General features: G+C 36.4%; 16 protein-coding genes, 3 long non-coding RNA genes and 1 pseudogene across 28 annotated transcripts; 6 read left to right on the top strand and 14 right to left on the bottom strand.

The window, feature by feature from the left end:
* Positions 1-3,638: 3,638 nt before the first annotated feature.
* Positions 3,639-4,370, bottom strand: LOC121236068. The gene is made up of 3 exons (XR_005934650.1): positions 4,211-4,370; positions 3,906-4,097; positions 3,639-3,779 (listed from the first exon to the last, which is right to left on the bottom strand). It is a non-coding gene; the product is annotated as an uncharacterized LOC121236068 (long non-coding RNA).
* A 6,494-nt stretch (positions 4,371-10,864) lies between these two features.
* LOC121235738 (heavy metal-associated isoprenylated plant protein 47-like) lies at positions 10,865-12,033 on the top strand. The gene is made up of 3 exons (XM_041132120.1): positions 10,865-11,082; positions 11,345-11,420; positions 11,557-12,033. The coding sequence occupies exons 1-3, from the start codon at positions 11,077-11,079 to the stop codon at positions 11,838-11,840; spliced, it is 366 nt and encodes a 121-aa protein (XP_040988054.1). The 5' UTR covers positions 10,865-11,076; the 3' UTR covers positions 11,841-12,033.
* A 1,409-nt stretch (positions 12,034-13,442) lies between these two features.
* On the bottom strand, positions 13,443-32,241 carry LOC121234481 (DUF21 domain-containing protein At1g55930, chloroplastic-like). Its single transcript, XM_041130424.1, has 14 exons — positions 31,428-32,241; positions 29,947-30,044; positions 29,756-29,849; positions 29,109-29,186; positions 28,839-28,942; positions 27,996-28,077; positions 26,710-26,849; positions 26,558-26,636; positions 26,384-26,447; positions 25,658-25,749; positions 23,554-23,619; positions 21,594-21,710; positions 14,830-15,000; positions 13,443-13,920 (listed from the first exon to the last, which is right to left on the bottom strand). The coding sequence occupies exons 1-14, from the start codon at positions 31,989-31,991 to the stop codon at positions 13,681-13,683; spliced, it is 1,989 nt and encodes a 662-aa protein (XP_040986358.1). The 5' UTR covers positions 31,992-32,241; the 3' UTR covers positions 13,443-13,680.
* On the top strand, positions 26,876-27,126 carry LOC121234482. The gene is made up of 2 exons (XR_005934410.1): positions 26,876-26,999; positions 27,040-27,126. It is a non-coding gene; the product is annotated as an uncharacterized LOC121234482 (long non-coding RNA).
* Positions 32,242-33,308: 1,067 nt separating the features above from the next.
* Positions 33,309-64,461, bottom strand: LOC121235033 (ABC transporter C family member 3-like). Of its 5 annotated transcripts, none has more exons than XM_041131235.1 (10): positions 62,827-64,461; positions 62,614-62,700; positions 61,872-62,522; positions 61,497-61,661; positions 60,727-61,021; positions 60,409-60,623; positions 34,279-34,584; positions 34,054-34,117; positions 33,728-33,967; positions 33,309-33,577 (listed from the first exon to the last, which is right to left on the bottom strand). In XM_041131235.1, exons 1-10 carry the CDS (start codon positions 64,459-64,461, stop codon positions 33,471-33,473), a joined length of 3,765 nt encoding a protein of 1,254 aa, XP_040987169.1. In that variant the 3' UTR covers positions 33,309-33,470. The 5 variants fall into 5 exon arrangements, with proteins under 5 accessions (XP_040987169.1, XP_040987171.1, XP_040987170.1 ...); XM_041131237.1 differs by lacking the exons at positions 60,409-60,623; positions 60,727-61,021; positions 61,497-61,661; ... (1 more) ...; positions 62,614-62,700; positions 62,827-64,461 and adding exons at positions 34,699-34,913; positions 35,027-35,321; positions 35,794-35,958; ... (1 more) ...; positions 36,905-36,991; positions 37,153-39,789; XM_041131236.1 differs by lacking the exons at positions 33,309-33,577; positions 33,728-33,967; positions 34,054-34,117; positions 34,279-34,584 and adding exons at positions 48,944-49,178; positions 49,327-49,566; positions 49,653-49,716; positions 49,878-50,183.
* Positions 50,747-56,117, bottom strand: LOC121234484 (annotated as a pseudogene).
* A 47-nt stretch (positions 64,462-64,508) lies between the features above and the next one.
* Positions 64,509-65,417, bottom strand: LOC121235035 (ABC transporter C family member 3-like). The gene has a single exon (XM_041131239.1). The coding sequence runs from the start codon at positions 65,415-65,417 to the stop codon at positions 64,509-64,511; it is 909 nt and encodes a 302-aa protein (XP_040987173.1).
* A 4,833-nt stretch (positions 65,418-70,250) lies between these two features.
* LOC121268909 (cytochrome P450 71D11-like) lies at positions 70,251-73,155 on the bottom strand. Its single transcript, XM_041173179.1, has 2 exons — positions 71,805-73,155; positions 70,251-71,067 (listed from the first exon to the last, which is right to left on the bottom strand). The coding sequence occupies exons 1-2, from the start codon at positions 72,753-72,755 to the stop codon at positions 70,423-70,425; spliced, it is 1,596 nt and encodes a 531-aa protein (XP_041029113.1). The 5' UTR covers positions 72,756-73,155; the 3' UTR covers positions 70,251-70,422.
* Positions 73,156-73,398: 243 nt separating this feature from the next.
* LOC121234414 (cytochrome P450 71D9-like) lies at positions 73,399-75,600 on the bottom strand. The gene is made up of 2 exons (XM_041130346.1): positions 74,444-75,600; positions 73,399-74,213 (listed from the first exon to the last, which is right to left on the bottom strand). Exons 1-2 carry the CDS (start codon positions 75,347-75,349, stop codon positions 73,587-73,589), a joined length of 1,533 nt encoding a protein of 510 aa, XP_040986280.1. The 5' UTR covers positions 75,350-75,600; the 3' UTR covers positions 73,399-73,586.
* Positions 75,601-77,223: 1,623 nt separating this feature from the next.
* Positions 77,224-78,756, bottom strand: LOC121234415 (serine acetyltransferase 1, chloroplastic-like). The gene has a single exon (XM_041130347.1). It carries the CDS (start codon positions 78,643-78,645, stop codon positions 77,449-77,451), a length of 1,197 nt encoding a protein of 398 aa, XP_040986281.1. The 5' UTR covers positions 78,646-78,756; the 3' UTR covers positions 77,224-77,448.
* Positions 78,757-85,349: 6,593 nt separating this feature from the next.
* LOC121234418 (pectinesterase QRT1-like) lies at positions 85,350-88,007 on the top strand. The gene is made up of 5 exons (XM_041130350.1): positions 85,350-86,143; positions 86,729-86,924; positions 87,067-87,270; positions 87,423-87,658; positions 87,758-88,007. The coding sequence occupies exons 1-5, from the start codon at positions 85,845-85,847 to the stop codon at positions 87,903-87,905; spliced, it is 1,083 nt and encodes a 360-aa protein (XP_040986284.1). The 5' UTR covers positions 85,350-85,844; the 3' UTR covers positions 87,906-88,007.
* A 487-nt stretch (positions 88,008-88,494) lies between these two features.
* LOC121234413 lies at positions 88,495-94,414 on the bottom strand. Of its 2 annotated transcripts, XM_041130345.1 has the most exons (7): positions 94,237-94,414; positions 93,060-93,555; positions 91,809-91,885; positions 91,610-91,732; positions 90,082-90,906; positions 89,434-89,653; positions 88,495-89,347 (listed from the first exon to the last, which is right to left on the bottom strand). In XM_041130345.1, exons 2-7 carry the CDS (start codon positions 93,352-93,354, stop codon positions 88,842-88,844), a joined length of 2,046 nt encoding a protein of 681 aa, XP_040986279.1. In that variant the 5' UTR covers positions 93,355-93,555; positions 94,237-94,414; the 3' UTR covers positions 88,495-88,841. The 2 variants fall into 2 exon arrangements, with proteins under 2 accessions (XP_040986279.1, XP_040986278.1); XM_041130344.1 differs by having other exon boundaries at positions 93,060-94,414.
* Positions 94,415-95,456: 1,042 nt separating this feature from the next.
* On the bottom strand, positions 95,457-98,707 carry LOC121234423. The gene is given in 5 exon segments (XM_041130355.1): positions 95,457-96,106; positions 96,919-97,259; positions 97,262-97,634; positions 97,708-97,903; positions 98,374-98,707. Coding segments are annotated over 5 exon segments (1,257 nt in total). The 5' UTR covers positions 98,529-98,707; the 3' UTR covers positions 95,457-95,914.
* A 196-nt stretch (positions 98,708-98,903) lies between these two features.
* On the bottom strand, positions 98,904-99,443 carry LOC121235607. Its single transcript, XM_041131941.1, has one exon. It carries the CDS (start codon positions 99,441-99,443, stop codon positions 98,904-98,906), a length of 540 nt encoding a protein of 179 aa, XP_040987875.1.
* A 5,570-nt stretch (positions 99,444-105,013) lies between these two features.
* On the bottom strand, positions 105,014-113,125 carry LOC121234416 (mitochondrial import inner membrane translocase subunit TIM50). Of its 2 annotated transcripts, XM_041130348.1 has the most exons (11): positions 112,626-113,124; positions 112,162-112,250; positions 111,953-111,989; positions 107,228-107,289; positions 107,030-107,143; positions 106,620-106,724; positions 106,430-106,528; positions 105,911-106,070; positions 105,625-105,727; positions 105,352-105,438; positions 105,014-105,306 (listed from the first exon to the last, which is right to left on the bottom strand). In XM_041130348.1, the coding sequence occupies exons 1-10, from the start codon at positions 112,924-112,926 to the stop codon at positions 105,393-105,395; spliced, it is 1,116 nt and encodes a 371-aa protein (XP_040986282.1). In that variant the 5' UTR covers positions 112,927-113,124; the 3' UTR covers positions 105,014-105,306; positions 105,352-105,392. The 2 variants fall into 2 exon arrangements, 1 of the variants encoding a protein (XP_040986282.1); XR_005934390.1 differs by lacking the exon at positions 105,014-105,306 and having other exon boundaries at positions 105,408-105,518; positions 105,569-105,727; positions 112,626-113,125.
* Positions 107,695-108,563, bottom strand: LOC121234424. Its single transcript, XR_005934392.1, has 3 exons — positions 108,273-108,563; positions 107,993-108,036; positions 107,695-107,715 (listed from the first exon to the last, which is right to left on the bottom strand). It is a non-coding gene; the product is annotated as an uncharacterized LOC121234424 (long non-coding RNA).
* Positions 113,126-115,872: 2,747 nt separating the features above from the next.
* LOC121234422 lies at positions 115,873-116,993 on the top strand. Its single transcript, XM_041130354.1, has one exon. The coding sequence runs from the start codon at positions 116,022-116,024 to the stop codon at positions 116,769-116,771; it is 750 nt and encodes a 249-aa protein (XP_040986288.1). The 5' UTR covers positions 115,873-116,021; the 3' UTR covers positions 116,772-116,993.
* Positions 116,994-123,100: 6,107 nt separating this feature from the next.
* On the top strand, positions 123,101-124,653 carry LOC121235608. Its single transcript, XM_041131943.1, has 3 exons — positions 123,101-123,268; positions 123,380-124,193; positions 124,337-124,653. Exons 1-3 carry the CDS (start codon positions 123,101-123,103, stop codon positions 124,651-124,653), a joined length of 1,299 nt encoding a protein of 432 aa, XP_040987877.1.
* A 1,906-nt stretch (positions 124,654-126,559) lies between these two features.
* On the bottom strand, positions 126,560-131,329 carry LOC121234417 (meiotic recombination protein SPO11-1). 2 transcript variants are annotated; one of them, XM_041130349.1, is made up of 15 exons: positions 131,138-131,327; positions 130,925-131,024; positions 129,980-130,053; positions 129,731-129,832; positions 129,264-129,337; positions 129,036-129,052; positions 128,218-128,287; positions 128,093-128,129; positions 127,835-127,882; positions 127,693-127,751; positions 127,597-127,628; positions 127,375-127,480; positions 127,084-127,204; positions 126,938-127,001; positions 126,560-126,848 (listed from the first exon to the last, which is right to left on the bottom strand). In XM_041130349.1, the coding sequence occupies exons 1-15, from the start codon at positions 131,193-131,195 to the stop codon at positions 126,722-126,724; spliced, it is 1,089 nt and encodes a 362-aa protein (XP_040986283.1). In that variant the 5' UTR covers positions 131,196-131,327; the 3' UTR covers positions 126,560-126,721. The 2 variants fall into 2 exon arrangements, 1 of the variants encoding a protein (XP_040986283.1); XR_005934391.1 differs by lacking the exon at positions 126,560-126,848 and having other exon boundaries at positions 126,952-127,055; positions 127,166-127,480; positions 131,138-131,329.
* Positions 131,330-134,223: 2,894 nt separating this feature from the next.
* LOC121234421 (two-pore potassium channel 1-like) lies at positions 134,224-136,404 on the top strand. 3 transcript variants are annotated; one of them, XM_041130352.1, is made up of 4 exons: positions 134,315-134,337; positions 134,492-134,551; positions 134,930-135,874; positions 135,983-136,404. In XM_041130352.1, the coding sequence occupies exons 3-4, from the start codon at positions 134,964-134,966 to the stop codon at positions 136,149-136,151; spliced, it is 1,080 nt and encodes a 359-aa protein (XP_040986286.1). In that variant the 5' UTR covers positions 134,315-134,337; positions 134,492-134,551; positions 134,930-134,963; the 3' UTR covers positions 136,152-136,404. The 3 variants fall into 3 exon arrangements, with proteins under 3 accessions (XP_040986285.1, XP_040986286.1, XP_040986287.1); XM_041130351.1 differs by lacking the exon at positions 134,492-134,551 and having other exon boundaries at positions 134,224-134,337; XM_041130353.1 differs by lacking the exons at positions 134,315-134,337; positions 134,492-134,551 and adding an exon at positions 134,351-134,491.
* The last annotated feature ends 4,061 nt before the right edge of the window (positions 136,405-140,465 follow it).

The following is a 140,465-nucleotide window of genomic DNA, read 5'->3' on the forward strand; positions in this document are numbered from 1 at the left end:
CCAAAAATGCTTACTGCAGTCGCCTCGTGCAATCGCCGTGCAAACGGCTCTGACGTGGCCAACCCAAAAACCCACCATTTATCAATCAAAACCAAAACGCGCCGTTTCGGGTTTCAAAACCTTTACACCCTCCTTCGATTTCTCCTCGTGTTCCCTTCGATTTCTCCATTTCTCCTACCTCTCTGCCTTTCTCTCTGTGTTCCCTTCGATTTCTCCCCGTGCTTCTCTTCGATTTCAGTTCCTCTCTGTGTTCAAACTCGAAGACGAACCCCTCCCTCAAAGGTTTACTCCCTTCCATTTCCCTACCTCTCTGCCTTTCTCTCCCTCGAAGGCGACCTCCCTTCCAAATCCCTCCATCTCTGTGTTCTCCCTCGAAGACGAACTCCCTTCCATTTCCTTCCCTCCCTCTCTGTGTTTCACTTCAGCCCAAAAACCCTAACCCTAACCGAAAGAGAGCCCCTTTACCTTCATCCCAAAAACCCTAACCCTAACCGAAAGAGAGTCCATTTACCTTCATCCCAAAACCCTAACCCTAACCGAAAGAAAGCCCATTTCCCTTCATCCCAAAACCCTAATCCTAGAAGACGGTGATCAAGGAAGCAGACAATCAGTCGCCCACTGTTCTATCATGGAAGACGGTAATCTCGTATTGTTTGGTGCCGTAGCTAATCTCGTATTGTAGAGTAGACCTATAATTGTGGAAAAAAAAATGGATTGTTTGGTGCCGTAGGTCTATTATTTTGTTACAAGTTTCATACTCATGTTGTAGGGTAGATGTTTATTTGTGAAAAAAAAAAATAGAATTGTTTGGTGTCGTAGGTTGATTATTTTGTTACGAGTTTGCATTATTTTTTTTTATGGTGTTCTTTTGCTGTTGTTTTAATTTTCAAATATATGGCTGTGGAGTTTTGCCTAGTGATGAAGTGATAATACTGTGGCATTCAATACAATTTTTTACTCAAGTCTAATCAAGCTTGTTTAACATTTTTAGTACATCTTACTCATTGATTGTTTGGTGCCCCTGTTCTATTATTTTGTTACAAGTTTCATACTCATGTTGTAGGGTAGATGTGTATTTGTGAAAAAAAAAACATAATTGTTTGGTGCCGTAGGTTGATTATTTTGTTACAAGTTTGCATTATTTATTTATTTATTTATTTTTGGTGTTCTTTTGCTGTTGTTTTAATTTTCAAATATATGGCTGTGGAGTTTTGCCTAGTGATGAAGTGATAATACTGTGACATTCAATACAGTTTTTTACTCAAGCCTAATCAAGCTTGTTTAACATTTTTAGTACAACTTACTTATTGATTGTTTGGTGCCCCTGTTCTATTATTTTGTTATAAGTTTCATACTCATGTTGTAGGGTAGATGTGTATTTGTGAAAAAAAACATAATTGTTTGGTGCCGTAGGTTGATTATTTTGTTACAAGTTTGCATTATTTTTTTTTTTGGTGTTCTTTTGCTGTTGTTTTAATTTTCAAATATATGGCTATGGAGTTTTGCCTAGTGATGAAGTGATAATACTGTGGCATTCAATACAGTTTTTTACTCAAGTCTAATCAAGCTTGTTTAACATTTTTAGTACAACTTACTGATTGATTGTTTGTTCTCCCTTGATTCAGTCAAATTTTTATAGTTAGATTTGTCTGCCACGATGCTTAAAACCAGTGTACCCCTCTCAGTTTTGCTACGCTCAAATGAATAATTTTATGCTTTTGATATGTGTGCCTTTCCTAGAAGTGGTTCATGTTAGAATGTCGTCATCATCACTGTCTTCTTCATCCTTTGCGAAACGTACTTTGGGTCAATCATTGTGCTTTTGTGGGGTTGAAACTACATTGAGATACTCAAATACTAAAAGAAATCCAGGACGCCCCTTCTTTGGGTGTCCAAAGTTTAACATAGTGAGTAAATACATGACTTGTAATGTAACATGTTTAATATTTTGATTGGTGCCGTTCATCTAACATTTTTTATATGTCTGCAAAATATGAGGGATTACCAAACTGCAAGTATTTCAACTGAGCTATTACTTGTAATCAAGACATAGAACCGGATGTGCAAGAAAGACAAAATGAACTCTTAAGAAATGAGAAAGATCTTGAGAAGACTCAGCGATGTCTTGAAGATGGAGATTGAGCTCCGTAAGAGAGAGTTGGTGCTTCTTGAGAGAGAAGCTGTCCTAAGGCGTTCACGCACGCTATCGAAGGTTTATTGGGGTTTTGTAGTCCTCCTCTGTAGTTATTTAGTGAAATGGTAGTGATTTATGTAACGTATTAGTCTGAACTTGTAGTTTTAAATGTTATAAGTTATGTAGTTCTTAGATTTGTATAAGTAAGTGTTATAAGTTATTTAGAGAATTGATTTGTACTTTTAGCTGAATGTAGATTCAATTTCTGTCTCTATTTTGTATAATTAAGTGATTTGAATGTTGATTTGTAGTTTAGTCTGAATGTATAATTATTTAGTTCTTTAATTGTTGCACATGTTATTTGTTTACTTGAGTAGCAATGTAGATTAATGTCACTTATCCCAGGAAAAATGGCATTAATGAAATGTGCAGTAAAGCCTGAATTGGCATTTTAGCATTGTAAAAACCTATCGACGTCCAAGAAACTGGCTGGACCCTAAGCAACCTGTATGAAATTTGTATGAAACTGGCTTGGACCCGAAGCTGTATGACTCTTCAAACCTGTATGAAACTAGCTAGACCCGAAGCTGTATAACACATTATGACACAATCAACCTGTATAAGCAACGTGTATGGCTTAAGCCTATTATGACACAAGAAACTGGCTGGACCCGAACTAGCATTTTACCACAAGCAACCTCTATGGCTTAACACATTAGGAATATGAAATTTATAACATTTTACCACAAGCAACCCGAACTGGCATATTCCTAGTGATGCAATTTAATTGTTGACTTTTGTTTCTCTATTCACTGAAATGGCCATAAAATGTGCATAATACAAAATCTCATGCATAATTGCATCACTAGGAATATGAAATGAAATGGCCATACAAAATCTCAATGCTTCCAAAATAAATGTGATGAAAAACTGGTGCAAAATACTTTCACTAGGAATATAAAATAGCCATACCTAACCTGTCTTCTTCCAAAATAAATTGGAATAATTTCTTATAAATACCTTCACTAGAAAATAAAATAGCCATACCATACCTAACTTGCCTTCTTCCAAAATTAATTGGAAAGAACTCTTCTTATAAATACATTCACCACTAATGTTTCTTCTTCCAACAAAAATAATTACAAAAACTATAATCACCAAGGTCTCTTCTTACAAAATTAATTACAAAACCTACTTACTTCCCACAAAATACCTCTTACAACAGAATATAACTCAACCCAACCCAACCTTCATTCTTACACAAATAATTACAAAATCTTAAAACTTGGGAGTCCTATGAATGTATAATGGGGGTCTTCATCCTTTCTCTAGTTGTAATCCATCACAACCCAAGGATGTCCGGTTGTGCGCCATCCAATCCAAATAAATCTGCTACGATTAATATGCAAATATGATTAATATGCAAATATTAATCCATATATACATGATAATTAAATTGTGCAAAGTTCAGAAATGTTACACTTTCTTGGGTACCAATCAATGTTTCTCGGTGCTGGGTTCCACCACTGTCAAAAGCTAGATTGTCTATATCAGGATTTGTGATATCTACTTCTGATGGTCCAAATAAATTCCTGCACGTGCCCATGCCTGGTGTATCTCCTTCCTGTGTATCTCCTTCATCGCGCTAAGACATCATATAATCATGTAACAAGTAAAAATACTCAGTGAGTGCTCTAAGTTTACATTATAAAAATAATTACACAGGAACATGTTTTTTTTTTTTTAATTCTCTCAATGTTAAAACATGCACCTGTTTGAGTTTTCCTCTGACTTTGGGTGCTTTCTTCCTTTTGGCTTTAACCTTCCGCAACTCAGTCTCCATCCTGGATGCTCTCCTCAAAGATGGGGGGTCTTCCTTTTCCTCTGACAGCAAGTGGACTCTTGACTTGTTGTGAACTACCAACTGCACTTGTGTCCAGTGTCTCAAAACCAGCATTTGAACCTGTTATTAGCAATGAACTAGTAAATAAGACACATATAAATATAGAAATTAAGTACATATTAAAGAAGCTCTTCAACCATTTTAATAGACAATAAAATTCGTCCAGTAAGAACCTATTTGGGTCAAAGATAAGTTGCGTGTCTACTCGCGATAACATTCAGTCATCTCATGTATCCTCTTCTTTGCATCTTCAAATTGCTCTTTAGAATCCGTCGCATAAGTTGTCATCCCATAACACATATTCAACAAAATTGAATATCTATTATTATTTGGCCTCTGACTCCCTTTGTCATATCTACTGGGGATTAATGTGTATCTCCGCTTGTTGTCTTTCCTCCATCGGTTTAGAATGTACCGGTCTGGCAATGATTTTATACCGTTAGCTTTAAATACGGCCAAAATATGCCTACACAATATCCCACTCATCTGAAATAACCCACATGAACACTTAGCATTGCAGTCTTCCTCATTAAAGTCCACTAAATATTTAACCAATTTACTGAACTCCTCAATACGAACTTCATCTTCTACCAAATAACTCTTCAATACAACATCCGATGTAAGTAGATATGGATCCAAATCGAGCATACCTATTAGTTGCTGCTGAACTTCCCTAAATTTAGCGTTAGTGTACATCTCTTGGAATTTCTTTTCAATTGGAGATCTAGATACACAGGGAATGGTTTGGCTAAATGACTGGAATTCTGCATGATTTTCATTCTCAATTTTCTTCCTTAGTGCATTGTCGAATTGGTCGACAAACTCCTTCAAGTTTGTCTTTGAATGAACATAACCGTAAAAAAAAAAGCATTCATACTCTCGCTGGGCTGAGTTGTACTCATTCCAGCCCAAAAATGCTCTCGAAGGAACACCGGTACCCAATGCTCACGCTCTGCATATAAACTCTTCAATCACGTATTCTCATATAAGTTGTATGTGTTAATAAACCCGGCCCAACATTCCTCAAACTCCTCAATTATTTGTGTGTCGTACACACATTTCATTAGTTGAGTTTTCAGCCAATTTCTGTAGGTAGCACATGACCCAAACTTCTCAGAGACTTTCTTCAGTATATGCCATAGGCATAATCTATGTTGAGTTTCAGGAAAGACAATAGCAATTGTATTTTTCATTACCCTGTCTTGATCAGTAATAATAGCCTTTGGAGCTATACTGTCCATACAATGCAACCAGGTTTGGAACAGTCATGTAAAGGTCTCCGTGTCCTCGTTGGAAATCAACCCAGCCTCCAAAAGAATCGACTGCCCATGGTGATTTACACCAACAAATGGTGCAAAGGGCATCCCATACCTATTCGTCAGGTATGTAGTGTCGAATGTGACCACATCACCAAAATACTGGTAGGCTGCTTGACTACGTGGATCTGCCTAAAAAACATTCTTTAACCTCCCCTCATCGTCTAAATCCATCAACGCATAAAACCCGTTATTCTTATATTGCATCCTCATAAAATAATCTCGAAGTGCTCCAGCACCACCAGCACCAAGTCGTAGATGTCGTGCTTTGTCGATATAATTGCGACTATCATTTTCAAAAAATGGGAGGTTCTCGAAGCCACCTTGCCTAACGACAAGAGATCCGTAACTCTTATTCAGTCGGATGCCAGCTAAGTCGTTTGTGTCTAGGACTCTTTTCACTGTCTCACTCACTTCTCTATTACATCGAAATAAGCGGGATTTCATTGGACTGAGGCTGTGATTGTGTGTATTATGGACTGTTGTCAACCGTATCTTTCCCTCGACTCTTAAGGCATTAATTCTTGCCTTACAATCTGTTTTTCCCGTCGGACGTGGGTTGGCGAGATTGGAACTCTTATTCCGGGCCTTCCCTCCCCGTGCACAACCAAGAGTGACATATCTGACATTTTAATCCTCTAATCTCTCATTCCTTTGTGTCATCACCCCAAACCCGCATTTTTTTAGCATAATTTTTATAATAGGTCAACAAATCTTCAAACGAATTGAACTCCATCCCCGACTTTGGCTCCTCAGTGATATCATCACCATCCAACGATGGCACTACATGTGGTGTACCAATAGTGCCATCGTTAGTTTCCCGTTCATCTGGTCTATCCAACACTTGGTGTTTTTCATCTACTCTAGGAGAAGTACATGGTGCATCAGTTTCCAGACAAACAAGTCTATCTTCTTGACTAACTCTTGCGCTTGTTGTGGAACTTGTAGCGATAAATGGCCTCGGAGGTCCCATCCCATATTGAAATGAGTAACCAACATTTTGCTTAAAACAAAAAAATGATAACATTTAAAATGCTTCAAAAAGAATTAACTAACTTATAACTAAAAGACAAGAAGGAAGTTGAAAAATCACCTCAATGTTGCTTTGATTTTTGTTGCCATCTGGATATGGCAGGAAAGCTGGTGACCATGCAGGCATTGGTCCAAAGTAACTGTGCATGTAATTTGGATAGTTTAGTAAACCAGTTTGAGGGATATCCTAACATAAAAATAATAATAATAATTAGGACCCAAGATAAACATTGAGTTGCAATAAATTTTTTAATTTTGAATAACATAATGAGTTTGAGGGATTAGAGCTATATGGTGCTAGCGGAGATGGGTGTTCTTCTCCTTTTCCCATGTCCTGTACAAGTTGTTCAATATCCAAGGTCAGCTTTTGATAAGTTTTCAGGAAAATTATTTCAATTGACCAAGAGTGAAGACTAATATTGTACATACTTTATCTACTAAAAAAAACAATTATCACAATTTGATTATCATAAAAGGATGATTTACACATGCCATACATGATTGATGCCTTTGTTTGTGAATTACACAACACCAATGACAACTAATTATGCATGTTGGAAAAGAACTACATTGATGTACTGGAAATTATATATATCCGATCGATCATCCATTGAATTAATTACGAAGCTAAAAGAAGGTACCTAGAAATTACGTTCACCACTCTTTTTCAAGTTTGAACTGTTGATGATTCTGGTTGCATGGTTCTCAATTATAATCATCCATTGGCTGTTCTTTTGATGATCTACTCCAAACATTTTGTATATTTAACAATAACTAAGCTTTCATAATTATTAAATAATCATAAAATTATTGTTTTCAGGCAAGAAATCTACATATCTAACTCTATGCAATGCAAAAATATTTGTATTTAACAATACAGTTCTTCTATGCAGCAAGCGTTTTTGTTAATAATATTTAATTTAAATCAGAACATGTTGTGGAAGAAAAAAATCAACTAAATTACAATATGCTTGATTGTGTATCAGTGACCAAAACATTTAATCATTAAAATTACAGATTGAATCACAGATGATGATACGTAGTGGTGGCGACGGTATGGGACGAAGATGACCCACAGAACCTCACCCGAGATGCTGGCCCACGGATCTGACCCGAGATGTTGGCCCACGAAGTTGACCCAAACCAAGCCCACAAAGCTGGCCCAAACGACACTCGGGCTTGACCCAGCCCAATGCAGACTGGCCTTACGTTTGGGCACCCAACGTATCTGGATCAACTTCGATCGAGGTATGTCCGTGCGAGCTGGGTTTCAATCGACACACTTGCTTCGCAAATGGCTCAATCTGCAAATGGGTCTCGCATGCAGAGGAGCAAAAGCGGGAAACAGAATAATGAAATGAAATGGTTTTAGTCTGCATTTTCGTTTTCATTTTTTTTTTAAATATCGGCTGACATGCCACGTCAGCCGACTGCATGGCATTTGCCTGCGGAGACTGTGTATAGAACTATTGTTTAAAGACAGATGAAGCAAGACAACTTGATAAAGCATACAAGTATGAGTTGATGGTGAGCTGAGCTAAACTGGTCGAAGCCTGTCTGTGACAGCACGTATGAGAGACAGACAAGCAACCTTAATTTGTAAAAGTTATATATATATATATATATATATATATATAACATCCAACGTATATGAAAAATTATATATATCGTACTATCGTCTCATTTTTATTTTATTAAATAGGATATAATACATTTATAATTATTAAATAATTATTTATTATATAATTCTTTATCATCTAATGATGATAAATGTATCACATAATACGTATATAATCTAACTCAATTGTTTCCATACTTTCCCCTTCTACCCCCGCGTGCAATTAATTTGATGGGTTTTTTTGGTAGGTGTGATTAAAGCACGTAAATGACCCGCCAACAAAATTTGTTAGGTTGATAATATCGTAGTACAAGGCCATTAAGGGAGGATTTAGGATTATTATCCTTTAAAGATTTTTATTTTCACTTTTGAGACATATTTGATTTTACGTAACAGAAGTCTTAATTTAAAATTTAACTTTATATTTCATCTCATTTAATCAAATATTCAGATATCAAACCTATTTATTAAGAGATAATCTGATCTACACTAAAAAAAATATTAAGATATAAAATAAATAAATAAAAATATAAGATATTTTTATTATATTTTGTTCAAGATTTACATGTGGATTGAGATGAAAAGAGGTGAGTAGGTACCATGGGCCGCCTAAACTGTCGAGTTCATGTGTTTGACACTTCGGATATTTCACACGTCCAATGAAAATTGTTGATTAATTCTCGTAATATCGTATTCAATGTTTTTTTCTCTTTAAATCTAGTTTATTTCGGATGTTAACTACTTTACACGTCGATGAGGAAAATCTGACATTGTTATTTGATTTGATAGTATTAACTAAGAAACTTTAACGCGTCAACAAAATAAAATAAGATATACATATAATTTAACGTACTTGCTGATATGTTAATTACTGAAAATTTTAAATTTTAAATTCAAATTAAGAAAAAAAAAGGGATAAAATATAATTGTCACTTAATACGTGTAATAATATTGTGCATAAAATTATACGAATGTCTAACACTACTCATAGGATAATAATAATGACACAATTTTTAATATTTTTCATCAAATAAATATAAGAACAAATATAAATGCAAATGGAAAATGTTAAATGTATTTAAGAAAAATTTAAAAAACAAATTATCTTTTTTTATATGTCAGTAATTAATATGTTGAAAATTATGAAATTTAAAATTTAAAATTTAAATTTAAAAAAAATTAATAAAATGAATCTTATAAATAAAAATATAAATAAAATTATAAATATATGTAGCACCTCTTAATATAAATATATATATATATATAAATTATAACGAATTATGATGGTAACAGCATTTAAATAATTGAAGATTAGGCAAGGCCCAAGATTCCAACACCATTGTTTCTGACTGATCATACAAAAAGTATGGACTTAGCCCAACCTTTTAACTTTTCTCCATATCGATCGTAAAGCCCAAGTCTACCCACAAAGTTTCCAGCTCTACCATGTATAATTAAGATGCTAGTCCTTTCATGCAAGCTGACTCTCGAGGAACTCAGTGATAATGTTGCAGATCGAAGCTCTTATAAAATTCTCTGAAGATCCATAATGTGGTGAGATCGAAGATCCGAAGCGATCGATACTTCTTCTTTCCAAATTATGCAGAGTAGACTAACTCGGATTCATGCTTCTTTCTGATCATGAACACATGGTTAGATCATTCAGATGGATGATGGATGAGCATTTAAGCAGCTAACTTGGGACCCTGATCTTGTGATCTTAAACTGTTCAGAGGGTACTCTAGCTCCTTTAATCTCAACTTTTTGGAATTTCAAAGATTGGGAAGATGTTATTTTAATTATTTATATTATATCTCTAACATATTGCACATTCGAACTGCATGAGGGTAATAATATTTGCTGCTTTGATGGTTCAAAACCTTGGATGTAGCATATAGGAACTTGATGTTTACATCATGATGTGCAACTTTTTAAGCATGAATGCTGCATGATGAAATAGATTGTCTTCTGGATCAGCTGTTCCATAAATGAAATGACTCTAAATTGGAACGAGTTGCTTGAAATATGCACTACTGCTGCTGCTGCTGCTACTGTAATATTTCTATGGGGCCTGCAGATCACCAATATATAACTTCATCTGCATGATTTTGAGTTCTCAGCTAGCTAGGTTACCCAATTATAATATCCAATTAGCAATTAAAAAAACTAAATTGGGTAGAAGATGATGGTGTGAACAAGACGGGAACCCCACATAGACAGCTAGATATAATTGTGGGTCAAGCAGGACATGAATCCAGTCAAGAGGAGGAACACCGCAAATTCAAAGATACACACTAGAGTCAGTACCACAGCATATACAAAATGATTTATTCAACGTTGATTTTTGTCTTTGCTTATTCTTTAATAATGTCATTGGAGCAGACCTTGCAAATTTTTGTATCATTATCATATATATATATACACACATCTTGAACAGATAGTTTCATGGACAAGATAGATACCCCACTGATTACATCTCTTGTAAGACAGATTACAGCTCTATCAATTGTGCTGTGCCACACTTTGCCAAGGTCAGACCGGCCGATATTAGCCTATTTCCTCATGCTAGCTCCAAGTTCTTGGATCAAATAACTCAACCAATTAGCTAAACAAGACTTTTTACTCGTGAGCGCTCTGAGCTCAGTCATTTCCGCCACTAAATAAGTCCAAACACGTGACGGTACGGAGATCACCAGTGATACACTGCTCAAACACTTGGACTCTATAAATGTTTGATTATAGTTGACTTCCTACCTTATAGTTGACTTGCAGTGAGATTATTAAGTAACAGTTCGATCGTAAGATAAATTAGCAAGCAAACGCAACTTCGTGGATGCTTGTTATAGGGCAGTATAAGTTGAACCCCGAAAAAGTGGATCTCCAGTCTGATTAGTCAATTTCCATTATCAAATCAAGGCTAGCCTCTGATCAGTAACATGTAAGGGAGGTGGGGTTGGTTGATAACTGCTGACTATAAAATGAAGTCTGATCAGGTTCTTCATCTGCAATCTTCTTGTAAAATCAAGTCATTTGTACCACCCCACCTCTTGAAAAACTCAGAACATTTCCGAGTATGAAGGTAAGCCATCTAATCCAAACAACGATTTATGTCACTCTTGTATTTTCCCTAGAAGATCAAAGAACAATGCTTTTCTTGATGTCTACAGTACTGGTTATTTATGTTACGACAAAGCTCCTTCATTTTATTTGCTTCATGCACAATGTCTCTTTCTGCATGAATATATACATTGACAGCAACCGGAACGATCTGTCATAATTTTACCCGTCGGTTTTTGTACTATGCATAATTCTATATATATGCTCGATCGAATGGTGTGCAGCAAAAGATTGTGATTGAGGTGCTACCATGTGACAAATGCCGTTCCAAAGCCTTGGTCTTAGCTGCTGCAACAGATGGTATATATGCATAGAGCTCATACATACTTGAATATTGTTCATTAAAATCTTATATATCTCCCAATTGCTTAATTCGTATTCTGATTATTTTTTCTAGCTCTTGGTTTAATTACATTAATGTCATATATATATATAGGTGTTACGTCAGTGACATTAGATGGGCAAAAGACAGATCAAGTGGTGGTGGTTGGAGATGGAGTTGATGCAGCTTGCTTGACCAAATCCTTGAGGAAGAAGGTTGGCTATGCTAGCTTATTAACCGTGGAAAAAGTGAAGGAAACCCCCGAGAAGAAAAAGGAAGAAGCGAAGAAAGATCCACCTCCATGTGCAAGGTGGACAGTACCACCTTGTTATCATCCTCAACCTGAATATTATAAAGCGGTTTATGATCCCAATCCATCTAGTTGCACTCTCATGTGATGATCAGGGAATGAACTTCCCTAGTACTCGCATGATGACCAATCTATCATATTAATGGAAGAGATTCGTTTCCTTTATTTAATTAGTATTACTATTGTTTTTAGTTTCAAAATAACTTATCTTTGTTTGTCACTTGTTAATTAGCTTGTATTGACATGATCTTGAGATCTAGCTAGCTACATCTTTATTTTTCTGTATATGTTGGTAATTTCGATAAACCTAATCTTTAGAAAAAAAAAAAAAAAAAAAAAACGTGTTCATTACTTCTGAGATTATTGACTAGCTAGATCGTTTAATAAGCTGACAATGTTTCTTTTTTGTTTGTCAGCAATTTTCCTTGATACCTAATACAATGAATGAAAGGATCCTCGTAAGAACATTAAGATCGATACCTTGTCGCTTACTCCAGCATATTCAAAGAATCAGAATCAACTCCATCTTCAAATCTAGATTCTGGTCTATTGCTTTTGACTTCTTTTTTTTTCCCTAAACTATAAATGTCAACTCTTGTTTAAGAACTTAAATATGTTTTAAAGTGATTTAAATATGTCATTTGGCCACCTTCAAGGGTATTATACCTCGTTGAAATCAGAACAACCTCCTTTACCAACACTAGTTTGCTAGAGATAGGCTTGAAGATAGCTTCCCAGTTGCCAGCATGCGCCCACTTCTCCAAAGTTCCACTTTATAGTTCCAAATAACAAAAATGGTGTTAAACAGAAGCGCCCTGCAAGAATAGGCACCGAAGTATCAAATAAATAAAGCCCCTTTGCTCTCATGCCATTTCCACCCAACTAATAGAAGACAAACAGAAAGCTTAGAGAGAGGCAGGCTAGGTTATACCATTTCTCAGTGGGCAACAAAGGGAGAGTATGAGCCTTGTGCCGTTTGGTGGGTAGTCTTCCTCTAATTTCTATATAAAAAAAAAAGGGTACAATCAGAATGAAATCAACACCCCCCAAGATTATTCCCTCTTCTAACAATGGCTCCTCTTGTCCTGTCTGCTCATCATCACCTTTATTTTATTTTATTTTTAAAAATTTTTGCACTCAACCAAAGTGAAGAGAATGTTTTGATGTAAAATAACAACATCCCAACATACGAGGGTAACATCTTCTCCATAGCAATTGCAGCTATTGAAAACAAGCTGACAGGGCATGAACCGTTTATTTATTGCCCAAGGAAACCACTAGAAAAGCCATTTCACACTCCCTTTTGGACCTCCCTTCCTAGTTCCTACCATTTTCTCCCTAAGGAGACCTTTTGCCTTTCTTGGACTTTGCACCTCATCAACGACTTTTCAAGATCAATTAGAGGGAAAGATATATCCACGTCCTATATATAGGAAGGACTAAAGACATCCAAGGATACATCAGAAGCACCCACTGTCATTCATTCATCCATCACCCTACTTCGGGAGGGTTAATCCAGCAACCTATTCCGATGCTACAATATTGTTTTTCCACTCCGAATTGATCAATTCACCAAGTTCACTGCTCCAAAGCTCCCTCTACTTCCAACTGAACTTTCAGAGCAAGCATACTGATCTCCAGGTTACAGAGACTCCAATTTTGGCAAATTTAGGTTCGACAAATTCAGTCATGGACGAAACGAATAATTTTGATGATTCAGATGTTGACACATCTCTTCATCTGTGAAAATCTCAAAATGTTCCTTGGTTTCTCACTAAGAGAACCAAGGATTGAATCCCTCCTCCACCATGTATTAAAAAAAAAATCTCAAAATGTTTGCTCATCACAAAATCTAGTTTTTGTTAGTTTGTTCTCTAATCTTTTACCCGATTGTTCTATAAGAATGGGACATATAAACATCGATGTAACTAGTGTCTACTTTGATTATCATGTTCTTCTTCGTGTTCATTTGAGAGGTCATCCTCCGGCCTCCTTGGGAATGAGTCCTCACCATATTCTGTGCTATCAGAGTCCTCATCACCACTCCATTTCTTCTTTATGATTTTGGGAAACAAGCGAGTCATCTCTTTACTCTCCAGCATTTCGTATCCATTGTTTATTCGTTCAAATCGAACAGCACTGACCTTCCTGGCATTTCCTGCAAGTATCTGCACCAAAACAATACGACAATATTACTCTGTTAAAAGCAGCAGATTATTTATGGCAAGGCTTATCTTCACTTTTTTCTATGCTGCTCCATTGCCGAGAGAATGCACACAAGATACAAAAACCTAAAATCTCATAAAGGTATTGCTTATAAAGCTGTTCTGAGATTCCATCTTCTCTTTCTCATGCAGTCAAAAAGAGTAACAAAAAGATTTATATTTCCACCTTGACAACTTGGCTTAAGTTGGTAGGAGGCATCCTCTTCATATCCAGCCCCTATTTACAAATGGTTGAGAATAACAAAAATAATGCTACAAGAGATATATGAAGTCCATCAAAATTTCTTCCGCTGTTTTCCTTCTCCTTTTAAAATGAAAACGACTTTCATCATCATTCAGCAATATTTAATAATGTCTGCATTTAATTTAAGATTCAATGCCCCTAGTTCCAGGTAGATCCAACTTAATCTATAGGTAAACTTATTCTTATCCTTTTAACTGAAAGGAATGCCCAATCAATCTGATTTTAGAATTACCACTGTTTAATTTGCAACCCAAAATCAACTGGGAAAAAATCATGACAGATACCCAGCCTGTCATGAATTTTTCCCAGCCTGAAGCATTACATTGGCTTTGGTTTGCAATTCGGAAAATTCTTAATTCTACCCAGCCTGAAGCATGAATTAAAGTTAGGGTGAAGGGCACTCACTACAGAGACTCAAACAAGGGGACATTGGAACTAACAGCATATGATCCTTCATGAAAAGAAGAGATACGATGGGACAGGGCCAACTCAGTCTATTAGGCAAACTCTCACAAATTAGAAAAGTATATTCTCCTACTTAATCTTGAAGATGTTCAATGTAACAAGTTCTCCAAAGAACAAAAAACACAAAAGAACCCAAACCGTACCTCAAGCTTAAAAATTTGATGCTTTTCCTTCTGATCCCGGTTGTCAGATTTGGACTCATCATTCTCTTCTGGATTTGCCTTCGCAAGGACCACTTTTATTCTCTCACCCGTTCGTGGAATATATCCAAATGCCTCACATATAAAACCTGACACTGTCTCATATTGGTAACCCTGTGTCACCACAGGTGCAAGGTGAGCTCAATGGGAGTTCAAAGCGTATTGGAAATACATGAATACTATGAGTATGATCTAAGATAACAAAATGCTTCTTGTATTGATGTAAGAGATATTAAGTACATAAATAAGAAATGGAAGAAAATACGGTTTATAAAGCATATAGGAAGGTTGCTCAATATTTTTTTTTATAAGTAAGAAAATTTATTAATCCACATAATTAGGCATAGTCCAAGTACACGTGTAGTATACAAGAGAAAAACACCTAATTACAATCCCTGAGCTAGAAAAAGCAGCATAAAAATCATTAAAACTAACCCCTTCCAATACAACAGCAGAGACCCAAAGTAACAACGTATGGAAAAATAAATCTCTAATCCCTCCCAACGAATGTTCTCTATTTTCAAAGCAACGTCACATCCATTTCTCTCATTACATATGCACCACATAAGATATAATGGCACCATCTTCCAAACAACCGCTATTTGACGATTGCCCTATATTCCGCTCCAATAAGCCAAAGGATCCACCACTCTCCTAGGCATCACCCATGCAATATCAAGCCTAACAAAAATCTCATACCATAAAACCTTCACCATATCACAATAGAGAAGAAGATGATCCACCAATTCATCATTCCTTTTACACATAAAGCCCCAATCCATAATACATATATCACGCTTCCTCAACTTATCAATAGTCAAGATTTTCCCATGAGAGGCCAACCCACTGAAAAAAGCAACCTTGAGAGGCACTTTACTTTTCCAAATGCCCTTCCAAGGAAAAACAATAGATGGTTGGGTTGACATAACCTTGTACAAAGATCTAACCGAGAATTTCTTATTCCCGGGATGAATCCACAAAGCATTTTATCCTTCCCCACTACACTCCATGTTCAATGCATACAAGGTGCTGTAAAAATCAGATGTCCCCCACCTCCCAATCCTGAACAGCTCGAATGAACCTCACATTCCACTGCACAAAGCCATTTGAATTGTCCATGTAGTTTGCTACAGAAGCATCCTTATCCAATGCAATCCTAAAAAGATAAGGGAAAGCATCCTTCAAAGCAACATCTCCACACCAAACATCATGCCAAAATCTGATTCTGGATCCCCCACCCACCACAAATATGAAATTGCTAATGCAGTCCTCCCATCCATTCTGAATAAATTTCCATACTCCCACACCATACACTCCTCTCACTTCATTTGAGATCCAACCTCCCCAAATGCTCCCAAATTTAGCATCAACGACAATCCTCCATAGAGCATCCCTTTTTGGTGATACCGCCACAACCATTTCCCAAGTAGTGCCTTACTAAAAATTCTCAGCTTTTTTACCCCCAAACCTCCACGAGATAAAGTGGGTACAAATCTTGTCCCATTTAATTAAATGCAACTTTTTCTCATCTCCCAAGCCTCCCCACAACAACAACACGAAAGATCTTTTCCATTCCATTAGCCACACCTGCAGGCAGAGGGAATAAAGACAGAAAATATGTAAGGAGATTGGATAAAGTGCTCTTAATTAAAGTGAGTCTTCCCCCTTTAGACAAATACATCATTTTCCAACCAGCCAATCTACTCTCTATCTTTTCAATAACACTGTCCCACATTGCCTTGGATTTATGAGGGGGCCCCCAACGGAAGACAAGATACTTCATCGGCAAAGATGACACCTTACAACCCAAGATATCAGCCAAGTCCCCAATATTACGTACCAAACCAACAGATACCATTTCAGACTTTGACAAATTCACCTTAAGGCCTGAAACAGTTTCAAAACAAAGCAAAATGGCATGCAATGAACGAATCTGATTAGGATACAGCTCACAAAGAATTAAAATATTATCAACGAAGAGAAGATGTGAGACATTTAAGCACCCAAGCAAAGAACCACCCACTGAAAAACCAGACGTAAAACGCCCATCCACCACTGCCTACAACATTTTGCTTAGCACATCCATTACCAAAACAAAGAGAAATTGAGATAAAGGATCCCCTTGTCTCAAACCAGGGGAACTATTATAGAAACCCACAGGGGTGCCATTAACCCAAACCGAAAATCTAACAGTAATGATACAATGGTTCATCCAGTTGTAACACCTCTCCCCAAAACCATACTCTTTTTTTTTAAACAAATTTTATTGATCAAAGAATAGGCAAAGCCATACACATAGTTCTAGAACAATAAAAACAAAAGCATGCCTTAAGCTACGTAGGTACATTATAGACAAGAAAATCATGCAGGTCCATGCCATTGAAATCAACAGCAATGGCCCAAGTACAAAGTGTTCTAAAGAAAAAAACTTTAAGCTCCTCCTGAGATCTCTCATTGTCTTCAAATGTCCTGTCATTATGTTCCTGCCATAAACACCGCATAATACATATAGAGATCATCTTCCATACATCTTTAATCTGTTGCATGCTTCTTAGATTTGTCCAGCTGGCCAGCAACGCCACCACTGTCTCTGGCATAGTCCGAGACAAGTCTAATCTACTAAACATCTCATTCCATGATACCTGAGCAGTCTCACAATGTAGTAGGAGATGGTTTACAGACTCTCCCCCTACTCTACACATGCAACACCAATCTACAATGATTACCCTTCGTTTCCTCAAGTTGTCGATTGTGAGAATCTTCTCCAACGAAGCTGTCCACACAAAAAACGTTGCTTTGGGAGGCGCCTTATGTCTCCAAAGCCTTCTCTACGGAAACTGAGTTTGGGGTTCTTGTGTGAGAGCCGAGTAAAAAGAGTGAACCGAGAATACCCCTTTACAATTGGGTATCCACCACATTAAGTCTTCCTGCCAAGTGCTTGGTAATATAAAGTACAAAAGGCTGTAAAAATCTGCAAATCTGCTCATTTCCCAATCTTGTGCCTCCCTACTAAAGGTGATGTTCCAACGAATCTGCCCCCAGATATCTCTCCAGAATTTAATCCTTGAGCCCTCACCCAAAAGAACTCTAGTGTGTCTACTCAAGACCTCCCATCATCTTCGAATGTATTTCCACAAGCCCACTCCATACGCCCCCCTTCTTTAGTGCACCATCCCCCCCTTCAAAAATAAATCTCCATATTTGCTCTCAATCACCAATTTCCACAAGGCTTCTGGTTCCTTATGATATCTTCACAACCACTTGCCAAATAATGCCCGATTAAAGGTCCTCATACTTCTGATGCCCAAACCACCATTAGAAATGGGGCGGCATATCGTCTCCCACTTGACTAGGTGAAACTTGAACTCCTCCCCCACTCCACTCCACAAGAAATCACATTGGAGTTTCTCAATTCGAATCGCTACACTTGTAGGTATAGGAAACAGGGATAAAAAATATGTTGGTAAGTTAGATCAAGTACTTTTTATCAACGTAATCCTACCACCTTTTGAAAAATACATAATTTTCCATCCCGTCAGACTCCGCTTTACTTTCTCAACCACTGTGTCCCATATAGAAGACGCTCTCGAAGGAGCCCCCAACGGAAGGCCTAGGTAAGTCATGAGAAGTGAAGCTATCTTACACTCCAACGTGTTGGCCAACTGTCGTAGATTGAGAACACCTCCAATGGGCACTATCTTTGATTTGTCGAAGTTCACTTTCAAACCGGATAATGCTTCACTTGTCTTAGGCCTCGTGTGCTATGAAAAAACCCAACTGTATTGCAATTTATCAACACTGAGAATTTTGTCGTTGATATGCACCAATGGATCAATGACCACCACCTCTCCCCAAAGCCACACCTTCCAAGAAGGTAGAGAAGGAACTCCCAGTTAACGTAATCATACACCTTCTCCATGTCTAGCTTGCAAATGATCCCAGTTGTGCCAGCCTTCAACCTACTATCTAGACATTCATTAGCAATAAGGACCGCATCAAGAATCTGTCACCCTTTTACAAGGAAGAGCAGGTTATCCACAATCATGTAGTAGGTTTCTTTGAGCAGCTCTTAACCAAGCAGGAGGGATGGCACCCTACCCTTGATGGCCTTGCCTTTGACGCCATTGAAGGCAGAGGTTTATGATGTAGTGAGGAAAATGGTTAAAGACAAGACACCAAGGTCTGATGGTTTCTCTGAGTTTCTTTCAAACTTGTTGGGAAGTGATAAAATAAGATCTTAAGTGGGTGTTTCAGGAGCTATTCTTGATGGGAAAATTCGAGAAAAGCCTTAACACCACTTTTTTTTTTTTTTTTTAATAACTGTGGGTGTTCGGGCCAGTTTGAGCGCACCTCGACTAATCCCATAGGGCCCTGAAGTTAACGACTAAGTAAACCTTCAGTGGCCCTAAGGGGACTCAAACTAGTGACCATTGGGGAGCAAACCCAAGGCCGGACCAGCTGAGCTACCCCTTAGGGTTCTTAACACCACTTCTCTTGCATTGATACCAAAAAAGGTAAGGGCCATGGAGGTTAAGGAGTTTCGGCCCATAAGCTTAGTGAATGAGGTTTATAAAATAATTTCCAAAGTGCTGGTGAACCATCTAAGTGAGGTGTTGGGGAAGATCATTACAAAACCCCAAAACCATATCTACCAAGAATATATTTTTTTTATCAGTCATACCTACCAAGAATATACACCAAAAAGTCCCAATTTACATGATCATAAGCCTTCTTCATATCCAATTTACAAAGAATACTAGGAACACTAGATTTGATTCTACTACCCAAACATCTGTTTGCAATGAGAACCGAATCGAGACATTCTCCCCTTAACAAAAGCATTTTGTGACTTCAAAATGATCTTTTCCATAAGTACGATTGGCGAGAAAATAGGAAGTTTTTCATTATTAAAAATGAAAATAGGAAGTGTTAGGAACTCATCACATAAATGGGCGATTGAAAAGTTATTTCGTTCTTTCTTTTCTTTTTATGATAAGTAAGAAGATTTTTTTTGATAAGTAATGATAAGTAAGAAGATATTTTATTGATATTTCGTTCTTTCTCGTGGGGTGGAATGGGAGAGAAAACTACATTCCATCTTGTTAGTTAGAATAAAGTTTGTTCTCCTGTATCGAATGGAGGTTTATGGGTTCGTAATTTTTCAATAAAGCTTTGTTGGGAAAATGACTATGGAGATATCAATTGGAAGGGTAGTCGCTTTGGAGAGAGGCTATTGATTGGAAATATGGTAGTGCTTGGGGGGTTGGTGCTCTAATGAGGTAAGGGGGGCTTATGGTGTGAGTCTTTGGAAGTTCAATAGAAAAAGGTTCGGAGAGTTTTGTTAATCATGTTAGTTATGCTGTTGGAGAGGGTTCTAGGATCGGTTTTTGGTTTGATATTTGGTGTGGTGATCGTGCCCTCAATAGGGTGTTTCCAGCTATTTTTCGTTTGGTTTCTGATCAGCATGCATCTGTTTCTGATTTGCTAGTCCGTTCTAATGGATATTGTCTGTGGGATGTCTGTTTCACTAGAGCTGTTCAGGATTGGGAAATTGATGAGGTTTCAGCTTTTTTCAGTTTTTTATACTCTTTGAGACTTGGTGGTAATGATGGGGATAGGATGTTGTGGAAGTCCAAGGGGAGTAAAAATTTTACGGCATGTTCGTATTAAAAGCTGTTTATTGTTCAACATAGTCCTCATTTTCCTTGGAAACGTATTTGGAGGTCTCATGTGCCTTCCAAAGTTTTTTTTTTATATATATATATATACACACATATGGACTGCTTCTCTTGGAAAAATTTTGACGACTGATAATTTGAGGAAGCGCAGTCTTATTGTTATGGATTGGTGTTTCATGTGTAAAAAGCATGGGGAATTGGTAGATCATTTACTTTTGCTGGAGTTTTTTTGTAGAATCGGGTTGGCTTGGGTGATGCCTTTGAGAGTGGTTGATCTTCTTGTGTGTTGGAATGGGCTATATGGTTGCTCTCAAGTGGATGCGGCTTGGAAGATGGTTCATTTGTGTCTTATGTGGTGTATTTGGATGAAAATGAATGAGTGGCGTTACAATGACAAGGAGCGTACTTTGGAGGAACTTCTGATTTTTTTTGTGCACTCTTTATTGCTTTGGTTTTCTGTTTTAGTGATTAACAGAGCTTCTGCTCATGATTTTTTGTTGTCGTTTTCCGCTTCTTAGAATGTATTTAGGTGTTCTCTTTTTGTATACTTCTTGTGTACATGGGCATCACCTATTTTATTCGATTTAATAAAATTGTCTTTCTTACTTGTAAAGAAAAAGTCTATTTCCACCCATGATGAAATATTTATATGATTCTGTACAGCTTTGAAAAAATTATCTATTACTACATTGTTTAAACCTAACGACTTAAAAACATTGGCAAAATATACCCGTTAGGGTACAGCCTGGTGATCAAATGGTGGGCTAAGGATAAGCAGTAGAATTAGACACCCCAGTTCGATTCTGCACTAGGAGTTCCCTTAAGTTACTTGATACATGGTTATGACAGGTCGGGTCATGTATTCAGGGTTTACTCCTCAGGGGAGAGTCCAAAGGCCCTGCTTTGGTGAGGTTCCACATTATTAAAAAAAAAATCGGCAATATATCACAAATACTGGTCGGAAATAACAAATAAATGGCTGGAATAGATATCAGAATAATTAGTAAAATACACAAGTATGCAATATACCTCCAGCATCTTGATATTTAGATCTTCAGAAAGTTGATCAATAGAAGTGTTTGCATCCACATCAAATATTCCCTCTGCTCGCATTACAATGTAGCCGGTTTTCTTCTGAATCTCTTCCTGGTACATTGCAAACCAATAATTTTTTTTTTTTGATAAGTAAACGGTAGTATAAATAAGAATAGGCCAAGCCCAGGTATACAAGGTGGAATACAAGAGAAAGGACCTATCTAGTTGCTAAAAAAGAAAGAAGAAAATCGTGTACAGTTAGGCCATTAAAATCTACAGCACTAGCCCACAGAAGTAAGGTGCGGACCTGCGGTAAAATAAAATTCTAAGATCCTCTATTGTCCGCTCCTTATCATCAAATGTCCGCTCATTACGCTCCCGCCATATGCAAACCAATAATTTTTTGATAAGATATTGCAAATAAAGTAATGATAATATGGGAAAAATATATGCCAATGACCTCATTGGCATCGGCTTTTCACCAATAGGACATGACCTTCAGAAATTGTTTGCATTCAGGTTCAAACCTTAGACCTAGGTGGAGCATACCCCTAAGACCAAGGCCCTACCACTTAAGCCAACCCCAGGTGTTAGGGATACTTACATCCGACCAATAATGCCTTCTGAAATCCAAATTTCAATAATAATGGAAAAACCATTTACATGCATATGCCAGATTTTATAGACATAAATTCATGGCCAAAAAACCAATTTAGGATGTGCAATATTGGGCATGGCTGATAAGAATCATTCTTTATAAGTAAAACTAGGGCTGGGCTCCGACTCCGTCGGAGTCGGAGTGCTCGTTTCCGACCTCCGACTCCGACAAGAGTCGGAGCCAAATTGGAGCTCCGACTCCGACTCCGAATTGGAGTCGGAGTCCGACTCCGATCGGAGGTCGGAGCTCCGACATCCTATCGGAGCTCCGACCTCCTAATAAGATCGGAGCTCCGACGTAAGATCGAAGCTCGACGTGCGCTCGACGTGGCGCTCGAGCGGAACTCTTTCAGAGAGGTTCGCTCGACTTCCGCTCGACATGTCGCTCGAGCGAACCTCTCTGGAAGAGGTTTGCTCGACTTCCGCTCGACATGTCGCTCGAGCAGAACTCTTCCAGAGAGGTTCGCTCGACTTCCGCTCGACATGTCGCTTGAGCCAATGTTCAATACAACGTGTGCTCGACTTGCGCTCGACAGCTCGCTCGAGCGCAAGTGTACAGTAAAAAAAATTTCGGAGTCGGAATCGGAGCTTCTTGGAGCTTCTTGGAGCTCCGACTCCGACTCCGAATACATATTCGGAGCTACTCCGAATTCCGACTCCGAATTCCGATGACTCCGACCTTTGTCGGAGTCGGAATCGGAGCGGAAGTCGGACGGAGTCGGAATTTTCGGAATTTTGCACACCCTAAGTAAAACTAAAGCTACTGTGCAGCAGCTGGGAAGCATCAGTTTATAATGCTATCAATTACCAGGCATTACTTGACCCAGTACTGCCCCTTGATACAACAATGCCACAGCCTGATAAAGCCACCAAATATACTACAAAATAATCAAATGTGGAATGCTAAAATATCGTTTCTCAAGAGTGCCCATATCTCACAACCTCCACAAAAGAAAATGAAAGGGAATGTCTTCTTATTCATGAACAAGAGCCAATTGGCTAAGATACAAGTGAGCCAAATGCATTAATACTGATCAATGTTGGAGAAAGTAAAGAATTATGGCCTTGGCGCTTTACTCTTAAGTGCGCTTCTACCGACACCGATTCTAATATTTTATGGAATGTATTAAATGCTAAAATTCTGAACTCTTCCAATACTCTTCCATCTAGATTTTTGTGTTGTATGAATCCAAAGCTTTGTAATTGCAAATAATCATCAGAGAAGAGAATACATACACTCATTGAGAAAAAGCGTTTAATTATATAAAAAATTGCTGACAAGCATAGTGAGCTTTACCTTTGAATCAATTTCATCGAAGATTTCACCAACAATCTCCTCAACCACATCTTCCAGGGTAACAATCTGTATGCATCATAAACAAAAACAAATTAATACAGGTTAGAAGTGCATTGTGTTGCGGCATTGTTCCGCAATTGATCATGCAAGCTGTAAACAAACTAAGAGGTAAGTCAAATTTTATGATCACATATCAGTTAGTGGGAAACTCATCTGTATTTTTTTCAATCTTGGAACACCTCCTTTTTTATTTGTTAAGCATACATTATCAAATCATCAAAAGGTGGTGCAAACAAGTACATTGGAAGCATGCAAGAGAAGCACTGAAGAAAAAAATTGAAATCTATATGGTTTTTTTTTTTTTGATATATATATATAGGTAATCAAGTTTTATTCATATAAATAGACAAAGCCCAAGTACACAGGGAGTATATATGAGAAGCCCCTAGTTAGAGTTTACAATCGAAAGGAGAAAACCATGGACATTTAGTCCATTTCAAACAATGGCCCCCACCCATAAGAACAATGATTTAAAAAAGAAAACTTTTAGCTCATCCACTGTTCTCTAGCGATCTTTGAAGCTTCTAGCATTTCTCTCCTACCAGATGCACCAACACATACATATAGGAACTATTCTCCACATGGCTGCCACTTGTGAGTTACCGTGAAGGCCTCTCCAGCTTGCAAGGAAATCCACCAATCTAAGAGGCATGACCCAAGACAATCCAATTCTCATGAAAAAATATCCCACGTGGTCCTGGCCACCTAGCAATGTAAAAGCAAATGATCTACTGATTCACCATTCTTCTTACACATACAACACCAGTCCAACACCATTACCCGGCGTTTCCTAAGATTATCTATGGTAAGGATCTTGTCCAATGATGTTGTCCATATGAAAAAAGCTGCTTTTGAATGAGCTTTCGTTTGCCATATACTCTTCCAGGCATTGGAGACCGAAATGCTTCAGCGTTTTGTAGATGAGGGGGTGGCAGAGTTGCTGGGAGGCCTAGAGCACTGCTAGAAGCCACAAATACTGCCATCCGAGTCTTATGTGCCGGCAGCGAACCGCAGTTCCATGCTGTCTACTGTTCCAAGGCCGGGAAAAAATTTCCAGTCAAGAAACAACAGTCTGTTCTTACTGAAAGTGCAAAATCAGTGGGAGAAATGGGGGAGGTCGAAATAGAAGGAACACTGGTTTTATTTGAGTCTAACAAGGGCGGGATTATGCAATCACTGACAACAAAGGTGATTGAAGGGAGGGAGGATAATGGGAGGGGCAGGTCATCTAAGGAAGAGCCTATTCCTCTAAACTCCTTTCATCCCATTGTGTCAGAGTGGGTAATCTAGAAAGCTATGGAGATTAAGCACTCTCTAGGGATTACATGTGAGGGTTTCGAAGCTGAATTTATGGCGTTACTTACAGTCATAGAGGCCGGGAATGCACAATCCAAAGCTGATCCATCCCTTAATTCGGCTAAAAAAAAGGGAAAGAAAACTCAAGAGGCATACATGGGCAATGAATGATGATGGTGGAGAGGAGCTCTAACCCGGAGCGTGTCAAGGGGAGGAGGGGTAAGATGGTTGCTTTATGAAGCCAAAAATAATATCATGGAATGTAAAAGGGGCTGCATGAACATAATAAACGGCTCCAAGTTAGAAACTTACTTCGCCAATGGAAGGGGGACATTATTTGCTTACAGGAGACTAAGTTGGAAGTTATTACAAGAAAACTAGTCCGAACTTTATGGAGAGGGCAACATATAGGGTGGTTGTACTTGCCATCTAAAGGCGCATCCGGGAGAGTCCTAATTATGTTCGATAAAAGGGTGGTGGAAAGGGTAGAAGAATGTGTGAGTGACTTCACTGTGGCTTGCTCATTTATGAACTTAGAAATATATATGGTGACCAGAGCCAGGAAGCAATGTCTATATGACAATAACATGTTTTGGTGTTTCATGGCAGGAATTTCATATTGGTTTTAGATCCTAGCATCTCAATCTCCACTTGCAACTTATTTATCATTTAGTTCCTTGGTGTTCAATGTCAAATAGCAAGATTCAATAACAATTTGTTGGATTCAGAGATCAGAATGTGTACATACTCCCACAGTTCCACCATATTCATTAAGCACAACAGCCATGTGAACCTTCCTGATGCGAAACTCCCTAAGGAGATTCCAGACTAACATTGAATCTGCAGTTTAAGCCACAAACAGGGTCAAGAAACTTATATCCAAACTTCCATATAAACTATAAACATTCAAGGGAAAGAAGATTTAAGCGATATGACAACTATTTGGTTGCTGCTACAGAGCCTTCATTAAAGAGTATGGCATTGCTTTGGCAGTTGACTGCAAGTTCTAGCTGACTCTTAAGTTGTGTTTCTTTCTTAAAATTTTAATTTTGAAGGCATAATGGAGTGATATTCACTTATAAAATAAAATCCCGGGGGGGGGGAGGGGGGGGAGGGGGGGCAACATCCTTTTTTTTATTGGCAAACAAAATTTTATTGATCATAAGAATGGGCAAGAGCCCACACGAGAATACAAGAGCATCACTTATGCATGCTAGTCTAGTGCTACAAGAAAATCATGAAAGTTCATCCTATTATACAGAAAATCTGCAAGAGTGGGGAAACACCTAAAAGTACTTAAGATAGATAAGCATCCCTTTTCAAGTTTGTATTGCTTAAACTTGGAGTCAGATAATATGTTTTACCTGAGGACTCCATCCACGTCTTTTATTCTCTTGCTCTACTATGCATAAAGGGTACAGATCTACCATGCAAATTACTACAACCACAAACTGAAGTAAAATATAATGATTACCAGGCACAAAGTATGCAGGTTTCTGAGCCATCTGTCCGACAGTAGTAGTTTCTAGCTGCTCACCCTTCAAAACCAAACATATTTTAATTATGCACACTAAGAGATTGTGGCATAAATCAATACAGAAAGCAGTTGAAACTCATAGCAGAAGAAACATGAGTAGAACTGGCCAACCTTCTTAACATAATCCAGCAGATCCATAGCATATGCAATACCCACTATATTATCAATACGCTGCTCAAAAACAGGTACCCTAGAAACAGAACTATTATTAGCATATTGCATATTGCAGATTGAAAAAAAAAACACAAGAGTTGTCAATCTACCTTGAATATTGATGAGTCACCCACAAGTTATTAAAATCTAAAAGTGTCGCATTGTCATCAATTGCAACTACATCTACAAGAGGTGTCATCACCTCTCTAACATGAGTATCTTTAATCTCCAATACATTTTCAATCATATCCTGGAAAGGAATTTAGAATAAGAGCGTATTAACCAGAAAACAAAGGAACAAAGCTACAAAAGTTGACAGGGATTACTGGAGTATAGTGAAGAGGTGTGATATAGAACTAAAGGCACATTAATTTCTTTTCTCTCTCTTTTTTTCTGATGAGTAGAAGGCGCATCAATATGTGATTACAGAAATAAAAAAGGTACAGCCTAGCATGTGCACTTCCAGCATTGTCAGAGGCTTTACTTGACGAGTAGACCAAAATGACTCGCTTATATTGCCTACTTATTAAAAAAAAAGTATTCCAAATCGAGTAAGGAGGCTGGTGAATGGGGAACCCACATTGCCTAAAGAGAGAAAATGATTTATTATGAGTCCAAGGGATTCCAATTATAACCTTGACTGTTTTTTTTTTTAGTATAGTTTGGACTTTTCTTGGGTCGCAGCAAATGGAATCAAAGTTAATCCAAGCTAGAAGTGTGAAACTTGAGCCTTGACACCTATAATGAAATATCCTGAGAGGATGTAAGAGGGGAAGATTGTAATACCCTGGATTGAGTATAAACCGATCCCACCTTACCTACGAGGAAATAGTTCTTTCCCTCTAAGATGATTTCAATAGGCTCAAATTATAACTTTGACTAATCCTTTTGGAGTATAAGCTCAAACGTGGCTTAGCTATTTTTTCTTTTTTACAATTAAAATGTGGCTTAGCTTTTCTTGGCTTGTACTCTTCTCTTGGCACTTTGGGCCATGGAAAGCAACCAAATTGTGTCCCTAAATAACTTCGAGATAGATTCTCATTTATCTACACAAATCACGAGGTAAGAATCAAAGACTTGGTGGTGGATGCATTGTGTTGGTCAATTTCTTCACTCTCATTTAGAAATTGCAACACGTAATCATTTATTTTTTGGTCGGTAAACAAATTTTGTTGATTGAAATAGGCATAGTTTGTTGATTGAAATAGGCATAGACCAAGTACATGGGACATATACAAGAGCAACACCTAGTCATGATTGTCTAAAGATACAAGTCATGGAGATTTAAGCCATTGAAATCTATTAAAATTAACCATTGGAATAAAGTAAAGCATTATAATATAGAAAAAAAGGATAACACAAGCGCAATACACTCAACCTTACCCTACTCTATTACCTGTTCTTCCTCCTCAATTGCCCCACTCAACTCTGCTCCTCGCAACATCAATTTCAACTCCTCTTCAGTTACATATGGTTTGCTGATATAATAAAAGTTGAAAAAAGCAAAGCATTTCAATAAAACCTACTCACAACAAATACACAATTTCCTCTAGGCTTAATCCCCATTGTCTGTTTCAACCTACTTTTTTTTAGGAGGGGGAAGGGTAAGGGTTACCCAAGAGACTAACCTTTTTCATAATTAAGACGTAACTAAGTTTCTTGTTGCTAAGGACACATAGTGATAAGGATTCGTTTTACCTGTTTACATTGATTTTGCTTGGAAATATAATGAATATAATGAAAAGAAAAAAAGATGTAAAACTCTGTGTCATTACAACATTGAGCTCTCAAAACGTAGTCCTACTGTACCAACTTATAAACACCACCACTAATTCTTTAGATGAGAAATATACATTCAACCTCCCCTAGATCACCACCATCCACATTCTGATTCTGAATTCTTTTGTGCTCCTTAATACACAGTACCTTGAATAAATCACGATGCAAATTACCACCAACATAAACAGATTCTATAGAAAAATAACAACTATTTACAAAAATAAAATAAGATCATCAAGCCACACCAGCAAAACACAAATCAGTACTCCTCGTCTGATATTTATGATGTTCTTTTATTTTTTGTAAACTTGTCCAACCTCATTGAAATGAAAAAATATATATTTTATATGAAAAATAAGTAGAAAACTGAATAAATGTTTTGAAAAATGATGTACAAGGTAAAAAGTACACTATGAAAGGGAAGTTGCTAAGAGATCAAGATGTGGTTAAGAAAGCGCACCTTCTTCCTTTTAAGCCAAGGATTTTTAGCATCCCCATAGATAAATATGTGACAACTCTTCCCACAGGATATAATACCAATGAAAGCCATGCCACTGGTCTGACCTAGAAGCATTGCAAATAAAATATTGTTACATATAACAGATGTACAACTGGTGGCTCCTGCTGAGCCAAATAACAGAACAGCAAAAACAAATTATGGGCATCTTTAATTACATATTTATATATGAATTATACTTAGTTTTTTCTTTTTTCTAAATCCCAAACTTACCACAAACCTAGCAACCTCTGTAGCATTATGAACAGCTATACTTTTCGGAGTGATTTCCGTGAGGAGCAAAATGGCTACCTAGAATCATAAAGGAAGGACAGACTTCAATATCCAATCTATGAGAAACATACAAGAAAAAACTAGAAAAAGAAAAAGATTAGAGGACAAAATCCAAGAAAAAAAATGCTATCATTTTGTATAGGTAATGATAGCATTTTTTCTATAAAAAATGATAGCATTTAATCAGTAATTATAACAAAATACCGACTAAATTCTTAGGTGCTCTCTCTCTCTCTCTCTCTCTCTCTCCAAAATTTAGTTCCCACTTCTCCAAATGCTTCTACCATTGTTAAGTTAGCAAGTCTATCAAATAACAGGTATTGATGATATTAAAAAAACAAAAACAAAGACGAACTTAACAACCTAGTGGGCTTGGATTTATATGAGATATTGAATGACGCAGTCTTCAGCACTAATTATATGCTCCAAGTTATTATTATAATTAAACACTCAACCTTCATACTACATGCTAAATCACTAGCAGTCTCGAAATATTAAACGGATAGGAAAATGCGAATTTGATAATTTAATCATATTTTCAAACACTACATCTCCCATTGATCAAACAACGAGACATTGGGACATACAGTCATTACTCCAGTTGCTGCACTAACACCAGCTTCGCCAAATATTGCTGTTGCGGCTTCTGTGACTAAGGCAGTTGCTCCAATATTGACAACACTGATTACATATATAGAATCCAAATGACAAAAAAACTGTTCAATTCAAACCAAGAAAATTGAATTCTTAACACTGAGAACCATGAAAAGGTCAGTACGTTGTGCCAATTAGTATCGTAGTTAGGAACCGTGTGACATCACTGTGAAGCTTTCTGAAGACTCCATTTTTAGGCTCCTTTTCAGCCAACTCACGCACCTAATACAGATTGATGAAAATTATAATAAGCTATATTATTTTCAATAAATAAGACAAAATTTTTTTTTTTTTTTTGATAAGTAAAAATAAGACAATTTTATTGACGAGCAAAACAACGCTATCTGAGTACACTAGAAGTATACAATTGATACACCAAGCTAAAAAGAGTAAACAGATCATTATGAAAACCGAAACTGGAAAAACATAAGGATGCTGCCATTCCAATGATAAAAGGATCTAAAATGAAAAGAGAACATCAAGCTACATGCACATATAAGTAACCAGAATTATTTTTTAGAAAAAAAATATCTGCCACATGGTTTGAGGATACGAGAATAAACTTTTAACTTGGTATTCACTTTCTAAAAGATTAGGTAGCTTCAAAACCAGAGAATTTTGTATTTCATATGCATAAAAGAAGTCAACTTTTAACTAGGTCAACTCTCATGTGTGAAGTTGAGTTCCTTACCAAATGAAATAAGCACTTTTAAGCTACAAAGTTGTATAGCCTAAATGTAAAATCAATCTTAAGTCCACATGCAGATCTCACAATATATTCTACCAACCAAGATGATGCTAAGAAGGGTGGTCAATTTTCAAGCAAATTGGAGAGGCCTTCATGGCAATCCACAGATTGTAGCAATCTGGAAGATGGTCCAGATATGTCTATGGTGTCATTGGTGTGCTTTATTGTCCAAATCTTGGATTTATATACAAGGATCTTAATACACGGTAAAATGACAATACATTTACGTTTTGCCTTGCTTATTAAGACTATGTTAGTGAACTTCATAAGAGGGTAATACGAAAATTGCATAAACTTGACAGGATGCTTATAAAGTTTTTTTTCTTTTTTTTTTTTTTTTTTAATCAAAGTATTTTATTCATAAAAGTAGGCAAAATCCAAGTATAAAGGAAGTATACAGGAAAAACCTAACTAGAGTTTATAAAACCTAACTAGACTTTTTTTTTTTATAAGTAAATGATAATGTTATTAATAAAGAATAGGTAAAGCCCAAGTCCACAAGATGATATACAAGAGATAAGGCCTATCTAGATTACAGTATTAGAAACTAGAAAGTCATGAAAAGTCAGGCCATTAAAATCTAAAGCTATGGCCCATAGAAATAAAGTACGAAAAAAATAGTTCGAAGTTCCTCTAGTGACCGCTCCTTATTTTCGAAAGTCCGCTCATTCCGCTCTTGCGCACCACATAATGCAGAACGGAATCGGCTTTGATTTGTGAGACTCCTCTCAGGGATGCTTATACAGGGATGCTTATAAAGTTAATTCTAAGACATGCGGAAATGCCTTAGTTGCGACAATAATTATTAGCATTTATAACACAAAGAATCACTCAGTACTAAGGATTAGACCAAGTACCTTCCAAGGCCAAAGCGTAGTAATTGAAGTCTCCGCCATGGAGAAAAACGCCGATAGACCCAAAAGCGCTGCCAAAACCAGACCCTGCTCTTTGAAAACCCGAAGAATCTCTGACGTCTTCGGCCACGCATTCCTCAACAACAAAATGCTTTTCCCAGTAACGCCATAACCAGCATTGACCGCACCTTCCATTGCAAACACTCTCCTACACCCAAACGCTAAACCCGCACAAATCATTGCCACCAAAACAATCCGGCGCTTCACCAACTCTGTAAAAAAGTCTAAATTCACACCTTTACCACACAAACTCTCACTATCTTCACCCAAAAATTCCAAACCATCTCTGCGTAAAAACAAGTCGTTTTCCTTATATCTAGCACTAAAACAGCTACTAAAACCACACGGACCAATGCAATTCAAAGATAACCGAGATGGGTACCGATTATTTTTCTCCAAGATCTTTACCGGAAATCTCATGTGCCGATCAAAGTAAGACAGCAAACACGATGATTTCGTGCCGGAAATGAAACTTGTCGCATTGAAAATAGAAGATTCCAGCGCCATGAAACCAAAAATTCAGAACCAAAAAAACTAAAGGGTATATTGGAATAATAGAGTTAAATGAGCATATTTCAAGTTCTTTATAGCTGCCGAACCATAAAATAGTTAAACAAAAGCACTCACAAAACAGAAAAAAAAAAAAATGTTATGGAAAGGTTTTAAAGAGAATTTAATAGGGTGAGAGAGAAAGGAGGCGGAAGTTGGGGCATCATGGATTAAGAGAAACCCTACAGCGGGGTTGTGGTGAGATTGAGGGTGCGTTTGGTTACCAAACTCACCTCAACTCATCTCAACTTATCATTACAACTTTTTCAAATTCCAATACAAAATATAATAAACAATTCAACTTTTTCAAATTTCAAAATAATAATAATATTAAAAAATAATATTCTAACAATATTTTATCATCACAACTCAACTCACTTCAACATCCACACACACCCTGAGAGTTGCCAGCAACATGTTGGTTGTTGGAGACAACGGAGAGCTCGCTCGAGTGTTTTCTTTTCAGACAGAACAGAAGAAGGGAATTGTTTAACAGAAGAAGGAATTGTAATGTTATCCTGTGGGCATTAAGGCTTCGTTTAGTTACCTAACTCCTCTCAACTCATCTCAACTTATCATTACAATTTTTTCAAATTCTAATACAAAATATAATAAACAATTCAACTTTTTTAAATTCTAAAATAATAATAATATTAAAAAATAATATTCTAATAATATTTTATCATCTCAACTCAACTCAACTCAACTCAACTCACTTCAACATCCAAACACAACCTAAAAGAAGACCAGCCCAGTTTAGTTTTTTTAATTATAAAAAGATATAATTTGTTTAAAAGAACTAAAATTTTCACATGGTAGTCAGATAGTCCTATTAACTGTCACGTGTTTTTCATTATTGGTAGCAAATGGAAAGTTACAAAAGAGGAACTTCATTCAGACGACCTCAACTACTCTCATTATTATTTTTTATTTTATTATTATTTTTCACCTAATTTTTTACTATTCATTACTTTTTATTTACTATTTATTATTCTATTATTACTTTTTTACTACTATTCACAAATATTCTCAACACTTTTTAAGTATTCTCACTACCCAAACGTAGCTTAATCACACAACGTATCTCGAATAAATATTGCACAATGAGCAAATTTCAAAACTAGTTAGCTATATTAATTGACTTTTTTTTTGAAAGAGCTTGCACAAAAATTCTTCCCACAAATATTTTAAACCCGCGCTTTTCAATTTATGAACTTTCAATTTCAATACCATTAACCATAGAACAAAGAAAAGAAACATTATTGCACAATGAGATACAATAAAATTCCATTGAATCATATTCATACATAGGCTTCATTTTCAAGCATAAAAAGTTACAACTTTTATTACAACTTTTGTTACATTATTGCACAATGAGACACAATAAAACCATTAGCTGTCGTATCCTACCTTAAACTGACATCAGCTGCTTGGCCATTAAAAACCGGAATTCGACCGCACAGAATACTCAGCCACAAGTTGAGCAAAAGACGATGACTTGTTTTTAAGCAATCTTGCTGGAGAATCATATTCCTCAATAAGCCCTGAACCAAGATTACAGAAAAATTAGCTTCAGGCAATCAGATTACAATGAAATCATTCAAACCATGATTCCATGAAAATATGGTGTGTAGGAAGAAATCATATGAGCCAAAAAAAAAAAAGAGAGGAAGAAATCATATGGCCATACTAACCATTATTTAGAAGCAAAACCATGTCACTATCAATAACGGAAGTTATCCGATGTGCAATGGTAATGACAGTACAGTCGGAAAAATGTTGCCTGAGGGTTTCCTGAATCAGATTATCTGTAGCCGTATCGACGGAAGCAGTAGCTTCATCAAGCACCAATACCTTGCTTTTCTTCAGTAGCACACGTCCAAGGCAGACCAGCTGCCTCTGACCCATACTCCAATTCTCTCCATTCTCAGTAACTGCAAGGGCCAATATAATACTTGTAAGCAATAAATTTCCATAATATACTTCAATGCTCTATAAAAGAGAAGCTGAAAAGACAAACCAGCAGAATCTAGTTTTCCCTCTTTCTTCCTGATTTCATCTCCAAGTTGACACTTATCCAGAGCCTGAACAATTAGAGGGGTGAAACAATAAATAGATGAAATAATTATATAAGCAGGTGCCACCCACTGAACATAAATACCAAAAGTAGTGCGTGCATGTTTGCTTATGATGAAAGATTATGAAAAAAATTTCTTTCAATTAACAAAGAAAGAAACCAACCCACCTCCCAAATTTGTTCATCTGCATACTCTTCAAGAGGATCCAGGTTGGTTCGTACAGTCCCTTCAAACATGGTTGGATCCTGAGGGATAATGCTTAGCCTAGACCGCAAATCATGCAGTCCAATCAAGGAGATATTAATGCCATCGATCATTATCTGACCAGCAGTGGGTTCAACAATCCTGAAAAGTGTTTGTATGAGAGTGGATTTACCACTGCCTGTTCTCCCTACAATGCCAGTTTTCATTCCTCCGGGTAATGTGCATGTGAGACCTCGCAAAACAAATGGCATATGCGGGGCATACCGTACCTACATTTTGCCCATTTACATTAGCTGAAACGCCACACATAAAAATCATGGCCATGAACAACCCCATACACAACACCGTAGGTTTTGGGAGTAACAACTAAGAATTTAAAGTACCTGCAGATCACGAATATCAACTTCTCCATGTGATGGCCAAGAATGATCTAGCCGATTTTCTTCGGTCACAAGAGGTGGCTCACTAGGGATGCAAGTGTATTGAAGTATCCTCTCAACTGATATAATTTTGTTCTCAAGTTGGCAAATATTCCATATTACCCAGGCTTGTAACATGTTTAGATTAAGTCCATATGTCACGGCCAAGCCCGCAATACCTTTAGAGAAAGGAAAAAAACAAAGCAACAGATAGGCATTGTTCATGTTCCTTTACAATTTAAATCAAGAGCAAGAAATATTGTTAGTACGACACCAGATGGAAATTACTCACCTGGATCAATGACTCCCTCAGGAATAGAGACTAAGAAGAACAAGGAGAAGGCAAATGTGATTGAAGATAACATATCCAAGCGGAAGCACAACCATTCCATTACACCAGCAATATGAAACTTTGGTCGAGTATATGCATCTGTAAGTCTCATACTTGTGTCACTAAATCTTGATTCTTCATCAAAGCTTCTAATAGTTGTTGAGCCTGAAATTGTTTCAGCAAAATGTTGTATCACCGGAGCTTTGCACACTCCAACTAGTCTTGCTAGCTCTCGGGCAGAAGAAATGTAATATTGCTGCATAAATAATGGTTTGTAAGAACACCTATCTCCACATGAAGATGGTAATGATACATTATAATACACTACACAGCGCATTGGCTTTGATGGATGCTTAATGTTGATAGCTCTTTAAGATAGCTCTAAACCAGAATTTCTGAGGTGCAAAAGACAATACACATTACACGGCATCATCCAGCACCTCGTCAAACATCTATCTTAAGAAAATACATTTTAAACAGGTATTCATTCATCTAGCAACTAGGTGGAAATTTCTACAAAAAAAAGACAGTTGTATTCAGCACAAAGGATTGGCATTTAATACTTTGTTTTTGTAAGTGACAATTAATCTATTAAAGCATGTAGAGGTAAATAAAACGGTATAATGTACACATGCTGATATCGTTGATGCAATTAGAGATGTCAGCTAATTAAGGCATGTTTCGGCATAATATGCAACGGAACTTGCTGACAAAGCCAGGTGGTATACCTGATACCAGATACAGGTTGCAATGACTGGGACAAATATGATGAAAACCTGCCATGCAACTTGAGACATCACAGCAATAATTCCAAGGAGCTGGATCGTTGAGAAGGCAACTGCCCCAGTTTGAGATGCAATGTTCAAATCCAATGCACTTTGGTCCGTAGAAGCCTGAAAGGAAACATAACGAAATTTTAGAATCTTTTTTCGCATGCATTATATCAAATTCAGAGAATGTGCGTGCATGTTTCATGTGAGAGAGGGGGATGGAGACGGAGACAGGATTTCTTAATATGAAGAACAATGCTATATGAAAATTGTATACTACATCCAAGCAATGTATGAAGAAGCACCACAGACGCTTTTCCACTTACTCTATTTAGGATTCGTCCACTAGGAGTGGCATCAAAAAATGACATTGGGGCACGGAAAATGCACAAGTGCATTTTATTGAAGAGTAGAGTAGCTGTCTTGTACCCAGCCGTTACAAGAAACGTGGCCCTCACAAGGATGCACAAGGAACTTCCAATGGCCAAAGCAACATAGACAATTATTAGAGTAGAGTTATCAACTACAGGTTTCACGTCCTGCGAGACAGGAGTTGCCCAGGCCATCCAATAATTGCTTCCAATTTGAAGGAGCTGAAAGAGAACCTGTGCCAGCAATATAAAAGGCACAAGAGCTCCTCCGTACGCCATGGTGATATATTTCCAATAGACTGAAAACCCAACTTTACCTTTCTCTCTCTCTTCTTCTTGAATAATTTGTCCTTTTGATCCAACTATGTCATCAGCTTTACCATCTTTATTATCTTTATTTTCTTGTTTTTGAACAACCCCATTAGTGCTATCCATATTCCCCACTTCCTTCCTCGTACTTGTACTTTCAGAAACTGAACCTGCCTCAGTAGAACCGAGAGCTGACAAAGCTTTCTTATGCGCGCCCACAAGTTCCATAAAGTCGGATCTTGAATTAAGGATATCATCGTACTTTCCAGCTTGAGTAATTCTTCCATCTTTCATGACCTAACAACAATTTATACACAGAGTTTACAGGCAGCCATAATTTTAGCCCATAAATGAAAATCTGAAAAGAAACTAAAATGCGAATGGCTCACGAGGATAAAATCAGCAGCAGGTAAGAACTCCACTTGATGAGTAACATAAATCACTGTTTTTGAACTCAAAAGGCCCAGCAAACATTCCTGCCATATAGAAATAAATGTATTCAGAAAAAGTTTTGGAACCACCACAGTAAACAAAACAGAACAAAGTGCATCGGTAGGTCAACATTAATGACCTTTTACGCATAATAAATTAGAAACAAACCTCCTCCCGATTGAAAATTTATAGGCAGGTAAATTACCTTAAACAGATGGGACCCAGTATGGGCATCCACAGCACTAAAGGGATCATCAAACAGATAGATATCAGCATCTTGGTACAGAGCACGTGCAATTTGGATTCTTTGCTTCTGCCCGCCACTCAAATTGATTCCTCTCTCCCCTATGACTGTCTGATCCCCAAATGAGAGAATTTCCAGGTCCTTCTTCAAGGAGCATGCTTCAAGGACCCTCTCGTATTTTTCTCTTTCCATATCCTTACCAAACAATATGTTCTCCTCTATCTTGCCACTTTGTATCCATGGTGACTGAGCAACATAGGCCTTTGTTCCACACAACTTAATGATCCCAGATATCTTGGGGACTTCTCCCAGGATACATGAAAGCAAACTGGACTTTCCTGAACCAACAGTCCCACAAACTGCAACCCTCATGCCATTTTGCACTTTGAAATTTATATCTTTCAACGTCGGATTAGGGGAAGATAAATCCCAAGAGAAATTCCCATCAACAATCTCTATTGTTGTATCAGAACCACCTCTAGGAAGCTTCTCTATAACATCAGACTGCAAGTCATCAAGACGAAGAAACGACGCAATTCGATCAAGGGACACTTTAGTTTGAACTATCATTGAAATTGTATCAGGAAGATTATAGATGGGCTCCTGAAGAATCCTAAACGTTGCAAGTGCAGATAAGATCTTGCCCGACTCAAGCGGGATCCCCATTAGCATGCAAGCACCAAATGTGACCACAGATACAAATGTCGGGGCACCCCAAAAGACAAACGAGGTCATTGCCGAAGTGTAAACAAATTTCTTCAGCCATTCGGACTCTGTGTTCCTGAGCTCGGTAATTCTAGATAGAAACTTCATCTCCCATCCTTGAAGCTTGAGAATCCTCATGTTCCTCAAAATCTCAGATGTTGCCTTCATCCTTCTATCTTTCGATTCCATTATCTTGTCCTGAAATTTCTCCTGTAATTTTCCCAAAGGAAAATTTGCCAACATAACAAGTATAGTTGCAAAAAAAGCCGCAACTGAAGCAAGCCCAAGATTTTTATACAAGATTAACAACGCAATAGCAACTTGCACAAGGACCATCCATGGATCGTGCAAATACCAAGCGAAGTCACCTACCCTCTCAGCATCAACGGCCATGAAATTGATGATCTCCCCACTAGTGTGACCCTGCTTTGACTGGCATGAAAGGGTCAGACCTTTATTGTAGACCATTGTGACCAACACTGCTCGGACCCTAATTCCAACCTGTTGCACCCTAAAGAACCAGTGCCTCTGTGAGATGCATTCCACAAGTTTTGCAGCAAAAAATATTGAAACGAGAACATAGCCTTCACTCTTGAAGTCCCGCCGCCCATTGAGGTATTGGACAAAAGTGTCAATAAGATATGGCCCGACATAGGTAGCCAGTGTGTATACAAATGCGAGAAAGCCTGTCAAAAGAATTTCCTTCCATGCCATGAAGATTAATACCTTCACCAACTTCAGTGTGGTCACTCCCTTATTTGTACCACACTCTACCTGGAGCTTATTCCTAAAAGTTGGAAAGGCCCCAACTATGCTATCACCAGTAGCAAGTTGAGGAACATCCTCAATGTCTAATGTCTTCTTGTTGCCAGCAGCAATTAGAGAGCCCATCCAAGAGAACGTAAGGATGCTAAAAATCCCAGCATTTGAATAAGGGGTTAGAGTTTCACCCCCTTTAGGCTTATTTGACTCTGCTTCATTAGTTGCACTAGAATCACCATTCAAAAGAGGTTCTTCAAGAAGGGTATCTTCGCCCTCATTCTTCCCAAAGAACCCCACATAACAGAAGAACAGACCCATGACAATGGAGACGATATCGGAAACAAAATACTGAAGAGATAAATTAACGTGTTCTCTGTAAAGAACGATGTCTACAATAAGGCTATAACAAGAAATGGAGAGGTAGAAACCCCACCAAACTCTCAATAAAAACGGGTACTTTGTGTCACCTGAATTAAAGGATGGGGCACGCAAGTAGACACAAACCGCACCCCAAGCGAGGGTCCTAACCGCTAAATCCAAAAGGGTAACAAGCCCTTCCTCAGACCAACCATTTTTATACCAATAAAAGTAATTCAATAAACATAAGACAAGACTAAACATAGAAACACCCAAACAACAAATTAGAGTTAGTTTATAGTACAAACTCCGGGTGTTCTTAAACCTTTCCTTTGGACCTTCACTGTGACCAACCCTGAATTTCTTGGACACCGATGAAATGGTCAGGACAAACAACAAAACCAGGTGTAATGAGCCAGAAAACCCACGTAGGAAAACGGGTTTGAGGAGAAAATCAGTACCTGAGTACAAGAGTGAGGAGTAGTAGTGCAAGAACGAGATTGACGTACCGTGCATTGTCGAAGGAAGAGGTTCCATTTTCCGTTGAGATTTTTGTGGAGGTTTTCTGTGAGACGGATGTGCAAGACTTCGGTGGATTCTATGTTAAGAGCAACAGATATTCTCGTGTTTATATAAGGAAAGAGGTTGCTGGCATGGAGGAATAGAGTCCAAAATTCAAAGAGAGAGAGAGAGTCAAAGGAACCTTTCCTTGAGCGTCGGATAACGTGGTGAGCTGAGAGGTCGGACACTGCAACGAGTGTCCTGCAATGCAAAATGACAAACAAAAGATATTTTGATCGTATTAAAATAAGTCAGTATATTAATTTTCTTGTATATGATTTATTTACCGATCTTTCTCTCTCTTGATATAAATTACGCAAGATTCTTACCCCATCAAATAGATGTTACATTCAAACTCTAACTATTTAATAATTATTCTTAATTTACAACGTCAACTTTTTTATTTGTAATAAAAAAGAAAATTCCAATTCCTGTCTCACCAGTCCCCAAGCTGTGTTAAAGACAAGATGATGATGGCGTTGTGATTTGCATGTGTTCATTTCCTGGTGTACTCAGCAAGCAAATTGACCATTAATCCAGGACCATATAATAAAAAAGAAAATTCCAATTCCTGTCTCACCAGTCCCCAAGCTGTGTTAAAGACAAGATGATGATGTCGTTGTGATTTGCATGTGTTCATTTCCCGGTGTGCTCAGCAAGCAAATTGACCATTAATTCCTGGTGTGCTCAGCAAGCAAATTGACCATTAATCCAGGACCATATATTCTTTAAAGTGCGTTTGGATGTTAAAGTGAGTTGAGTTGAGTTGAGAAAATAATATATTATTAGAATATTATTTTTTAATATTATTAGAATATTATTTTTTAATATTATTATTATTTTATAATTTAAAAAAGTAGAATTGTTTATTATATTTTATGTTAAAATTTAAAAAAATTATAATGATGAGTTGAGATAGTTGAGAGGAATTAAAGATCCAAACAAAACTTAAATATCATTACTGATCTCTCATTTTCTTTTACAAAAGAAAAAAGTAGTCATGCATGCGGACAATGTTTTTAACATTTATTTAATAAATGTCTCTTGAGTCTCGTGAAAAATAACCACTTCAAATTAATAATTTATTAATTTATATATATATATATATATATATTTTTTGTGGGTGGGGAAGTGGGATTTTAAGTACAATTTTGGAACTTCGATGCTTAGAAACGAGAAAAATAAATATTATAATAAAAATTGAGAAATAATAAATAAATAAATAAAAATTGAAATGTTAACACTTTCAATATTGTGAAAGATTATGATATAAAGTATAAATTGAGGCGGTGGAAAATGGTAGTGGGGGGAGTGGGGACACCAGACGATGTTTGAGTGGATGGTAGCCTTGGTGTCCATAAAAGAGCCAAGAAGACAAAAAAGAGTGGCACCGTGAGAGTCAACAGTCCACATTAACTTTTGGATCAGATTTTCAGCCACTCTTTTAGTAAGGGCAACGTGCGCTGCACGTATGCCCAGTTGATAAATAAATAAATAAATATTTAAAAAAAATTTAAAATAGTAAATGAGAAGGTAAAAAAAGAAATTTAAATAAAAATTAAACAAAACATATAATGAGAAGAAAGAAGTACAGACTTTACATATATTAGTATCTTAATTATTTATGTATATAATTACAACAGTGAGAAGTTTAAGAAGAAAAGATTTTGAATGTTTATGACGTAGTTTGATTTATAGGATGAGTAGAGAGTACGTTGAGTTTATTCTGACGTAGTTGTCTATGTTGATTCATTTCTGCTAGTATATTATCCACTCATTTTCTGAAACTGTAGTTACAATATTTACTAAATATAGTATGTGCTTCTGACGTAGTTGTCTATGTTGATTCATTTCTGCTAGTATATTATCCACTCATTTTCTGAAACTGTAGTTACAATATTTACTAAATATAGTATGTGCTCCTGTAATAATGAAAAAGTATAAAGACATAATGTATTAAATATTCTACATCGCCTGTTTGTTCGAAAAGATTAATAGTTGTACAATTCAATATTTCTTTTGCTATCAGTCCAAAGATAACAACCGTTATACATCTAATATCTTTCTCTATTTTTAGATAGACTCGTCAGCTAAAATTAATGAGAATATTAATAATTGCGTAATTTTAACAATTACTATGTTATATTTATCATGTAAGGAATGATCATTTAAAATGATGAGATAAAATGATTTACCGTGGCTATGAGATGCTCATGTTTTTACAATTATAGCACACAAATTTTTCATTGCTGTCATATCCAGTTGTTTTATTACAATTTGTACAGGACATGTAGTGGAACTTCAAGGTGAAGGAGATATTGTCCATATGGGCAGCAGGAGGCCTTTGGCGTCCCTTGAGATTGACTGCGTGCATCGGTGGCTTACTGTGTATTATAAATTTTAGATGCAGGTTGTTCTGTGAGTTATCTCTTTTATATCAAAGCTCCACTCTCTCCTAAATCATGCGTACTTTATTTATTTATTTACTTACAAAAGTAAATTTATCAATTATCACAATCCTGCTCACTACTAAAAAAAGAATTATCGCTATCACTCAAAAATTAGAGAATTCAATAAAGAATTGAATTATTACTGATTTTTTTGTCCATCCCTCTCTCTTCAATGTCTGCGTGCTGAAAAATTGGAAATAACATTTTATTATTTCTACATACTTTAATCAGATATTTAAATATGTCAAATATATTTTAGAGTATTTATTGTATTATTTGGTATATTTTTTATTTTTTGTAATAAATAATTGCTTAAAGTAGGTGGGATAGCTCCTTGGATTATAAATTTATATAATAAGTTAAATTTATTATTTAAAAATAAAAAATAAAAAATAAAAATTTATAAATCATTTGAAAATACTTTTCCTCAGCTTCTTAAGATGATATTTAAGTTAACTATTTTGTCATTTGGTGGAGTTCTGTACTTCTATTGTATGAAATTATGAATCATCGAATACAATTAAAAGATATCTATATTCATTTTTTCTTTTTCTTTTTCTTTTCTTTTCTTTTTTTTTCTTTTCTTTTTTTAAGAAAAAAAAAACAAATCATAATGGATTCTAATATGCGTTGAAATGAATTAAGTGCAGGAAATAATTAATGTGGGCATGCATCGTTTAGGTTGAATTAAAATCAAAGTGAAGAATATAAGATTTGGATCAAATATTTATTCTTTTTAAAAAAGCTAAAAATAAAAAACGAAGATGATTCCAATAGCTCTAGGCCTTGGACTCACCATTCGATAAAATGAGAGAACAAAAAAATGAATCCAATAAAGTAAGAGTAGTGGTATATCTCCGATGGATGTAGCTCGAGAACCCACCGAGAAAGGTAGAAAAAAGTTTTTTTAATTTTTTTATTCATTTTTTTTATATTCTTAAATATTTTTTTGAAAATAAAACAATTCACAACATTACTAAAAAATACTTATTTAATCACTAAGTAAAAAAATGAATTGGAACACAAGTTCGAGACCCACATTCGGTGAGTTTAGCATTTTTCATAAAGTAATAGATAACGTGTAGTTTAACACTCATTTGTAATATAATTTTTTTAAAATATAAAGAGATTCTTTCAAATGTAACTTTTTTTATATTTGATTCCTTATTTTTTATTTTGTTACATGAATTATGGAAAGGAAATTATTTATCATTATAAACATTTTAAATTAATTTCTCTCTTTTGTTATTGATTTTTTATTAAAACATATAATATTTAAATGATATGAAGAAAAAATAGATAAATAGATAAATTGATATATAGTATATTGTAAAAATTAATAAATAAAATAAATAAATAAATTTTAATAATATATCTATAAAAAAAATCCATTAAAATTGCAGATTTGATTATTTTATTTGATTTATTATTGACATTAGAAGAAGAGAAACTCGTGAGAGAGAGTGAGAAAGCGTGGGGGAGCTGGGTGGCTCGGTTGGACATGAGGGTGGCTAGGGGAGGTCGTCGGTGGGAGGAGGAGCTTCTGGTGGTGGAGCGGTGGCCGTGGGAACGGCTGACGGCTGACGGCTGACGGCGGCGCTAGGAGGAGAAATTTGTGGGTTTCGTGCATGGCCTAGGAATGAGCTATGGGCTTCGGGTCAAGGGGAGGAGGAAGGGGGAGGTCAAGGGAGACCCTTGGTAGTGCTCAATGGAGCTGGAGGCTGATGACGGCGGCGCCACAGTTGTGCGAAGCGAGGAACCTGAGAGGAGAGAGGGGCTCATGTGGGGGAAGAGGGACTGCCATGAGGGACTAGGTTCGGTGGGATGGTGCTCGCCGGTGTGAGGGGGAGCTGCCATGGTGGTCGGTGACATCGCTGGTGCCTCACATCGGCGCGGGGTTGAGGATGGTGAATCAATGAGAGAGGGAAGCTATTTCGGGTGGGGGAGAGAGAGACTCGTGGTGGCTAGGTCCGTGAGAGGTGGTCGCCAGTGGAAAGGGGAGCTCGTGCAGTGGTGGCTGGCGAAGAGCGACGGAGGGTTGTTGTGGCTGGGAGGAGTCGAGAGAAAAGCAAGGGGAGAGTGGCTATCGTCTAGGGGAAAGGGAATACACTGGGCAGAATGAAAATTTGGGATAGAAGTAAGGCAAAATGGGAAGAAAAAATATTAGACGAAAACACTGTTCACACATCATTCGCACTTTATATATAAGTAGATATATATATATATATATATATATATATTTATCATAGCCACTCTTTATATTATTATTGGTAGGAACCTAAAAAATAAGATTGATTGCAAACGCAATTCTTGTTCAATGTTTTCTTGAGTGATTCGATAGTTTCTTTGCACGTGTTTGACTATGTTTGCAACTTAACCTCCTTTATGTTCTGATGCCTAATTGCCATATGTTTGCCTTATAAATACACGTCACTTTTATAATATTGTACATGACTATGTTTTAAAATGAGAAGTATTTTTTATAAATACCTTATAGAACTAACACCACTTTATAAAAATATCTTTATTTTAAAATATATATTATGAAATATGTTGTAAAATATATTATGTGTATATAATTACTCGTAAGTAAGATCAGGAAGCTCCAAATCTTTTGATAGCACAAGAGAACATACACGAGCACTTTGTACTAGTGCATGAAACTCACAATGGTGAAAAGTAGGGGTGGGCAAAAACTCTGCCCGCTCCGACTCAGTCTGAACTTCGACGAGACTCCGACTTTTATAGAGTCGGAGTTTTCAGAAATCAAAGTTGAAGTCAAAGTCCAGAGCCCATGTTAGTTCTGAACTCCAACCTATTTTTTTTTTTAAAAAAATCACATAATCAAAACAACGTTTTTCCACTTCAAGAGGAATGGCATCGTTTTGTTCAGAAGGGGGTCTAAAATACAAGACCCACTACTGAAGTAACTAAACGACGTCGTTCCGTGAAGAAGGGGTCCAAAACGTAGTACCCCTACTAAAGTAATTAAACGACATCGTTCCGCTTGAAGTGGAATGATGTTGTTTCGTGAAAAAGGGGGTCCAAAATGTAGGACCCCTTTCTTCCCCCCTCACTTTCGCACAGCACCTGCAACTCCCTTTATCTCTCTCCTCTCCCCACTATACTTTAGCTCCCTTGCCGTCTACCGTCTCTTGAGGGCGTCGCCAGTCACGTTCCAGAGTTCATGAGTTGATTGTATTTGTAAGTCACTCACTCAATTTTTTTTGTAGAATATTAGGGTTTTGAAATAATTTAATTGTCACATTGTGGGTTGAAATTTGTGCAATATGTATGATTTTTTATTCATTTCAATGATTTTTTGTTTGCATTTCAATTATTTCGATTTTTAGACTGTTAAATCTAAGAATTGGGAGATTTAAGTTTTGAAAAAATCGAGAGATTTAGATTTTAGTTCCAAACAACGTTCGCTCGATTGTGGCTCGAGTGAACTTCACACAAATTGTTTTCTTGAGCCTTCGCTCGATTGTGGCTTAAGCAAACTTCACACATATTGTTCCCTCGAGCCTTCGCTCGAGTGTGTCTCCAGTGAACTTCACACAGATTGTTCGCTCGATCATTCGTTCGAGTGTGAGATTGAGCGTTACTTTATGGAAGATGTTGAGGCACCTAGTGCAACATTCAAGATATTAACTTGGTGGAAGATGAATTCTGGCAAGTTTCCATTCCTTTCCTGAATAACTAATGATGCGTTAGCCATTCATATTACCACGGTTGCCTCTAAGTCGACGTTTAGCACCGGAGGTTGTGTCTTGGATCCTTATCAGAGTTCATTGTCTTCGACCACCATGGAGGCCCTCGTTTGCACACAGAACTAGTTATGTTCAATGTACATTGGAGTAGATACCATTCATGTCGAGGGCTATAGGCTTGAATCAGGTAACTTTATGGTTTTAAATGATTATATACATAATTTTAATGTTCGCATTTTTTAATTTATATGAACTTGTAGACCTAGTTGTGAACCCCAGACTAATTGTAAATGACTAAGATAGACGCACCATGGGATGAATAACTGCCTAGCCCCTTACTCGTGAGAAACTCAATATCATCATGCAAAACTCATCAGAGTTAGAGGTGGAGGTGAGTTCATAATGTGTCATATTTTATGTCATGTATTACTTGGTTGATGGTTTAGAAGTCTATAGTTAAATGACTAAAGAAAACATAGTACATCTGATCAGTAAAACTTCATGCAGGAAATTACTATCGAGTCATCGACTCAAATGCATGGACTGTCAAGACTGATGCGGGACTGTGACTATTTGAATCAAATCTATGAAATTATTTATATTTTGGTGCTGTAAATTTAAATTTATTGCGAATTTGTAGTTTTAAATTTAAATTTATAGTTTGCACACATTAAATCGCCTATTTTTGTATTATACATGATGTAGTTATTGTATTTAAATTTTGGATTTTTTTAATTTTTAATTATTTGTTTACATGATTTTGTCTTTTTTTTTTTTTGTCTTAATATTTTTAAACATGGGTGGGCATAATTGCCATTCAAATTGGGCCTTCGATATTGGGTCGTGGGCCTAGGCCCAATCTGATTAAGGCCATTAGGCGCCCATTTCAACTCCAATAAGAACTCCGAGCTCCGACTCCAAATCTCGAATTTCGATTGAAATGCATATTTACCTCCGCCTTCGTCTCCAATTAGAGTCGAAGGTCGAATGTGGGCATTCCGACTCCATCTAAGTCGGAGCCCACCCCTAGTATAAATGGATGACAATGGTTGGAGTCTTGAATAGATAAATCCAAAGAAGCTATTGTTGCAACAAGCATGTTCGTTGGAATCTCTAAGGCTTTTGCTGTGGTATGTGAGTTGCACTTGCTACTTGGATGGCAGTGATTTTGGGTTCTTTTGGATAAGGAAAATCATAAATTTATAATTATTTTATAAATTTATTTACAATGAATGGTTGAGGGGACGTTTAGACCCTTGGGCTCTGAGCCCATATCTAAGACCAAGCTCATCCTCAAATCTAAGAAAGCTTATTGGAAGCCCCACGGATGGAGGGCTTCTAACCACGATCACAGGGTGAGATAACCTAGAAGAACCAGGGATGAGGCCAACAGCTGGACATGAATATCCTGAGTAAGATAACTCTTACAAAACAAGAGATATTATCTCCAAGTAATAAGGGATCATGAAGGATAAACACACACTACTGGTGACCAAAGTCAATCGTCATCACGCCACATCCTTCTATAAATAACTTGCCAGAAGTAACAAACCTTCCCATCTTCACTTTGATATACATTTATACTTGCGTTGTTACTGACTTAAGCATTGGAGTTTATACGGGGCGACCAGCGCCGTTCCTTCATTATCGTAAGGTTATCTGTATGGTTGGTAGTGTGAAATACGTCATTTACAGCAGTCATGTAAAATTAAGATTATTTTTAATAAAGTATCACAATTTTATTGGTTGATTTAAACTGAATTATAAAATAAATATAAAAAGATTGTAAATGTATAATTATTCTTTAGATAATTGGTGATTGGGGTATTATGGTATGACACGTGTAAAAAAGTAGTCATAAGAAATAGATTAATACTTTTCTTATCAAAAGAAGAAAAATAAATAACAAAAAGGAATAAGATCAGACGGATAGAAAAGAGAAAGGGGAAGGGGAGGAGAAGAGAGTAATTTCGGTTTTTAAGTTTTTAGAGATTAGGAGAGAGAGTTTAGAGAGAAAACAATCCCAAGATAGAGTAGGACTTGTTTGGAGAGTGAGAAAAGATGAGAATGTCAAGAATAATAGTAAGAAAGTTTCTGCCTATAATTATCTTGAACTTAATAATTATTTGGATGATCATTTTCGATAAATGGATGTATAATTTTTTATGCAAGCAAATATCAAACTATCTTATCATGAACTTGATAAGATAGTTTTAGCATTCCCAAAAGAATCATACTTCATTGACTTATCAAAAAAAAGAAATAGGAAAAATAGAATGTTTGTTGACATTGACACGCAACTCGCATGTAAATGTTATCATTTGGTAATGTGTATGTATTAATATTATATGTAGGTATATGATATATTGTTATATATAATAAATATCAACTAGTTAGTTATTAATTATTTATAAATTTTTTAAAATTTTATAATTTAATAGAAGTTCTACTTGTTACTTGTATAAATTTAATATTAGATTTTTTATTTTTATTTAATTTATTAATTATTAAATCTTATTCAAAAAGTAAAAAAATAAATAGTTCGAGCCTAAATTCGAGCTTGAGCTCGAGCTCAGCTCGACTCAAACTCGTTTGTGGGACGAGCTCGAGTTGAGAGTTTGGCTTATCGAATCAAGCTTGAACAAAGAATAAAAGAAATTACGAGCTCAGGCTCGAGTATTTTGAGTTGAGCCGAGCTCGACAAGCCAAAGACCGGCTCGACTCTGTTCGATTACAGCCCTACATGGCAGTCAGGTAGTCAGTCCTATTAACTGTCACTTGTTTTTCATTATTGGTAGCAAACGGAAAGCTACAAAGGAGGACCTTCAAGTTAATCACATCATGTATCTCTAATAAAAATTGAGCAATGAGCAAATCTTAAAACATATTAATCGAATTTTTTCCCAAGAGATTTCACAAAAGAAATTCCACAGTTATTTTAAACCCGCGCTTTTCAGTTACCATGATCTGTCACCCATAACGTGCAATTTCATTTCAATGCCATTACCCCTAGAACAAAGAAAAGAAACATTATTGCACAATGAGATATAATAAAATTCCATTGATAAAGTCCCAATCATATTCATACATAGGCTGCATTTTCAAGCATAAAATGTAACAACTTTTGTTACTCTATCTATAACAATAACCAGGGGCAAATCATTAGCTAGTTGAATGCATCTACCCACAATACATAGCAAACGCTAAAAGGGTCGTCACTCCCTAAATCGAGCATATGGAGTGAACATGATAAAGCTACCGAATTTTTATCTTTGTCAAGAAACTTGCAGCAGTTGTCATATCCTACCTAGCTAAGATCAGCTGCTTGGCCATTAAAAACCAGAATTTGACCGCACAGTGTACTCAGCCACAAATTGAGCAAAAGACGATGACTTGTTTTCAAGCAATCTTGCTGGAGAATCATATTCCTCGATAAGCCCTGCACCGAGAATACAGAAAAATTAGGTTCAGGCCATCAGATTACAACGAAATCATTCACATCATGATTCCATGAAAATATGGTGTGTAGGAAGAAATCATATGAGCCAAGAAAAAAAGAGAGGAAGAAATCATATGGCCATACTAACCATTATTTAGAAGCAAAACCATGTCACTATCAATAACGGAAGTTATCCGATGTGCAATGGTAATGACAGTACAGTCAGAAAAATGTTGCCTGAGGGTGTCCTGAATCAGATTATCCATAGTCGTATCGACGGAAGCAATAGCTTCATCAAGCACCAATACCTTGGTTTTCTTCAATAGCACACGCCCGAGGCAGACCAGCTGCTTCTGACCCATACTCCAATTCTCTCCATTCTCGGCAACTGCAAGGGCCCATATAATACTTATAAGCAATAAATTTCCATAATATACTTCAATGCTCTCTAAAAAAGAAGCTCAAAAGACAAACCAGCAGAATCTAGTTTTCCGTCTTTCTTCCTGATTTCATCTCCAAGTTGACACTTATCCAGAGCCTGAACAATTAGAGGGGTGAAACAATAAATAGATGAAATAATTACATAAGCAGGTGCCATCCACTGAACATAAATACCAAAAGTAGTGCCTGCATGTCGGCTTATAGTGAAAGATTATGAAGAAAGTTTCTTTCAATTAGCAAAGAAAGAAACCAACCCACCTCCCAAATTTGTTCATCTGCATACTCTTCAAGCGGATCCAGGTTGGTTCGTACGGTCCCTTCGAACATGGTTGGATCCTGAGGGATAATGCTTAGTCTAGACCGCAAATTATGCAGTCCGATCAAGGAGATATTAATGTCATCTATCATTATCTGACCAACAGTGGGTTCAACAATCCTCAAAAGTGTTTGTATGAGCGTGGATTTACCACTGCCGGTTCTCCCAACAATGCCAGTTTTCATTCCTCCGGGTAATGTGCATGTGAGACCTCGCAATACAAATGGCATATGCGGGGCATACCGTACCTACATTTCGCCCAATTACATTAGTTGAAACACCACACAATAAAAATATGGCCATGAACAACCCCATACACAACGCCACGGTTTTTGGGAGTAATAATCAACTTAGATTTGAAAGTACCTGCAGATCACGAATATCAACTTCTCTATGTGATGGCCAAGAATGATCTGGCCGGTTTTCTTCCGTCACAAGAGGTGGCTCACTCGGGATGCAAGTGTATTGAAGTATTCTCTCTACTGATATAATTTTGTTCTCCAGTTGGCAAATATTCCATATTACCCAGGATTGTAACATGTGTAGATTAAGTCCATATGTCACGGCCAAGCCCGCAATACCTTTAGAGAAAAAGAAAAAAAAAAGCAATAGATAGGTATTGTTCACGTGCCTTTACAATTTAAATCAGGAGAAAGAAATATTGTTAGTAGGACACCAGATGGGGAATTACTCACCCGGATCAATGACCCCCTCTGGAATAGAGACTAAGAAGAACAAGGAAATGGCAAATGTGATTGAAGATAACAAATCCAAGCGGACTCTCAACCATTCCATTGCACCAACAATATGGAACTTTGGTCAACTACACGCATCTGTAAGTCTCATACTTGTGTCACTAAATCTTGATTCTCCATCAAAGCTCCTAATAGTTGTTGAGCCGGAAATTGTTTCAGCAAAATGTTGTATCACTGGAGCTTTGCACACTCCAACTAATCTTGCTAGCTCTCGGGCAGAAGATATGTAATATTGCTGCATAAATACCGGTTTGTAAGAACACCTATATCCATACAAAGGTGGTAATAATACATTATAATACTACACTGGGCATTGGCTTTGATGGATGCTTAATGTTGATAGCTCTTTTAGATAGCTTTAAACCAGAATTTCTAAGGTGCACAGACAATACGCATTACACTGCATCGTCCAGCACCTTGGCAAACATCTATCTTAAGAAAATACATTTTAAACAGGTATTTATTCAACTAGCAACTAGGTGGAAATTTCTATATAAAAAAAAGACAACCGAATTCTGCACAAAGGATTGGCATTAAATCCTTTACTTTTCTAAGTGACAATTAATCTATTAAAGCTTGTAGCATGTAGAGGTAAATAAAGTGGTATAATGAACACATGGTGATATCACCATTTGAGATGTCATCTGATTAAGGCATCTTTATTATCTTCCCGACAAAGCCAGGTGGTATACCTGATACCCGATAAAGGTTGCAATGATTGGGATAAACATGATGAAAATCTGCCATGCAACTTGAGACATCACAGTAATAATTCCAAGGAGCTGGATCGTAGAGAAGGCAAGTGCCCCAGCTTGAGATGCAATGCTCAAATCCACAGCACTTTGGTCCGTAGAAGCCTGAAATGAGACGTACCGATATTTTAGAATCTTTTTCACATACATTATATCAGACTCCAAGAATGTGCGAGCATGTTTGCAAGCGAGAGAGGGGGATGGAGACAGAGCATATGGAAATTGTAAACTACATCCATCTGGAAGCAGTGAATGAAGGACCACCATAGTCGCTTTTCCACTTACTCTGTTTAGGATCCGTCCACTAGGAGTGGCATCAAAAAATGACATAGGGGCACGGAACATGCACAAGTGCATTTTATTGAAAAGTAGAGCAGCTGTCTTGTACCCAGCCGTTACAAGAAACGTGTCTCTCACAAGGATGCACAAGGAACTTCCAATGGCCAAAGCAACATAGACAATTATTAGAGTAGAGTTATCAACTGCAGGTTTCACGTCCTGCCAGACAGGAGTTGCCCAGGCCATCCAATAATTGCTTCCTATTTGATGGAGCTGAAAGAGAACCTGTGCCAGCAATATAAAAGGCACAAGAGCTCCTCCGTACGCCATGGTGATATATTTCCAATAGACTGAAAACCCAACCTTACCTTTCTCTCTCTCTTCTTCTTGGATAATCTGTCCTTTTGACCTGACTATGTCATCTGCTTTACCGTCTTTATTATCTTTATTTTCTTGTTTTTGAACAACCCCATTGGTACTAGCCATAATCCCGACTTCCTTCCTCGTACTTGTACTTTCAGAAACTGACCCTTCCTCCGCAGAATCGAGAGCTGACAAAGCTTTCTTGTGCGCTCCCACAAGTTCCGTAAAGTCGGTTCCTGAATTAAGAATATCATTGTACTTTCCAGCTTGAGTAATTCTTCCATCTTTCATGACCTAACAACAATTTAGCATCGTTTGATTATGAGATGAGATTTTGAAGGGAAATGATTGGGTTACTATCCTCTTGCTACTCATGTATTATTCTTTTTGTATTTGATTTTTTTTAATTTTTAATTTTACTTAATAATTAAGGAAGTAATTATTAGTAAAATTATATATTTTTTTAATTTTTACTTAATGATTAAGAATGTTAAAACATACTTAAAAGAAAATGAAAAAAAAAAGTAAATACACTACATATAGTAAATGGGTAGTAAATAGGTAGTAAACCTATCACTACCCTATTTTGAATAATAGTAAATTTTTTGAATTAAGATAAGATGAGATGAAATGATTTGTAAAAAAATATGTATTTGAATAATAAGATGAGATGAAAAGATTTGTAAAAAAGTGTATATTTTAATATTGAGATGAAATGAAATGATTTTAAATTTTTAAGATTTGATAAAATGGTGAGTCTTACCAATTATTGAGAAGTATTTAATTATTGGATAAAAAATATTATGAATATATTAAAAATAAGTAATATCTATTATTAATTTGAAAACCCATAAATATTTTGACTTTACCAAAATATATTTTTTGTAGTCGGCCGTAATTATTTCAATATTTCCAAATACGAAAGCATTTCTTTGTTAAACGAAATCTTTTTCTAATTATATATTACAAAAAAATATTCCCAAAAATATTTCCAAAATTATTTCTTTGTTTTTCTAATTATATAGTACAATAAAATAAAAAATTCTAATAGATAATTATATATATTAAAAATGTGGTAGTATTTTTTTCCCAATTTTTAGTTTCGAATTTTGTAATAAAATCTCAAACTTGCAACCACCTTCAATTGTTAAGTGCATGCATTGTCGTGCTGACTATTAGGATATGAGGCACAGGAGAGTCTGATTGGCTGGAAAGCAATTGTTACATCAATGCACAGTATACAAAATGCAAAGATGAGTTAAAACATAGTTGAATGTGTGTTTGGATACGGAGATAAAATAAATAGTACAATTGATATAAGATTGTTGGACTCTTATCTACGTATCCAAACTGGAACTTAAATGCAAGTTCACAGGCAGCCATAATTTTAGCCTATAAAATGTGAATGGCTCACCAGGATAAGATCAGCAGCAGGTAAGAACTCCACTTGATGAGTAACATAAATCACTGTTTTTGAACTCAAAAGCCCCAGCAAACATTCCTGCAATATAGAAATAAATGTATTCAGAAAGTTTCGAAACCACCATGGTAAACAAAACAGAACAAAGTGTATTGGCATAATAAATTAGGAACAAACCTCCTCCCGACAGAAAATGAATAGGGAAGTAAATTACCTTAAACAGATGGGATCCAGTATGGGCATCCATAGCACTAAAGGGATCATCAAATAGATAGATATCAGCATCTTGGTACAGAGCACGTGCAATTTGGATTCTTTGCTTCTGCCCGCCACTCAAATTGATTCCTCTCTCCCCTATGACTATCTGATCTCCAAACGAAAGAATTTCCAGGTCCTTCTTCAAGGAGCATGCTTCAAGGACCCTCTCATATTTTTATCTGTCCATAGCTTTACCAAACAATATGTTCTCTTCTATCTTGCCACTTTGTATCCATGGTGACTGAGCAACATAGGCCTCTGTTCCACACAACTTAATGGTCCCAGATATCTTGGTGACTTCTCCCAGGATACATGAAAGCAAACTGGACTTTCCTGCTCCAACAGTCCCACAAACAGCAACCCTCGTGCCATTTTGCACTTTGAGATTTATATCTTTCAACGTTGAATTAGGGGAAGATAAATCTCAAGAGAAATTTCCATCAATAATCTCTATTGTTGTATCAGAACCACCTCTAGGAAGCCTCTCTATAGCATCAGACTACAAGTCATCCAAATGAAGAAATGATGATATTCGATCAAGGGACACTTTAGTTTGAACTATCATTGAGATTGTTTCAGGAAGATTATACATGGGCTCCTGAAGAATCCTAAACGTTGCAAGTGCTGATAAGATCTTGCCTGACTCAAGCGGGATCCCCATTAGAATACAAGCACAAAATGTGACCACAGATACAAATGTCGGAGCACCCCAGAAGACAAACGAGGTCATTGCCGAAGTGCAAACAAATTTCTTCAGCCACCAGCCTCTGCGTTCCTGAGATCGGTAATTCTAGATAGAAACTTCATCTCCCATGCTTGAAGCTTAAGAATCCTCATGTTCCTCAAAATCTCAGATGTTGCCTTCATCCTTCTGTCTTTCAATTCCATTATCTTGTCCTGAAATTTCTCCTGTAATTTTCCCAAAGGAAAATTTGCCAACATAAGAAGTATAGTTGCAACAAAAGCTGCAACTGAAGCAAGCTCATGATTTTTATACAAGATTAACAACGTAATGGCAACTTGCACAAGGACCATCCATGGATCGTCCATACAGTAAGCGAAGTCACCTACCCTCTCAGCATCAACAGCCATGAAATTGATGACCTCCCCGCTAGTGTGACCTTGCTTTGACTGGCATGAAAGGTTCAGACCTTTATTGTAGACCATTGTGACCAATACTACTCGGACCCTAATTCCAGCCAGTTGTGCCCTAAAGAACCAGTGCCTCTGTGAGATGCATTCCACATGTTTTGCAGCAAAAAATACTGAAACGAAAACATAGCCTTCACTCTTGAAGTCCCGCCGCCCATTGAGGTATTGGACAAAAGTGTCAATAAGATATGGCCCGACATAGGTAGCCAGTGTGTATACAAATGCGAGAAAGCCTGTCAAAAGAATTTCCTTCCATGCCGTGAAGATTAATACCTTCGCCAACTTCAGTGTAGTCACTCCATTATTGGTACTACACTCTGCCTGAAGCTTATTTCTAAAAGCTGGAAAGGCCCCAACTACGCTATCACCAGGAGCAAGTTGAGGAACATCATCAATGTCTAACGTCTTGTTGTTGCCAGCAGCAATTAGGGAATCCATCCAAGAGAACGTAAGGATGCAGAAAATCCCAGCATTTGAATAAGGGGTTACAGTTTCACCCCCCTTAGGCTTATTTGACTCTGCTTCATTAGTTGCACTAGAATCACCATTCAAAAGAGGTTCTTCAAAAAGGGTATCTTCATCCTCGTTCTTCCCAAAGAACCCCACATAACAGAAGAACAGACCCATGACAATGGAGATGACATTGGAAACAAAATACTGTAGGGACAAATTAACGCGTTCTCTATAAAGAACGATGTTTTCAACAAGGCTATAACAAAAAATGGAGAGGTAGAAACCCCACCAAACTCTCAGTAAAAAGGGGTACTTTTTTTCACCTGAATTAAAGGATGGGGCACGCAAGTAGGCACAAACTGCACCCCAAGCGAGGGTCCTAAGCGCTAAATCCAAAAGGGAAACAAGCCCTTCCTCAGACCAACCATTTCTATACCAATAGAAGTAATTCAAAAAACATAAGACAAGACTAAACACAGAAACACCCAAACAACAAATTAGAGTTAGTTTATAGTACAAACTCCGAATGTTCTTAAACCTTTCCTTTGGACCTTCACTGTGACCCGCCTTGAATTTCTTGCACACCCATGAGATGGTCAGGACAAACAACAAAACCAAGTGTAATGAACCAGAAAAGCCATGTAGGAAAATGGGTTTGAGGAGAAAATCAGTCCCCGAGTAAGAGAGTGAGGAGACGTTGTGCGAGAACGAGATTGACATAACGTGCTTGGACGAAGGAAGAGGTTCCATTTTCCGTTAAAATTTTTGTGGAGGTTTTTCTGTGAGATGGGTGGGCAAGACTTCTGTGGATTCTATGTTAAGAGCGACAAATATTCTCGTGTATATAAAGGGAAAGAGTTTGCGGGCATGGTGGAATAGAGAGAGAGAGAGAGATAGAGAGACAGAGACAGAGAGACAGAGAGAGAGTCAAAGGAACCTTTCCTTGGTCGTCGAATAACGTGGTGAGCAAGACTGGGAGGTTGGACATTGCAACGAAGATGCTGCAAAATGACAAACAAAAGGTTTACGTTTTTGGCAGGCAGGGCATGGACTCGTAGAGGGAGACATTCGAACTCTTAACTATTTAATAATTATTCTTAATCTCATCTCATCTCATATCTGAAAACAAACGAGCCCAGGGGTCAAAAGCCCCCCTCCCAGGGCGACTTTCAATTCCTATCGTAGTTTGGTATTTCGATTCGAATAGAAAATGGGCTCAAATGAGTAATCTGTATGATGTTCGCTTGAGCGTCAATCAAGCGAACATCACTTGAAACAACAACAAAAAAATCTAACTTTTACAAAAACGAAACCGGAGTTTCGAGTCAGAGTTCAGAGCCCACATGGGATCTGACTCCTACTCCGAATTCCGATTACTAGAGTCAATTCTACAAATTTCAACTCCATCGGAGTTGGAGCCTTGTCGAAACTCATAAATTTTGCATACCCCTAATCGAAACCCATAAAAAGAAAACATCATAAATTAAATTTACATATTTCAATTATTTTTTTCCTAATTTACGCATTAAATTGTCAAAATTGATAACTAACATATTAAGTAATCAATATAAAACAATATTTTAGCCACGTAGAGATCTTACGAAAATAAACTCAACAATTGATGTAATTTGATATCATATGTGAGATTATAAAATTACTTTTATTGTAAAATAAATAAATATAACGTATCATATGAAGTTTTGTCAGTTTGTGAGTTTACTTTTATATGATCTCTTTGTGGTTGTACCATTCTCAATAATCAATAGTTGACAAATAAAATTTGGCCATTGGTGATTTGATCTTGAATGACTGCGAATTGAAAATTCAGTACATGGTTTCAATTGTCAAATTTGGTAGTTTATGACATAGTAAAAATGATGATGGTTTGTAATTATAAGTTTTGGTGATTTAAGATATATATTAGGAAAAAAAATTGACACTTGAAGGATACAACATAATCCAAATACGAAAATATTTCATAATATAATTGAAGGATAAAAGATTAACTAGTTATAATTGGTACTCTTTATGCTAAAACACAAGATACTATTGTATGGACAAATTAGGATAAGTCACTAAAGTTGGATGACAAGAAGTTCACCAATTGTTGCATTGGATAAAGAACATGAAAAATGATAGAATTACTAAACCATAACATTTTGTTTATAACTATTATTTTATTATGCAAATTAGGTAACAAAGTTATGCAATATACATCCTTAACCATTCACAAAAAAAAATTAAAAATATAAGTGAGTGGAAATTCAGATTTTCAACCACTCTTTTAGGACTGCTTTGAATAAACAGATGATTATAGTGTCTTTTGGATATTGAGTTGAGATATTGTAATATGTTTTGAATATTGAGTTGAAATAAAAATTAAAAGTTAAATAAAATATTATTAGAATATTATTTTTTAATATTATTATTGTTTTAGAATTTGAAAAAGTTGAATTGTTTAGTATATTTTGTGTGAAAATTTAGAAAAGTTGTAATGATAAGATGAAATACTTCTTATATCCAAACAGAGCTGAATCTCATATAATATCATCTCATCTCATCTTAATATCCAAACATCACAAACGTAAACACTTTTCAATTTCAAATATTCAAATTTTTAAGCTAATCATTACTTAATTTTTACAACGTTATCAAACTTTCAAATAAAACATAAAAAATAATTCAACTTTTCAAATTTTAAAACAAAAATTATATTAAAAAACTATATTCTAACAATATTTTGAATTTATAATATTTTTTTTTCAAGTTTTTCTCTTTCATTTTCAAAAATCCCATAAAACATTTTAACTCAAACCATTTCTAAATCATCTCATCTCAACTCAAATATTTCATTACTATTCACAAACCATCTCAACTCATCTCAACTCACTATCTAAACCAAGCCTTAATTATCTTTGGCAGAACCTAAAGAGTAGATTGATTGCAAACACAATTCTCGACTATATTTGTAATTTAAGAAATGATATTTACAATCATAGAATAAGTGCCACACATCTTTTAAAAAATATATAAATAAATATAAGATCAACATAAAAAAAATTAATTTTTTAATAATTGACGGTATTATTTTTCAAAAGGCAAACGCCATACTTGCACAACCTGATGTATCTAGCATTACTATTGTAAACGTGCTTTATACTTTGATTCCTTTCCATAGGTCGGTAATCTGGCTGTCTGTCTAAAACATGTTTTTCACTTGACAAAGACTTGCGGGTAAAATAATGGGAAGATGGAACGAGTTTTAGTCATAACTATATAAGATAATAGTAATACAGTAGCTGAATAACTAAGATCATGAAGCTCCAAATCTCTGGTAGCACAAGAGAACACGAGCACTTCGTACTAGTTCATGAAGCTCACACACGGTGGAAAGGGATGACAATGGTTGAGCTCTTGAATGGGGGTAAGCTAAGGAGGCTGTCGTTGGAACAAGCATCATCGTTTGGAGTTAGCATTTTGTTGTGCTATGTTAGCTGTACGCACTGGTTGGATTTATTGCACAATGCGATACAATAAAATTCCATTGACAAACTCCCAATCATATTCACATGTAGACTTCATTTTCAAGCATAAAAAGTTACAACTTTTGTTCCTCTATCCATAACAATAACTACGGGCAAACCATTAGCTGGTTGAATGGATCTGCCTACAACACACAGCAAACGCTAAAAGGGTCGTCGCCCCTAAATCGTACATATGGAGTGAACATGATAAAGCTACCGAATTTTCATCTTTGTCAAGAAACTTGCAGGAGTTGTCGTATCCTACCTAACTAAGATCAGCTGGTCGGTCGTTAAAAATCAGAATTTGACCGCACAGTGTACTCAGCCACAAGTTGAGCAAAAGAAGATGACTTGTTTTCAAGCAATCTTGCTGGAGAATCATATTCCTCGATAAGCCCTGCACCAAGAATACAGAAAAATTAGCTTCGGGCCATAAGATTACAATGAAATCATTCACATCATGATTCCATGAAAATATGGTGCAGGAAGAAATCATATGAGCCAAGAAAAAAGAGAGGAAGAAATCATATGGCCATGCTAACCATTATTTAGAAGCAAAACCATGTCACTATCAATAACGGAAGTTATCCGATGTGCAATGGTAATGACAGTACAGTCGGAAAAATGTTGCCTGAGGGTTTCCTGAATCAGATTATCTGTAGCCGTATCAACGGAAGCAGTAGCTTCATCAAGCACCAATACCTTGCTTTTCTTCAGTAGCACACGTCCAAGGCAGACCAGCTGCCTCTGACCCATACTCCAATTCTCTCCATTCTCGGTAACTGCAAGGGCCAATATAATACTTATAAGCAATAAATTTCCATAATATACTTCAATGCTCTATAAAAGAGAAGCTGAAAAGACAAACCAGCAGAATCTAGTTTTCCCTCTTTCTTCTTGATTTCATCTCCAAGTTGACACTTATCCAGAGCCTGAACAATTTGAGGGGTGAAACAATAAACAGATGAAATAATTATATAAGCAGGTGCCACCCACTGAACATATATACCAAAAGTAGTGCGTGCATGTCTGCTTATGATGAAAGATTATGAAGACAATTTCTTTCAATTAACAAAGAAAGAAACCAACCCACCTCCCAAATTTGTTCATCTGCATACTCTTCAAGAGGATCCAGGTTGGTTCGTATCGTCCCTTCAAACATGGTAGGATCCTGAGGGATAATGCTTAGCCTAGACCGCAAATCATGCAGTCCAATCAAGGAGATATTAATGCCATCTATCATTATCTGACCAGCAGTGGGTTCAACAATCCTGAAAAGTGTTTGTATGAGAGTGGATTTACCACTGCCTGTTCTCCCTACAATGCCAGTTTTCATTCCTCCGGGTAATGTGCATGTAAGACCTCGCAAAACAAATGGCATATGCGGGGCATACCGTACCTACATTTCGCCCATTTACAATAGTTGAAACACAACCCAAACAAAATTATGGCCATGAAAAAAAAATACAAAACGCCACGGTTTTTGGGAGTAATAATCAACTTAGACTTGAAAGTACCTGCAGATCATGAATATCAACTTCTCCATCTGAGGGCCAAGAATGATCTGGCCGGTTTTCTTCCGTCACAAGAGGTGGCTCACTTGGGATGCAAGTGTATTGAAGTATTCTCTCTACTGATATAATTTTGTTCTCCAGTCGGCAAATATTCCATATTACCCAGGTTTGTAAAATGTTTAGATTAAGTCCATATGTCACGGCCAAGCCCGCAATACCTGTAGAGAGAAAGGAAAGAAAGGCAATAGATAGGCATTGTTCATGTGCCTTTACAATTTAAATCAAGAGCAAGAAATATCGTTAGTAGGCCACCAGACTCACCTGGATCAATGACTCCTTCTGGAATAGAGATTAAGAAGAACAAGGAAATGGCAAATGTGATTGAAGATAACAAATCCAAGCGGAAGCACAACCATTCCATTGCACCAGCAATATGGAACTTTGGTCGAGTATACGCATCCGTAAGTCTCATACTCGTGTCACTAAATCTTGATTCTTCATCAAAGCTTCTAATAGTTGTTGAGCCTGAAATTGTTTCAGCAAAATGTTGTATCACTGGAGCTTTGCACACCCCAACTAATCTTGCTAGCTCTCGTGCGGAAGATATGTAATATTGCTGCATAAATACACGTCTGTAAGAACACCTATCTCCACACAACAATGGTAATAATACCTTATAATACTACACTAGGCATTGGCTTTGATGGATGCTTAATGTTGATAGTTCTTTAGATAGCTCTAAACCAGAATTTCTGAGGTGCACAGACAATATGCATTACACTGCATCATCCAGCACCTTGGCAAACATCTATCTTAAGAAAATACATTTTAAATAGGTATTCATTCATCTAGCAACAAGGTGCAAATTTCTATATAAAAAAGAGAGGCGAATTCTGGACAAAGGATTGGCATTTAATCCTTTGTTATTGTAAGTGACAGTTAATCTATTAAAGCTTGTAGCATGTAGAGGTAAATAAAGTGGTATAATGAACACATGGTGATATCATTGCCGCCATTTGAGATGTCATCTGATTAAGGCATGTTTCGGCATAATATGCAATGGAACTTCCCGACAAAGTCAGGTGGTATACCTGATACCAGATACAGGTTCCAATGACTGGGATAAATATGATGAAAATTTGCCAGGCAACTTGAGACACCACAACAATAATTCCAAAGAGCTGGATCATAGAGAAGGCAACTGCCCCGGTTTGAGATGCAATGTTCAAATCCACAGCACTTTGATCCGTAGAAACCTGAAATGAAACATACTGATATTTTAGAATCTTTTTCACATGCATTATATTAGACCCCCAAGAATGTGTGTGCATGTTTGCATGCGAGAGAGGGGGATGGAGACAGAGACAAGATTTCTTAATAAGAATAACAATGCTATATGAAAATTGTAAACTACATCCATCTGGAAGCAGTGAATGAAGGAGCACCATAGATGCTTTTCTGCTTACTCTGTTTAGGATTCGTCCACTAGGAGTGGCATCAAAAAATGACATAGGGGCACGGAAAATGCACAAGTGCATTTTATTGAAAAGTATAGTAGCTGTCTTGTATGCAGCCGAGACAAGAAACATTGCTCTCACAAGGATGCACAAGGAACTTCCAATGGCCAAAGCAACATAGACAATTATTAGAGTAGAGTAATCAACTGCAGGTTTCACGTCCTGTGAGACAGGAGTTGCCCAGGCCATCCAATAATTGCTTCCAATTTGAAGGAGCTGAAAGAGAACCTGTGCCAGCAATATAAAAGGCACAAGAGCTCCTCCGTACGCCATGGTGATATATTTCCAATAGACTGAAAACCCAACTTTTCCTTTCTCTCTCTCTTCTTCTTGGATAATTTGTCCTTTTGACCTGACTATGTCATCTGCTTTACCATCTTGATTATCTTGATTTTCTTGTTTTTGAACAACCCCATTAGTACTAGCCATAATCTCAACTTCCTTCCTCGTACTTGTACTTTCAAAAACTGACCCTTCCTCCGCAGAATCGAGAGCTGACAAAGCTTTCTTGTGCGCTCCCACAAGTTCCATAAAGTCGGTTCCTGAATTAAGGATATCATTGTACTTTCCAGCTTGAGTAATTCTTCCATCTTTCATGACCTAACAACAATTTAAACGCAAGTTCACAGGCAGCCATAATTTTAGCCTATAAATGAAAACCCAAAAATAAACTAAAATGTGAATGGCTCACCAGGATAAGATCAGCAGCAGGTAAGAACTCCACTTGATGAGTAACATAAATCATTGTTTTTGAACTCAAAAGGCCCAGCAAACATTCCTGCCATATAGAAATAAATGTATTCAGGACAAAGTGCATCGCTAGGTAACCATTAATGAACTTTTACGCATAATAAATTAGAATCTAAACTCCTCCCAACTGAAAATTTATAGGGCGGTAAATTACCTTAAACAAATGGGATCCAGTATGGGCATCCACGGCACTAAAGGGATCATCAAACATATAGATATCAGCATCTTGGTACAGAGCACGTGCAATTTGGATTCTTTGCTTCTGCCCTCCACTCAAATTGATTCCTCTCTCCCCTATGACTGTCTGATCCCCAAACGAGAGAATTTCCAAGTCCTTCTTCAAGGAGCATGCTTCAAGGACCCTCTCATATTTTTCTCTGTCCATAGCTTTACCAAACAATATGTTCTCTTCTATTTTGCCACTTTGTATCCATGGTGACTGAGCAACATAGGCCTTTGTTCCACACAACTTAATGGCCCCAGATATCTTGGGGACTTCTCCCAGGATACATGAAAGCAAACTGGACTTTCCTGCACCAACATTCCCACAAACAGCAACCCTCATGCCATTTTGCACTTTGAGGTTTATTTCTTTCAAAGTCGAATTAGGGGAAGATAAATCCCAAGAGAAATTCCCATCAATAATCTCGATTGCTGTATCAGAACCACCTCTAGGAAGCCTCTCTATAACATCAGACTGCAAGTCATCAAGATGAAGAAACGACGCAATTCGATCAAGGGACACTTTAGTTTGAACTATCATTGAGATTGTATCAGGAAGACTGTAGATGGGCTCCTGAAGAATCCTAAACGTTGCAAGTGCAGATAAGATCTTGCCCAACTCAAGTGGGATCCCCATTAGCATACAAGCACAAAATGTGACCACAGACACAAATGTTGGAGCACCCCAGAAGACAAATGAGGTCATTGCCGAAGTGTACAAAAACTTCTTCAGCCATCCTGACTCTGTGTTCCTGAGCTCCGTAATTCTAGATAGAAACTTCATCTCCCATCCTTGAAGCTTGAGAATCCTCATGTTCCTCAAAATCTCAGATGTTGCCTTCATCCTTCTGTCTTTCGATTCCATTATCTTGCCCTGAAATTTCTCCTGTAATTTTCCCAAAGGAAAATTTGCTAACATAACAAGTATAGTTGCAACAAAAGCTGCAACTGAAGCAAGTCCAAGATTTCTATACAAGATTAACAACGCAATGGCAACTTGCACAAGGACCATCCATGGATCGTGCATATAGTAAGCGAAGTCACCTACCCTCTCAGCATCAACAGCCATGAAATTGATTATCTCCCCGCTAGTGTGACCCTGCTTAGACTGGCATGAAAGGGTCAGACCTTTATTGTAGACCATTGTGACCAACACTGCTCGGACCCTAATTCCAGCCAGTTGCGCCCTAAAGATCCAGTGCCTCTGTGAGATGCATTCCACAAGTTTTGCGGCAAAAAATACTGAAACGAGAACATAGCCTTGACTCTTGAAGGCCCGCCGCCCATTGAGGTATTGGACAAAAGTGTCAATAAGATATGGCCCGACATAGGTAGCCAGTGTGTATACAAGCCCGAGAAAGCCTGTCAAAAGAATTTCCTTCCATGCTGTGAAGATTAATACCTTCACCAACTTCAGTGTGGTCACTCCATTATTTGTACCACGCTCTACCTGAAGCTTATTTCTAAAAGTTGGAAAGGCCCCAATTACGCTATCACCAGGATCAAGTTGAGGAACATCCTCAATGTCTAATGTCTTCTTGTTGCCAGCTGCAATTAGGGAACCCATCCAAGAGAACGTAAGGATGCTGAAAATCCCAGCATTTGAATAAGGGGTCAGAGTTTCACCCCCTTAGGCTTATTTGACTCTGCTTCATTAGTTGCACTAGAATCACCATTCAAAAGAGGTTCTTCAAGAAGGGTATCTTTGCCCTCATTCTTCCCACAGAACCCCACATAACAGAAGAACAGACCCATGACAAGGGAGACGACATCGGAAACAAAATACTGAAGGGATAAATTAACGCGTTCTCTGTAAAGAACGATGTCTACAACAAGGCTATAACAAGAAATGGAGAGGTAGAAACCCCACCAAACTCTCAGTAAAAACGGGTACTTTGTTTCACCTGAATTAAAGGATGGGGAATGCAAGTAGACACAAACTGCACCCCAAGCGAGGGTCCTAACCGCTAAATCCAAAAGGGTAACAAGCGCTTCCTCAGACCAACCATTTCTATACCAATAAAAGTAATTCAATAAACATAAGACAAGACTAAACAAGGAAACACCCAAACAACAAATTAGAGTTAGTTTATAGTACAAACTCCGGGTGTTCTTAAACCTTTCCTTTGGACCTTCACTGTGACGCGCCCTGAATTTCTTGGACACCCACGAGATGGTCAGGACAAACAACAAAACCAGGTGTAACAAGCCAGAAAACCCACGTAGGAAAACTGGTTTGAGGAGAAAATCAGTACCCGAGTACAAGAATGAGGAGTAGTAGTGCAAGAACGAGATTGACTTACCGTGCTTTGACGAAGGAAGAGGTTCCATTTTCCGTTGGGATTTTTGTGGAGGTTTTTCTGTGAGATGGGTGTGCAAGACTTCGGTGGATTCTATGTGAAGAGCAACAGATTTTCTCGTGTATATGAAAGAGTTTGCGGGCATGGAGGAATAGTTTCCAAAATTCAGAGAGAGAGAGAGAGAGAGAGAGAGTGTGTGAGTCCAAACTGGGAGGTCGGACATTGCAACGAATGTGCTGCAAAATGACAAACAAAAGGTTGACCTTTTTGGCAGGCAGGGATGGACTCGTAGAGGGAGACATTCGAACTCTTAACTATTTAATAATTATTCTTAATTTACAACGTCAACATTTTTATTTGTAATAAAAAAAATTCCAATTCCTGTCTCACCCGTCCCAAGCTGTGTTAAAGACAAGATGACGATGACGTTGTGATTTGCATGTGTTCATTTCGTTGTGTGCTCAGCAAGCAAATTGACCATTAATCCAGGACCATATTTTTAAAATAACAAAAATGCTCTTATTTTACACTTTATAAAAATACTCTTTAAATATCATTACTGATCTCTCATTTTCTTTTAAAAAAGAAAAAAAGTAGACATGGGATTAATAAGTTTTTTTTTTTTTTTTTTGGGGCGGGAAAATGGGATTTTAAGTACAATTTTAGAAATTCGATGCTTAGAAACGAGAGAAATAAATATTATAATATTAATTGAGAAATAATAAATAAATAAATAAAAATTGGAATGTTAACACTTGAATATTGTGAAAGATTATGATATAAAGTATAAATTGAGGTGGTGAAAATGGTAGTGGGGACACCAGACGATGTTTGAGTGGAAAATTAGACCAAGGGTTGGGGCCCTTAATAAGGGGAAAGAAGAAAAAAGAGTGGCACCGTGAGAGTCAACAGTCCACGTTAAAATTGTCTCTTTTGGATCAGATTTTTAACCTCTTGTTCAATGTTTTCTTCAATGATTCGATCAGTTTCTTTGCACGTGTTTGACTATGTTTGTAACTTGACCTGCTTTATATTCTGATGCCTAATTGCACATGTCTGCCTTATAATTACACGCCACTTTTCATAATATTGCATAGATTCTTATCTTTCATATAAAACACAAAATATAATTCAATCTTTTCAATTTTTAAAATAAAAATTATATTCTAATAATTTTTTAAATTTATAATATTTGTATTCAAATTTTTCTCATTCATTTTTCAAAACTCCATAAAATATTTTAATTCAAATCATTTTTAACTCATCTCATCTCAACTCAAATATCTCACTATCATTCACAAACCATCTTAATTCATCTCATCTCAACTCACTATTTAAACCAAACCTAAATTATCTTTGGCAGAACTTAAAGAGTAGATTGATTGCAAATGCACTTCTTGACTATGTTTGTAACTTAGAAATGATATTTACAGTAATACAGTAAGTATCACACATTTCTTTTTAAAAAAATAAATAAGTATGAGATTTAGATAAAAAATAATAATAATAATAATAATTTTTTAATAATTAATCCTACTACTTTTCCAAAGGTATACGCGATACTTCAACATGTTGTATCTAGCATTACTACTGTAACTTAAGTACTTTATACTTAGATTTCTGGCAATAAGTCGGTCTGTCTGTCTGTCTATAATATTTTCTTTCTCTTGACAAAGACTTGCGGTAAAATAATGGGAAGATGGATCAAGTTTTAGGCTGTGTTTGGATGTTGATATGAGTTGAGTTGAGATGATAAAATATTGTTAGAATATTATTTTTTAATATTATTAATATTTTAAAATTTGAAAAAGTTGAATTATTTATTATATTTTGTATTGAAATTTGAAAAGTTGTAATGATGATTTGAGATAAGTTAAGATGTGTTTAGGTTCCAAACGTACCTTAGTCATAACTAAGATAATAGTAATACATTAATTGAATAAAATATTGTTAGAATATAATGAAATGACAAATCTCGTTTATTTACACAATAAAATGAAAGTTAAAAATTGAATAAAATATTATTTACACAGATGAAATGAGAAGAAAATTAAATAAAAAATTATTAGAATATTATTTTTTAATATTATTTTTATTTGAAAATTTTAAAAAATTAAATTACTTATTATATTTTGTATGAGAATTTAAAAAAATTTAATGATAAGATGAGATAACAAACGAGTCCAATAAGCTCCAAATCTCTAGTAGCCGTAGCACAAGAGAACACGAGCACTTCGTGCTAGCTCATGAAGCTCACACTCCGGTGGAAAGGGATGACAATGGTTGAGCTCTTGAATGCGTAATCTAAAGGAGGCTGTCGTTGGAACAAGCATCATCAATAATTCCATATTGATCCGAACCAATCCATATGCTCCCATTCGTTGGAGTTAGCATTTTGTTGTGCTATCAGCTATGTGAGCCGCACGCACTGGTTGGATGGCAGCGATTTTTAATTCTTTTGGACAATGAATAATGATAGGATTATTACCTTATTATTACACATTTCTTATTCTTTTCGTATTTGATTTTTTTTAATTTACTTAATGATTAAAAACGTGAGTATTAATAAAATTATATATTTTTTAATTTTTTTCTTAGTGATTAAATATGTTACAAAAATACTTAAGAAAATGATAAAAAAAAAAAATTTAAATGCTCTTGAGTAGTAGATGGGTAGTAATAGGGTAATAACCCTATCACTACCATTTTTTAAAGAAGAAAAATAAATAATAAAAAAATAATATTTAAGTCCTAAGGAGGAAGAATGAGAGGACGTCCTCCTTCATAATAAGAAAGTATTTTTGGTTTTAAGTTTTTTAAGAGGAGAGTGAGTTTAGGAAGAGAATGAAGATTTCAGCGAGCAATTATCATGAACTTGATGCATCATAAATTTTTTTTACAACTATTTAGATGATAAAATTTAAGTTTTCTGCTGAATGGGTGCATACTTTTTTACACAAGGAAACACCAAACAAATAGAACTGGCCGAAAGCAACCAAGATTCTAAAGCACACGACAAGGCAGACCTCTAGCATAGTGGATGCAGTATTCCTGAAAGAATCATGCTTCCTTGAAAAAAAGACGGAAAAATATGATGTTTCTTGACATTAACACAACTCGAATATAAATATTATGATTTGGTAATGGGTCATTTTCTCTACTATGGACAACAATTGTCAAAATCGAAATCTGGTTTGGAATTGGGTGATCGATTCAATGAATTGGATAATTTAACAATTGAATCGGATATTTGAATGTTAATAAAAAGTATCAAAATCATATTTGATGCAATTCAAACATTTTTCATCATGTATAAAAAAGTATAAAATATAAATTCAATGACTAGTTTCAATAATAATAAAAAAAAAAGATATGAATCTAAATAGTTTTAATAAATATGTCATTTATGTATTTAACTTCAATTGCCGACATGTTTTTGCCTTATATATGAAAAAGATAACGACCACTAAATTATAAAAACATGGCAAATGTAATATTTTATGCACAACTACAAATATAGTATAAAATACTCATTTATCTCCTTAATTTTTTGTTCAACTAAAAGAAATAAAAAATTATATGTTTTATCTTTCTATTTTTCTACGGTTCTTATTGAATACAATGATGAAAAATATAATACATATATATATATATATATTTAGTTCTATCATATTTTTGTAAAAAAAATTAAAAGAAAAAAACTCAATTATTAGACAATTTAAAAAAAAAAAGGAAACATCAAACAAATATAAATGGCCGAAATCAACCAAGATTCTAAAGCACACTTCACGGCAGACCTCTAGCATGGTGAATGCAACATTTTCAGAATCATGCTTTCTTGACTTACCACACAAAAAAGAAAAAAGGAAAAGTAGGATGTTTGTTGACATTGACACAATTCGAATATAAATGTTATCATTTTGTCTCTACTATGGACAAAACTTGTCTCTATTGTAGATAAATTCCTCTGAAAAAAGCTGTATCCTTTTTTTTTTTTTAAAATTATTATTATTATGTTTAATGAAGTTGTCGAGGCAGGCTTTCAAGTTTCTAACGCAGTTTCAAGAAATATTAGATACAATCAAGTTATGCGCACATTCTTTAAAAAAGTAAGAGATCTATCAATAAAAAAATTAATTTTTTTATGTGATTCTAAAATTTATCTACTTTTTTTAAAGAGAATACGTGAGATATGCACACCCTAGATTGCAAATGGTATGTCTTTATAAACTTTTGGAAAGCCAACTGTGCCTTTGGTTTTATGTTGCAACTCTATTTTGTTTCATTAAAATACAAAAGTCATATTGTTAATGTTGTATTTCGTACACTTAGGCTAAGCTCTAGCAACCCAGATCGGGATCTTTCTACCTACAATTACATAGACAAAGGTGGGCTCGGTAGTGGTCTCGGGAGCCTTTGATACTAAAATTAGTATTTCGTCTGAGAGAACTGTAGGATAATAATAGCGTTCAAATAGAACTCTTCATATCTGAAACATGGATTTTATACAAGGTTTCAGGGAGACATTTTGTACTATGTGTTAAGGGCCAACATCACTCTCATAGTTGATCTAGTCATGGCTTTTAATGCGGTGTTGCGTTTAAGGTGACACCATTAATGTAGCGTGGCTCTCCAGGTAGCGTCTCAACAGTAGGTAATTAGTGCGGTCACTTCTAGTTTCCATCGTTAGAGAATTGATGGTTGTTCGTATTCTCCATTCATTTGTTAGCGTAGATCTTTTAATATTAGGTGTCATAGGTGGGCATCAGGGTCGTTGCGTCCCGTCTGTCCACCCAACTGGTTTCCAGCACGATGCATCATCTTTCTGTTAACACAGTTTGTGGACTGGACTCTTTTTGTGATTCCTAAGCCGTATGAGGGTGAGACACTGAGATCTAAGCCGAAATAGACTTCAATATCTTGCCGAGGCCCAACTTGGTGGGCCGAGAGGGGAATATCCCTTCCACACATCTTTGGCAGGAAATAAATACAATAACAAAATGGAAACTCAGCCATATTTTTGAAAGAGAGAGTATCGATATTGCAGCACAATATAGGCATTGGATTGAACTGTTTTATCGTCATTTCATTATGCAGATGTTGTAGTACACATGTTAGATGAGTAATAAACCAGATGTTAAATGGCATTAGATCCTTCTCAGTTCTCAACCAAATTTAAGCACAAAGTCTGGATTAATACTTGAGCATCATCCTTTCTGAAGCAGTAATTAAAGGTTTGAACTTTGAGGCTGACTTAGCTTATTCAACCGGCAGAGGATTGGAATCAAGTTCAGATCATGTTTTCTTCTAACTGCAACGCCGAAGAACTCAGTCATGTCCAGGTCCTCATGTCTCTTTCCATTGGGAAGTTTCCAATCAAAATGGTACAAAAACAGTGCAAGTGGGAGCTCAACATTAATCAACCCAAATGCAATGCCTGGACAAATCCTCCTCCCGGCTCCAAATGGGAGATAGTCCCAATTGGTCCCTTTATAGTCGATAGAGCTAACCAGGAACCTCTCTGGATCAAACCTCTCAGGCTCACTCCAATATTTGGGATCTCTTCCTATCGCCCATACATTAACGAGGACTTTAGTTTTGACAGGAATTTCGTACCCATTAATTACACAACTTTCCCTACATTCTCTAGGAAGTAACAGGGGTCCCGGAGGGTGCAATCTCAGGGTCTCCTTAACAACTGCCTTTAAATATTTCATCTCGGTAATGACTGTTTCATCAACCACCCATTTCCTATCAAAGACTTCTCTTACCTCGTCTTGTGCCGCCTTCATCACCCTTGGATGTTTTATCATTTCCGACATTGCCCAGTTAAGGGTTGTGGCTGATGTCTCACTCCCAGCGCTGAAAATGTCCTGAAAGGGGTTGATGAAGTCTGTGTTCAGTATTTACAGAAACAAAGAAAAAAAAAAAAAAAAAAAGAGTAATTCATTTTACCCTCCCCAATTACCACATTTTCTCAAATTACACCTCAAATTACTAAAATAAATACCATTTTTTAATTTTGCACCCTCCATTTAAATAACCCTTTGATATGAAAGAATCTTAAAAACTTTGGGGGAATTTTGTAGAATACTATTGCTTAAGTTTGATAAAATATAAAAACCAAAACTTGAAATAACATTAAAACTAAAAAGAGAAATTAAAGAGCTTTGTGGCCACCACCAATGCCACCCATGGTAGGCATCCACTCAAAGTTTTAGGGTTATATCATATTTTAAGTACCTAAAGGACAAATTGGAAGGAGGGTGCAAATTGAAAGAATGGATAGTTGGGAAATTAAATTGTATTTTTTTATAATTAGAGGTGCATTTTGAAAAAATTAGTGATAGTTCAAGGGTGCAAAATAAAATTAGCCCAAAAGTACTTGGGAGGGAATTTTAGGGGATCTCTATCCGACAAAAGGATGTCTTCTGCATGTTGGGAGCGAGAAGGAACAATCTCCATTACAGACTCCAAGCAGAATCTGAGAACACTGAGATGTTGATCTTTACAAACTATATTTAGCCAATAATTATGCAAAACTAATGCGGGAAATTCTATGGAAGTACAAAGGCATGATATCAAAAAAACGTGATATGTGGAATATTACCAAGATAACAGCTTTGATGTTGTCGGTAGTCAAGGAAAACTCACTATCACCATGCTCCTGAAATTTTAACAGAACATCTACCAAATCTTCTGCTGTTGCATCCTCTGCTGCTTTCGTTCTTGCCTTTGCCTTGTGTTCATTAATGATGTTTTCCATTATTCTGTCAGCTTCTCGATGCAACCTCTCAAGTTTAGTCCTCACCCCACTGATCAGATGAAGCAGTTGAAAAGAAGGGAACACATCTGCAATATTGAAACCTCCACCCAGCTCAAATGCTTCCTTTGCAACAGATATGAATGTTTCTTGTTCTTTACATTTCTTACCAAAGGCCGCTCTTGAAATGATGCCGCTTATTGTTGAGGAGACTTCCTCGGTGAGATTGATGGGAGATCCTGCTTTCGAAGCAATCCATTTGATGAGACTCGATACCTCTTCTTCTCTAATTGGTCGGTAAGATTCAACACGTTTTAAACTTAGAAGCTCTAGCGTGCAAATCTTTCGTAGTTGTCTCCAGTAATTGCCATATGGTGCAAAGGCGATGTTTGTAGAACCATATGACAGAATCTTTGTAGCTAGAATACTGGGTCTTGATGCAAAGATTATATCACGAGTTTTCATCACCTCTTTGGCGAGCTCCGGAGATGAAATCACAATGGTGGAAACTTCTCCAATTCGAAGGTGCATCAGAGGTCCATGTTTCTTGGACAAGTCTCTTAATGCACGATGGGGTAGAGAGCCAAGAAACTGGTGTATGTTTCCTATGATGGGCAGCTTCCATGGCCCTGGCGGTAGATTTATAGTTGAGTGGTTTGTTTTGGATTTCTTCCTCATTTTCAGTACCATAAACATAAAGATCAAGAAGGTGAACAGGGTTGGGAAGGATAACACATGGAGCTCCACTAGATTGGCATCTTGATATTGACAGAAAGAGTTGTTTAGTGTTGATGCCATCCCCTAGATACAACCTATAGATCATCCATCGGCTGTATCTACTGTTTTCAACCAAGCATTAGTTTAAACCTTTGACGAACAAATACAAAGGAATACAATAGGTTTCACTCTTACAGAATTCACAAGGGGTCTTAGTTTTTCTTTTTTAATTGGGGCTTTACTTTGTGTTTATCTACAAAATGGGTTCTAAGTCTAGAAAAATGACAAGACACTAGCAAGTAGACAACCAAATTAAGACAAACATTCAGACATCATGAAGTTATGAACACGATTAAGCAGCCCGTGGGTAGTTGGAAGCAAGAACTTTATGATTGGAGCTGTCTTGTGGCAATTGTTTTTCCTTGGCAAGTAACTGTCAGTAGCACCTCAGTCCTATATGATAGAAATAACCTTTAAAAAGAGGTGCCAATTGCGGGTTTTTCGAGTAAAAATTATTGTCCATTCTCGTGAGCAAGTCAAAACAGAAAAACTTACATGGTAATCTTTGCAACAGGCTGCTCATAATCCTACCCATATTTCATTAAAGAGTGAACCTCTTTGTTTAGAAAGATGATTTTAAAGGTCAAAGGAGAAAAATAGCAAGTTGGAGTTGCTCTACGCGGTTTCACCTTTTGTTCTGTAGTTTTGCATGAATAAGTTGTTCTTACACTTGAGAGAATTGGTTTTATTCTTTTATTGTGAGCTAGACTCTGGACAGAGAAGGGAGGCACACAAATTTTGAAAGAAATCTAATGCCACTTACACATTGCATTGGATTTTGTGCACAAACAACCATGATATGTAAAGTACGCAGAAGATCCAAAGAGAGATGAAACATTTTTTATGTAGGGCTTATTCAACTGGAAAGGGATTATTATAAGCAATGGGAATCAAATGCAGAGGGTCTTTTCTTCTAGCTGTAAGGCCATAGGTCTCAGTCATGTCCAGGTCTTCATGCTTCGTTCCATCGGGAAGTTTCCAATCAAAATGATACAAAAAGAGGGCAAGTGGGAACTCAACATTGACCAAGCCGAATGTCATGCCTGGGCACATCCTTCGTCCAGCTCCAAATGGGATGAACTCGAAATTTGTCCCCTTCAAGTCAATTGAGCTATCAAGGAATCTCTCTGGATTGAAACTCTCAGGTTCAGGCCAATATTTAGGATCTCTTGCAATTGCCCACCCATTAACAATGACTTTTGTTTTGGCAGGAATTTCGTACCCATCAATTTCACACCTCTCCATTGATTCTCTGGGCAGTAGCAGAGGAGCGGGAGGATGTAGTCTCAGGATCTCCTTAACAACTAATTTTAAATATTTCATCTCGGTAATTCCTGCTTCATCCACCCTCCCTTTTCTATTAAAAACTTCTCTCACTTCGGCTTGTGCCTTCTTCATCACTCTTGGATGTTTTATCATTTCTGACATTGCCCAAGTCAGGGTTGTGGCTGATGTCTCACTCCCAGCACTGAACATGTCCTGCAAAAGATTAATGAAGTTTGAGAGTCGAGCACTAGAAAAAAAAGTCCCGTACAAGCTGCACACAATCAAGTAACAATCTACGTTTGTGACTCCATGTAGGTTCTGAGATCTGAAAAAGGATCTCCAAATATCTATTGCAGTAAAAGGTTGCTTAAGGAGGCAAAATAACGTGTGATATTCGTCGGAAGTATGCAAGATTTCGGCAGAAATTGAATAAAAAAAATTACCAGGATTACAGCTTTGACGTGGTCGTTCGTTAAGGAAAACTCACTGCCACGATGCTCCAGGAAGTTTAACAGAACATCAACAAAATCTTCTGTGGTTGCAGCCTGACCACCTGCTTTTGTTGTTGCCCTGGCCTCTTTATGCTCTTTGATGATGTTTTCCATTATCCTGTCAACTTCTTTATGAAACCTCTCAAGTTTTATGCTCATACCACTGATCAGATGAAGCATTTTAACAGAAGGAAAGACATCTGCAATATCGAAACCTCCAGCCAACTTGAAAACTTCCATCACAGCTGAAAGGAACTTTGCTTGGTCTTTGCACTCCTTACCAAAGGCCGCCCTTGAAGTAATGATAGACATTATCGAGAACAGTTTCTCGGTAAGATTGATGGAAGATCCTGCTTTTGAAGCAATCCATTTAATAAGGTTTGATAACTCTTCTTGTCTGATCGGTCGGAATGACTTAACACGTTTTGAGCTTAAAAGCTCCAGGATGCAAAGTTTTCTTAGTTCTCTCCAGTAACTGCCATATGGTGCAAAGATGATATCTTTAGAACCATAGGACATGATCTCTGAAGCTAGAATACTGGGCCTTGATGCAAAGATTGAATCATGAGTTTTCATCACCTCTTTGGCGAACTCTGGAGATGAAACCACAACGGTGGAAGCTTCTCCAAGTTGAAGGTACATCAGAGGTCCATACTTGTTGGACAAGTCTCTTAATGCATGATGTGGTAGAGAGCTAACAAACTGGTGCATGTTTCCAATGATAGGTAGCTTCCATGGTCCTGGGGGTAGATTTAGAGTAATTGAGTGGTTGGTTTTGGATTTCTTCCCTATCTTCAGGACCATAAACATAAAGAAGAAGGTAAACAGAATTGGGAAGGAAAACAAATGGAGCTCCATGAGGAAAGTAGACAAGTACTGTGAATTAGAGAAGTACTACTGCTTTTGGTGACTTTGCATCAGCATCTCATCCGTATTTATGCTTTTTTTTTTTTTGGTGATATATTTATGATCTACCTGCTTTAATTTAATATTATCGTTTTCCTATAAAAAAAAAATGATCTTCCTGCTCTAAGTTTTGTTTTCTACCTTCACTAGCATCTTGCCAATGTCAGATCCACACGGCAGAAGGATCTCCAACAAACTAGCAATGTTTCAGTCCGACCGCATCATATGTTTGTCGTGCTTCTATATTTTCTACGAAGTTAGTCCTGAGCATAATGTGTGTGTGTGTGTATATATATATATATATATATTTATGTATATATGTATGCTTGTATGTATTGCAGCTGGGAGCTGAGGGATGTAGCTGCACATGGAATAATTACAATGATATTCCATGGTTTTTAAAAGGTTTGCTTAAAACGGATAAGATGGGTCTTCCTTATTTAAGAGTGTTTTAAGTTATAAGTTGGGTTGGTTTGGTTTCCACTTGCAATCGATAATACCCTTGCAACTGATAATGTCCTTGTAACTACGGTTTTCCTCCGCCATAAGTAAAAGTTTCAATAAATGCTGGAGATTCCGTCCTCCTTCTAAAAAAAAAATGTATTGCAGCACAGGGTAAGTAGACGATCAAAGTAAAACAAAAGAGTCAGATACCAAGATTGATGAATACAAATTCAGCCGAACTAAATATTTTGAGCTTTGTCTTGTAGCAATTCTTTACCTGATAAGTGATCCGTAAGCCATCCTTCGTGGCATGAAACCCTTTGGTATTTCGACAAAACAGCATCCTTTTCACTCGAAGATTTATCGTAGTGCCAATCTTACGGCATATAACCTCGCAATTGGACTATCGAGGAATCTCAATAGTTGGATCCCCTTCCTATATATTAATGAATTTGCATCAACAATGACGCACTTGGGTACGAGGTATGTCACCTTCGTGAATCTGACATATATCTCCATTATTTTCTTTTGGAATTAAGAAACAAAAGGAGTTGTTCTAACAATCATTTAAATTTGTGCACTCGGTTTATTTTTTTAGATGAATGAATGTTCAATTTGGGCATTCGTGTTTCTATTTCTTTACATATCATGGAAAGATTTAGGCGTATATAAAGAGACTAAACTTTTCTCCAAAGTTCCATCCATGCACGACGATGAAACCGTCTGACTTGCCACAACTAAAGCAGGGACAACGAAAGCGGGGCTGCTTCCTCTTTACCGTCTGTTTTCATTTCTTTTCTAAAGTTATATCCACTATCCAGTTTCTGTTTTCTCAATGACTGCCAAAAGCATAGAAACAGAGATCTACTAAACACTAAACAGTGACTAAAATGTCTCCCAAAGCATATCCTAGCAGTAGAACAAACAAATCACTCAATGTCTCCCATCAACATACCTAGTGATCCAGTGGCCTTTCTCTCTCTCTCTCCCTCAGTCATTAAGAATGATTCGGGGGAAACATCGAAGAGAAAAGAAAACGCTAATCAATTGATATTTTAAGACGAGATGGGTCAGACCATCAATACAGTGCACCGAATTCTAGGCTCTAAAATTAGCTAAAATATAGGTACATGATCGACAAATCAAAAATCCATATCTAATCCGCATCCCCTAGAATGGGTCGAATATTATATATCAAAGACTCCCATCAGCCAAGGCCAAGGAGGATTGTCATCCCAGATTGCAAGTGGCCTCATAATTAAAAGTGCATCATCTTCATACCATTCAGCATTCATATCTCTGATACTTTGGATCGCAGAGCATAGATCTTGGATTCACGAAATCACATCCTGATCACGAAAAAAGGCGGCAAACGATCCCAATGACAAGAACAAAACAGATTATATTGCAGCTCATCAGAGTCATGGCAGCTCATAATATTACAAACACAAAAAGTTACTTATCCATACACATATTAGCTTTAATTCGCCCTGTTTGCGAATAGGAGAACTTTGGTTCTCACTTGTAACACAAAGAAAGAAGCCCCATTTCTAAGAAACGAATCGAAATACTGACGCAACGCAAGTAAATATAGGTAAAATAAGTCTCTAAATAACATAATCAGACCACTCTGTTATATGTGAAGTATGGTCCATGGTAAAACTAGGAATCTTATCAAGTTTAAGTGGGTTGTTCTTCCCTCCAACCAACCTAGCAGGGTTCCCAACTGCAGTTGTCCTTGGTGGCACGTCCTTTAGCACAACTGAACCAGCCCCAATCTTAGCCCCATCCCCAATCCAAATATTCCCCAAAATACAAGTCCCAGCCCCGATCAACACCCCGTCACCGATCTTTGGGTGCCTGTCCCCGGACATCTTCCCGGTCCCTCCCAAAGTCACGTTGTGCAAAATCGACACATTGTTCCCAATCACCGCCGTCTCCCCAACCACGACACCGGTGGCGTGGTCGAGCAATATTCCGCGTCCGATCCTTGCTCCTGGATGGATATCCACCGCAAAAACCTCGGACACCCTGTTTTGAATCAACAGTGCCAAAACCTTCCTGCCTTGTGACCACAACTTGTGCGCTACCCTATGTGCCTGGCACGCAAGAAACCCTTTGAAATTCAAGAAGCAATGCACGTAGCTTATACAAGCAGGGTCTCTCTCTTTCACTGCTCTCAGATCATCCTTCGCAGCCCCCATGATTTCGTTATCCCCCACAAGCACCCCGACAAAAATATCGTACAGGGTTCCGGTGGGAAGGCCCGAATTGCTCAGTTTCATCGAAAGATGGTTGGCCAACGCCCTTTCCAATGAATCATGCGACAATATCGAGTTGTAGTAGAAATTTGACAATATGGGTTCCTGCTCCACATCGAACCGAGCTTCGTCTTGCATTTTCACCCATAGATCAGCACCGTAGTCTTCGTCTTGATCGACCTCATCCCTGTTTGCATCCGTGTGTATGATTTTTGAGCGATCGGGGCAAATGGGTTTGTAAGAAAAGTGCAAGGGGAAACTTGGTCGACAAAATTCCACGTAGTTGTATTTGTTGTCGTCGTATTGAGACCTATTTGGGTCCCGAGAAAGTGGCTTGGGTTCCGTTATATCAGTTCTCGAAGCCCCAATACAAGCGGCCACCGATTTGTTTTGCTGTTTGGATATGAGAATCGGTGGAAATGTTTGCACACTTGTGTGGCAAGGGAAGTTGGCTGAGACAGCATTCGGGTTTGAGACGAGTAAAAGGGAGGTGGTGGTATACAAGGGAACGGAAAAGCGATGAGAAAGGACCAGAGCTTTCATGGAAAACGAGAAACTTTCTCCGGAAAATCTCTCTCTCTCTCTCTCTCTCTCTCTCTATATGTGAAAAAGAAACAAATAAATTAAGTATTATAGGTTATATTCGTTTGGATATTCCGCTGAGTGAGGCTGCTTTTATAGAGGAAGAGAGTCGAGACGGACTATTTAAAAGGGATTACTCATTACTGGACCCTTTCAGAAAGAAAACAATATGGACATTCACATAATTGAATACTTGGATAGATAATGTGGATCCCACATCGTCTTGCTTCCTGTGGAAGCATATTTTAATTTTTTATGTGGTCAGATTAAGTCTAGTTATTTTTTTTTTTTTTTCTTTCTATCTTATTGAATTTATCTTTTCTAAAAAAACTCTTTACGTTAAGCTTGTTTAGATTTAGAATTGATCTTAATTCATTTAATTATTATAATTTTTTTAAAATTTTGCATAATATATAATAAAAAATTCAACATTTTGTAATTCAAAATAATAATATTATTAAAAAAATAATATTCTGAATCAACTTATTATCTAAACAAGAATAACTACTCGCGAGAAAAAGGACAACATTAATTGGTATTTGGTAGGCAAAAAATGAAATGGACACCAATAATTAAGGCCATTTCACTTTTTATGCAAACAGTTGAGGCAGAATTGATAAAGATGGTCAAATCATTATCAATAACATTTATAAATTATAATTAAAAAAAATAACACAATATATAAATTTCGCCAATAATATAACGTATGCCCGAGTCCCTCTTCACGGGAAATGAATGGCTAGTTTTCCTTGTTATAAAAGCTGTGGACCAAAAGCACTATAAAATAATAATAATAGGTACACGTGGTGAATGAAGAGTCCGGATGCATAGGTTTTTACTTGGAAAGCGAGTGAAGTTATCTTCTTTAAGAAACTGTTATGACGTATGAGATGACGCGGCGCTTTAGGAAGGGTGTTTTGATTTCTACCTGTTTGAAGGAAAAATAATTAACGCACGGCATCTTTGAAATGGTCAAAGAGATCTGACCCTCGGATTGATTGATTCTGGCCGCCGTCTGCTCACTTTTACCGCTCCCCCACTGCTGCAACAAAATTCGATGATTCTTGACCTTGCGTGTGTAGCCAATTACGTGTCGGCAACTAAGACAATCTTACTTACGTAATCAACTACGTGGCAATCTTTTTTAAAACGATTTCGAAATTCGTTTAGGGCGGACTAGGAAGTCAAATTTGGGAGACAAACTTGAATATTGATAACTTAACACATCAAATATAAAAGTCAAAATTTATAGACAATTTATAGATAACCTAACTCATTCACAATTTATAGATAATTTTAAATATAATAATATTTTTTATTATGTTTAAACACATCAAATCAAAAATTAAAATTAAAATTTAATTTAAAATAATATTTTTTTATTACATTGTATACAAATTATTATTTAGTAATAACTTTATTATTTTCAGACAAACTTATAGAAAGAATTATTTAGGACCGCGAGAAGGATCTGTCTTTTATAGAGTTTTATTTTATAAAATTATCTTAAAAGACTAGTTATTGAAGTTCACGTCTTTCTCGATTATTTTATTATTTTTGTTCACAATTATTGATATGATATTTTATAAATAATTTATTAAATGTAGAGAACTGCTACATATACAAAAAAAAATTACATAAAATAAACTCACAAACTGATGTGAATTTATAAGATCTATTAGATTTACTTAATAATAAAAATAACTTTACAATCTGAAGTAACACATCAAGTCTCATTAATTTGTGGGTTTACTTTTGTGTAATCTTTTTGTGATTAAAATATTTTCCTTAAATATATCATTTTAACAAGTGTTATTAGGGCTAATTAAGTATAATCTATATTCCTCTTCTCATAATATCATATAATTAAAATGTTTAACTAATATAAGTAATATGATAGTGAGCTAATTAACTACGTTGATTCACTTGGGCTTTTTTGCCCAAAGTGAAGAGCCCAGCACCAAGTGTGCCTCTTCAAATCCTGAAAAAACAAAAAAAATCAGACGCGGGCCCATTTGTTTCGGTGAGATATACGCATTGATAAAAGTTGGTTTCTTTTTCTCAGGGCAGAATTCTTATCTTCTAGCAATCATGCTTAAAGGTCAAATTCAAGCATATACCAAAAACTGAAAGCCATGACTCGAAAAGGAGATTGCAATTTGCAGATGCATCATGACAACAAAAGCAACACATGGGGCACATCAGAATTTCAAATTTGGGATTGTTGCTGCTTGTTCACTTTGCTTCCTTTATTAATCCTGTAAAATGATATGGATACCGATTATTAGCTATAAGATTTCAATCCACAGCTTTCAATGTAATTGCAGCTAACAATAACACCAAAATATGCCAGCGGAAGCTGATCCTCGACACCCCCACCAACATTCATTAGCTTAGGAACCCCCCATAACATATCTCAGAATGATACCTGATCATTGAGCAGGCATCCTTTGATAAATCCTCTCAAAGACCCTAGCTTATAGAATCAATCAATAAACGACCACATTAGATTCTCCATCATGTATATATATAACGTTTGTGAAAGCAGATCCCAGCAAATATCGCTGCCATTATATCACACTCCATTGATACATGTGATCTCTCCTTTAAATCTCTTACGGCTAGTGATGAGCTTAAATTCCATTGAAGGTGCTAGAGGAAGCTAGCTACTGGAACGCAGATAGAAGTAGTCTGGGAATAGAGGGTACCTAAAGATTTGAGAGAACCTAATCCCAAAACACTAGTGAAAAAGGATTTGCACAGCTGACCAATTGGTTGTGCAATGCTTTATTGAGTTGCCTCGAGTTTGCAACAGCAGTAAGATTGCTTCAAAACAAACTGAATTATAAAAGAGGATTGTGCTCTCTCTCTATTAACCCTTTCTTACATACATACTGCGGTTCCCTTTTAGAGATAACTTCTGTTCTCTTACAATACAAAGAATAGGCTCTATATGACATAATCAGACCACTCGTGTGAAGTATGGTCTAGGAATAGACTACGAATATGATCATGCCTAGCTGGCTTGGCCTGGCCTCGAACCAATGTAACAGAGTTCCCGACTGCAGTAGTTCTTGATGGCACTTCCTTCAACACCACCGAACCAGTGCCAATCTTCGCACCCTCCCCAATTTTCACAGTCCCTAACACATTCACATTGGTCCCTGCCCCTATCAACACTGCATCTCCAATCGTTGGGTGCCTGTCCCCATTATCCTCGCCAGTCCCTCCCAAAGTCACGTTATGCAAAATTGACACATTATTTCCTATCACCCCCGCCTCTATGATCGCAACCCCTGTCGCATGATCAAGTAGTATCCCACGTCCAATCTTCGCCCCGGGATGAATGTCACTGCAAACTTTCTGTCTATTGGCCTAAGCCTGCACTCTATGGTACAAGCCTCGTTGAAAATCCACTAAAAAACCATAACGAATCATTGTCGGGCCGGGCCATGTCATCAGGTCAGGCCGCCACAACAATAAGCCGGGCTCCAGCTCCACAAACAGAAAGTTCCTGATTTCAAGCCTGCGCTCCAAGGCCTGCGCCCCAGGTTGAATGTCCACTGCAAACACCTCAGAAGCTTTCTTTGCAACAAGCTAAAAATGTTGAGACCTGGATGATAACAAAAGGTGATACCTACAGAGACTGCATGATCATTGCAGAATCAGATAGCTCAACAGAGTAGTCACTGGAAACAGTTGGGTCAGAACTATGGCATGGGAATAGATTAAACAGGGCAAAACTGACTAATCAGGATCTACAAGAACATGGCCCGATTATTTAAAAAAGAACTGAACTGAACTTGACTCCATTAATCTCAATTGTCTGAGAAACGAAGGATTCACTCTACTTCAAGAAGTAATCATGTACATATTATCTTGTTGCAAAAAACTTCTCGGAATGATCAGTCTCCACTTCAATACGTACGAAAATTAGATTTTACAGTGCCAGGAATCAAAAGCCCTACCTTTTTCTTCACACCAAGTTCTTTAACGTCATACCTCCCTAGCTCCCTCCCTCAAGTTTCATTTTTTGCAACAATATGGAAACCAACCAACATTAAAAAATATACCTTGTCTAAATCTGCACCGCAGATGAGCGATGAAGTATTCGGAGTCTCAGAACCTCCAACTAAACCATCGATAATTACTGTTAAGTTGCATCTGCTGATTGATAAATATCCCTCATTTTTTGATGTATGAGCCAAAAAAAAAAAAAAAAAAAAGAAGCAAAAGGGCAAGAGATAAAAACCTTAGAGCATTTACATTGAGTTTCCTATAAAATTTCTTATAATTTAGTTAAAAAGTACATTCTTTAAAATTTTTTCTTAAATTTTACTCATATTTTAAAAACCTTCTACATCTCATTCCCTATCCACAATTATATTAAAATAATATTTTTCTATTATTTCTTTATTATTTTTTTCTCTCACTTTCATTTACAAATATAACTACTCAATATTTTTTTTTTTTTTTTTTTATGTTTTAAACTATTACTCTAGTGAATATTTTAAATAAAAATTTAAAATTTTTTTAATTTTTTTAATTTTTTTTAATTTTTGTAGTTATTTAAATTATTTTTAAAACTATTATTTAAAACTACAACAAATATGAGTATGAGAGAAAATGTAGATAATTGGAAGAAGAATTAATTTAATTGAAATGAATAAAATATTGATAAAAGTGATTTAGGGAACTACTATTTATTCTCTAAACATTTTCTCTAAAATAGGGATCCGGATGGAGGAAGATTTTGAGAGTATTTCTTAAATTTTTCCTTAAATTATAGAAAAAAAGTGATTTTAGGGAATCCAATGGAGATGCTCTTAGAGGTTGTGAATTCAAATCCAACTAGGATTTCTAGGGATTCCAACCAATGTTTTGAATACCGTACTGGATAGCGTACCGGTCAAGGTACTGGAACGAAATATTTCGATACCGGTACTGTTTCGGAATAGCGTTTCGGGATAGTCGATCTATAAATAAATTATATATATAAATATATATAAAAATTATATTCTAAAATAATAGTCTATATATAAATAAATTATATACAAATACATATATATATATAAATTATAAATAGTCTAGTCTGAATTGAGGGTTAAAAAATAAGTTTGTAGTTTGAAAAAATGAAAAAAAAAAAAAAATACAGGCCGAAATATCGGCCGGTACCGGCCGAAATATAGGCCGGTACAGGCCGAAATTGAGGCCGGTATGACCGGTACCGGCCGGTACGGCCGGTATTTTGGCCGGTACGAAACAGGTATAGTACCTGTACCGGCCGGACGGCCGAAACGAAAAATTTCGATCGTACCGGCCGGTACAGTACGAAATTTAAAACTTTGGATTCCAACACCTTTTTTTTTTTTTTGTAAGTATCCTAGGGATTCCAACACTTGAGTTGAATTGGAAGGAAATGGAGAAGAATTTGACAGTGGAATGGGAGGAATTACGGTTGAAAATGATGATGCATTTGAATGTTAAATTAAATTGAGTTAAGTTGAGTTGAGATGATAAAATATTATTAAAATATTATTAAAATATTATTATTATTATTTTAAGATTTAAAAAAATTAAATTATTTATTATATTTTATATTAAAATTTAAAAAAATTATAATAATGAGTTAAGAAGTTTATATCCAAACGAAGCGTGAAACAACTCTCACTGAAGAAAGCGCTCTTTTGTGATAATGGGGCAGACCCTCTCCTCGATCCGCAATTGTTGCACTTCCTGGCGTCAGTTGGTGAATCTGTGTATTTTTTTAACAGGTTTTTCTTTTTGAACGAAGCTGAAGCATTTTTGTTTCAGTATTCCGGATAATAAAAAGGAAAATGATTTATAGATAACATTTTTGATAGTACATTTGATAATAATGTGTTAAATGAGGAATAATTTTGTAAAATATTTAATAAAAGAATAATTCTACATATAATTGTGAATTGTGCAATCGTCGCGTAATTATTTTGAAAAAAAGTAGAATTTACTATTAAAAATTAATTTTTTTCATGTTAGTCTTATATTTTATTCACATTTTTCAAAACGATTACGTAGCAGTTGAATTAGATTGTAAATATCTTTCCTCTTCTGTATAGTATGGTATGCAATATTTAATTTTATTTTCGAATAAACGTGCATGGTCATTTTCCGATCCAAGCCTAGCTACTTACAATGTTTTGTTCGATTAGGCATGCAGTACGGTTTGCTAATTAGTATTAGGCATATATATATATATATATATACACACACACACACACACACACACACACATCCTGTTTGGATGATGAGAAATGTTTATTAATTTTCTACATTATGTGCAAATTAATCAGATTAATAGGGTACTGGTCATGTGTCCTAAAATGGACAGGTTTTAAAAAGAAAGTGGGCACCTCAACTTGCGCGTGAACTGTCCGAGAAACACTCTTATTAATTTCAAGTTTTGCACCCAAGAGCCAAAAAAACCAACTCTCAACGCTCATGGAAAGACTGTGTTGAGTGTTCCTATATACTATATATCACGTTTTAAAATGTGAGGGGCCTTTCTTTTTCAGTTTCATCAGCTAATAGATCAAGCATAACCGCTCTTTTGATCACTTCCGAGTTCTCTTTTATTACTCACTAATAAAGAGATAAAAACCACCTTTCTGCGTGATCTGAAAGCCAAAGGAACTCTCTCTTAATTATCTTCTTAATAATGGGATAAAGCCACCTTTGAATCGAAATACAATCATAGTGTCTCTTTGAATTCTTTCTAGTATAAACTTCTCGCATGAGCACCATCTTTCCACTTCTCCTTCTACAATAACTGCAGCACTTGTTTTATAGTTTTTGCATACAGTACGTAGAATGATATATGCTTGATGTTCTGAGACTTGGGAATCTCATAAATCTTAAGGATATTGCAAGAGACGCTCCCACATTTATTGTTCTCGCCTCTTTCACACCCCTCCAACTCCGAAGCTTGTAACTCTCAAATTCAGAGAAGCCCGCAGGGAAAATAACAATATTTGGATAGTGAAGAAGATGGTATTTTCTGGTGGAATTGCTTGTGTTCTGGTTTTTTCTCTTCTTTCGGGTGGTGGAGCAATTTAAGCACTTTGACATTGCAGAATCAGAGATATCCAGGAACAATAATACTAAAGCTGAGTGAAAAGCTCATGGGGCTGTCTGTTTTTAGTTCTTTTGTCGCTGTCTTCTTGGTGGTTTTGGTCGATATTCAAGCGGGTTTTGTCGAAGGTGACGTGTATGGCAAGAATTATATTAGTTGGGAAGATCTGAAGGTAGATGAGCATGAGGCAGGATTGAACACTAGAGATGCTACATATGAACAAAGTCGGATTATCATGGTCGACAAGAATGGTGGGGGAGATTCTCTGACGGTTCAGGGAGCAGTCGATATGGTTCCAGAGCATAATACACAAAGAGTGAAAATCTTTATTCACCCAGGAATATACAGGTAATACAGAATTTTTTTGGCAGTTTAAGATGCAGAATCAGCGTGTACTGTCTGTCACTGCAATGTGGAACTTCTCTATAGGCCATTATTCGGTGATTTCGTTAAAAATTATTAGAATCAGAAGAAGATTTTTGTTTTATCTCGTTTCTGAGTCAGTTTCATCTCAAGCATTCGTTTGTTTCTGTTCCATGTTTCAAGAGAACCGCCAAAATTCGATTTTCAGTTCTGCACTTTTTTAGGGTAATAGTTTGTGTTATTCGTGGGGTTGAGTAGAAAAAAGTAGTGGCTACGTGGGTGCTAGTAGTTATAAGCGGATTGTTCTCTCTCTCTCTCTCTCTCTCTCTCTCTCTCTAAACTAGCTTATTATTTTGGCCTTTGGATTCCAAAATTAAGTGACTACATGACCGATGGAAATTTTGCATCTAAAAGTGCTGCAAATCTTGTGTGTTTTGAGTAACATTCAATAGACAAATGGTATTATGAACTTAAAACGTATGGTTTTTTATTTGAATTTTTATTTTCATGCTAAATTTACAATTTAATGGGAATCAAAACATTTTACATATTGTTTGTATCTTTCTGCAGAGAGAAGGTCTTCGTGCCAAGTTCCAAGCCATATATTTCATTCATTGGTGATCAGAATCGGACGTCCGATACCATAATTACATGGAACAATAAAGCATCCGATAAAGATCGCAACGGAGTTCAACTCGGAACCTATAGATCGGCTTCTGTAGCTATAGAATCCGATTACTTCTGCGCTACAGGAATCACTTTTGAGGTGACAGCAAATTATCTTGTACAAAGTCACAACAGGGAATAAACAGACATATTACATTATGCATGCATGCATTTTGCTTTATTTCTGTTTACAGCAATCAAGTCACTCATTTATGTGTAATGATCTCATGAGGTAACCGCAGAACACAGTAATTGCTGTGCCAGGAGGATATGGAATGCAAGCAGTAGCACTCAGAATAGCTGGTGATAAAGCAGTGTTCTACAGAGTCAGGATTTTGGGGACGCAGGACACTCTCTTGGATGACACTGGATCACACTACTTCTACCAGTGTCACATTCAAGGGAGTGTAGACTTCATATTTGGAACGTCGAGGTCACTCTATCAGGTAAAATTGCTCAGCATCATGATTTTGTGCAGAGAACCCATGTTTAAGCTGTAAGAGCTAAACCAATCTAGGAAAATATCATTACTTTTTCTGGCCAACTCTTGGGTGTTTCCTTTATGATTCTAATAGCTGAAATGGGTTTCTGGAAACAGGAATGCGTCATTGAATCAATAGCTAAGAATTGGGGGGCAATTGCAGCTCATCACAGGGATTCACCTTATGAAAATACTGGGTTCTCTTTTGTAAACTGCAACATCACTGGAACTGGCAGCATTCTTTTGGGAAGAGCTTGGGGAAACTATTCGAGAGCAGTCTACTCATATTGCAATATAGATGATATCGTAACTTCGTCAGGATGGAGTGACTGGAAACACCCATCCAGGCAGAAGTATACTCTATGTGACTAAATAATTATCTTTCTGGAATACCAATTTTCCTTGTAGATATTACAGAGATCTGACTCTGAAACTGAATTTTGAATATGCAGGACGGTGGTGTTTGGGGAATACCAGTGCAAGGGCAGAGGAGCAGATACGAGAGGTCGTGTATCATGGTCCAAGTCTTTCAGTTATGAGGAAGTTCAGCCTTTCCTAGACAAGAAATTCATAAGTGGAGAACAATGGCTTAGACTTTAGTGCTTGATTCTCTCACATAGCTTGTTCATTTCTTTATCATTTCTCTATCATATATTCATCCTCCTATATCACGGATTCTTCATGTCCTAGAGGCTAAAAACAGCGAAAGGTACATCAGTTTTGATTTCTCTCTTATTTTTCCCTTTGTTTTCTGTTATAAAGGTAGAAACAACGGGATAATCAACATAGTGTATGCTAAAACTGTATCTATTCTTCAGGTTGTGATATCAATATGTATCCTTTAATCTAACTTACTAGTTGCTTGCTGTTACTGCAAGATTATGGGTATAGATACGGAATCCATGGTTATATCGTGTGTGCACGTATATAGAGTAATGTTATATGCAGTCATGAAATGTGATAAGCACCATGCAACCGCTTTGAAAAAGAGTGAAATCTACTATTGAAAAATTATTATTTTTTCATATAAATTTCGTATTTATACACTTTTTTCAAAATAATTACACAACGCTTATGCACTCACGACTACATATTTATATCTGAGTGTCGACACAGAAAAGAGGAGAGAGAATGTTTCCAGCGCGAGTCAAATAAAAGTTTGAGCAGTCCAAAAGAAGACAGAACAAAAGAAACAAAAAAGTAATTTTCGACTTTATGGCAGTCTTCAAATTTGTTGGTACAAGGTACAAGAAGCACACAAGTGAATCAATCTGATTCATTTTGGAGTGCTTCTAAGGGAAGGAGTTAATATTCTAAAAACACTCGAGAGAATCCGATAACCACCATAAAATTCTAAGCCTCAAACCTGTACACCTACAAAGGCTACAGAGTCAAGTCCGAATGCAATGAGCTTCCCCTACACCCGTGTAACTATTTACAAGCATCCAAACAACCGACCCAAGCAGTCAAAACTAACCAAGTATACAGTCACCATCCACCATCATAAATTAAGGCACATAGCTCCTATTGAACATCTTATGCTGCCAGTTCCATTAGTTCTGCTTTACAATTCTGTCCAGGAGTCTCAAAATCCTGGGTATCATCCCCATTCTCACCATCATTGTCATGTTTGTCATCGTTGTCATTACCTTGCACATCATCTACATTAGTACAACTGCCTTTCATCCCAACACCATCAACCCCAGTTCCTTTGTCATTTAATGATGATGACTTCTTATCAATGACCCTTTCCATATCTTTAGGAAGGCCATCAGAGTTGATAACTGCAGTTAATTCGAGCTTTTCATCTTCACCAATGTTAAATTTAGCACTGCTAGGAACTTCGGCACATGACACGGAAAAATCAGATTTGATATCCTTGATAATGTTTGAGGATGGAGAAAGCTTATTTTCCAAGCCAATAGTTGCAGATAAGGCGGAGATTATGTCAGGCTTTCCCTGTATATCAACCCACTGGTCCCCCATCCAATCTTTGGATTTTCTTAGATCCTTTTTGTGTACATTCAATACTATGCTCTCACCTAACCACCAAATAAGTTCTCTTATAAAAGTGAAAGGAAGGAAAAATAAGCATAAACTAAATAAAAATGAAATTTAATAAGCATACCGGGAAAGTAAATTTGCATAGTACTATCACCAGAGTTATCCAAGCCAGTAACAACTCCTTCCCACCAGCCATCACTCCACCATGCATCAACTGCAGTCCCAACCTCGAGAGCACCGTCTAGTTGTTCCTTAGGAGGAGGGGCTGGCCTAATTGTAGAGCGACCCGGATGCCTCATGCCAAGTTTATCGGGCATAGCAATTTTAAAAGCAGGGATCCATTCCTACAAATTAGAGAACATCTTAACTGCCTTTCCAGTCAGGAATTCTGGCTTCAAGAGAAAATTAGGAGCTGCACGTGGCTCGTGTCATTAAAGTATAGGAGAGATAAATTAAGTTTGTTAGAGCTGTCTATACTAGATTGGAATCCATTAATGGTCATTCCTATTTTCTTTAGAAGTGCTCGCACCCGCACGCAAACAAATGTAGCCATGAGGGGTTAATCAAAAGATGTGGCCCACCCACCCACACACACACACATAAATGTAGCCATGGGGGGTAAATCAGAATTGTAGCTAAAAATGATGTGGCCTACCTAAAGTAGGCATTCAGGCTGGTATTCTGCAAAACTATAAACGCTACGACTTCAACTTACATTAATTATCAATCATAAGGAAAACATCGTAGAGAGGGATCAAACACTTGCGCATACCTCAAGATTGCCAGATCCATCTTCATCCTGCACATCATCATATCGCACTTTCATCTGTTTTCGTGACACCTGCAAGACCGTACACCTGAACCAGCAGCCTCGGATGCCGCTATCTTGACAGAGCAGCTCTATCTTTCCATCAACCTTAAATAGTGGAGGATACCAAGGGTGACAATCGATGTGCTTCAGGGAAAGCAATCTCCTGCTGGCTGATAAACCATAGTCTAAGTTCTCATAAGGGTCATATGTTATCATCTGGTGAACTCTAACAGAATTTCTGACTACCGAATGATCTGCTGCAAACCTTTGACACGCCCTACCACTTCTTGTCCTCTTTACTCCTAGCTTTACATTCTCACCCGAGCTTAACTGTTCAGCTTCTTCCCCAGCCAGACCATGGCATATAAACTCAGGCCTTGAGAAGGCATCAGGACCCAAACAAGAGAGAATTGGCTGATCAAAGTAGCCACGCAGCTTGCTGAGGTCAAAGGGTTTCACTCTGTTGCTTCTGAACTGCCTATAACACAAATGTATTCTGGCTAATAACGGATGAGGAAAAGATGCTAAGCATTTTTCATAATGTTCACGAGTTAAGACCGTGGCAGGACCATCAATACACTCTGCACTTATGACTTGTACATATGGAGTTATGAAAACTTCTTTTGGGTGAGGATTTCGTATGGGAATTATCCCTTTGACTTCCTGATTGTGGTGAAACCACCTTACTTTCACCTTTTTCTGACCCCTCTTGTCTTCATACATATCTTCTAAATAAGCAACGTATTGATTTTCTCCTTTAGCCATGACAAAGATGAAGGATTGAATCTGAATATCAGGAAAGACGAGAAACTATTAGAGGAAGCAAAGACTGGAAATAAAACAACGACAAAAAGCAACATCCAACCGACATCATTCTTAGTGAGGAACATACTTCCCAGTACAAAGCATATGAGGAAAGAGATTTTTTCTTTATAGGTAATCAGAAGGTTTTATTCATAATATAATGGGCATTTCCAAGTACATGAGATGTATTCGTGAGTAATAATACCTAACTAGGATTTACAACCGAGAGAAAAGAGATACATCAATAGGAAACTAGCATCTCTACTGCAGGATAGTGACTTACTATCAAATTTATTTTATTGCTGCATGTTCTTGCTCTATTTTTATTCTACTAAATCTAAGAATTGAAAATGCAAGTTGCTAAAATTTAATCCTTAACACCTTGTGCTCTCAAAATTTCAACCACCCTACCCGTTTGGGTGCAGCCTAATGGTAAAAAAGGTGGGCTTGGGATGAACTATAGACTCGGACATGTTGGATTCAATTTCACACTAGGAGCTCCCTTAAATTACCTGATACACTGTTTTAGTGGGTAGAATTGTCCATCCAAGGCTTACTACTCAGGGTTGGGTCCAAGGGGCCCCTGGCTTGGTGAGGATACACGTCAAAAATAAATTTAAAAAAAAAAAACATTTCAAACTCTCCACACCTTGTGTTCCCTTTTAATTAAGTAGTAGATGTTTACCGCTATTGTAGTCCCATTCCTGCAAAATGCTGGGTAATGCTTGAGCTGTTTACCACATTTCCATGCAACACCTGACCAGACAATGTCTGGATGGTGTCCTTTGAAACTCCTTGCAATATGAACCTGATATGCAGCTTTCAGATTACAATTGAAAGCATTTATAAACACCAACATAGATACATAACAGTGAAAAATATACCCTATCATCTGGTACTTGGGTCAGTGGAGTGGCCACTCCATCCATTGCAGAGTGTATTGGGTCATGTTTTGGTGATTCTGGCAAAGAAAATGCCATAGAAAATGTAAGTATTCAAGAGAAAAAATATTTGATTATTCATAAAAATAACTCTTAACTAGAAAATATAACTGATAAATTGAAGGCAAACACACTATCTGCATTAGCAAGAGGTATAAAAATCATAAAACCACCTTATAATTCTTTTTTTGATAGGTAGAAAGATATTTTATTAATTCTGAAATACATATAACCCAAGTACATAGGAAGTATAAAAGAGAATACACCTAGTTAGGACTTCTATATTGAAAATAGAACATAGAATATCTCCAGAAATGAATCAAGTGCTCATAATGCTCTAGCTTGATTGAAATTTCACGAGCATTCCTGTCACAAATTATGTCCAAGACCACAATTTGTTGCCTTGCCAGAACTACCAAGTCCAAGTTACACATACGCTGACCAAAATACATTACTCTTGATTTCTTCCTCATTAAAAGCATGTACAAATTCATGCACCATGCAATGCAATTTCATAATACAGATGGGAAATAACCATAAACTTCCAAACATCGGATTTCTCATTATTTTTTTATAAGTAGGATTTCTTGTGAATTCTGATGTATACTTGCTACCTTTCATTTAGAGGATCTTGTGTTAATTAAGTTCAATGACATTAGCATATATATAGTACGTTGAGAGAGAGAGAGAGAGAGAGAGAGAGGGATCCTGCAACCTTCTTTAAAACTAGATTATAACTACTAGACTTTAACCAACTTCAACCTTCACAATGGCTCAACTGCTCAAGCAGTTGCACTGACGGAATGTGGTGAGAAAAGATGATCACATGAATGGATGACTCAAGCAAGATAAATGCAATCATATCCCTCTAAAAAGGAGCAAATAAAAATTGCAATACCTATCAAGAAAACTTTGACAAATATGGAGGAACAAGGCCACAAAGTTACAGGCGTGGACTCATAAAACACAAGACATAGAAGACAGAAAAAGAAAAGAAGTGACTCATGAAGGACCATACACAACATCAAAATTTGTATTACGTTTTGTCAACGCATACTCATCGTATAGTCTACAAAATTTTATCATTCTAATATAATCAGCGCCATTCATACAAAATTTTATAATTACCCCATGTAGACATAAAGTTGCAAGAATGAATGAGAAAACCAAATATCAAAAGGGGGCAAAACATACCTGATCGTTCTCCATGTAAATGCTGCTTAGATAGCATAGACGTAAGCCAGTCAACAACCTCTCTTCTCGATCTCCACTTATAACCACCATGTATGGAATTTTCCTTCCCATAAGCCTCCAAGAACTCCTCGGCAACAACATAAAACATGTGCCTGACGCTTCTCTCGGTTCCCACAACTGCAAGGATAGATTCCCCATAGGAATCCTTCAAGAAATAGTGAACCACACGATTACCACGCTCCTGTGATACAAATTGCTCTTTCCACTCCACAAAACAGTGACTAGTTCCAGTCATTTTGAGAGAAAGCAGCAGAAGGAGCTAACAGGAATACGGGACACCAAAACCGACTAGAAATTCAAATTACATATCTGAAGAGCTCAAGGCTTCAAACTCAACTGATTACGCTGCCTAACAACCAGCAACCAAAAAATTCTTCTGGGAAGTCTACAATCTTTCCATTGTATATATCCCTATTGTGATTAACTCATGTTCTATCTGCCAAATAGCAAAGAAATACTGGGTATATCGTCAAACTGACCAGGATTCTAAAAATCCCAAAATTTAGAAATTAAAAAGCAGATCGAAGAACACCAGGTACAAAGCTGAAGATGGCCCCAATTAAATGGGACTTGGTTCAATAAATCAAAGCCAACTGATTTAATTGCCTTCAACACCCTGGCAGGCTACAACCATTTAGAAAGGTTCTACCATTTAATCAAAGCACAAAGTCCAATTGATATTTACTCTAATCTGAACCGCCACACGGGCGGACTCTAACAAACCAAAAGTTAGTATTTAGAAAAAATTGACCATAACCCAAAAAAGACAAGGGCCTTGAAGGTTTACAAGCAGATCAGAAACATCAAAGTCAGAAAATTGGGTCAGGGCTTAAAAGACGTACAGAGGCGCAAAGATGTTCTTCGGCGGCTGTTTCCAAGAGAGTAATCAAAAAATGAAACGGGCATCTCAATTTAGACCACAAGACTGAACTTCAGCACAATAAAAAGGGACCGTTCAAGGTCTAACGCTTGGAAAGAGCCAGAGAAAGTGATGTTGAAAGTTTCGAGAGAGAGGTGGGTACAAAAGTTCTTGGCCAGTTGTTTTGGGTACAAGGGAGAGCGGAGAAAGAGAAGGAATAACGGAGGAGAAGGAGAAGCAGAAGCAGAAGAAGGATACCTTAAAAAGGGCTTGGACATGGAAAGTGTGAGAACTGCAGAGCCTTGGAAAGGTGCATCACATTCAGCTGAACCGATGTTGTGAGAGAGGAACAGGGGAGTGGTAGACGAAGAATAGGTAAACAATTTGTTAGCTCGGTGAGAGAGAGAGAGAGAGAGAGAAGAAAAAAGGGTAAACAATTTGTAAAATTATTATTTTTTGTCATCCCGTTTTGGGGCCATACGATTACGTGGCAGCATCCACAATGAAAGGCTGAGTCCATTTTGAGTCCATGGCCCATCGAAACAGTAATTTATGGATATTATGTTTCTTTTTTCTTTTTCTTTCTCCTCTTCCAAGCCACAATTTAGTATTTAATTAAAATACAAAAAAAATTATATACATACAACTGTTTTCACGATAATTTATATAATAATATTTTAAATAAATAATATTTATAACAACCTTTTTATAAAAATACATTTAATTCAAAATATAATTATATAAATTATTGTACAATAAATTATATATATAATTACTCTTTGAATATTTCTTTGTTATTTAGAGATGTTTAAAATTCCAAATGTATTTTCACAACTTCTCTCAACTCATCTCATATTATTTAATCATTATAACTTTTCTAAATTTTCATACAAAATAAAATAAACAATTCAACTTTTTCAAATACCAAAACAAAAATAATATTAAAAAATATATATTCTAACAATATTTTATTCAACTTTTAACTTTAATCTCATCTCATCTCATATGAACTAAATAATCTAGAAGTTTCACCTCACCTCACCTCACCTCAGCTTTTAAAAATATAAACGTTCTACTATTCATTTTACGTTATATTTTTAAAAATATGCATAAAAACAAACTTATACCCCTTTGGGATGTCTAATGCACTTTCATTTCAGTAGAATTACTAAACTTTATTTAGTTCATATGAGTATAAAAATTTAATCCTAAAAAAAAATAGGAATTATTTATTGTGTTTTATAAAATACAAACACAATTGCGCGCAACATCATAGTGTTCCAAGAATGAATGGGATGATAAAGAGTGTGTCCCCAACAACAAGCGATGTGCTGGTCCCCATTGCTGGCTAACGACAGCTACTTGCCAGTAATGCATTTCCCCTTTACATTAAAATTTAAAATTCCTTACCACCTATTTTAAATAACCCACATTGAAATTGTCTACATATAAAAAGGTGGGACTTGGGAGGCAAATCATTTTCAATAACCCATATTTAGTCATGTTCATTGACATGCACTAGTTGAGTTCAATATCCCTTTGTGGATCTCCAAATACTTCTCTTTTGGATCATTCATTCTATCTGCTTTCGACATTCATCAGCCATTATTCGACTCAAGACTTTGTAGATCAATACTTCAACGGCAGGCCTTGGAGAAAAATTCTCTGTATAAGTGAGTCAATTTAAGCATCTGTTTTCTCTTTTCTGTACAGCTGAGACTTATCAAGTGTACCAAAACAAGTATATATTAATAAGCAAAATATGAACGCAGATGCGCAGAATCGATCCTGAGAATATAAGGACATTCTTAATTCTCATTCCCAAGAAAACGGCCATAACAACTTGATCAAAAAGTACATTGGCAAAATTTCTGCTTTTGCATTGACTTGGAAAAGGAGCACATGGAAGATTGTTGGCCAATTGAATTGTACCTCTTTAAGTGCCAACATTCGGTGCCGGCATTGACACAGGTGCTCCACGCGAGTATCTCCACTGACCACAGGCAGAGCATTTCTCCAACTCCACACTGTTCTCCAATGTACAAAACTTACAGGGCCATATTTTGTACTTGATATGAATATCTTTAGGCTTTTGCGTGCTACAAACTTCACATATTGGAGCCAATGGCTGCAGCAATAAACCATCCTTCAGATGCAAAAAAAAAAAAAAAATCGGAGATTTATAATAAAATGGTGGTCCAGGTAAGGAACAATTTTTGCTGCTTGCATACATAATTAGATAGTGTAATTGGACCTTAAAAAAAAAAAAAAAAGATAAAGTGGGGGCACACGATACCAAGAAAAGCAGCAGAAGCTCAAGCAAGCCTTAATCATCTAACCACTGACCAACCGCTTGCACCATATTTTAACAATCTCTTGATTGCTTTTTGTTTGCATATAATTATTACGAAAGGTGGTTAGGCTTGACAATAGAAAGGACCTTTCAGTTCTGCGAGGGAATCACAGGGGAAAAAAGAAATCCTGTTGTAACTACAGTCCACATACATCATGCATGAATCCAGACGTTTCAACTGGTTGTTGAAACCAAAATAAGTTTCCTTTCTCTTCAATGCAAATAATATCTATGTTGTCAACTCTTTTTACTGGAATATATTTAAAATCTTGTTTGTATGCACAAGTCAAAACAATGAAACATAAAACCTGCACTTATGAAGGGTAGGTTAGATTCTATAACCAGAAAATAATTGGCATATCCAGTTCCTAGTAAACTTGTTCAACATAGAATGAGCGAGACAAATCCTTCACCTACAAATCTGGCTGCACCAAACAAATTAACCTAACAAATATATATATATATATATATATATATATATAAAAGGAACATTCAATGAGCATGCATATTATCCTAAAGGACACATCTAAAAAAATCATTTCCATAAATTTGGGAATAAATGCAGATGTTATGCATTAAAAACTTACAGGATTCAACAAAGTGCATGTTCCACACTCCCACATAAGAGGTTCCTCTGGATTCAGTGTTCTATCAGGTATTGTATCATGACTATGCCCGGGCTCAGAAGAGGGATTGGGTAAATCCATAAAATCAGATTCTTGCCGATGAGTAGACTGAGAAAATGAAGTGTTATCTGATTTGCAAATTCTTTTTTGAGATCTATTTTCATGGTGAAGCATGGAACCAGGGGTTGAAGCATCCAAATTGGATTCCAAATGATCATTGGAAGATTGATAAAGCAAACTTCGATCTGATTCCCGACTTCTTTTCCGGGAGATTGCATCCACAGAATGTGCACTCTTACCACCCTCTAGCCTTGAGCTTCCCCAATTTGCTCCATATCTACAAGGTTCTGCAAAATATCAGAGCTACTTTCTTCATCCCCAGAAGCTTCGCAAGACTGAGAACCACACCAGATGTCATCCTGTAATCTTCTCTCTGCAGCCATTGCGGCAGCTTGTATTGGACTAAGTGCAACCATAATAGTGCTATCACCACCAAGACGTTTGGGTCCAGATGGCAGCAGAGATCCCAAACGTGCTCTCTTTTCTGCAGCCTCTAGTGCAGTTTTATGGAGAGATGAGAGGGGAGGTTGACGGGAGAAACCACCCAAACGCCTCCCAGGAAGATCAAAGCCTTCCCCGGTGCCTGTTATTCCCTTGGCCATCAGCTCCTCGCATTCCTGTATGTAAAAGAATAGTGTATGATGAATTGAATAAGAAAAAGCAGCAAACTTCTTTCCACATTAAAAATACCTTTCTAAGTTCATCCCAAAGCCTGTAGAAGCTGGCATTGTGCGGGCCATGGACGTTATGGCAAAGCTCATGAAGCATTGTATCAAGAACTTGATCAAAGGGGAAGAAATTCCAATCTCTGTTGGGCCTCCGAAGCCGCAGCTTCACATGCACCCCGCCTCCCACATTCAACCCCAGAAGAGACGGATTGTTTGGACTGCCATTTTGATTATTTATAATTATCATTCGATACGAAATACAAAACATTATAAACTTACATGAAAATAAAGATTTACCCACCTCATGCGATAGCCAAGAGATCGCACAAAACGCAATTGAACATCTAAGGAAATAGTAGGATTTAAGGGGAAGATTTAAATGAAATGTAGAAGATCAATGAATACTCATTTGAGCCCAGTAGACTTTAGGAAATTCATATTAAGCACGATTAAGTACTAGCGATATCCTTGTTTAGGACAAAATGACGGCCAATAATTCACTCGTTTGAGCCCAATCGTCTTTAGCAGACTAATAACATTGGGAAAAAAAAAAAAAAAGCAATCACCTTTGAAATCTAAAATAAATGGGGTTCAAACAAATATTATAAACATTTGATTTTTCATTTCTTATTAGTCTTCCTCTCTTGAACCTAACGGAAAAGAGGAGTCGAAAAGAGGAACAGGTTACCAGAATTCGGAAAGAATTTTAACCCTCCATTTGTGTCTACGCATAATGGGTTGGACCTGCTTCGCTATCCTCTCTAGAATCTTCCTCGCTTCGTCTTCTCCAGGCTTTTTCAGGGCTTTGATTTCCCAAACCTTGTTAAGATCGTCCAAATTCATCGCAGCCGAATCCAGATTCCAAAACCCCAAAAACACTTGAAGTTGAAGCAGACGAGGAAACCCTGGAAGTTCTTAACAGTGAAGAATGATATTCGTTTGCACGGTTGAAGCTTTAGCTGAGAGGTTGTCAAAGTTCTCTTGCGCCGTGGGAATTCCAAATGCAATGGGGACGGGGGATTTTCATTTTTCATTTGAAGAAGGGATTTGAGTTTTTGGTTTTTTCGCACGTGCGACGTTGGCGGGATTTGAGTTTAGACGTTTTATTACAGGAAAGACGGCCGTGTGCGTGTCGTGCCACCGTCGGATCTCATCTGTGCTGTTGTCACCTGTGTTTTTTTTTTTTTAAAACAACTTCCTTCATTGATGACAAAAGTGTTACAACATCTGATAAAACAATGGAGTTTCCTCCATGTCTACTAAGTAATCAGAAACATGTAAAGCAGCCTTAGCTAGATTATGGGCAATAGAATTGCCCTCCCTGTTAACATGATTTATTATACATGTTTCTAACTTTGCTATTGAAACTTGAGTATCTAGTATGATCATCCCAAAATAGCTTCCAGTTTGATTCTGAAGTTCGAGTTCTTTGACTACTACTTTGAAGTCTCCTTCAAGAATAACCCTCTTCATTCCCAATTCAAGCCCAAACTGAACTGCAATCCCTACTGCTTTGGCTTCTGCAAGCTTAGGATCAGGCATTAAGTCAAGTTTTTTCCTCAAGGTTGCCAAAAAGTTACCTGTTTCATCTCTAACAGCTACCCCGATACCTAATTTACACAGCTTACTATCAACAGCCACATCCCAGTTAATTTTACAAATTCCTTGATGTGGACAAACCCAAAAAATTGATCTTCTAAAATCTGCACTGACTTGATGCTCATGACTTGGATCATCTGTATATAAATCCAACAGCATTTGTTTCACTCTATGGATCACAGCCTGGGGATCTATCAAAATATTCCTAAAAACAAACTGATTTCTTCTCCACCAGAGATTCCAAAAAGTTAAAAATAATTCTATCAGTTCTTGCTTATCTAATTTGATGAACAAGTCTTCTATTAACTCTCTAAAACTTTTGTAGAACCACTTGCATTTCTGTATTTTCTTGGGTAGATGACTCAAAACATCATTAGCTGATACACACTCCACGATATATGTATCTGGCTCTCGAGTACACATTGGACATATAGGATTATCCACAACTTTCCTTTTGTACAGATTGCTCTTAGTAGGCAGTATATTTCAACAAGCTCTCCAAAGAAAATTCTTTGCTGCTAGAGGTATACGAAGCTTCCAAAATCTGTCCATTTCTGATCTCTTTGGTTATTGATGAAGGAATTTTGGCCTTTTTCCTTTTGCTGCAATTCCCCTTGTAAATGATAAGCACTTCTCACAGTGAAACAGTCATTAGAACTATTCCTCCATATCATTTTATCTTGTTGATTACTCTGACTGATTGGTAATTGCTTAATAAGATCAACTTCCTTGTTGCAAAAAACTGCTTGAATTAAAGGAAGATTCCATTCCTTACCACCTGGCATTATCAAGGTTTCCACTTTAGCATATTCCCCCAGTGAATTATTGCCACTTTGAGGTTTGTAAGTTGTTGGTTGAGGCAGCCAAGGATCAGACCAAATTCTTACTGACTGCCCATTGCCTATTCTCCAATGAAGTCCTTGTTGTAAAAGCTCTTTTGCTGAAATGATACTTCTCCAAATGTAGGATGGGTTGCTACCAATTTTTGTTTTAAGGAAATCAGATTTGGGAAAGTATTTAAGCTTCAGTACTCTTGATGATAAGGAATTAGGATATAACAGAATTCTCCAACCTTGCTTTGCTAACAAAGCAAGGTTAAAATTTTCAAAATCTCTAAAACCGAGACCACCTTCCTCTTTAGATTTCCCCATATGTGGCCAACTCATCCAATTCATATTTTTTTCTTGGTTTACCTGACCCCACCAGTAGCCTCTCATCATGCCATTTAGTTGCCATATTAAGGATTTAGGAAGCTTAAAAACTCCCATTGAGTAAGCGGGAATAGCTTGAATGACAGATTTTAGCATAACCTCTCTCCCTACTTGTGATAAGAATTTATGCTTCCAATTACTAAGCTTAGCACTAACTCTGTCTAGAATAGCTTTAAACTCTTTACTTCTTGATCTGCCTACCAAAGCTGGGAGGCCAAGATATTTTTCCTGAGAGTTTGTAACTCTAATCCCTGCCATTCTAATTAAAACGTTCTTGGAAGAAATGCTGGTATTTTTCCTGAAAAATAGAGAGGACTTATCTTTGTTCAATCTTTGTCCTGAAACTTTCTCATAATGACTAACAATCTCCATCATATTCCTCCATTCCACCTCAGTTGCCTAGCAAAATAGCATACAGTCATCTGCAAAGAACAGATGACTGATATGCAGTTTTCCTCTAGCAATAGGAATCCCAGTGATTTGTTTTGCCACTTCTGCCTTATTAATCATCTGAGTGAGAGTCTCTGAGCATAAAATAAATAGATAGGGTGATAAAGGATCACCCTGTCTAATTCCACGAGAAGGCTTGAAGCTAGGTTGTGGGATGCCATTGATCAGTAGTGAATAAGAAACTGTTGTGACACATCTTGAAATAAGATCAATCCAAGTTCTGTTGAAACCCATTTTCTTCATGACCGTTTCTATAAAAGACCACTTCAATCTATCGTAAACTTTACTCATGTCCATTTTAAGAGCCAAATACCCTTTGGGACCCTTCATTTTGGACTGCATGGAATGAACAGCTTCATATGCCACTATGATACTGTTTGCTATCATCCTTTCTGGTATAAAAGCAGTTTGATTTGTTGAAATGATGCTTGGTAAGATGTTCTTCAGCCTGTTTGCTATTACTTTGGCCATAACCTTATACATCACATTGCATAAACTTATTAGTTTGAACTCAATAACCTCAGATGGATTTTTGACCTTTGGGATTAACACTATAAAGGTCTCATTAAAAGAACTGTCCCAAATGTTTGTATTAAGAGCTGTAATAACTGCCTCACAAAATTCCTTACCTATTACTCCCCAATGTTGTAGAAAAAATCCAACTGAAAACCCATCAGGACCTGGGGAGCTCATAGGATTCATATTAAGAATAGCATCTTGCACCTCAGAAAATTCAAAATCTTCCATCAGCATTTGGTTCATCTCTTCTGTGACCATCTTTGACATTGATTCTACACACTGTTGTTGTCCCTCTGGATTTAAAGTAGAGAAAAGATTAATGAAGAAATCTTGAAAAATCTGATTAATGCCTTGAGAAGAAGATTGAAGATGCCCCTCCCCATCCTTGATGTTGTTTATAGTATTAATTTTCCTCCTTTGAGAAGCACACTTGTGAAAATAACTTGTATTTCTATCTCCCTCTTTAAGCCATTTTTGTTTGGACCTTTGTTTCCACTTCACTTGTTCTTGTTCCAATCTCCAATTAATCTGCCTTTGAGTTTGTTGGATTTCTTGGATATCAGCACCTGTATTTCTTGCTTAAAGGAATAAAACCTTTTCTTGTTGTCCTTTGATGATCTCAGAGACTTCTTTCTCCTTGTTCTTACTCCACTTCAATAAATGAGTTTTACACTTGTTCATCTTGATTTTCAGATCTTCTAAGGAATTTGCATGTCTACCATGATCCTGCCAAACAGTTGAAATTAAATCCTTGCAATCAGAGTTGATACCCCAACAATATTCATATCTGAATAGCCTTTCTTTCCTTCTTGCAGGTTGTATTTGAGAATTTATAAATGTTAAAAGTGGATAATGATCTGAGGAACATGTTGCTATTGTTGTGACCTCTATTGATGGATACAGACTAAGACAACTAGTGTTTGCTCATACTCTATCTAATCTCTCCTTGGTGAAAGCTTATCCTTCTCTATTGTTAGACCAGGTATGCTTGAGTCCATTATACCCCATATCATTTAAATCACAATCCTGTAAAGCTTGCCTGAATCCTTGCATTTGAGCATAAGATCTATGAGTTCGTCCCCATTTTTCATGATGATACAGAATTTCGTTAAAATCTCTCATACACAACCATGGGCTATTATCTATAGGTTGTAAAAACCTAAGCAATTGCCAGCTGCCCTCTCGTTTTGCAGTTACTGAGTGCCCATAAAAACCAGTGACAGTCCATATCTTGCCAGTCATAGAGTCATTTAACCTTAACAGAAATATGAAAACTGGTATAAATGAGAACCTCTATATCCATTGATGAATTCCACATCATAGCTAATCCACCACTACTCCCTTTTGCATTAATAGTAAAACTTCTGTCAAAACCAATACTATTCCTGATTTGTTCAATCCTCTCTCTCGAACTTTTTGTTTCAATGAGAAAAAGGATGTTTGGGTTCTTTTGCTTCACTAAGAAATGAAGCTCATGAACTGTCCGAGGGTTCTCAAGCCCCCGACAGTTCCAAGTTAAGCATTCCATTGGATTTGGTGGGGCTGCACAGCAGGCACCACCACTTGCTCCTGAGTTTGGCTCCTTCTAGGATTGAGCTCCTCCTTCTGTTTTTGGTTATTTAATTGGATGTTCTCACTATCATTTGCTGCCTTTTCCCTTTTCCTACCTCTTGAAATACCTCTGCCAGAACTATATGTATCCATCTCTTCAGTTGTGGAAGTATTTAGTGCTCTTGCTCTTCTCTTTCACCCCAATGTTTTTGGTAAAAGTAGCTCATTCTGCACTGGAATTTTAGTCACATTTGTATTACTCTCAGAGATGTTAAAATCTAGCAAACTTTCTTTTGGTATCATATCTGGATTGCTGAATTTTCCTTGATCTTCTTCCTGTCTCTATAATACCTTAGAACCCTCTTCTTGTTGACTGCTAGTATGTTCTTTTATCAACTCATCTAGCCTTTGATGCTCAATACAAAGATTCTGTTGTCCTTCATGAATTGCAGTCATGTTATAACTTATAGAATGCTGATCAAATGCATCTTTATCAAAATTCACATGTTGTATTGCCTCATTTGTTGTAATATTGATTAAAGCCCTAGTGCTTTGACCTTCCCCACTGTCCGAGTCCTTGAACTAATTTTTAAAACCCCTTCCCTCTGTTTGCCTTCTACTCTAATTAATATCCCACGAGGAAGAGGCTTTGTAATATTCATGTTAACTCTAATCCTCAAATATTTCCCCCACCCAATCCCATCCCCATCCACGTCCACAGTAATCACTTCCCCAAATGAGAAACCAATCATCTCTCCTCCATCCACAGTCATAGCTGCAAAAGACAAGCCATGTAGTTGAATCCAAAAAAGTTCATGATTAAAATCCATCTCATTAGGAGGAGTACTTTTATCAAAAGGTTGTATGCATATGAGATGTTTATCAAAAGTCCAGAGTCTACCATTAAGCACTCTTACTACATCTACATCTTTTTGAAATTCAACCAAAAATCTATTATGACCCACCTCATTAAACCAGACTGCACCCTCAAGATTCCAAACTTTGGTCACTATTCCTTTAAAAGCTTCCTTATTAACGTTCTTGTCCATCAAAACCAATAGAAGTAAACATCTATGAGCTCTTGCATCAGCATGTTTAGTATCTTCCACAGAGAAGTTCACCTCTTCTTTCTCTATATCTGTTAACCTAAATCCTTCCCAAAGCTTTGTTAATTCATCTTCCATGATTATCAGTTACAAGCTGTCGAAACTAGCAGTAAATTTTGAAGAAAACCCTACTCCACCGTCTAACCCTTCAAAGAAGGAAAGGACAAACGCCTTACCCGAAACAAAAAAGACTTTTCAACCGACACCATGTCTTTAGTTTTCCATGGCATGTGTTGTCACCTGCGTTCATAAGAAGGTGTTTATATATAGATAACCAATAACATTATAGTATATAATATTATAAAAATAAAAAAATTTATTCATTATCTATTTTCTCATCATCTTCTCATCTCATAATGTAATATTAAATTATAAGTTCACAAATGATAAGGTCATTATCTAGTACCACATCTTGAGATAACAAGTAACAAATACGAAAAGTAAAAAGATTGCCAATTTCTGGCAAGTTGTGATAGACATTTTTTTTTTTTTTTTTTTTTGTTCAAGTTTGTACAGATCGATTTAGAAATGAGATAAACGTTAGAAATGAGAATTAAACTTGAGAAATAAGATAAACTTAAAAATTAAATAAAATATTATTAGAATATAGTTCTTTAATAATATTATTTTTTAAAAAATTTAAAAAAATTGTAATTCAGAGCAATGCTCTATCGGAATCATACAAAGGAGAGCAATGATATTGTCCAAGAGGCTTTCTAGGCATCAACCTTTGTCTCTGCAAACTGCAATCGCGATGCCCTCAAACATAGAATGTAAGCATAAACATTTTCAATGTTTCCTGTAGTTAGACACTGACTTTATAACCCATCAACCCAACCTAGCAAGGAAATAATTGAAGTATCCAAAACAACAACAATAACAATATGTTGACTTCAGAAAAAGCTCCTTTCGGAGTTATTATTGTTGCCAGTAGTAACTTTGGTAGGTATGGCCAAAAAGAAGGGTTTTCAATCGATTGCATTGCAACCCTGTTCTTCTACATCTTCAATTTATGTAAAGCCAACATTCTGTTTTTTGCGAGTAAAAAGAATGCATGTGCAAAAAATGCAGGGCCAAATGCCGGGAAACAAAATTACACACTCTTCCTAGAATTTATATGACGTAATTCAAAATCTTAAGCCAAAATGGCTCTGGTTTGCAGAAAAGTCCACTTGATGACTTCAAAAACAGTGCCTTATATTTTTGTTGCCACCCTGAATTCGAAATCAAGTCCTAAAATTTTGTTCGCCTCTATTTTACGTATTCTGGCCTCAACGTCTCCAGAAACGACCTTGCAGCTTCTGTTCTTGCATCCGCCTGTGCATCATTCGTAGAGTCACTAATGTCATTTTAATAACAAAAAATCAAATAGCTTTTAACAGCCATCTATCAAGTTAAATAAACCCCCAAAAAATAAAGAAGAAGAGAGAAACGCACAAACAGGGTATACATGTGTGTCTATATCTATAATTGTGTGTGTGTGTGTGTGTGTGTGTGTGTTACCTCTGATAGTCTTTAGAACGCCTAATGAATTCTGTCGGGATCTCACACCCTTGGTATGATGCCAGTACTGGTCTGATATCAGGTGGAGAGGTACGAGCAACAACTGTACAAATCAGGCAGAAGGTCATGTATTTTCACAAGGTCCGTAGTTATTCTTTTTTTTTATCAGTCACAAGGTCTGTAGTTATTCAACATCATCATAATTAAAAACACTATTAATCTTTCTTTTTTTAAGTAAAAAACACTATTAATCTATATTATACTACAGGAATTATAGAATTCTTACATTCAAGAAAAGGTATAAAATCCAAAAGAGCCGTATCATTTGCATCATGCTGCTTCCATGGCTTGACAGGAACACAATTCTCTGGTTGAAGACAACCTTCCAGTGCATGGCCACTCAAATAAAGAATCTTTCCAGGATCTCTGTTAAGCTTTGAAAGATCCTGCCAAGAGAAACTAAATCTTATTGTCTACAATTTTTTAGCTGGCCTAGCAACACTAGGAATGTTATATTCAATTATTTTTTGAACTTCCACATGGTATTTCATAACCAACCTAGATTACAGGTACAGTGGAAGTTTTCAGTTTTGTCTGAAAATTAGAATGAAAAAAAATTGAGAAAACGCATGACAATATAGCAATTTCCTCGTAAAAATCACAGCAAATAGGCAAAAAGATGAGAATCATATCAAGTAATTTCAACCACAGGACAAGAGATAGAATTCAGAGAATCCAAACATCCCAAAGCCACACATAAATAAAACATAATGCAGTGGAAAGAAAATCGTCAACTTGAACATACTCTGTAATGCTTCCCATTCTGGTACTTAGTAGCACCCTTAGATAGCCTATATCGTATGCAATGCTTGGGATCCAGCCTTTCAACCACAGGGTCTACAAACTGCACATACCAATAGGTAGAAGATAATGACAAAAATTATTAAACTAAGAAAAAAGTGATAACCAAGATGCAGAGTGAATAATCAGATTACCATACTCTGCTCGTCAGAATACACAACAATTTCATAGAACTGAGCCAGATGTTCCAAGAAAGCATCAACTCCAGGTCTTTTGAGAGTTTGCCAGCCTTTCTCTCGCTTCACATACCACATATAAAATTCTTATGAAAATCCAGCAACTTCACAACAATTAAGAGCTGAGGCACTTCATATAAAACAAAATCAATACTTCCATCATGACTTATGTTTTTGTTTTTTTTTTTTTATAGGTAATCAAGAAATTTTATTCATAGAAATAGGCAAAGCCCTTCCATCATGACTTATGTATAACCATAACACTATTAAATGACTTGTAAGCTCATGCCAGCCAATCTTATAGATTTCTTGAAAAAAGTCAAATAATCATTCTTTTTTTCCTTTTTTATAAACAGAAATGGCCTTACTGTCCAATCATAGTGAATCAGTGTCTCTTGCAGATCTAGAACAAGTGTAAACACATGTCGCTCTGCAGGATGCAAATCGGGAAGAAGCTTCTCTGCGTATGGCTCAGCAAAACTCTGCCATGAAGCAAGAAAATTTGTGGTTACCACCAGGAATGTTGAGCAAGAGTAGAAAACCACAGATGAAAACCAAGCACAAACCTGAACTTGCTCTTCGATTAGCCTCCTCATATCCAAGTAGAGTTCAATGGCTTTAGCAGGCACTGAGATGTTTGGGGTAAAAAGAATCAATGTTGATATCAATAGAAACTATAACCAGACTTTTTTTTATAATTAATAAGAATTTATTACCAAGAAAAGGCACAGCCCAAGTACACTGGATGTATACGAAGGAAATACCTACTACACTCTAGAAAGCAGGAAACTGAGACAGAAACGGATTCAGTACATTATCATCATTCCTTACAAAGATCTTAGCCCACAAACTCAAAGTAGAAAAGAAAAAAAATTCGAAGATCTTCAAAAGAACGTTCCTTGTCTTCAAAAACATCCCCCATTCCTTTCCAGCCATAAACACCACATTAAACACAGATGAATCATTCTCCATCTGGCAGCAACACCTTTCCTTGCCTCAAAACCACGTCAACAAGCAAGCAGATCCAATTCCTTAGGCATCACCCAATATAAACCTGTCCAACCAATAACCTCATTACACAAAGACTTTGCCACTTCACAATGTAAAAAAGGATGATTTACAGATTCACCATCCTTCTTTCACATGACACACCAATCAGCTATACACAGACCACGTTTTCTAAGGTTATCCATGGTCAATACTTTCCCAAGAGCAACCACCCAACTGAAGAACACCACCTTAGTAGGTACCTTCACCCTCCAAATGGTTTTCCAGGGGAATACACAGCCAGAACGACAATTAAGCACCTTATAAAAAGAACTGACTAAAACCTGAGATTTCCAGCATGATCCCACAATAGCCTGTCCTCTCTTCCCTGCATCACTTTTGATTATAAATTTTTTTTTTTTTTTATAATTAATGATAAATTTTATTCCAAGTAAATAGGCATAGTCCAAGTATACTGGATGCATACAAATGAGAACACCTACTTACTAGCTAAAACAGAATATGACTAAAGCAACACATTACAATCATTTTCCTTACAAGATTCTTCACCCAAAAGCTTAGAGTACTAAGAAAAAACTCCCTAAGTTCCCCTATTGAACTTACAGAATTATCAAAGCACCTCCCATTCCTCTCTAAACATAAACACCAAAGTAAGCACAGGGGGATCATCTTCAGCACTGCAGTACTGTTACTTCTCCCCTCGATACCTTGCCAGCAAGCAAAGAAATCCGCCACATGCATAGGCATCACCCATAAAATGCCAATCCTTGCAAAAATCTCATTTCACAATGATGTCGCCACCTCACAATGAAGAAAAAGATGGCCAATAGATTCTCCATCCTTCTTACACATAAAACAATATTCAGCTATCTGAAAACCTCTCTTCAAGTTTTTTTTTTTTTTTTTAAGTAATAAGTTATTTTATTGATATAAAGATAGGCATAGCCCAGGTACACTGGAAGTATACATGTGAATACACCTATTTAAGAACTAGAAACAGTTACAAGGAAATCATGGAAGCTGAGACCATTCAAATCAAGAGCAATGGCCCACAAAAACAAAGTCTTCCAAAAAAAAACTCCTAAACTCTTCCAAGGAGTGTTCATGATCCTCAAAAAGTCTCTCGTTTCTTTCATTCCAAATACACCAGAGAATACATATAAGGATCATCTTCCACACAGCTGCAATCTGTTGTGTCTTCCTCAAGTTCTCTTCCTCAAGTTATCTGTAGTTAATATTTTCCCAAGGGAAACCAGCCAGCAGAAAAAGGCAACCTTACTAGGCACCTTGGCTCTTCAAATACTTTTCTAGGGATAGTCTTTGACCCCATGACTGGTTAACACCTTATAAAAAGAGCTCACTGAAAAATCTTGAATTAACTGAATACGCCCACAGCAGACTATCCTCCCTATTCTGATCAAGCTTCATCTCATATAATCTTCCTAAAAATCAGATACTTCACCTACTTCCCAATCATGCATGTCTCTAATAAATTCCAGTCCAGAAAATCAAATTGTTAGATAAGTGATAGGAATCAGCCACTGCAGCCCCTTTGTCTTTAGCAATCCTGAAAAGGTTAGGATAAACAACCTTAAGAGGTGAATCCCCACACTAGATGTCATGCCAAAAAGAGATCTTTGCCCCATCCACCTTGAATTTGGAGTTCTTGACAAAGTCCCCCCATCCCAGCTGAATAGACTTCCACAAACCCACCCCAAACGACCCTCTAACTTCTTTCATGCACAAACTCCCCCACATCCTCCCATATTTAACATCCACAATATTTCTCCAAAATGCATTGCTCTCATTATGGTATCCCCAAAGCCATTTCCCATGGCTTAAATTTCGCACTCCCAACCCTCCATAAGAAACCGGAAGACAAACTTTTTTCCAACTCACCAAATGAAACTCTCTCCTCCCCATTACCATCCCATAGAAAATTCCTGTAAAACCTCGCAATATTTTTAGCAACCCCAACTGGTAAAGGAAAGAGAGAGGAAATAAGTAGGGAGATTAGTCAAAGTGCTCTTGATCAAGGTAACTCTTCCACCTTTAGACAAATACAATTTTTTCCAGCCAACTAACCTCCTCCTAATCTTCTCAATCACCCCATCCCAAATAGAAACTGATTTGTGAGAGGCAACCAAAGGTAGTCTAAGGTATCTCATAGGTAACAAAGCTACCTTACATCCCAAAATTCACTTCCCAGTCATTTGCATCTCTAATAAAGTCAACATTCCATAAATATTAATATCTGTATATTGAAGATAATCTGCCACAGCAACATTTTGATCTCTTGCAATCCTGTAAAGAGATGGAAAATCTGATTTAAGAGCTGATCCCCACACCAAATGTCATGCCAAAAAGAGAATCCTCTTCCTTTCCCCCACCTTAAATTTAATATGTTTGGAAAACTTCTCCCAACCTTTCCTAATAAACTTCCATAAACTCACCACATACGCTTCTCTCACTTCATTAGAACACCATTCCCCCCCCCCCCCCCCCCCCCCCCCCCCCCCCCCAACCCACTCCCATATTTAACAGCAACAACATTCTTCCATAAAGCATCTCTCTCTTCATGATATCTCCAAAGCCATTTTCCAAGAAGTGTTTTATTAAACAACCTCAAATTTCTCACCCCGAAACCTCCACAAGAAACCGGTTGACAAACCTTGTTCCAACTAACCAAATGAAACCTCTTTTCCTCTCTTATTCCTCCCCATAAGAAATGACAATAAATATTCTCAATGCTTCTAGCAACCCCAGCCGGCAAAGGGAAAAGAAAAAAAATACATCGGAAGATTAGACAATGTACTCTTTACCAAAGTAATTCTTTCTCCTTTAGACAAATATAACTTTTTCCATTCAGCCAACCTTCTCTCAATCTTCTCAATCACCCCATCCCATGTCAAAACAGATTTGTGCCGAGCCCCCAAGGGAAGACCAAGATACTTCAGCAGCAGTGAAGCAATCTTACACTCCAAAATATTAGCCAAATCTGAAATATTACCTACGACAGCCACATGTACAATTTCAGACTTGTTTAGGTTAATCCTGAGACCCGAGATAGCTTCAATACATAACAACAATGCTCTCAAAGATCGAATATATTTTTGGTTGGGCTCACTGAAAATCAAAGCGTCATCGGCAAAAAGAAGATGAGATAATTTCATGCTATTTCGTTCCTCATTGCCCGCCTCAAAACCCGACAAGTATCTTCCTTCAACTGCCATTTCCAACATTCTACTCAATGCATCCATGACAAGGACAAAAAGAAAAAGGAGATAGCGGATCTCCTTGTCTCAAGCCATGTGAACTATTAAAAACCCAACCGGAGTGCCATTCATCAAAATGGAAAATCTCGATGTCGAAATGCAATGTTTGATCTACATACACCATTTCTCTCCAAAACCATATCTCCCAAGCAAATACAATAGAAATTCCAGCTAACTGGTCATATGCTTTTTCCATGTCCAATTTAATCAAAATTCCAGATTCATTTGATTTAATTCTGCTATCCACATCCTCGTTAGCAACTAAAACTGAGTCAAGAATTTGTCCCCCTCTTACAAAGGCATTTTGAGATTTCGATATAATATTTCTCAACACCACACTCATACAATTAGCTAACATCTTGTACTTCCATAATCAATTTAAAATTCTTAATACATGTTGTGCAAAGCCTCAAACACATCTAGTGACAATTGCCAACAGACTCTTGACTTTCAAAACCCAGGCATGGGCATAAGGAGTAATGATATTCACTAGGTTTCACTCCATATGGATTCTTCACATGCTATTGATTAGACAATGAACAAGATATCCATTGATCCGGGGGCCGGGGGGATCAGAGCTATACTGAGAATGATATAAAGGAAACAATTGGCTTTCCGCAGCCTTTGTTATTTGCAGGTAATCTCTATATCTTGGTGAATGGCGCTTTTAATGTCTCAAGTTAATATATGTGTGTCAACAATAACCATCCCCATTATCATCAAATTACAGAATCCTAAAATATCACCATTAAAATTGGAATGATGTTAGAATAATGACTAAATAGGAAGGATATGCTGTTATTAAAAGAGAATCAAGTAGCACAGAATGGAGGTATACTACATAATAAAAAAAATACAAGTAAAATCAATGGCAGTATGCTCTCTGAATTAACCATCCAATGACAGCTGACATATGGAAAATTGGATGGAGAACATAAACATAACACAACGAGCAACCCTACCTATCTGGATAGCAACACAAACTGAAACGAAGTTAGTGGACTCTACCTATCATTGCAGCAGAGTGGAGTAACCCTTTAACGTTCTGCACAAAATATTGACGAAAAAATGTTACTATTCTGATATCTCATATTGCATTGCAAAAATTAGAACCCCAAAATTTCAAAAGCAGCACGAGCACACAAAAAACAAATGTTGGAAAATATTCAAAAAAACTCAATTTCAAGAAAAAGAGATGCACTTTACTTTATACTTACATCAAAAGTGGACGCATCTTCTTTCAGGCTGAAATCCACAGATGATCGCAACGCCCTTGTCTTCTCATCTATTTCGTCAAATGTGTACGCTGCAAAATAAAGCTCACATTTTTCAAAGCTTTCATTATCTAATTCATCAGAAATGACAAACCCACTATGAATTCTCAGTTCCCTAGTTCTTTAAAGGCAAAACCAAAGCTTTTAAAAAAAAATCCAAAGGCTCTAAAAAAACAACAAAAACACAAACCAGACGACCGTTTGATGGGGTCAAAAAAGATACCCTATTCAATACACCAATGCTTGACATATTTCAGAATAATTAACAAGTAATAACGAAATAAACTATTCAATTATCAATTTTATAACCATTTTCTCAGCCGAAACTAAAAGCGCAGAAAAAATAAAGAAGGAAAGCGAATACTTGAAAACAAAAACGACAACGTATAACTGAAAAAACCACGAACCATAGGAGGCGTAGCCTGCGGTGGCGGAGGCTCCCGTGAGGGCTCCGATGAGACCGTACTTGAGAAACCTCCAAGGTTTATTGCTGCTCGTAGTGTCCGCATTGAAAACACCGGGAGGGTCAGTACTAGCAGTAGCAGTCGTTGCCGTATTAGGAGGCGGAGGAAGAGGAGTGCCAGCAGTAGCACTGGACGGAGCTAAGGGCTCTTTAGGAGCGCCCGAGACGACGTTGGAGCTCAATAGGCGTCGACGGTGCTTCAAAAAGACAGATGCGAGGCGGGTTCGGAGTATTGCCGATGACATTTCTAGGGTTTTTATATAAAATTAATCTAGGAGACTCTCTTTAGGGTTCAGGGTTTTGAACTAGGGTTTTGCGGGAGGAGAGAGAGAGAGAGTTGTGTTGACTCGTTCGAGCCTTGAGGACTGAGGTTTATGATTGTATGTTTGGGAGTCGGTGTTGAGAAGTTCCGTCTTGAGAGTAGAATCGAGAATACGCAACTGTTTGATTTCCGCCGACTTCATTTTTTTTAAAGATTTTATCATAGAAATCCCGTACTACTGAAATAAAAATAAATAAAAAATATTCCCTCAAATAAACTCCTCGAAGAACATGGGCTTTGGTCTACTCAACAAATTCTATTTTCAAGATAATTAAAATATATTTAATAAAGTGTTTCTATAACATAATTTAATTTAAAATAATAAATATTAAAATTTAAATATTATAAATTAAAAATTATTATTTAAATAATAAAGATAATATATTTTATATATCAACTTGATAATATAATAACTCTTTAAAAAAAAAAAAGTCCACTAGCGCGTGGACCTAATTATTCAACTTTCATTATCTATTTCATCACTCAGATGTCAGAATTTGATATGTTTTGATCAGTGTAGAAGAAAATAGGCAAATGGAATTAGTGCTCTTTAGAAAGCTATACATTGAGGGAGATTTTGTACTTGTTGTGGTATGGGAATTCACGAGTCTTTAAATCAAGTAGTCCTTAAACATGTTGTAAGCTATTAGGGGCCAACTTTTCTACCGCAAAGATGTTTTGTGTAAAATAAAAAAATCTTACAAAAATCATAAAGCATAACTATATATAAAATTAAATCTTGATAATTTGTCAAATAGTGTAGAAATAAAATTTTAAAAACACAACACAACTTAATGCCTATTTTAAATTTTTGACAACAATATTTTATAGAATAATATTCGTCAATTATTATTTTTGTAAATATGAAATCAAGTGATCTTTTATAATGTCATCTTTCATTCTAATATATAAACTAGTTTAACAAATTTAATGCAAAATCTATCTATTTTGGTGTTACATTAAGTATAGAATACTACAATTGAGACCATAATAAATTTTCCTTGCTCAATAAAGTTTAGTGGATAAATTATCTTTACTATTTTTCATATAAATCATCAATCTTAAATGATTTTTTTGATATTTTAACTTTGGATTCTATATTAAGAAACTTTAATATTGCATAATAAAAAACTTTAGGATCAATATTAATAGTTTATTATTTCTCCTAATCTTAGTTTTAATTTAATTTTAGTGTGGCCACATCCTTTAAAATAGATAATATATAAAAATTATACAAAACCTAAAGGTTATAAGAAAAAAAAAATTAGAGAGAGACATTTCTATGTATATTGAAATTTTATAAAATTTTAGAAAGCTTACGAGAATAACGAAATTATAAATATTTTTTGGGGGGCTAATTTCTATATACATGGAATTGTGAATAAAATTTAGGGTTGATTTGGATTCAGAAATAAGGTGTGATGGTTTTAGATGAAAATTAAAAATTGAAAAAAATATTGTTAGAATATTATTTTTTAATATTATTATTGTTTTGAAATTTGAAAAAATTAAACTAATTATTATATTTTGTGTAGAAATTTAAAAAAATTATAATAATAAGATGAAATGATATAAAATACTTTTTAAATCCAAACGAAACCTTAGGCACTATTTTAAATTTTGAAAAAATTTTGGAGGCCCTTGAGCCCCTCAAACTCTTTGTAGATCCGCCATAGGTGTAAGAGTGAAAGAGGAAAGGAGATGTTACAACTTACAAGAATGTTCCTTTTCTCCTGTGATCGACAACCTCAACTGAAATACGTTGTTTTGGTTTCCACCCCCCCTTTTTTCTTTTTGGTGAATGTCGTTGTTTTTTTTTTGGCAACAGAACTGAACGGGGGGAAACGTAGAACCTTTTCAAAATGTTTGTTGTTGTGTCAGGCAGAGAAACTGACTTTCATGTTGTGCCCACCAAAGCAAAAGGGGTTTGATGCTCTTGATATACTCTCATAGAGATCAGTAAAGGAGAGAAGAAGATGATAATGGAAGAGAATCAAAATCAGAAGAAAAAGCACTTCCGAAGTTTGGTCTGCAGAATCAATTAGAGTCGTGCTATACATATTAAGTTCTGAGAACCATCGATAGGAAACACGTAGATAAACAAGTCTCCTTTTACGTAATTGAAACTAGTTTTGCCATCATTTTCAAAATGGTTTGCTACCAAATGATCTAGCGAATTAAGAGAAGTAGCGAAGCATACAATGGGGTGGGGAATTCATGAGCAGAGAGCCTGCCTGCATGCATGGCAGATGATGGTATCTTTAGATGACCATAGGGTGCACTAATGTAGTAAGGGCGTTGGAGTAACAATTATGCACTAGCTATATTATACCAGAAGTAAAAGAAATTTCAAAGCTTCCATCATCATGAAAGGATTACTAGGTAGAAACAAAAGGATCATAACTAACATGCTTACAACACAAGGCTGACAAATCCAGAACTCTAGTGTCGATTGGTTAGATTTTCACCCACCGCCCCCACAAAATGCTCGGGCAGACCTTGTTTCAACCACAATTAGAGTTCATTGCTCTTGCATAACCGATCCATATTGCTTTGACACTTGTGCTCACAAATATCAACCGCACATTTTAAGGGGCTGTTTTGGGACTAAACTCTCTCTCTCTCTCTCTCTCTCTCTTATTGGTCCCAAGCTCCAAGAAAATGCCACCTCTCAATCATAAAGGCAGAAAGCAATCCGCCTATTGGTAAAAGGGACCAACCCTCTCCCTCTGGCAAGTGGCACTACTTTTCAATGGAAGGTTTTTGGCTTTTGCTGCCTTGGGACACCCTTTTAGAAGATATTCCGTGACTTTATATTGCCTGCCGACCAGGGGTATCTCTGTAAACCCACCATCACTCGTGTAAATCTCAAGATCTGAACTCCTGTATATATGAGCCAGCCTAAAACCACACAAGCTTGTTTATATCTGTTTCCCTCTTAAGGCTTGAACTCCTCTCCCACCCACATCCTCCTTTTTCCAAAAACAATCTGCATCTACTGCCAGAACAAGAGAGAAAATGGATCAAACTGAGTTCAACAAACGACAAACCTTGGCTCAATTCATGATCAGCGTTCAATTTCTAAAGAAGGTGACACAGTTGCTACTTTCAGTTTCAGTGTTTTCTTTCTTCTTTTCTCACTCGTATTTGATTTCGTTCCCCCAGTCGTTCAACTTCTACTTCTCTACATTCCCTTTCCAACTATTTAGCCACACAATAGACAAAAACTCCATATTCCTCCTTTGCAACGGACTCCTAGTTTTCCTTGCAAAATACTCCGGCCTGACAAGATCTTTGTCCGGGTCTACTTATAATGATGAGTATTCATTCGAGAGTGAAGGAAACGGTTTGCAACCCGAATCATCAATATCAGAGAGCAAAAAGACACTACTGGAGAAAGAGGTTATGGTCGAAGACATCGGTACAGCAGGGAATGTTGCCCTGGAACAAGAAAGAGAGAGGAAGTATTTGATCAAAGAATTGGAAAAGGAAACTGAAAAGTCAGCTGCGAAGGAAGGAGGAGGAGGAGGAGGAGGAGGAGGAGAAAACAGGTTTTCTAATTCAAAAGAAGAAGTTGGAATATTTGTCTTAGAAAATGAAGAGGAACAAAATGAGACAGTAGCTGGCTCATTTCTTGAAGAAGAAGATGAAGACGGAGGAAATGGGATGTTGAGTACAGAAGAATTGAACAAGAAATTTGAAGATTTTATTAAAAGGATGAAGGAAGAAATTAGGATTGAAGCTCGAGAACAACTAGTTATGGTTTAGCTTTTATCTTTACTCACAATAATCTGTATCTCTTATAATGTTTCTGAATCATAAGTTCCACTACTTGTTCACCCTGTTTCTGTCAATTAGCTGTATGTGAATTTACTCTAGGAAATCTCCTCTTCTCTCTTACCTTTTACTCTCGATCTCTTCTTACTTCTTTCTTGCTGTAGTATAAATTACTGTAAATTGAATATCAAGTTTATAGTCTTATTGCAACCATGTTTGGCTTGATTTGGAAGGTAATCCTATTTTTCCGAAACACGAAGCTGCCTTTTGATTCAATTGCAATGGGGATGAGAATTAGATGCATAGGGGTGGCCCTGTAGGCATAGGTAGCACCACATGTGATGAAGACATGGCATACTGCTCAACCACCAAAATAAAGTAACGGTAAAAATCATGGAGTAGGCTTGCAGGCCTGAACAAATGATTCATCCACAAACAATGTTTCAGATTTTGGAAATTATGAGCATTTGGTATGTTAACTTGAGCACATTAGGAGCTTCAAGGGGTGCAAGTTTTGGTATTGGATATCATTTCTTTTAAAGTCTAACATTCAATACTTCATGAGTGTAAATAATTTTTTAAAATTATATTTTCTGGTGAAAATTTAACGATTTAATTAATTTTGTAGAAGAAAATTTTTGAAAGTGCGATATATGAAATCGGAGTTTATTTTACAAATGTGAGTTTTAAAGAGTCATGCCTTGGAGAGATTTCCTACATTTTATTAAAAAAAAAAATTAAGCACATTAGATAGTCTGTTTCAATACCATGGTTTCAAAATGGATTCTGTTAGAGCACTCTTATTAGATTAGTTAAAAGTTATTAAGTATTAGATTAGTTAAAAGTTAAATTCATTGAGTATTTAGCTATTAGAGTAAAATATGCTCACAATAGATTAGCTAAATAGTGACTTTTAAATTTTTTTTTAAATTTGAAGGTTACTGTACATATATCAAATATATATTTTATTAATTACTTCTTTCTCCTTTTTTTTATCACATATTTTATCACAATTGGTATATTAATTTGAATTAGTGATATATTAATTTAATAAGAATATGATTATTAATTAATATATAATAGGTAAAATAATAAAATATAATAAAATAAAATAAATTAATAATTAAAAAAATAAATATTTTTAAAATTATTAATTATTCATTACTATATAATGAATAAATGTATAATTTAATATGGAGATTTGATGTGAATAATTAAAATTAAATTTATCTTATATTATTTTATTGTTATCTAATAGAAAAATAGTTATTCTCTGTGTAAATATTGATGATTGTGTGACTAAGCCATGTCAAGAAAACGCGAAAAATAATGTCTATCTCAACTAATGTAAGCAACAAATGCCATTGGAGTGAATGAGGTGGTTTCCATTTTGGATCAAAACCCGATTGAACACAAGTTAACCAAACAGGTACTACTTACTGATATCTACAACTTATCTGTATGGAGGGCTAATTAATTAGATTTGGACTTTGATGGATTTGAAGGGAGTGGTTGCGCTATGCTGCCTCCTATAATGGTCTAAAAAAATAATAGAATGATAGGATTAGATTGAAGAGAGAGGCCAATATGGAAAGGATGAGATGATCACATCCCAGTTCAAATATCTAAGACCCTGCTCCTAGCTAGCTTCGGAGAAAAGGCGAAATCCTTGACTTTGGGGTCATGTTTGCCACTGTTAAGGGTACTGCCAAAAGGGTACTGCCATTTTTATATTTTTCCAGGGCACTTAATAAGGATGCCAAAGCCAAACAGCTGGAAATGCAATTAATACTTACTTGGTAACCACGCTTTTGTGATTGTCCATGAATAAAATACGTTTGATTTTTAAATTAAATTCAATTTATTTTAATTTATTATTATAATTTTTTTAAATTTTAATATAAAATATAATAAATAATTTAATTTTTTTAAATTTTAAAATAATAATAATATTAAAAAATAATATTTAAATAATATTTTATCAACTCAATTCATTTTAATATTTAAACGCACTCAATCTTCTATCTCGAAGAATAAAGACAAATAAAAAGTTAGTAGAAGTATCAGTTAAGAGTTATCATCGAAACACAACCATACTCGATGGGCACATTAGACGGTGAACTCTATCTTTCAAAATTCAATGTGATTGAAAATCATTTATTAATCACATTAATTTATGTTAGGAGGTTTGAATTTTCTTGTATCCCAATAGGTCTTAGGTTTATGCAAGATATTTTTGAGGTTCAAATCCTATTTGTTTTAATCCTAAAAAATTAACATGATCTAGTGAACTCTCACACACACACACAGATATATAATATCGTAATCAAGATTTTTTTTTTTTTCCAAATCAAATGAAGTTAATCCACACCATCGATATTAAAAGAGTTAAGAAGAACATAGATAATAGAAGGTGAATGACAACAAATTTGCACATATTCCTTTCCTCTTCCACCTTCGCCATCTGAGCAATAAGGTATCAACAACTTGTATTAGACTTTCCACGTTTTCCATTTTCATGAACCCAAAACGCTCGTCACCTATCACAGCGTGCATATATATCCAAATCCACATTCTTGGAAACGCAAGTGAAGGTAGATGTGACATAGTTTCATTCCCACACAACAACATCTACTTTTCTAAAGATAGAAATGAAATTCAGCTAATTTTTTTCTACAGTAGAATCATTCCCAAACCTCATAACCCGACACGACATCTTTCCATGGTTTTGCGAATTTGAAATCTCTCTTCCCATTTCCCTGTTCATGAGGATTCCCAATTACCAATGCCACCACGGGTCAGTTGGCCATTGCTATGAGGTTTGAAATGTAAATTGCTGCTTAGTGCCGCCATATGCTTTTCCCAGCTCCATCAGTGACAATGCAATCACATCTTGGTATAATATCAAAGCAGATCAGCATTAAGTTAAAAGCTAAAGCGAAAAAAAAAAACTATTTTTACAACAAAAATACATAAAAAGACTTGTTTGCACTTCTGAAAGGGATTGGAGTTGCCATCTAGTAGCAGTGGCTGTACACGTTGCCCAATAATCCATGAATCCTTCACACTTCACTTGTGTGGATGGAAAGTCGAGAGGTTTCATTTTCATATTCTGATTTTACATAAGAAAACAGGTTCTCTCCAAATTGGTCCTATTCCTCACATTGAAGTCAAATCTCATTTTAAATGAACGTGTTTGCTTCTCACCCTCTAGAGGTTATAGCACATGATGAATGGATCGGTGGGTGAGATCTAGATGGTCCCTCTAAATAAAAGTCGGACTAATGAGAAAGTGAGACACATGAACATAATTGGAATGACAACCTCTAGATGTCTTCAAGTGAAAGCAAATAATATTGTAGCCCTGAAATTATCTTTCCCTCTTGTGTACGCGACACTGCAGCAATCATTCAAAGAAAACAAGTCCATGAAGAAGAAGAAGAAGAAGAAGAGACTATTTTCATGAGGGATAATTCAATCGGTGACAGAGTGCTGAAATTTGTACAAATCGACTCCCATTATATTGAATGAATACTCACGCGGCCAGATCTCAGCATAGGATTGAATTAACCATTTGGGATATACAGAGTATGACAACGGCCTGACATTGGGTTGAAATAATGAATTCTCTATCATCAGTTATGAGGTGGGCCTGTGAAATTGAATGCTCTTATCACGCATGAGGGCGACATTGATTTTTACTGCAGACTTTCCTTTTCTTTCACTCAAAAATAAAAGGATTCAGATCCCAAAATAAAAAAGAATACACAAAAATACCCCACTAAAAACCTGAACTAATTTAAGCCTCTAACGGTCGTAAACCAGGAAGCCTTTAATAGCACAACGTTGGACCATAACAAATCTCAATCCTTAAAGAATTCGATAGATACTTATACTATTCTCAAGAAAATACTAACTCAAAAAGTTAAAAACCAACATGATCAAAACTCAATAACACAAAGCCAGTCCAGCAACTCACAATTACCATCCATTCTGGGCATTGGTGGGTGTCCTAGACGAACAAGAAAATGGCTCTACTGGACCATACAGTGGCGGTGGTGGTCGCTGATAAATTGGTGGCAATGGCGGTGGGAGGTGAGTAGGGGCAGAACCAATAATTTTCTGTTGAGAGGCCAACTGACATAAATATAAAAGCAAAGTTCTTGTAGTCTCTCTATATGAGTACACGTGCAATACAAAAGATCTATTTAAAGACTTGAAGTAAGAAAATTAATATTATAATTGCTCAAAATCGATTAAATAATAAAAAAACCAATATTGTTCTACAAATCCATCATAAAAGTAGAAATAAAGGATAAAAATCAAGAAAATAAAAAATAAATTTTATTGTTAAATTTAAGACAAATGTTGTAAAACCTCTATTATATAGATAGGAATAGCCATGGCCTATATATATTGTCTTCATTCCTAATTGTTGACGCGGTGGTAACATAGATGTTAACAAAATCAATCAAAACAAACTAGCTAATAGAAGACTCGAACGAAAAAGTGTCAACAATAGTAAAAATGAGATTTTAAATATACCAAATAGTTTTTTTTTTTTTTTAAAAAAAAAAAAGAGATAATCTTTCTTGCCTGTCATAAGATGTGAAAAAAAAAAAACAAATAGTGTAAGCATGTGAGATTTTATTAATGACCAAAAAATAATTGTAAGTAAGAAAAAAGGAAAATACTAGTCCTCCTGCTAGGAGCTCCACTGGGATTTTTTTAAAATTTTTTTTACCAAATAATTAAAGAAGTGTTTTTCAATTATGTTGTAATTTTAAAAAAAAAAATATTTAAAATTGTTAAAAAAATGCATGTGAAAAAAAATATAGATGAATTGTACTAACGTGAGCTCCCAATGGTGACTGTAGAGCCACCTATGAAAAAAGTATTGAGAAACAAAAGGAATTAAAAAAACTAAGTGCAAAGTAAGATTTTAGAAAATTTTTAAGAGTCAAATTGTCTTTTATATCGAAGGCATCTTAAAAAGACTAGGTATTAAAGAAGGAATTTGAAAGATTTTGGGAGACCGTTGCCGCCCATGGAGGTGAGAAAAGATGCGCATATATACCGTGATTGTCAGGCCTGCCATGTGGACAATCATACTCAAATCAGAAAGATAGATCTTATAATATTTAAAACTATTCCAAAAAATCTCTCAAACAGAATGAAATACTCGATTAATATTGTTTTGTGTAAAAGTATTTTAAATTCTAACGGTGACATGTCATGCATAAATAAGACATATAGTTCTAATTCCCAAGGTGAAAAAGGTTCAAGTAGTGACTAATTTCAGATCTATTTCTTTATGCAATGTTATTTACAAAATTATCTCTAAAGTTCTAGGCAACAGACTCAAGCTCATATTGCCTCAGATCATATCTCCTACTCAAAGTGCCTTTGTACCAGGTAGATTAATTCTTGATAATGTGATTGTGGTTTTTGAGGCTATGCATTCCATGAGTAGTAAAGTCAAGGGGAGGCAAGGCTACATGTCTTTAAAACTTGACATGACCAAAGCATATGATAGGATAAAATAGAGTTTTTTGAGAGCAGCTATGAAGAAGATGGGCTTCAGCTCTAGATGGATTAATTTGGTGATAGGCTGTATTTCTACTGTTTCTTATTCTATACTCATCAATGATGTTCCTCAACCATGGTTTCAACCCACAAGGGGACTGAGGCAGGGAGACCTTTTATCTCCCTGTCTTTTTATCCTTGTTTTTGAAGTCTTGAGTTCAATCTTATTCCATGCTGAAGCTTCTAAGCAAATTCATGGGTTCTACTTTGGCAGAAGCAATTTAAGTATTAACTATTTGTTTTTTGCAGATGATAGTTTGTTCTTTTGTCGTGCAAATGGTGTAGAATGGGCTAAGCTAATATCTCTTCTTGATTTGTATGAAAGGGGCTCTGGTCAGAAACTCAACAAAGATAAAACTTCAATATTTTTCAGTGCTAATACCAGGAGGGAAACTAGAGAGTACATTCTGTCCATGGCTGGAATTAAAGCTACCTCAAGCTATGAGAAATATCTTGGACTGCCTGTTCTCATAGGCAGGTCAAGGATTCAAGCTTTTAAAGGGATCTTGGATAGAGTCAAGGTTATTAGAGTCAGCAATTGGCAGAATAGGCTTCTATCTCAAGCTGGAAAAGAGATCTTCCTCAAGGCTATTATTCAAGCACTCCCTACCTACTGTATGAGAGTTTTTAAACTGCCCAAGGCTCTTATCAATGAACTTAATAGAGTCATGCACAATTTCTGGTGGGGACAACAAGAAATGGAGAGGAAGACTCATTGAGTTTCTTGGCATCAAATGGGAAAAGCAAAATCTGTTGGAGGGTTGGGTTTCAGAGAATTTGAAAGCTTTAACACTGCTTTATTAGCTAAACAAGCTTGGAGAATTATACAAAAACCTTTGTCTTTGGCATCGCAGGTTCTTAAAGTGAAATACTTTCCTACAACAGAATTCATGAAGGCAAAGGTAGGTGGCACTCCATCATACATCTGGAGAAGCATTTGTTCAGCTAGACACTTGATTGAAAAGGGGTCCATTTGAAGAATTGGTAATGGCCAGAGTACTTTCATTTGGCAGGATAGGTGGTTGCCTATTCCCACTAGTTATAAAGTCCAATCTGTTTCACAAATTCTGCCTAGGGACGCCAATGTAGCTTCTGTTATCAACCATACAATGAAAGAATGGAAGAAGGAATTGGTAAAGGAGATATTTGGAGAAGCTGAAGCTGATACTATCATTAAGATCCCAATCAGTTCCACTGGTGTAGAGGATAAATTAATATGGGTAGGAACCAAAGATGGAGTATTTACAGTGAAGAGTGCATACCATTTACAAAAGGAGCTAAATGCACTAAGGTTTGTTCAACCCTCTTCTGCTATTACAAACAAAATTGAGTGGACTAACTGTTGGAATTTTCAAATTCCAAATGCTGTAAAGACCTTTTTGTGGAGAGCTTGTCTTGAGTCATTATCTACAAGGTTTAATCTAGTTAAGAAGCAAATTTGTGAATCCTCTAAGTGCCCTATTTGCTTGAGTGAGGCTGAAACTATGATCCATATTTTGTGGAACTGCCCATCTGCTATGGACGTGTGGAGTCGAGGTCCAGCTGGTTTGCAGAAAAGCTCTATCAGACCTGGAAATTTTGGTGATTTACTTGAAGCTCTAATCTCAACCTGTGATCAAGATACCATTGAATTATTTGCTTTTGCAACAAGGAACATTTGGCATAGGAGGAACCTTTTTATTTTTGAAAATTCCTTTATTCACCCCTGTGAAGTGATGCAGACAGCCAAGAAATCTTTAAAAGAATTCAAAGCTGCTCAACCCAAATTTATTACATCTTCTCAAGGGATGATAGAAGAGGATTGGCTCTGGAAACCTCCTCCACCAGGTGTTATTAAGATAATTGGGATGCAGGATTGAATGAAGGACAAGGCAGAGCTGGTTTTGGTTTAGTAGCTCGTGATTCTCAAGGAAATGTGATAGCTTCCAAAAAATTTTCTAGGCCATGTTTTTTTTATCCTTTACTTGCAGAAGCTCAAGGTGCCTTGTATGCTGTCGATCTAGCTATAGAATTGGGATGCAGCTCTATTATTCTGGAGGGTGATTCTCTTTCAATTGTCAAATGTTTACAGCAACCAGTGGTTAGATGGGATCGGGTGGGGATGATTTTGAATGATACTAAGTCTAAACTTTCAGGTTTAATTAGTTGTGATGTTTTATTTGTTAAACGAGCAGCTAATGTTTATGCTCATCAACTTGCAAAAGCTGCACTATCAATTCCTGAGGATGTAGTTGCCTTGGTTGTTAGTCCAGAAAGTTTGCATTCTGTAACGTTTGATGATGTTTAATGAAGGTTATCCTTTCTTAAAAAAAAAACAATATTTGACACAAAACAATGAGGATGATCTTTCATGTGTAAAAATATTATCCCTGTATTAATTATAAGCTAAAGAGATAGCGCAATCACCAAGACTCCCAGTACCGCCACAAACACAACACCAAGGGTAACATTGGAAAATCTCATCCTTCTTTTCTGTCTTTACTGAATCGCCTTAAATAAAAGAGCAATGCTACTCTGCCGTCCAGCATTTACCGCTGGGCGTGCAGCCCAGTTTTTTTTTTTTTTTTTTTTTGCATTTTTTTCAAATTTTTTTAATACATTTTTATTTTTTTAAAAAATAAAAAAAATACACCAATACATTTAAAATCATTTCCTTAATTACTAAGTAAAAACAAAATAATAAAAAATAAATAAAAAATGACCAGCGGTCAAAATAAGTGGACAAATCAAGTTGGCAAAGAAGCTTTTCCCTAAATAAAAATAGGAGGACTATAATAATATAATAATAAGAATCCCTCTACATAGACTTTTAAGATATATTTAGAAACCAAATCAAATTCAACTCATCTCAATTCATTATTATAATTTTTTCAAATTTTAACATAAAATATAATAAATAATTCAACTTTTTTAAATTTTAAAATAATAATAATATTAAAAAATAATATTCTAACAATATTTTATGATCTCAGCTCAATTCAACTCAACTCAAAACGTAATCTTAAAAAAAAAACAGAAATGCACTCATCTGTACATTTCTTCGGTGCATCCTTCAATCCCCTTAGCATTTTCCTAATAATAATTTTCAAGTCTTTATGGAAAAATATAATTTTTTTTCTGTAAAAGTAAATTTAAAGTGAAACCCCGAAGATCAAAAATAGAATAATGCCACTTACCCCCTATAGAGGGGGCTAGCAGCAGCACCCAACAAAATAAAGCTAAGAGATAGGTTATGGGTCGTTGATGAGATGTTCACCCACTCATCAGAGAGGCGATTAATTAAGAACTCATTTGTTTTTAAAAAATATTTTATCTCATTTTATCTGATTATTATAATTTTTTTAATTTTTAATATAAAATAAAATAAACAATTCAACATTTTCAAATTATAAAATAAAAATAATATTAAAAAATATATTCTAATAATACTTTATTCAACTTTTTAACTTTAATCTCAACTCATCTCATCTTATGTTATCTCATTTGCAAAAACAAATTAACCCTAAGTGCCCAATGATCAGAAAAGTTATTAATCAGTAGAGAAATGATAGTTGCAATCGTGAGTATAGAAGTGTCGTACAATCACTTTAAAAAAAATAAATAAATATAAGATCCACATAAAAAAATTAATTTTTTAATAGTAAATTCTACTATTTTTCAAAATGACTGCACAGTACTCTCACAATCCATAACTATACGTAACATTACTCTATCCAGTAACTCCCACAACCACACAACACAAGTGCTTTATTTTCATCTCGAAACATTACTCAACTTACCTGTCGTTTCAGTCTTGAATAATTTTTTGAGAAAGTCTACTATGCCGCTCAATTTGACCGCTGGTCAAATTTTTTTTTTTTTTTTTACTTAGTGGTTAAAAAAATGATTTTAAATGTATTAGTGTATTTTTTTTATTTTTTAAAAAATATTTAAATGTATTAAAAAATATGAAAAAAAAAAACAAAACAAAACCATTAGGCGGCACGCCCAGCAGTAAGAGTGGAGCGGCATAATAGTCCCACCCTAATTTTTTTCTCCCAACTTTCCCCACCTATAGCCTATAGGCATTAAGGCAACCTACTAGCACCCTCTTTTTTTATTTTTATTTTTAATTTTATTAATGTTTGTCAATAATTTTCTCACCGTAATGATTATATCCAAACCCTTCCGTAACTCTACTTTTTTTTTTTTTGGTCCTTCTGAACTTTTTCTTCCGAAGTTTGTCAAAAATTTACTTATTAGCCGTCATTAGATGATGGCACATACAACCCAATGTGCAACTTTGTCTGAACTGATGATGTTTCAGATACTGCAGAACTAATAGGTAAGCAGATGCTCAAAATGCATCAGATGAGTTAAATGTGCACTCCACCTTTAATTTTAGATGGAATGTACTCTTTTGTCAAAACGGATAGCGAGTACACGGACAATGCTTCAATCTCGAATTTGACCCCTCTTTGCAGCATTAACTCTAGCTCCGACCTTCCATGGATGAAATCTACTTAAGTAATTATGTGGTCCAGGCAAACAAGGATAGCCGAAGAATACAAGGAAATGTCGCAGAATTTTACCTCCATTTTGGGACGTCTCTTTGCAAGTAGCATCTATTTAACATGGATTCAGTTTTCCTCTTGTCTGACAAGAAGATTAGGGACCCCAGCATAAGGCTACAAGCATAAGAAAGCTTATCTGAAACAGCACAAGTAGCATCCATTACCTTTTCCTGTAAGAGGAAGGAGGCACTGCTGTGGAAGACAGTATTTTTCAGAATCTGAAGGAAAAGCTCCAAGCCAGCGTACCTCTGGGCAACGCAGATATTTTGCATCATAGGCCATTTGCTAAAATAGAAAAAAAAAAAAAAAAAAAAAATTACTAGTAAGATCCAAAACAAGAGTCAAGTTTGCATGGTTCTCAGCATTTCATATATGCAGTCCTAGTTCCCAGTTTGCATGTTTGGCTTGTTCAAGCGGATAATAAGCAACAATATTGTCAATTTAATAAACCTAACCAGTGAACCAAACCGATATGTTGTCAGAATGTCAAAGCCGTATGGATCACAATCCACCAAGCAATAAGCAGGAAGACACAACTTTTCGATGAGAAGCCGCAGAAACCTACTCAACACAAATGCATATATCACAAGAGTCCAAATTAATCAAACAAAACAATTGTTCAGCGTATATGGCTAGATACAGAGATACATGCAAAACTAAAGAATGGGAGTTTTTACCTTCGTGTGGGGATATCTGGATAGCCTCTTCCCTGCAAAAAAGATATAATCAAAAAGGATTTTGAGATGGAGGAAATGACCGAATGGAAACCTTACTGTGATGACAATGCAACGGTTTGCATTGCAAAACTGGTCATTTGCTAATCGCTGGAATACTGCATTTCATTAATGGGGCTAGTCAAAAGAAAGAATATAAGGAATGGTGTTACCTTCCATTATTCTAATAATAATTGCTTACCCGATTCCTTCTCCACAATTAGAATGAACCTAGCAACACTAACAATATCTACGAGCAAGAAATTGAGGAAAATTTAACTTATCTATGATTTAGGTTATATGTGAAAATCAATCAGGAATATTAAAGACCTTGGCAAATAACCCATAGGAAACCTTAGATAAAACATTTCGTTCTTATAAACTATCAATCTAGGGTTGCAAAAATTTTAAATATATATTGGTCTGATTTGTCTTATACATTATCCTTCAAATTGGATACCTTTGACTTCTTCGACCTGAACAGGAACGGGGTGGGCCTGCAAGAGAACCAGATCCACATATCTCTTAATTAGCTGAAAACTTATTTCATCTGTTGGCATCATCCATACCAGTCTCCATTCTTACCATGTTAGGACAATTTATGCAATCAAATTTCCTTCCTCCTTCTAAGAATCTAATCCATCCCATCACCAACCTGTAACAGAAAGAGTGTGATCAACAAACTTTGGCAGCTGAGCACACATGATAACAAAACTACAGTGGAATTGACGCAGCATATCATATCAGCCTTACTGGACGGAACTCCAAATGAGAAAGCTGAGAACAAAGCACAGTTTAGGTGTTTGATTACTAAAGCAGGCTATCATTCTCATTCAGAGCCCCCAAAATAGTGGGGCATGTTACATGTTGGTCTCCTTTGCGAAATTTATTTTCTAAATGACTTGAAGACAGGTCTGTTTTGGTGGTGAGTGGAGACCAATGGGAAGTTCAAACCTGTGGGGGATGTTAAAATTCTATGCTCACTGGAAATGATTAGCGCTGCATACATAGCAATAATGGCTGAGGTCCTTATTAGTTATGCTTCCATGAATGTCATATATCCTCAAATTTGAAACCACTCAAGTTAATATTCATCCAGTCAAAGATCCTAGTAGGAATAAAATCCCACATCGACATGGATGTATTCTTTAATCAGTATAATATAGAGACCATGGGCATATAATACTTGACTGTGATGATACAGAGAAATCTTTTTTGCACAAGTGAGTTTTGACTCCAATGGGACTGAGAAGGGGAGATTTGAACTAGTAACTTTGGCTTCACGAGTGGTCGCCCCAGCCAATTGTGCTACCGATTGAGGGTTATAGAAAGATAATTCAGACTAAAATGAGTATGATTGTCTTCTTATCTTACAAGGACTGAGTGTGATCTCAAGTACCTACCCATTCCCAACAGAAACCTGCCAAAAGGAGACAAGTTGTCAATGTCCATGAAACATGTAATTTCCTTAAGATAACACATTGAACAAGGTGCTGCAAAAATCTGATGCTGCTATCACCGGTTACTTATAATTGCTTAGACGATCCCCCTTATTTGTTAGGTATGAACCTCAAAGGCTTCATACACGCCAGAAAGAACCAGGAAAAAAGAATTGAAGCAAGAAAACCTACCACATTTAGATTGTGGCGACTGCATTGCATAAGGATACATATGTCGTTGATTGCCTGGTCTACAACCGACTGTTCTGGATTTAAAATTAAGCAAAATTTGAAGACAGTAAGAACATCAAGCAGAAGAAGACTGGCATCTTGTTTGAAGTTTAGATTTTTCCAAAATATCTAAGTAATGACTTGTGCCTTTTATCATAACTGCAAATGTTCAAAGATATCCTATTATCCCTTGTAAAGCTTTCCTCATATTGAGGCACGAGGCTTTGTTTAGCATAAAGTGATTACAGAGAGACCAAAATAAGGGGGTATGATGAAATTTGTACTACTGAAAATGCACTTTTCAGAATCCGGTTCACAGTAATAGGGAAACTTCGACATAAATCTCCTAGAAGACTATACGTTCGATATTTTCATTTATAACTAGAAATATAATTTGAAATACGAACTGAAATCTAATTCAGAATCACCTGAAAATATACATGGATGCATGTAATATATATCTCTCTTAGACCCATGCCTGCTTTCTTGCAGAAGTTGCTGAACAATCAACAACACTCTCAGCAGGATATCTGAATGAGAATTAGATGTCATCAACAATCGAGGATCTGATTTTATGTTTTCTTTGTTTGTAAAATGAAGCAGTAGGTTAGGATTCCATTTAATGCAGGACCCATCACAAGGTTTTGACAAATATTTAAGGTCAAGCACCTACTCACCCAGCCTATGTACATGGCTTTCCCTTCGAAATGTGAGAATTTCCTTCCCATATGACAAATCATAGCTGCAGCAGCTGCATACAAAGATGGTAGCGCTTAAATTAAAACCCAACATCTGGATGAATTTCACGACAGTTGCTAGTTACCTCACCATGGGGTCCTCTATGATTTCCACTCATCGTATCATCTATGCTCCCTTCTATACAAATCCTTACACTAACTGCATGAAATCATGATTAACCATACACAAAGGTACAGTTGTAAGCTTGGAGGTGTTCAGATGTTTTATTTCCTCCAACAAATTCCTAAACATCCAAGTAGTAGATAGAAATTTTTTTCCCAATCATACGTTCGGCAGGTGTCTTTAGTGAACCTTTTTAACTAAGTTCTAATCCTGAAATTCCTTCACTTAAATGCTAGGGAGATAAAGACCGGTGAAATCTTTAAGTTAAACCTTCGTATTCACACATTGGACATCTCTTTAATCCAAAACTTAAACCTATGGATTTGGACCCTATTATAATATTGCATATCCATCTTTCTCACGATTACTAGACATCTAGGGCGCAATCGGTCAAACTTAGACGAAACACTCCCTCGGAAACTAAGATCAATTCTTGTATCACCATCCTTTTTTTTTTTTTTTTTTTTTTAGTTTTTAGCTGTTCTTGCATCGAATGCAGAATTATTGCCGAAATTAGGCTTCTCAAGCTGAGCTAAATCATAGATTAGCCTAATTCAATTATATACACGAACGGTTCGTAATAAAATTTTAGGAACCAGAAAAATAAAAACAAATATATACATAGACACACACACTAAAATAAAAGAGCTACGAATGTAACACGATAAAACTGAAAAGAAAAGGTCTAGCGATTCAATCAGGCGCTGCAAATGAACGAATCTTCGGCTTTTTTTCGTGAAGGGTAAGAGAATAAACCGAACCAGTTTGCGTTTGGATTCGTGCAGTAATTTCTGAATCGATCAATCAGAATAGTCGGTGACCGTCCGTTGCTCAGCTCCTCAACTATAGCTCGAGTGAACTCTGAAAATCAAAATCCAAAAACTGATAAAAATTAGAAATGGTAATTGGAATGTGAGTTCAAGGCGTTTCTAAACTTGAAATTGAGTTTGAAGTTTAGTTTCTGGATTTTTTACCTCTGATTTTCCGTAGCAGATCGCAGTGCTGCTGCGAGCCCGAACGCTTTCCCTCCATTTTTCTTCTCCAATTGAAATTACAAATTTTCAAATATTGATATCTTATAAAGCTCTTGGCAACCACGGAGATTTTTACATAAACGACGGTCGTTTGTCAAGGAAAATATTTACCAAAAAAAAAAAAAAAAACCCTCACCTGTTTAGAAAATTTGAAGCAATGGAAAAAAATGACAAAGTGGTTTCCACGAGATGGTGAAACAATAAAATTTTATTTTCAAACTTGTTTATTTATACACTAAACATATCAATAATGTAAAAACCTGTGGTATCAGTTGTCATGAGAAAAAAAGGGTACATACTGCTAATATGCCACTCAGCTTTGATCAATCGACGTGTTCTTAATGCAAATTGTAATTCTTTTTTCTTTTTCTTTTTTAATTTTTTTAAAACATTTTTAAATATTTTTTTAAAAAAATACTAATACGCTAATACTCACTTCCTTAATCATTAAATAAAAAAAAATAAAATACATGAACATTTATTGGGATCGCATGTGTTGATTAATGACTGTTTTGGATTCAGAGATGAAAGTTAAAAAAATATTGATAAAATATTATTTTTAATATTATTATTGTTTTAGGATTTGAAAAAATTGAATTGTTTATTATATTTTGTGTGGAAATTTAGAAAAGTTGTAATAATGAGATGAAATGAGATGAAACAATTTCCGATCAAATTCAAACAAGGTCTGAAAGCAATGTTTTAAATTTCGTACCGTACCGGCCGGTACGACTAAAATTTTTCGTACCGGCCGTCTGGTCAGTACGGGTACCATATCCGTTTCGTATCTGCTAAAATACCGGCCGTACAGGCCTCAATTTCAGCCAGTACCGGTCGATATTTCGGCCTGTATTTTTTTTTCATTTTTTCAAACTACAAGCATATTTCTTAACCTCCAATTCAGACTAGACTATTTATAATTTATATATATATATATATATATGTATTTATATATAATTTATTTATATATCGACTATCCTGAAACGTTATCCCGAAACGCTATCCCGAAACGGTATCGATACCGAAATATTTCGTTTCAGTACTTTGACCGGTACGGTGTCTGGTACGGTATTCAAAACATTGCCTAAAAGTTACTGAGGCATAAACTTATTATTATTTATACATACATACATATGCACGAGTAATTAATCAATTTAACATAATATTTGAACTCGTAACATGCTACCCATATTGAGACTTGTATAGGTATATTGATCTCGGAGCTGATGCATGGGAGAAAGCCAAATGCATGGTGAATGTTGATGATGGCTACTCTCATGGTTAAAGCTGGAGCGATTTGCCTGTGTAAATGACAAGTCAATCCAGGATGGAGTGAGTACCTTTTCCAATTGAAGTGAGGTGAGGACAGGTTACATAACATGGATAAATATGCAAAACCAAATAAAGATCATCCTAGAGTAAGTACTCCATGATGTAATTACTAGCATTCACAGCAGCTCCCATTGTGAGTTTTAGAAGGAAATTGGCATAGTATTTACCAAAATACACATGCTTAACCCTTTTGAGTCAAAGTGAAATTTCATTAACAAGTCATATAAAGACATCAGTCGTTATAGGATTTGTTGTATATTTATCTAGCAACGAGCTTGAGATAACGACATCGTCTGTCAAGGCTATGATAAAAATTTACACGAGTAACATTAAATATTGTAAACTTTATCGATTTTAAGAGTATGTTTAGACACTTAGAATATTTCAGAATTTTGTAAATAATAATGAAATAGTTTGAATGAATATGTTTTATTGCAATTTGAAAAATGAGAAAGAAAAAGTTAAATAAAAAATTAAAAAATTATTTCATATAATTTTTGTTTTAAGGTTTGTACGTAAAAGTTGAATTGATTTTTATGGTAGGTAATGATTAGATGAAAATATCGAAAATTAAAAATTGATAAATATTTTGTATTTAAGTAATATTTATGAATGAAATTATAAACAATTTTTAGAATTATGAAAATTCTGTCTAAACATTTCCTTGGCTTGTTTGGAAATAGATCACATCTCAAAATTCTCATATCATCTTATCTCATTTCCAAACTTAATTCTAATACAAAATTTTCAAACTAATCATTATAATTTTTCTAAACTTTCAAACAAAAAATAAAAATATAATTCAACTTTTTCAAATCACTCAAACAAAAATAATATTATAAAACTATATTCTAATAATATTTCAACTTTATAATATTTTTTATTCAACTTTTTCTCTCTCATTTCATAAAACTCAAAAAATATTTAACTCAAACTATCTCACTACTATTCACAAACTATCTTACTACTATTCACAAAATTATCATTCCATTTCACTCTCCAAACAAGCCTATTTCTCTCCGAACTCTACAGTTCGATCAATAAAACTCCAGAAGAAGATCCCAAAACGAAAATAATTGCTCTCTCAATTCTCAAATAATACAAAGAAAGAGAACCTCATTTCACATGATCCTGGAAGCTACTAGTCTTTACGCAAATCTAACCATGGTTTTACAACAAGGAGCGAGATTCATCATTCACATGTCCTAAAGTAGCTTAAAATTGAGGCAACTTTACAAAAAAAATACCCTAGTTTTGAGTACTAAAAAATGAAACTTATGGTACACGCTTGTCAGGGTCGATCATGTGGTTAACCTAGAATATTGTATGGAAACAACATATGCATGCAGTTTCAACCAATTAAGCAACAATATGAGATCAGACCGTACGGTGGCCATGGAAGGACTAGAACAAGTATACATCACTAAACTAGAATTAAACAACATGACATGATGTCTTGCTGTATAAACCGACCCAGATAGATAGCAGCATGCCAATTCATGATCAGGCTGTATAATAAGCTTGCTTTTCATAATGGGTATGCCCATTCAATACTCTCTATGGAAGCTTCCTTGGTACCCGGAAGAATGAAAAACATATAAGAAGTGAAGCTTCCTTGGTATTTTCCAACGTAAATATAACCTAGTACGGGACATATTTGTGGGAAAGTGCCTGTTAAGATATGGACGAGTTTAACTTTGACGTTTTGTTGGAAATTTCAATGCACGTCCTGTTCTGCCTCCCGGCTAGTTTAAAGGACTTGCTACTCAAATTTTCTCCAACTGATACATGCAAATCTCCTTCCAGTGGTAAGCCAAACTTTGTTCGAGTTTTTTTATTTTCCTATGAGTTGGTGCTTATTTCAGTACTAATTTCTACTTAGACCATGATACTCGAGTCAGTTAGCTTTTACTTTTCAGCAAATTAAAAGTTGTTTCAGTGCAGTATAATCTATATATACAGGTAATTATACCGAGTCAGAGTTGCTTTACACTTTGCAAAATCAACTGCAGCTGAACTGGAGTACTGACCATGAAACTCAAACGTCATCAATGACGTTTTCTTAAGCTGCACAGCTTCTTTCTCTTCTTTTTTTCCCTGCATTTATAGGAAAAATCTGTTTTATCAGAATTATTCCATGAACTCATCATATATATATATATATATATATGTATGTATGTATGTATGTATAGTTTTTGGCAATGATGCTTGTAGTTTTTAAAGGCGATGAAGTTAAATTGTATATCTAAACTTGTTCACAATAAATGCTAAAAATTTATTGTTTGTAAATGCTGTTTACTCAGTTACTAAGGATTTGGAAGTGTTATTACTTACGCACGAACGATTTGGTAACATGCTAGTTTTAGAACTCTAACGAGTACACTTATACCATGCATCCAGGTCTTAATATACCAGTTGTTGCTGAACCATCAGAATGGCCTCAAATGGTGCCCAAGAGCCCACGCTGTCAGGAGGATTAGAAGATCCTGCAACCCAAAAGAATAAGACAAATGCTCTTAAGAGAAGAATATACGGCTATTTTAAAGGTGCTCGCGTTGGAGATTCTGTTCCTCCAGAGGAAAATGGCACTGCGCCAACTCCAGCTCGTTTTAACTTTCCTTCTGTGAAACTGCACCCGAGTCTAAAGCAAGTAGGAATGGTGGTTGGGATCTACTTAAGTGTGGGATCTTTAATCTTCTACATCTTCAGACACCAGTTCAAGGGGAAGTCAACAAATGCTCTTATTGACTGTATTTATGTTTCTGTCTCAACAATGACCACGATTGGATATGGAGACCTTGTGCCTGATAGTGTCATTACAAAACTATCTGCCAGTCTTCTTGCCGTCTCAGGAATGGGTCTTGCTGGAGTAGTCCTGAACATTACATCAGAGTATTTGCTGGACAAGCAAGAGAAGATGCTAATGAAAGCCCTACATGTGCATAAAAAACTTGGTCCAGAAGAAATGGAAAAAGAGTTTGAGGCCAAAAGAGTGAAGTACAGTAACTTTCTAATGATCGGTGTCGTTATCTTGGTGCATGTTCTTGTCGGGATAATCCACCTAGCTGCTGTAGAGGGATTCGATTTCATTGATGCATTTTACTGGGTTTTTGTTACGATCACAACCCTGGGCTATGAAGATGAGAGCTTCAAACACACAAAAGGTCGTTTTTTTGCTATAGTTTGGGTATTGACAAGCACCACATCTTTGGCCCAGATGTTCCTCCAGGTCATTGAGGTCAAATTTGAAGGCAGGCACAAGGCATTGGTCAACTTGGTTCTTGACCAGAGGAGGAAACATCTAGATCTGGAGGCTGCAGATCTTAATAATGAAGGGGTGGTAAAGTAAGTGAAATATCCTCAATATGGATGTAATTTTTGTATGTTGGATTCTCTTTAACTGGTGCTTACTAATTTATTCTCAACTTTGCTTTTCCTTCTGCATTTCCACAGTGCCAGTGAATTCGTAATACATAAACTCAAAGAGACGGGGAAGATTAGCCAAGAAGATATTGCACTTGTAATGAAGGAGTTTGAGGATCAGCGTGAGCAGTCAGGAAGTTTATCAGCATCCGACACAAAGCCTAGTACTGAACCATCTCAGACAGAGAAGAAGTACTGAGCATACTTTAAGCAAAGTGGCTATTGAGTATTGACTTATATAGAGGCTTGTGAAAAATGAATAAACGTTTTAAGCATTATTAAGATCACCTACTTGTAAGTTTTTAATATTGTCTCAATTCAATAATCAATGTTACGGCTGTAGTTTGTCGCTGTAACAAGTTCGTCATGGAGTAGAAGTGCTTTCTTTCTCCCTATGTAATTTGTATCAAATGGGTGTTTTCAGAATATAAGGAAGTCCCTTGTACAAAGCACATATCATTTGTATTTTTATGTAATAAAGATGAAACAGAGAGACCATGATCAGCATCAGTGTGCTGATTTTTTATGTCACCGAACTTCTTGATACAATTTCTTAGATTTATGGTTTCTATGAACAATGTTGGGAATAAGTGTAGCTAGGACTAACGCGAAGTATAGTAGCGGAACTAAAACGAAAGAAATTGATGACAATCACACAGAAAGAACACCAAGAATTAAGTGGTTCGACTCAAAACGAGCCTACGTCTACTGGTGGGGTCGGTATCGAAGATTTCACTATCAACAGAGATGGAGTACAAATCAATACAACAAAACTTCACAAGGAAGTTATCTCTCAAAACTCTCTCTAGACTTCTCTCTCAAGAAAACACTAAAACAAATGCCAAATGAATTCTGAAGTCTTAATTTCAAATGAGAGGCGCCGTTTGATATTTATAGGAAAAGTGAGAATTCACTTTTGTGAACATTGGCTCGAGCGAACGTCGACGAGTGTCGAGCGAACGTAGATATTCTGCACTTCGCTCAAGCCAACAGTTGTGCGAGAGTCGAGCGAAGCTCTCTGCCTGAATTCGCTCGAACTGGGTGTCGAGCGAGTGTCGAGCGAAGCTCTCTGACTTGGATATTGCTCGAGCTGAATGTCAAGCGATACTTGAGCGAAGCTCTCTGTCTGAATTCGCTCGAGCTGAATGTCGAGCGAATGTCGAGCGAAGCTCTCTGTCTGAATTCGCTCGAGCTGAATGTCGAGCGAATGTTGAGCGAAGCTCTCTGTCTGACTTCGCTCGAGCTGAGTGAACCTCCGCTCGAGCGAACCTACGACACTTGCACTGTTCAATTAAAATTCAAGCCACCTCATAACAAATCTCCACCTTGGCTTGAACTCTGCCAAAACACAAAAAACATCCGACTACAAAACTAATCCCCACCACCAAATCCCTTACGGGAATAACAAAATGCGAACACCAATTAAGTCCAAACAAAGTTTGAACTTGTATACTGCAACTGGCTTAGTCATCATATCTGCTGGATTCTCTGTAGTAGCAATCTTCAGAATCTGTATAGCACCCTCTATAACAATCTCTCTGAGAAAATGGTACCTGACATCAATGTGATTCGTTCTTTCATGATACATTTGATTTTTGGTCAAATGTATTGCACTCTGACTGTCACAGAATACTGAGATCCTATCTTGTTGTAAACCCAAATCATTGACCAAGCCTTTCAACCAAATGGCCTCCTTAACAGCCTCTGCTGCTGCCATGTACTCTGCCTCGGTAGTTGATAAAGCAACAGTGGATTGCAGTGTTGCTTTCCAACTGATAGCTGACCCACACAGAGTGAAAACATAACCTGTCAATGATCTTCTTTTATCTAAGTCTCCAGCATAATCTGAATCAACAAAACCAGTAACTTTGGAACTGAGATCAACATCTCTATCAAATATTAACCCAAAGTTCAGGGTTCCCCTCAGATACCTGAGTATCCATTTCACAGCCTGCCAATGAGTCTTACCTGGGTTAGCCATATACCTGCTAACTACGCTCACTGCCTATGAAATGTCTGGGCGTGTGCAAACCATTGCATACATGATGCTGCCAACTGCACTTGAATAAGGAACACTAGCCATGAACTGTTCCTCTTTAGTTGTCTGAGGAGATAGGCAAGCTTAAAGCTTAAAGTGCATAGCAAGTGGTGTACTTACTGGTTTGGAATCAAACATCCCAAATCTCTGAAGCACTTTCTCAATGTACTTTCCCTGGGACAAGTACAACTTTCCAGCTTTCCTATCTCTGAAGATTTCCATTCCCAAAATCTTCTTTGCAGCACCTAAGTCTTTCATTTCAAACTCATTTCTGAGTTGGGTTTTTAACAAACCTATGTCAAATATGCTTCTAGCAGCAATAAGCATATCATCAACATATAATAGCAAATAAATGAAAGACTTATCAGATAATTCCTTATGATAAACACAACTATCATAGTTACTTCTCAAATAACCATGATCAATCATAAAGGAATCAAACCGCTTATACCATTGCCTTGGCGACTGCTTCAAACCATATAAAGACTTCTTCAATCTGCACACATGATCTTCCTTGTTTTCAACAATGAATCCCTCTGGCTGATGCATGTAAATGGTCTCTTCAAGTTCACCATGTAGGAACGCTGTTTTAACATCAATTTGCTGTAGCTCTAAGTCATACAATGCTACTAAAGCTAGTAGCAATCTGATCGAACTGTGTTTCACCACTGGAGAGAAGACTTCAGTGAAATCGATGCCTTCTCTCTGACTGAAGCCCTTAGCAACTAAGCGTGCCTTGTACCTTGCATCTGTATCACCCTGGATTCCCTCTTTTCTTTTGAAAACCCATTTGCAGCCAACAGTCTTTACCTTCTTTGGCAACAGAACCAAATCCCATGTTTGGTTTTTGTGAAGAGACTCAATCTCTTCAGTCATAGCTGCGCACCACTGTGCAGATTCTACGCTCTTGACAGCTTCTGAATAACTGGAAGGTTCCTGACCAACTATATTCTCTGCCGTAGTAAGAGCATACATAACCATATCTGCATGAGCATACCTCTGAGGTGGTCTAATCTGCCTCCTCTGTCTACCAGTCGCTATACTGTAGTCTTGCTCACCTTGTGCGCCGCTACTAGAATCAGAATCATGCTCATCTTCAAAAGCATGATCTTGGGCGCCGTTGGGCAGCCCTTGTAATGCTTCCACCTGAAACTCCACTTGCTTTCTAACATCCTGTTTTTGTCCTGTAAACTCAGAATTCTCCTTCCTCGGACTAAGCATGGACTTTTCATCAAAAGTGACATCCCTACTGATTACAAACTTGGGTGATTTAGGATCAGTACACCACAACCTGAATCCCTTCACCCCACTGGCATACCCAATGAATATGCCCTTCTTTGCCCTTGGTTCAAGTTTTCCATCATTAACATGGAAATATGCAGGACAATCAAAAATTTTCAAATTTGAATAATCAGTAGGAGTATCAGACCATACCTCATTCGGAGTCTTCAAACCAATCGCTGTGGCTGGAGAGCGATTGACCAAGTAACAGGCCGTGTTGATTGCTTCGGCCCAGAAATCCTTAGCCAAGCTTGCATTAGAAAGCATGCTGCGAGCTCTCTCCAAGAGGGTCCTGTTCATCCGTTCAGCTACCCCATTTTGCTGTGGAGTATGTCTAACTGTACGATGTCTGGCAATACCCTCATTTCTGCAGAATTCATCAAACTCACCTCCGCAGAACTCCATACCATTGTCAGTGCGAAGTCGCTTGATTTTCTTGCCCGTCTGATTTTCAATCAAAGCTTTCCACTGTTTGAAGTTGACAAATACATCACTCTTCTGCTTCAAAAAGTAGACCCAAACCTTCCGAGAGAAATCATCAATGAACGTAAGCAAGTATTGAACTCCACCTTTTGACGGGACGGAAGATGGGCCCCAAAGATCAGAATGAATGTAGTCCACAGAACTTTTGGTTCTGTGAACCCCTGTAGAGAACTGAACCCTGCACTGTTTGCCAAACACACAGTGCTCACAAAAATCCAGTTTCCCTATCTTCTGATTACATAACAAACCCTGCTTACTCAGAATTGACATTCTCTTTTCACTCATATGACCCAAACGCATATGCCACAAACGAGTGACATCTGAATCTGGATCATCTGAAACTGACACTGCAGCTGCACCTGTCACTGTAGAGCCCTGAAGGAAATAAAGACCATTTGTCTTATATCCTTTCATCACAACCATAGAGCCCTTACTGACTCTGATAGCTCCACCTTCACCAGTGTACTTATAGTCCAGAGAATCAAGAGTACCCAAAGAAATGAGATTCTTTTTCAACTCTGGAATATATCGAACATTAGACAATGTCCGGACAATTCCATCAAACATCTTGATTCTGACTGAACCAATTCCAGCAATTTTACAACCCATATCATTCCCTAACAAAACAGAACCTCCGTTGACTGATTCATAGTTAGTGAACCAGTCCCTCTTGGGACACATATGGAAAGTGCAAGCTGAGTCCAAGATCCA

The sequence above is a fragment of the Juglans microcarpa x Juglans regia genome, chromosome 6D (assembly GCF_004785595.1).
Source record: "Juglans microcarpa x Juglans regia isolate MS1-56 chromosome 6D, Jm3101_v1.0, whole genome shotgun sequence".
Classification (NCBI taxonomy): domain Eukaryota; kingdom Viridiplantae; phylum Streptophyta; class Magnoliopsida; order Fagales; family Juglandaceae; genus Juglans; species Juglans microcarpa x Juglans regia.

Excerpts from the sequence above, each read along its gene's own strand:
- LOC121234417 (XM_041130349.1), bottom strand. The coding sequence starts at position 131,195 with ATGGAGGGAAAGCGTTCGGGCTCGCAGCAGCACTGCGATCTGCTACGG. Across the intron at positions 127,629-127,692 it reads ACCGTTGCATTGTCATCACA|GGAAGAGGCTATCCAGATAT; the intron begins GTAAGGTTTCCA and ends TCTTTTTTGCAG. Across the intron at positions 127,481-127,596 it reads CCAGATATCCCCACACGAAG|GTTTCTGCGGCTTCTCATCG; the intron begins GTAAAAACTCCC and ends TGTGTTGAGTAG.
- LOC121234421 (XM_041130351.1), top strand. The coding sequence starts at position 134,964 with ATGGCCTCAAATGGTGCCCAAGAGCCCACGCTGTCAGGAGGATTAGAA. Across the intron at positions 135,875-135,982 it reads AATAATGAAGGGGTGGTAAA|TGCCAGTGAATTCGTAATAC; the intron begins GTAAGTGAAATA and ends GCATTTCCACAG.
- LOC121234481 (XM_041130424.1), bottom strand. The coding sequence starts at position 31,991 with ATGGCGCTGGAATCTTCTATTTTCAATGCGACAAGTTTCATTTCCGGC. Across the intron at positions 26,637-26,709 it reads GTGACTCATCAATATTCAAG|GGTACCTGTTTTTGAGCAGC; the intron begins GTAGATTGACAA and ends TTCTGTTTCTAG. Across the intron at positions 13,921-14,829 it reads ATCAAATTTTTAAGCTTGAG|ATACTTGCAGGAAATGCCAG; the intron begins GTACGGTTTGGG and ends GTTTTGGTGCAG.
- LOC121235035 (XM_041131239.1), bottom strand. The coding sequence starts at position 65,417 with ATGTCCGACCTCCCAGTTTGGACTCACACACTCTCTCTCTCTCTCTCT.
- LOC121234418 (XM_041130350.1), top strand. The coding sequence starts at position 85,845 with ATGGGGCTGTCTGTTTTTAGTTCTTTTGTCGCTGTCTTCTTGGTGGTT. Across the intron at positions 86,144-86,728 it reads ATTCACCCAGGAATATACAG|AGAGAAGGTCTTCGTGCCAA; the intron begins GTAATACAGAAT and ends ATCTTTCTGCAG. Across the intron at positions 86,925-87,066 it reads CTACAGGAATCACTTTTGAG|AACACAGTAATTGCTGTGCC; the intron begins GTGACAGCAAAT and ends AGGTAACCGCAG.
- LOC121268909 (XM_041173179.1), bottom strand. The coding sequence starts at position 72,755 with ATGGCATCAACACTAAACAACTCTTTCTGTCAATATCAAGATGCCAAT. Across the intron at positions 71,068-71,804 it reads ACATCAAAGCTGTTATCTTG|GACATTTTCAGCGCTGGGAG; the intron begins GTAATATTCCAC and ends AACCCCTTTCAG.
- LOC121234415 (XM_041130347.1), bottom strand. The coding sequence starts at position 78,645 with ATGAAAGCTCTGGTCCTTTCTCATCGCTTTTCCGTTCCCTTGTATACC.
- LOC121234416 (XM_041130348.1), bottom strand. The coding sequence starts at position 112,926 with ATGTCATCGGCAATACTCCGAACCCGCCTCGCATCTGTCTTTTTGAAG. Across the intron at positions 107,290-111,952 it reads CCACTCTGCTGCAATGATAG|TGCCTGCTAAAGCCATTGAA; the intron begins GTAGAGTCCACT and ends CAAACATCTCAG. Across the intron at positions 105,728-105,910 it reads TTTTATACCTTTTCTTGAAT|TTGTTGCTCGTACCTCTCCA; the intron begins GTAAGAATTCTA and ends TGATTTGTACAG.
- LOC121235608 (XM_041131943.1), top strand. The coding sequence starts at position 123,101 with ATGGGAAAAGCAAAATCTGTTGGAGGGTTGGGTTTCAGAGAATTTGAA. Across the intron at positions 123,269-123,379 it reads CAGAATTCATGAAGGCAAAG|GATAGGTGGTTGCCTATTCC; the intron begins GTAGGTGGCACT and ends TTCATTTGGCAG. Across the intron at positions 124,194-124,336 it reads CTGGAAACCTCCTCCACCAG|AAGCTCAAGGTGCCTTGTAT; the intron begins GTGTTATTAAGA and ends CTTTACTTGCAG.
- LOC121235607 (XM_041131941.1), bottom strand. The coding sequence starts at position 99,443 with ATGCTGTTGGATTTATATACAGATGATCCAAGTCATGAGCATCAAGTC.
- LOC121235033 (XM_041131237.1), bottom strand. The coding sequence starts at position 39,552 with ATGGAACCTCTTCCTTCGACAATGCACGGTACGTCAATCTCGTTCTTG. Across the intron at positions 35,959-36,161 it reads GTGGACGAATCCTAAATAGA|GCTTCTACGGACCAAAGTGC; the intron begins GTAAGTGGAAAA and ends GTTTCCTTTCAG. Across the intron at positions 33,578-33,727 it reads GGTTTTGCTTCTAAATAATG|GGCTTATTGAGGAATATGAT; the intron begins GTTAGTATGGCC and ends ATCTTGGTTCAG.
- LOC121235738 (XM_041132120.1), top strand. Across the intron at positions 11,421-11,556 it reads CTTAGCTGCTGCAACAGATG|GTGTTACGTCAGTGACATTA; the intron begins GTATATATGCAT and ends ATATATATATAG.
- LOC121234422 (XM_041130354.1), top strand. The coding sequence starts at position 116,022 with ATGGATCAAACTGAGTTCAACAAACGACAAACCTTGGCTCAATTCATG.
- LOC121234413 (XM_041130345.1), bottom strand. The coding sequence starts at position 93,354 with ATGACTGGAACTAGTCACTGTTTTGTGGAGTGGAAAGAGCAATTTGTA. Across the intron at positions 91,886-93,059 it reads TTTACATGGAGAACGATCAG|AATCACCAAAACATGACCCA; the intron begins GTATGTTTTGCC and ends TTTCTTTGCCAG. Across the intron at positions 89,348-89,433 it reads TATGCAAATTTACTTTCCCG|GTGAGAGCATAGTATTGAAT; the intron begins GTATGCTTATTA and ends TTTGGTGGTTAG.
- LOC121234414 (XM_041130346.1), bottom strand. The coding sequence starts at position 75,349 with ATGGAGCTCCATTTGTTTTCCTTCCCAATTCTGTTTACCTTCTTCTTT. Across the intron at positions 74,214-74,443 it reads ACGTCAAAGCTGTAATCCTG|GACATGTTCAGTGCTGGGAG; the intron begins GTAATTTTTTTT and ends AATCTTTTGCAG.